The sequence below is a fragment of the Cyprinodon tularosa genome, unplaced genomic scaffold (assembly GCF_016077235.1).
Source record: "Cyprinodon tularosa strain WSP-4 unplaced genomic scaffold, ASM1607723v1 ctg452, whole genome shotgun sequence".
NCBI lineage: Eukaryota > Metazoa > Chordata > Actinopteri > Cyprinodontiformes > Cyprinodontidae > Cyprinodon > Cyprinodon tularosa.
The window spans coordinates 69883-197500 of NW_024039177.1; the positions used below are offsets into that span (position 1 = coordinate 69883).

Genomic DNA, 127618 nt, shown 5'->3' on the forward strand with positions numbered 1-127618 from the left:
GAAGTTAACGAAAAATACGCTAAATTGCAAAGAAACTTATCCAGGAATTTTATGGTTTTTTTTCTCTTCTGTAATGCTATTGCAGCCCTACAATTAGCACAATGCTGGACACTTAAAAACTGCATTTTTATAGACGGTGAGTGAGGTCAGAATATGATGTCACAGCGGGTCTGGTTTCGACATCCTTTTTTAAGCGCGTTAAATTCCAGATTCCCTGCACCCAGAAGCGACAAAAAGGTGGTTTCATACTGTAGTCGTTACACAAAGTAAAAACCGCGACCTTTTTGGATTAAGAGAACGACTCACCTGGAGAAGTTGGGCGCACGTCATGTCCCACCGTCCTAGCTCACCTGTACAACAATGGAAGGAGCTATCCAGCCATCCATCACTGTCATCTTAAGTAAGATCAATCAAACAATAAGGTATGAGGCATGCACACCATCAAGACGTCTCCGGTGAGTGCCGTAATCCTTATTAAATATACAGCTGGGCGTGTTGGATTGGATTTTGATGCGCAACGGCGTCGGGCCGTCTTCTGGAGTTGATGCTAGACTGGTCTTTAAAGCCAAGGACTAATGTGATGGCTTTCACTCATTCATGTTTCAAAGTGTGAATATCCAACAGCCACTTATGTAAATGCGCTGGTGTTCTGCAGTTTGGAACGTTTCTGGCAACGTAAAGAAGGAGCAACGTAACGCAGCACGTTACTGTCTTTATTAAGCTACAGTTTCAACAGCCTACAGTGACGTTCTTGCAGCAAGAATCGGGAACCGTCACCTTAAGGCTAACAATGAGAGTTTGTCGAAGTTTTAAGGCAAGGTTGTGGAGTTCACGCGCTCTCCTCTCCATCGCTGTCATCTTAAGTAAGATCAATCAAACAATAAGGTATGAGGCATGCCCACCATCAAGACGTCTCCGGTGAGTGCCGTTATCCTTATTAAATATAAAGCTGGGCGTGTTGGATTGGATTTTGATGCGCAACGGCGTGGGGCCGTCTTCTGGAGTTGATGCTAGACTGGTCTTTAAAGCCAAGGACTAATGTGATGGCTTTCACTCATTCATGTTTCAAAGTGTGAATATCCAACAGCCACTGCTTCCTCTGTGCGTAAAAAGGTTTATAGCAGTATAAAACCAGAAGATCAGCCGCACTACCCGAAACAACAACTGCATAGCGCTGTTAGACCAGATTCAAAGTTGGACGGATTACCTTCTGTAAACGTCAACCCCAAACTTAACACTTTTCCTTTTCAACCATCAGATCTACAATTACGAGTAACACACAAGGCACAAATGCAACAACAATTAAATAATCCATCAATTCCAAAGGATAATGTAATCTGTACCATTATGCAAAAACAGAATGAAATCACATCAATGCTTGTTCAGCAGCAGTTATTAGCTATTCTTCCTCAGCGTGAAATCCCAGTTTTCGATGGCAATCCTTTGGAGTGCACATCTTTCCTAAGAGCTTTTGAACATTGTGTGGAATAAAGGACAAACAATTATCAGGATTGTCTGTACTTTTTACAGCAATATACCAGAGTGCAGCCAAGGGAGCTGGTCAGGAGCTGCATGCACGTCATCACAGCTGGGCTACCAGCGACCAAAGGAACTTATAATGGAGCATTTTGGAAATGAACATCACATTGCTTCTGCGTACATGGAGAAGGTGTTTGCCTGGCCAGTCATAAAATCTGAGGATGTTGAAGCATTGCAGGAATTCGCCTTGTTTTTACGTGGCTGCTGTAATGCCATGTTAGAAATACAGTACACGGAGGAGTTGAACGTTCTATCTCATATGAGACAAGTAGTCATGAAGTTGCCCTATAAGTTCCGTGAAAGATGGAGAATAACAGCTTGTAAACTACAAGAGCGGCAAGGCTTCAGAGCCACATTTAATGATTTGGTCAACTTTCTTGAACAACAAGTAAAGATCCTGTCCCATCCACTGTTTGGAGACATCTCTGACATCAAGCCAAGCCCTGTGATTAGGGGACCATTTAAGACTAAATCCTTATTAAAGGCCAACATCAAAGGCAGCAGCTTTGTAACATCAGTTTCAGCACCGGATAGTGCCTCTGCACCAACATTTTACAAGCAGCCAATTGTCCTAAACAATCCTCCTTTATTCTCCTGTCTTTACTGCGAACAGCCTCATCTAATATCAAAGTGTCAAGAACTGCAAAGAATTTCTCACAAGGAGAAAATTGAATTCCTGAGAGGGAAAGTAGTATGTTTTGGATTCTTGAAAATTGGCCACATCAGTAAGGAGTGTAAGAGTCTGCTCACCTGCGACAAATGTTATCTAAAACACCCCACTATTCTGCATTTAGACAATGAAGAACCATCAATAAGTAGTGCGTTTGTGTCTCACCAGGTTGGTTCTTGTACTGGGGCTGGGGACCACGACTGTACTTTGTCTATTGTTCCGGTTAAAGTTAGGTCTAAGAGAGGAGATACAGTGCTGCAGAGTTATGCCTTCTTAGATCCTGGGAGTACAGCCACTTTTATCACCAGTGGGCTCATGAACCATCTAAATCTACAAAGTAAAAGGACTAACATTCTGCTGTGCATACAGGGGGAACAGAACAAAGAATGGGCTTATGAGCTGACATGGAGCAGGTGTGGATAAAATTAACTGGAACAGAGCCAAGAGGAATGGAAACTGGCAAGACGGGGCGACACAGAGTAACACACAAAAACACAACACTATGAGAAGATAACGAAAAAGATGCTAAATTGCAAAGAAACTTATCAAGGACTTTGGTGTTTTTTTCTCTTCTGTAATGCTATTGCAGCCCTACAATTATCAAACTGCCTTTGTGAGATTTTGAAATAACCAAGAACCTGTTTAAATTCCTTGGTCTCTTTTTGCATAGCAATTTCCTGAATTTGCAACTTCTTGTGAAGTTGTGTGATTTCAGTCTTTTTTTAAATTTATTTATTTATTTATTTTTTTTAACAGTGTCCTGTCTGGCAATGTGGCAATAAGAATAGTTGTCTTGATGCCAAAAACAGCCCAACAGATTTTACTTTCACAAATGTAGCAGTACGGCAATTGCCATATTGCTCCACTTGTTTCCTGCATATAAATTGCTTTATAATAATTACGCAGGGAGTTTTACAGTTTATATGGACACTGCAATGTAAATAGAGCAGAAAAACAGAAGAAGAAAAGAAAAGATGAAAGGAAGAAGAGATAGAAAGGAGACAATGACAAAACATTTTCAGTCTGCTTCATCACCTGTAAGGAGATGAAAAAAGAACAGCACAACCGAAAGACATGGTACGAGATACACAATAAAGCAACACCTTGAAACTATCGCTAAACTAATGTTATTAAGTCTGACATGTACTCCGTGTTACCTGAAGATACGGATGTGGGGTTTCTGTATGGAAGTGAATCTCTGAGTACCTGGAGCCAAGCACTTGTAATTGTTTGTGAAGGTGCACTTGTGCATGTAAAGTTTATCCATAGAAAAAATGCTCAATAGTGGTTGTGGAGAGCTGAAGAGGCACCCCCCCCAGAGCACTGAGTCCAGCGCCGGGAGACCCAAAGCCCCAGGCGCCCAAAGGGAAACCAAGAGCGAAGTCACCAAGGAGGGGCCAGCCCCGGAAATCAGACCCCCACCAAGGGAGGAAGAGAGACAGCCCCGAAGAGACCCCCCAGCCACCGCCATGCCGGCAGCAGGCCACCCCGAAGTAGGGCCGGGTACCGAACACCGGCCCCCCCACAGCACCGACCGGAAGGCCCCAGCCCCACAGAACACCGAAACACGACCCGCCCCCCGGCGACCGGCTGCAACACCCAAGACTTTACTGTGTTACTGGATAAGCCTGGACCTTCTACCCCTGGAAGGATTTACTGAGTCTCACTGAGCAAGGAGAAAACCTCCACGTGATCCGTTCAAGTCCACTCCTGGAAAACCAAGTGACAGTCCGCTCCTTTACTCCTCTGGGTCCAACGTATGTCTGCCTGTCCGCTCCCCAACGAGTTCCCTCTTCTTTGGATTAAACCCCCACAAACTGGATCCAAGGATAAACCAAGAGCCCACCAAAAGTGAGTGCCTCTCCAACAATATTCAATCCTCAGTTTATTTTCCCACTGTCCCTGAACGGATCACTGTGATCTCCACTTCAGAGTTTCCGGTTCCGGTTCACCAGTGCGCATTGTTTCCCCACAGAGTTACAATCTCCATCAGTGTTTGCTAACCTACAATAAACCTGTTAAACTTTTACCCTTGGTCTCTGAATGGTTCTCTGCATGTGGGTCAGATCTTTAAAGCCCATTATGACAGGAACTAACAAAGAACAAAAATTAGGCAAATAAATGATTAAAATGAATTTACTAAAACAGTATTATCACTTTCACTAATATAAAGTCATAAAAGTTTTGTTTCTTAAACAGTCTACATGTAACTACTGGTTTATAATAATGTTTGAGAATTACTTGTGATCTGTAGAGTACAAATTACATCATATTTCCCACACATGTGTATTGGGCGTTTACTTCCAGATATCTAAAATAACATTGTTCCTATCTAAAATAAACTTTCTGTCTAAAATAAACATTCTTCCTTCTAAAATGAATTCTTACGAGGATTAATTCTGATTTCAGATCTCCATAATAGAGTTAGTGCTAGTAAAAACTACTATTTCAGATATTAAAAAATGAATATAACATTAAAGATTTCCAGAAATCCAATTCTTGAAATCTAAAATATATTTCTACTAGTAGAAATATAATTAGAGACATCAACTATTGATATATGATTAGTAAAATTGGAATTTCAGATATCTAAATTTTAATAATGCCTATCCAAAATACAGTTGTGTGGATACTTAAATGCATATTTTGACCAAAAAGAATCAATGACTAAAAGTAGCATATCTGACGTAGTTTAAGGCTTTTGAGCCTAAATTGAAGACAGTCAGTTTTATGAGTCTAGCATCCTCTCTGGAGATTTGACAGCAGCAGTGGCACCGGTGATAATTGAAAAAAAAGAAAGAAAATTAGGTGACAGAGAGCGTCCTGCAGGAGAAACTTCAACAGAAAGTCTGTCAAAAGCAGAAGTTCTGTTCATATCTGCCTCCATTTTACTCCAGAGGTAAAAATATTCCGACAGTGTTATGAAGCGGGAATAACGACTTCCTTGGTGTGGTGTTAAAAAATATCCGACTCATACATTGCATCCATAATCAGTTAGGTAAAAACCGTCATTTCTAATTTAGAAAGGAAGAATAGGAATTATGGATATCCACAACTAAATTCTTCCTTGTACAAATTTACTTGCAGATATTTGTAATATATTAGTAAAAATATATTTTAGATGTCAGAAATTATATTTTAGATATCTGCAGTGTTTTCTTCCTTCTTGATATCTGAAATAAAAATTATGAACAGTAACAATTGGATTACAGTGATCTGAAATTCATTTTTAGACATCCAGAATCTTTATTTCAGATTGGAGTAATGTCATTTCGGATATCTAAAAGTAACTCCCTGTAGAAATGTAATTAGTGATATCTAAAATACAATTCTGACTAGGAGTACGAGGAGAGCAGCTCCTCTCGACAATTTAACATTTTATGCCGCTTAAAATGATACAAAGCTATGATCGCCAACGCCTGCTGGAGCTATGGCCACAAAATGTTTAAAATACTGACTTTTTTGACCGTTTAAAAAGCTGCGGAGTGCTACGCACAGATGTAAACAAGCAGAGGCGTAGCTAGAAACTTTTCATAAGGGTGGCCAGCTAAAGAGAGACCCCCACAGACCCCCGCTTCCATCAATCCTGCTCTCCAACGTCCGCACGTTGGGAAAAAAATTGATTTAAAAAAAGCAGTTATGGGCCTTTAATTCCAGATATCTAAAATAAAATTGTTCCTATCTAAAATGAATTCTGAATAGGATGAATTCTAATTTCACATCTCAGTAAGAGAGTTACTGCTAGTCATAATTATTATTTCAAATATCAAAAATGAATATGACATTACAGATTTCCAGAAATCCAATTCTTGACATCTAAAATATGTCTCTGCTAGTACAAATATAATTACAGATATCAACTACTTATTTTATGACTGTCTCAATTTTAACAATGCTCCATTTTAACCAAGGGCATATGCTTGATTTTAACTTATATAGGGATGCTATTTGTCTTCAGTTTCATTATTCTGATGTCATTGGTCCTTTGCGAAAATACACATGCTCTTTTTTTATGCTTAATATGAGCATCAGGGCACATTTTGTTTAAAGAGAACAGCAGCATTTCTTGCTACATTAATACAAATTTTATAAGCACTATACACAGTAAATGCTTTTTATCAATGTTTAAAGCATCACTGGATCTGATGAATGTGGAATTAAGACTTTATTTCAACTTTGAAAAGGTTTCCATTTAAACTTACCAGTGACTAAGACAGTAGGTAAATACTTGCCTATTTAACCAAATACAGTCTGAATATGTCTGTTATATTTGGATTTATCCTGTATTTTCTTTTGAAGATATAGAATTGTGCAGAGGTATACCCCAGTCTTATTTTTTTTATCTAATATGCTCTCTCTGTTTCACGCAAAAAAATACATTAAAGGGACGGCAAATAAATGTATTATATTTCCGTGTGCACTGGAACTATAAGAGGAACTGACACTGAGCATTTAAAATATTAACTTTACTCTACAAGTTGTACATCTGGGCTGTAGTTACTCTGTGTAGCCCATTTCATGTATTTTATCTAGGGCTGAAACAATTAATCATATAAATTGATTATTTAAGTAATCGTCAACTAATTTAGTAATTGATTAATCGTTAATTGGAGTATAGGACCACAAAAATGTGCCTTAAGCCGACAGAGCATCCCACTGAGGGCAGGAATTATACCAAGATTGTAAAACATATGTAAACATTTTACATTTAAGATATAAAAAAAAGTTTCCATCTGTCAATATTCTCCATCCAGAACTCCTGAAGAGGAAACGTTTCTGTTTCACCTGCTTTAATTTCGTAAAAAATCTTCTTTAAGGAACATTTGGCAATAGGATTGTTATCGATTCATTTAAAAAATAATCAACAGATTAATCAATTTGCAAAATAATTATTAGTTGCAGCCCTAATTTTATCGTAACATTCTAAACACATTTCTTCCATAATACAGCACTGAATGGCACACTGTAAGAAAAGAATAATTGAGAATATTCAAGAATTCAAAGCAACCCTATGCAGTAAGAATTTTGTGTTCTCTCAACGATTTGCCACTTGATTGTTTCAAGTTCAAATTCATCGTTGTACCAACGGCTTTTAGTTTGTTTAGCTAATTCACTCAACTCTAAATTCTTCATTTTGCCAACATGAATTTGCTTACTGACTTAATGGTGTTATTCACAAAAGTACATAAAACTAATTAACTACACAGTAAATATTTACTTTGGTAAATTATTTTTACTAGTCAAACTATGTACATTATTTGATAAATTCATAATACTCGATTCCATGTTTTTCTTATTTTATTTAACTGTTATCAAATTGAAATTCCACAGTTTATAAAGGAAAAAATCACAACATAGGTATGGCTAAATACCTACACAGTATAACATTTAACAGCCTAAAATAAGTTAACAGTGGAGTACTCAACTTTAACAAAAAAACAATCAGCCGAACAATATCAAACCTGTTTTAAAGAACTGATTTACTGTTTAAACTGTTACGCAAACTGCAAATGCAGCCACCGTAGCCAAACTTATCTAGTTTACTGTTAAAGATGTCATTTACTCAATTGCAGATTGCCAGAGTTTAAAGCAAGAGCTTGTTCTTCAGAGATCGCACACGCTGTGTGCAATCAGAGCCAATATCAATGAACAGGTTTTGAAATGTGTCAAAAGTGTACTTGAGAGTCTTTGGGTAGGAAATATTGAGAGCATAGAGGAGGCCAAAAAGATATGCCAGTGCAGTTGGATTTTGGTATGTATTTGCTGGGGTACATTTTGAAAAATAAACCTCAAATGTTTTTTACTTTTTAATGTTAATTAAGTTAAAGAATGAGCAGTCTTGAAGAAGAAATTAAAAATGCAAATAGGATGATTGATTACTAATTTCATTTATGAGCCAAATAATGCATCCACATTCTTAAAATTAGAAAGCATTTCTGGAAATGCTTTTTCATTTTCAAATTTTAAATTTCAAATTGAATTTTGGTATGCATTTGCTGGGGTACATTTTGAAAAATAAATCTCAAATGTCTTTTTTTTTCATTTTAATTAAGTAAAAGGATGAGCAGTGTTAAAGAAGAAAATGAAAATGCAAACAGTATTATTGATTACTAATTTCATTTATGAGTCAAACAATGCAGCCACGTTCTTAGAATGAAAAAGCATTTCTGAAAATGCTTTTTCATTTTAAATATGGTAAAAATTTGCTTCCATATAAACCTATTATTTAAGATTTTTAGGTGAAGCTCTACTTTTCTGCAACTTATATATGTTGGTATATGTTTTTTATTATCTACACTTATAAACACAAGAGCAAAGAATGTGTACATTTCTGGAAAAAAAAAACCTGATACTGCATTATTGTTAGTAGGGAGGTTGCCTAGTGTTTCCCTTTCCAAGATGGCCACCTCCTTAACACTTCACTACACCCAGGCAGCCGCCTCTTGGGTATTTTGTACCTCCTGGTGTTCCGTAGTGGCGGTTAGAGACTGCAGTGATCAGACACCTAACATCTTCATCGGTTTTCAGGGATCTTCGTTTTCTCTCCGGGTTTGTTGAAACTTTTCTTACAAATTTCTTGAACATTTTGGGTAGCTTCCATGTTGTCGGAGACATATTTTTAGCTATTCGGAAACTTTAGACCTCCCGAAGTTATCCGAAGTTAGCTAGTTAGCATTACCCAGTAGACGCTGGAGTTAGTTAGGTGTTAAGGATTCACTTATAAACGCTTAGTCTAACGGTTTAACATCTGCAAACAGATGTTTGTTAACGTGGAGATTTTTGTTCATATTGTGTGTATTTTGGTGGGAAAGTTTAAAGTACTTCATTGTTGTTAAAGACTTACCTAGAGTCTAAAAAACTGCAAAATAACCGAATAAAACACCAGTCATACAGTGATTTACAAAACAAAAACACTACAAATAAAACATAGATTATTAGAAATTCACAAATTTAGAAGTTGTTTCCATTGAAATGGTCAAATAACAGACATATGTTATTATAAATCCCGTTTGGTCTCTTTATCTCAGCTGTTTAAATCTTTCATATTTCCTGATGTTTTATTTCCTCTTCATAATCTTTAAATTTAAGCTGTTCTTCTTTCCTCATAAATCAGAAAGACTTTCTGGGCTGATTTTGTTCAAACTATACCTGTAAACAAACTTAATCGTTTTCAAAAGTACAATAAAATGTGTGTGTGTATATATATATACGTACATACATATTATTATTATTATTATTATTTATTTTTTTTCATTTATGCATTTTATTTCCTAAATACCAACAATAAAAACAACTAGAATCAACAGTCTTCATTATGACATTTTAGATGACATTTTATTAGAGACACCGGCTCAACATGTACATTTAGTATGAAAACATACATTGAAACCACCAAGTCTGCATCCTTAGACATTGAAAGGTAAAAAACAAGAACACATCCATGTACACACCTCATAGAAAGTAGGGGGAAAGTATACCTGGCTGTGCAGTATCGGCCGATACCATCTGTTTAAAATTGATGTGTGTGTATATATATGAAGAACTGCATACTACTTGGATGTAAAATAATAGCCATCATGGCTTTGTCAAGCTGCTGCCTACCTTTGAGAAGCAGGAAAAAGACTAACACCAAGTGAATCCAGTAGAACTTTTCATTGCCTATCTGGAATGGGGGACAATAGTTGAATAAACTTATGGCTCTCAAAATGGTATCAGTGCCCTATTTGTTGGTACTTACCGATACCGATCCCACTATTTTAGTGCTGGATCAGGGCCCCTCCCGATACTGGTATCGGTGCAACACTAGTTGTGATATGATACTTGTCACAATACGATATCACAATATTGCAATATCTTAATATATTGCAGCTATCAAAATTAAATGTATAGATAAAAAAGCAAATGCTCTATATATGTTCATCAGAAGATATTTGTAATTTAGTTATTTTGGTATCCATGTTGTTTGGGGTTTGATTCTGTCCACGTCTTCTTCTCTTACTGCCTCAAATACAGACATGGTGCAGCGCCCCTCATCTGCCAGGGTGGTGGTGCAGAGGTAGCCCTAATTATTTTAGGTGAAATGTTTTATTTTTTATTTTTTTATTGACATTAGGAACTGAAAAAACAAATGTATATCGGGTGGCCGAAAATCATGATGTATCGCCAAATCGATTTTTTTTTTTCTCCACCCCCCTAATAGAAAATGGAAATGAATATTTATGCATTTACTTTCATTCTTCCTTTCTACATCCTAAAAAAGGAGTGAATTTCAAAACTATTTTCTGTTTTAAAAAGCAAGCCTTCACTGCTTTAAAACTTGTTAAATTTCCAGTATTGTTTCTATGCTGCTCTTCTTTCAACACCAAGCTACCAAACCATTTCCAGGTGTTGGAGGATTTTCCCAAGTTTTTAAAAAGACCCAACCTCTCCACTTAAAAAAAAAAAATCCACATGCACAACCATGTACTGTCTCCCAAAAGGGAATGCCTATTAAATGTGTGCAAGAGCACGCACAAGTACATTTCTCCTTATTTTACTAGAAGTGATGTGAAACGGATTTCCCCAAATAACATCCCAGAGTTTACCTGTCGAGTAGAAACTTTGCAACCGAGGCATCAGTGGGAGGCTCAACATGTGCTTTCAGTGTTACCATCATATGAAAGAATCTCCCAAAAACACTCGTCTTTTTTCTTTCATCTTAGGCCTTTTTCATCTTCCCATACACTTCGTAGGCACTTCTTCTCTTACGACCCTCGGCCATTTTCAAAGAGCCACGGTGAGAAAGGTGAGCTTCAATGACTGAATCCGTAGCTCACCACACATATAGGCCTTAAAGTTCACATGTGCAGAAACATATCACCAGAATGATTGACAGTTGGAAAGACCACTTATTTTGATGACCCACCTGTAACATCACCCAGTACACATTTAATACCCGTATTTTCGCGACTATAAGGCGCATATAAACGATTTTTTTCCCCTCAAAATGTGCGGCGCGCCCTATAGTGCGGTGCGCCCTATGTGTGCTGTGCTCGCTGTTATTCCGGGAGGTCTGAAAGGAGCTTCAACCGCTCAACATCGGTGTGAAGCGGCCGTTCAAAGTAAGGCTGCGAGCGGAGTGGGAGCGATGGATGACAGACGGAGACCACAGTTTCACGAAAAGTGGAAGGCAGCACCGTTTGCGGATGGATTGTAGATGCTTGGGCTAACTTGTCTGCTGGCACTGTTGTTCGAGCTTTCGCAAAAGCCGGCATCATTTCCGAGGAGCCGCCCGGCACGGAAAGTGACTCTGACAGCGAAGAAGGGGAAATTGGCATGTCTGCTTTAGTGCAGCTGGCTAATTCAGAAACAGAGGATGATGACTTTGATGGGTTTGATTAATACTTTATAATAAATACATGAATAAAGCACAAACATACTCAGTTTTGATCCCGCTCTATTTTTAAATATGCATTAGAGGTATTTAGACGTAGTAGAGGACATGTACCTGTATATAAAACCCGCGCCCTATAGTCCGGTGCGCCTTATGTGTGCGTTAAATACAGTAATGGCACACATAACTGAGACTGCGCCTTTTAGTACGGTGCGCCTTATGGTCATGAAAATACGGTATATGCTTCTTGTTTTTAACCAGAAAATATATGAAATGTTCAGTCTGACTAAAATCCAGGTTTAGACTTAGATGGTTCCTTCCAGATCCCTCAGAGCCGGAGACAAGGACAGTTTACTTAAATCTAAATTATGGAGCTAAAGAAACATTTCATTTCTCTTTTTGTGATTTTTGGGCTCATTGAGATAACGTCTTCATCTCTCCTCCAGTGTTTCTTTTTCTGAGGAAATTTATTTATTTTTTTATCAGTTCGGTGATTTATTTTCTTTTCTTTCTTTTTTTTCCGTCATCATTGATGATTAAACCTGGAGATTCTCTAAGTATCTTCACTGCCCAGGAACTGGAGCTGCTTTAGAAACAAGTTGTTCAGCATCTCGAGTCAGCAAGTTTTGTTTGTTTAGTTTTGTGGTGGAGAGGAATAAAGATGAACAAACAAAATGTGGAGGATCTCCGGTTTCCTTCTTTGTCCAGATAATGAATTGAAAAACAGTTTCTTTGAATCACATTTTTGTCTCAGGAAACAAAATTTTACCCAATTCTTCTTTGAAGAAGTGTTTTTAATTAGTTCTATTATTAGTATTGATTTGCTTAGTTTGTACACAGAAGCCTTCATGCTATTTCCCTTTTTTTGCCCCAGATTTTTGTACTAGAGCTGAACAATCAAAAATTTTGATTCTTTTTAAACCAATACTGTGATTTTATTTAGATTTAACCAGCTGCATGCAGATGTTTCATTGTTTTCATCACCTTCAAAACTTGCTGTTACCTGGAAACGTTCTTTTTACCTGCATGCATGGATCTGTTAGCCAGCTGCAACTCTTTCTTTCCTTCAGCGTATTACTGCCATCTGAAGGACTGGAGTGTCCCTAGCAGAGCACTTTGCTCTCAATCTGCAGGTCCATCCTGGAGAGAAATATCAGCTGTGCTGCTGCCATCAACACCTTTGTTTATAGATGTTGGAGATCAGCCTGTTTTTCAGTGTAGTCCTGTTTCTCTGACTGTGACTAACTGGATGTGCTCTCTTCATCCTCTGACATGGTAGTTGGCTCAGAGCTTGTCTGCCTGGCTGTGTGTTTCCTGGATGAGGCCGCCTTTTACAGCTGCTTTTTGTATCTCTGCTTCTGTCTCCTTGAACCCCAGTCGGCCTCAGCAGATGGCCGCTCACACTGAGCCTGGTTCCACTGGAGGTTTCTTCCTGTTTAAAGGGAATTTTCCTCTCTACTGTCGCTACAAGCATGCTTAGTGTGACGGATTGCATTTGAGTCAGTGGGACAATGTAATTAGCTGGTTTCCCTTAGACAAAAACTTTGAATCAGTTTAACTGTATGATCTGGTTTAACTGTAAACTTTATATCCCACCTGCATGTAACAGTCCAGCCCTTTCTGTACACTTTTTGTGTTCTACTAAGAACTTTTGTGACCAGTGAACTCCCCCACTGTTCGATTAATGAAGTCCAGTTATTCCTTTAGTAATCCTGTCTGGAACCATGTCTGCAGCTTGAAATGTGTTTTTAATTTTTTTTTATTTTAGTTTGACTCTAAACTTTATCAACCAGATCAAATTTCTCTTGCGTTTAAAATCCTGTTTTTCGTTTTTCTCCCGGAAAATTTTCCACATTCCTCTAATGGCTGCCAGGTGAATTTTTATCAGATCACATCTGCAGTTCCTGTTTGTTTTTGTTGATATTTATATGAAATAACTTCCCGTTTCTGCAAACTAGAGGTTTTAATATTTCTACTGAAATGTTTTGTGATTGATTGGTTTGAGGTGTGTTTGTTTTAATTGCCAGCTGCTGCCATGGAGGAGGTGACGCGTCTGGTGTCGACTGGAGACTGCGTGAAAGTCTGGGATGCGGTTTCCATGGCACCACTGGAGCAGTTTAACCCCCACAGCAGCAGCCATCCTGTGGCTCAGGCCTGCTGGAGTTCCAACAGTATCCTTATGAAGTTGAAAATCCTTCCTGGTTTTGTTTTATTTATTCACTTACTACCTGGTCCAGATTATTCTCTCCTATAGAGAAAGGTAATATCTCCTAACAGAGAGGAGCAATCTAGTCACAGCCTGTAATAGAAGCATTACTCCACATCCAGGGGACTTTTATTTATTTAACGGTTATTATCCTGGTTATTATTTATTTAAATCTTCTCAAATTATTCTTAGTTTTCTGTAGATTTCAGGTTCAGATGGTCAAACAGGAATTAAAATAACAGGATGAGATTGAACTAACAGGTATTTTGCAAATCGATTCATCTTTCAATATTTTTTTGATTAATAATCGGATAGCTAAAGGTTCCTTAAAGAATATTTTTTACGAACTTTTCCCCTTGAGGAGTTTTTGATAGATATCTTTTTTTTTTTATCTCAAATGCAAAATGTCTATCTAAATATATATTCTTTTGACAATATTGGTGTAATTAGTGCTCTAAGTGGGTTGCTCTGTCAGCTAAAGGCATGATTTACAGTCTCTAAACACCAGTTAACAATTGATTATTTCAATAATTAATTAATCCATTACTAAATTTATAGCAATCAATTCATTAGTAGATTAAGTAATTAGTAGATTATTTCAGTAATCAATTAATCACCATTAATCCAATTAATTCTTTTAGCCTTAGATTTAACTATATTTTTATAAAACATGTATAAAATTAATTGATCTTTTTTTTTCCCCAAAAAAAACATCTAATCAGTTTTTCATAGATAAATTTTTTTTTTCTGATATTTTCTGTAAAATTGTTCTCGATCCTTTTCTGGTTTAGCAAATAAATCCCAGCTGTGGCCTATTAGCCGGCTAGAGGCGGTGCTTTCTCAGTGCAATGAGACGTCCTGAAAAAATTTACTAAAAAACAGACTTTAAACTGTGGGTAAAGTAAATTTTGCCTTTGGTATAATAATAAACAAACTTCATATTTTCTTTTTGGTGCAACAGAGCTTTTTAGACCTTGTCAATAATTCCTAAAATACCAAATGAATTCTAAAAATCCATCTGATGTCTAGGATTGTGAAATGGAGCAGCTGGGGTCGACTGATGGGAGCTAAAACCGGTTCGATGTGTCGAGTATAAACCAGGCTGTAAATCCAAATTAAAAATGATCAAGTCGAGGTGGCAGATTATTGGCCAGCCCTGAAAGGTGAATTCCATATATTGAACTGAATTGCATTTCTGAATTTATTCCAATTTATTATAAACAGCTAGTGTCACAAAAAGTAGTTCAGACACAGACTCTAGATGCTATGAAGGAGCTAACCGCTGCAGCAACGCTTTATCTTCTCCTCTGAAAGCATTCCTGTTGTTTGGTCTGAATCTGTTTGTCATTCTTTGAGCCAAACAAAAGAACATCCCATCCTTGACCAGTCCTGTCAGACCAGTACCTGGTGAGCGCCAGCAGCAGTGGGGACAAACTGGTGCTTTCCAGTCTGAAGTCGGCTCCGGTTCCAGTGGTGGAACTGGCTGAAGGGGTGAGTCCTGCTGCCGGTGGTTCAATTCTCTGATGCACCGATTTAATTCAGAAAACATTTCATCCTCCAGACACTCTGTGACTTTGATGCAGAAAGAATGACATCAACATGGAGACCTGATGTAAATATTACTGCTGGGGCAGGCGGCGCCAATTTTACCATCAGGTTTCTAATCCATCAATGTAGGATAAGGAGGATTAGCCGTCAGGGGAGGGGATAAACTGGATTAAATTAGGTCTGAGTTTTAAGGGCTCCTAGTGAACGTTTTGAGTTTAAAAGAACTTTATTGGCAAAAATAATCAAGTTAACAAAGATGGCATTGAAATTTCTCAGCAGACAGAGGTGATTCTGTGAAAAAGCTGAAAATTAGGGTATAAATGAAAACTTTGAAGTGCCATAAATGTGATGAATACAACTTTTTATGTTAATAAAAAGGGGCTGCATAGTGAAGCAGTGGGTAGAAATGCTGTCTGGCAGCTAGAATGTTCTGGGTTAGATTCCCGTTCCGGGTTTTTCTGCATGGAGTAGCATGTTCTCTCTGAGCATGCGTGGGTTCTCTCCGGATACCCCGGCTTCCTCCCACAGTTCAAAAACATGACTGTTAGGTTAATTGGCGTCTCCAAATTGTTCTTTGGTGTGTGCGTCCTTGCGTTGCCCTGCTACTATGGAGGTAAATCTGTGTCGCTGGGATTTTAATAAAAAATGCACTGGAATTTAAATGTTGTATGTTTGTTCTTACTGTTTCAGTGTTAAAATATATTCAGAACACATTTTTGACCTAAAAAAAAAAAATTAATTGTCATTATTTCTACACAGTTGAAATTTCATTTGTTATTTTCTCTTCAAGCTCTTCAAATTCACATTACTATTTCAAAATGATTACATTTTCAATACATTTTTCAGTTTAATTTTTGAGTATTAAAAAAATCTGCATATGAAAAAATTCAACCTTTCAAAATTCAAACTCAATATTTTCAGCCTCCTGAGATTCAACTGGCTCTATTTCACTGTCTTAAATTCGGCGTCTAAATTCAAAGGTGAGTTTATTACTTTCATTTTTCTGTAGTTGAGTTAGCGTTAGCTTGCATGACCGGCTCCGTCATGCTGGTTTTCCTTCCACAAGCGTCACCTCATGTGACTAAGAAAATGTAACGGGATTGGCTGGGTGTTGGACGCCACAATCCATTGCTAATGTCTGTGACCTGAAGTAACCCCTTCCCTTTTTACACTGAATTTAGAAGCCGAATTTAAGACGGTGAAATAGAGCCAGTTGAATCTCAGGAGGCTGAAAATATTGAGTTTGAAATTTGAAAGGGTGAATTTTTAATATGCAGATTTTTTTAATACTCAAAAATTAAACAGAAAAATAAATATTGAAAATGTAATCACTTTGAAATAGTAATGTGAATTTTTAGCTCGAAGAGAAAATAAATGAAATTTCAACTGTGTAGAAATAATGACAATGAATTTTTTTTTTTTTAGGTCAAAAATGTGTTCTGAATATATTTTAACACTGAAACATTAAGTACAAACATACAACAGTTAAATTTCAGTGGCATTTTTAATTCAAATCCCAGCGACAGATTTACTTCCATATGCTACAGAATGGGGACCTGTCCAGGATGGTCCCCGCCTCTGGCCAATATATTAGGGGGAATTTTGTAATTTACTGCTATATTGGATATTTAAATCATGTATTAGACTAGGACTGCAACTAATGATTATTTTGCAAAGCGATTAATCTGTTTGTTTGTTTTTTTTTTTTTTTTTTTTTTTATATTCGATTAGTAATCCTTAAAGAAGATTTCTTACGAAATTAAAGCCGGTGAAAACAAAACTTTTCCACTATAGGTCTGGATAGAGCATATTATTGACAGACGAAAATTGTTTTATCTTAAAATGTTTTAGATTTAGATTTTTTTTTACAGTCTTTGTATAATTACTTTTTTTAATCAGGTTGCTCTGTCAGTGAGAGGCATGTTTTAGAGTCTCTGTACTCCAGTTAACGATTAATCGATTACTAAATTAGTTGACGATTATTTCAGTAATCAGATTCAGATTGTTTCAGCCCTATATTAGACATACAAATAAATGTTAAATCTATATATTTTATGATATATTTCTGACCCAACATAAAGCTCAGGGATCAAAATGAAAAAATATATAGTATTTAAGGGATTGTCTTCTAATTTTTGATCATTCCAAAAAATTTAAATATTTCTAGTTTGAAAGGATGCTGCATCAATAGGAAGACCAGCTCAAGTAGGTGAGACAGAAATGTCTTCTTCTCCGCTTTAACTTTCAAAGATTCAAACCCAAAGGTTGAGTATCGGCTGCATTTCAGCGTTTGTTCCAACCTGAAGGAGCGATAAGAAACAAAGACACCGAGTCTTAAATGACAGACGGCGCTCCCTGTCCTCCACTTCAGAAAGCTTTGTGCAGAAAGACGAAGACGCAGCAATCGTTGCATTTGAGTCAATGAGTCGATGCAATCAACTGGTTTTCCCTAGATAGAAAACTTTGAATCAATCTGACTTGATGATCTGGTGAACGGTAAACTGCCTTGAGACGACATGTGTTGTGAATTGGCGCTATAGAAATAAACTGAATTAAATTGAAATTCCAGACAACAAGAGAAGAAGACGATTCATCCTCAGGAAACACTTCTTAGGATGTTCAGGGCAGAGATGGTCGATACGGACCCATCAAGTCATCTCTGTGTCATGTGTTTGTTCTGTCCAGCCTCTGAACCAACCAACCAACACATGACATAAAGATGACTTCATGGCTCCTCATCTCCCACCCTTCTCCTGCTGGCTTCCTGGGAACCCTCATATGATTGGCTCAGGAACCAGGAAGTAACACACCAAAGTAGTTCCTCACTGTTCCTCTGGGGCTGAAAGGAGTAAAATTGGATGAAGACAGCTGACGGATGATGGCTGATGGAGAGAGGTGGCTGACCTATGAGACCAATATGGTTGATTTTACAGTAAACTTAGGAAGCCAAGGGAAGGTTCTGATTTTCCTCTGGACAGGAAAGTAAATATTTAGTTTGATTAGCATAGGCGGAGATGACGACCGGCTGGAACAGGACGGAATGAGAGTGGATGAGCACACGTGCACCACTCACTGGCCAGGAGGATGGAAATCTGTAGGTTTTGAAATAAAATAATGAAAAAGATTTAAATAACCGACTGGATAAAGTCACTATTATGTTTAAAAATGGCGGCACCCTGTCCTACAGTCAGGGGGAACTCTACAATATGGAGGTGAAATTGTCGAACAAAGGCTTAAATTCCTGTCTGGATTAGTTAGAAAAGGAAAGAAAATGGTTTCTGCAGATGATCCAGTGCTGTGTTTGTCTCCTGCCTCCATCTGGGACGAGCTATTAGGAGGTTCTGTCTTTACTCACGTCTTCTAACCAGTTTGCATCATTTTGCTTTAGTGAAGCTCAATTTAAAACCTGTTTGACATCAGAGTTCATCAGAAAATGCTTCAGGATGTTTGCTGTAATTATTCTGCATATTTTTTTTATATTTCTAATCCAGAAAAAACAGACCCGTGTTTGTCTGAGTTCTTCGTCTCAGTTTCTGGTGAGCGGCGGTCTGGACCACTGCGTCCACATCTGGGACCTGAAGACCAAGAGGCTGCACCGCTCCCTCAAAGTAAGACCTCACAGAACCACCCACCCGACAAAGCGGCCGGGAGGCGAAGCCGTTAATGCCTGATTCTGTCCCTCAGGACCACAAAGAGGAAGTAACCTGTGTGTCCTTCAACGCTAACGACAGCTGCATCGCCTCCGGCTCCACCAGCGGGGACCTGGTCCTCTACAGCCTGACCACCAACCTGTCCAGCAGAGCCTTCGGCCACGGCAGCAACCAGGTAATCGAGCCGTTAGCGTCGACTTCAGCTCTAACCGTTAGCACTAAGCTAATTTCCACCAAACAGCATTGAAAATGTAACTTAAAGACATGATCATCCGGCTAAATGTGACGTTTTATAGCATCGTGTTCTGAAAAAGAAGAGGCACAGGATGAGAGCTTTGACCCAATGCACCGGTGTTGTGCTGAGACAGGTTCCCCCTGCTTTCAAAGCTAACCTTCATCAGGTGGAGAAGAACCTTTTTGTCCCTTTTTCATCAAGTTTGAACAAATTTAAGTTTTTTTTATTTTTTTTTTTATCACTTCTGTGAAAATGAAAAGAAATTAGAACAGCAAAAATCAACATTTTTTTCTTTATTCATAATCGTTGGAATGTGGGATCTGTTTCAAGTTACGAAAACCACTAACTGAACAACCAAATATGAAATGTCTTCATTCCTGCTCCTTTACTTTTGCGTTCCTTCGCTGCTTCCACGTCTGGTTCAGGCACCAAAGCAACATAGTTTGTTTTTCTGGAATAAGATGTATTTTTTCCTTGATTTTAGCAGATAAGACAGTGTTCCAGGAGACTATGAGGATTCAGGTTTAGAGTAAAAAAAGAAAAACATGATCTAATTTTTAAGTGCATATTTCCTAATGATCTTACAACAATACTCCGATCGGCGGATCATCTTGTTTAACTGCTCAAATTAAATGCAAACCAGTTTAGACCAGTTTTCCAGGAAAAATACATTCGGTATGGAGGTCTTCCTGACTTCAGCTGGTCAGTACTGCAATAGAACAGGTCATAAACAGCTGCAGGACCCTGGATACGTATAAATGTCTTTAACTATAAAGCTTAAAGTTCAGAAATAGATGCCATAAAGAATCAAACACAGATCGGCTTCCTGAGGGTTTTTCTGTAGCTCCGGAGGCGTTTCTCCTTCCTCTGGTAGAACGTTCTGTGGTTCCAGCTGAGCGTGGTGAAGGATTGAGAAATCAAAGCTGCGTCTGCTGCATTTGAAGGTCTTTCTTCTCCAGTCATGTGATGAAGCTGAGGGTCATTGTTGCTCTTCCTCTGCAGCCCATCCATGACCTCAGGCTGTCCATGGTGAAGCGCTCCCTCCTGGGAAGCGTCTCTGATAGCGGCACAGTGGTTCTCTGGGACTCCAACACTCAGAGGGAGCTGCACGTCTTCGACGGCGCCCACAAGGCCCCCGGCTCGGGTTTGGCCTTCTCCCCGACCAGCGACCTGCTGGTCGTCAGCGTCGGCCTCGACAAGAAGATCATCTGCTACGACACGGCAAGCAGGATGTGAGTATCTGTCGGGCGCCGGTCAGGTTCCTGTGGACCGCTCCGGCTGTTGTTCAGAACAGTAACGGCTCCGTGTCGGTCCACAGAATCCTGAGGGCGATCCGCGTGGACAGTCCTCTGACCTCGGTGGACTTCACGCTGGACGGTACCGGCCTGGTGGTCGGGTCCACTCAGGGGAAGATCTACCAGTACGACCTGAGGAACTCTAGCGCCCCGACCAAAATCACAGCGGCTCACAGAACCTCGGTGACATGTCTGCGCTTCCAGAGTAACACCAGCAGACAGAAGGTAGCTGCCCGGGCCAACCGGGTTCTTCTGAACTCTCTATGAGAAGACTGGTCGGGTCCAATCGGACCAGGGGTGGTCAACTTGTTGATGGGGGCCATTTGCAGCCTTTAGAAAAATGATTGGTTATGGATTCTTTGTTCCATCCTTTTATTTCAAACCTCAAAGTAATTCAGAGATTTCATTTCTGCTCCAATCATAAACAAGCCTGTAGCTGTTTATAGAGAAGCTCTTTGTTTTGATTTCCTATGTTTGTTAGAAACCTGAGGACTGAATGACTAAATCTAATCTAATCCCTTTGGCTTATCTCCTCTCCTAATCCACAGGTTTTTAGTTAATCAGAAATTAAAATTATTATTTAAAATCCTAGTCCACAAGAATCCCCATTCACATTCCCTTTAAATTTTCACGTTATGATATGTTTACATTATTTATTGGCTGCATCTAAAAATATCAAAGATATTTTCAATTTAAACATAAATATGAAATAATACAATATAACCTACTATAACTTAAATTATATTATTGTATTAGGTCATCAAATCAATACAATTTAACCTGTCAAATAAGCTGCCTGTAGTGTCTTTAAATGTCCAGCAGGTGTCAGTATTCTGCAACACAGTATCAATGCAGCATCAATACAGTTTGGAAATGTATCGAAACGCTTCAAGATTCATCACTAGTAAAAGCACTACAAAATTAGATAGGTTGATTTAACCAAAAGATTGGTTGAACACATAACTTCCAACGCGATTAAAACCAAAAACTGTGGAAAAACTATTATGTTTGAATAAAACGACTAACACCTTTCATTTTGCTCTTCGTTGCCCAATTTGCACAAGCACTTTCACTGTCTGCTTGAGCTTATCTCACTAAAATGGCAAAAAAGAAACAGCGTACCTTTAATGGTTTTTCTTTTCTAAGACATTTTACACACAAAAAAAAAACGTTTTATTATACACACCTATCATTAACAACTTCAAAGGAAATTAAACGGGGTGAAAAAACAAGAAAAATAATTGCAAAAAAATCATAGATTATATTACAAACTGTAGTTCTGCATTCTACCAGTAGGTGGTGACATGTTCAAATGAAGCCTCATGAACTGTGGGGATCGTTGAAGCAATTTGGCCAAATGGTTCAATGCCTCGTGAGGCTTCATCTCACCATCAATAGTTTTTACTGTTCTCTATTTAAATCATTGGTGGTTTGGTTCCTTGTTGACCAGGAAGGAGAAAATGATTAACGATGTAATGAGAAGTTTGATTTTATCTACAGAATCATAAACCAGCAGTTCAGCCTGAACTTCCACTCATGAACCCACTGTGGCTCCACTCTCTGTCCCACTGCAGTCCAGTAAACTGGCTTCTGCCAAGATTTCAAGCACCAAGAGATCCAGCTCCAAACTGTCCAGCAGCCAGACTGACTCCGCCCCCAGTTCAGGCCCCGCCCCCCACAGACAGGTTGCCAGCACAGGTGGGTGTGAATACCAGCTCGGTATTGCTGTGGTCCTCCATGGTGAAGATGTTTCCTGCTGCCTGACCCTAATGATTGAGGGCTCCATCCAGAACCTCTCAGATGATCTAGATCAGCGGTCTGTAACCGTTCACATCCAGAGAGCCACTTAACCCCTAGAGGCTAAATTTAATTCGTTTATAGACACAAAAATGACATGACCTTTAAATAAAGCATTGCTTATTATTTTCTTTTGCTGTTGTATATGTTTTGTATCCATTTAATTAAACATCAAACAGTTTTTGCTTTTTTGTTTTTAACCCTTCAATACAAAGTAGCATAATTGAGTTTTGGATAAAATATTTATACGTAATTTTGTAAAAGAACAAAAATAAAAACAAGCTATTGAAAAGAAATATAGATCTAAAACATGTTTCTGCTTCTGTAAAGTTATTCTGTTAAGAAAATTCATTTCAAATATTCTTTTAAAAACAATACAGCTACTAAGAATGGTATTTATTAATATACTATATTCAGAACGATTGGTTGGTTCTTTATTTATTTTTAGCCATTATTAAGAGCCATTGTAGAGGCTCCAAAGGCCTGAGATCCGCCTCATTCGGTAATTCACTGGAACAGATTTACCACCAGTGAGATGGAGATTATAAAGAAGGAACCACATTAAAAACTCAGATGAAGAGCTGGAAATAATCCAGATCTGCTGAAGACTCAGACCTTTTTCTTATCTTTAGTTTGAGATTTGAAATTGAGATTGAGAAAAAATAAACACTTAATTTTTTCTCTGCTAAGACTCCCTTAAACCAAAGGAAGAAAACATTTTATTGAGTTTTTGTTTTGTTTTTTTCCTGAGAAATAAATGTTAAAGGGGAACGCCGTTTTTTTTTTTTTTTTTACATTGGGCCCTTGATTTTACGTTATTCCATCATGTTCTACTCACCCATATAAGTTTAGTGTCAGTTGGAGCCGTTCTGAAGATATTCCGTTAGGTTATATCCAAGTAACGTCTTCCTATGGGCAACGACTTGAAGACACAAACTAAACTGTTGATAATTTATCATTTATGGTACACCAGCATTCATAACATGTAGGCGAATCACTGTCCCCCAGACATTTGCAGTTATATTTATTATATGTTATGAACTGCTGCTAGTTTTACTCACATGCCTGGAAGATGTCTAGTGCTACTGCCACAGATTATCTCACTCTCCAAATGGAATTGAACAATTCAGATTAGCTAGCCGAATGAATAGAAGGGGTAGAGCATAGCTGCCTGTGGCCCGGGCTGCCTGTCACAACTCCAGTCCGGCGCGCGGATGACGTCATAGACGCGCCGCTTTGTTTTTAAAAGATATAAATATTAAAAATAAAACCGTGAATGTCTGGGGGACAGTGATTCGCCTACATGTTATGAATGCTGGCCTACCATAAAGAATAAATTATGAACAGTTTAGTTTGTGCTTTTAACTCGTTGCCCATAGGAAGACGTTTCTTGGATATAACCTAACTGAATACCTTCAGAACAGCTCCCCTTTAATTTTATCCAGACTTGGACTTTAACCCATCCCATCCAATCTGCAGTGTCCCGTTGAACAGACGCTTTTATTCCAGACAGCTTATTTTGTAGATATTCCCACATTCATGGAAATCTTTTTATCAAACCAACCAATTTATGCCTCGTACCATAAATCATATCATAAAAACTAAATGAGAACCTTTGTAAATGAAGATATTTACCTTACACTCTAACGTTTTTTCTCTTGAAATCGTTTTTCTTTTCTTTTGTCCAGCAGGAGGCGCTGCTCCAGAGGTGATGTGTCGTGAGGCGGAAGGCCAGCCAGGGGTGGAGCAGTTGGTGGAGAAGTTCGGAGTCGTTGGAAGAAACAGTCTGGACATCTTTTCTCCGCCTCGTGAAGGTCCAAGAAAACCGATTTTAAAAAAAAATAAGAAAATTAAATATACGAATACGAATTTAAAATATATTCTTAATTTATATATATTTTTCAGTTAGTGAAATATGGTGAATTTAGAGAAAATGTCAAAGCTTGTTTTGCCTTTCTGGAAGTTTGATATTATCTGCTGTGTTTCTCTCCGCTGGAGGGAAGGATGTGACGTCACTGCTTATTGGTCCAGATCTGCAAAACGAACATGGGGAAGGAGGTGTAACATGCGCATTAAATACTTATTCATTCCTGCTAAGTACTTATTGGTGGCCAGAATGTGTGTATTCGGAGTCTGTGAATTACTAGAACATAATTATTTTACTTTCTTAATCAGTAAGAGGAAGAAAAAAGGATAAACCGTCTGATCTAGTTTGATTTTAGCCTGAGAATGAGCTGCAAAGGGATTCTGAAAGGTTGCTTTCATGCCCTGTATGGGGGTGGAGGACTGAAACATTTTGCCTGGTCAGCCAGACCAACATTCCAGCCTAACGACCTCCCTCTCAGAGGCATAGACCAGTGTTGGATAGCGCAGGTAAACAAAGAACCCAATAGACTCCTCATTCCTAAGGAGTGGACCCGTTCTTCCGGTTCAATTTGGATTTTCTAAGCCAAAACAACAGGCTGTTTTGGTCCACTCTATAAAGCCTCAAACTCAACCCAATTTCTGACATTTTGAATTTAAAAAGCTTCTTGGATGGGAAGCAAAACATCTTCAAACTTAGAAACAAAGTCCAGTGGATTGTTTTTTTACTTTTTCGTAAATAAAAACTGAAGGTTTTTTGCAGTATGTTAAATTAAAATGTCAAATAGTTATTTATTACTATAGCTTAATAAAGCACAAAATGTGTTTTTTTTTTACACACTTTTAAAGTTGTTTGTAAGAAATATCAAAACTTCCAGTTATTGGAAATAATGTTTCAATAATAAAAATATTATCAAATATGTGAAAAATGTCAGAGAATGAAGAGAGATGTAGATCTATCATTGATAGACAGTGTATCAGCCTGTTTACCTTCTTTTCAACTGAGGAGATGCTAACTGTGAGCTAGCTCTTTGTTTTTATTGGAATCCATCAATCTGCTGGGAGAGACTTTGTTCTGCTAGCAGAGCTTTTAAAGAGGTGGTTCTGGTTCCTCTCAGAGGAATGTTAGAACTTGGCTCCATGAAGGTCATTACCTCATAAAGCATCTCCATCTACCATGCTACCAGCTAGCATTTCTTCTTTCTCCTGTTCCATCCATTTATGTCTTCCACTTTTCTATCACGGTCTCCTTTTGATCCCAGCAGAGAAGTTCTGCTGCTCCTCCATGCAGCGCCGCTAATGTTTTAGCATCATCCGATACTTTCTCAGCCGACGTTTCTGAGCTTTACTGAACCTTTTAACCAGGTTTAAATACCGAGTTGTAACTGTTGGTGATTAACGGGATAATCATTTATTTAGATAATCCAATCATACGAAATAAGGCGGTGATGTGTTTTAATCCTAACAGCTTTGTGGAAACGTTGGTCAGTTTAATGCTGTTTTCCTCAGCCCCTCCCACCTGCACACAGATGTGTTAAATTCTATCCCCGCCCCGTCCAGGTCCAGAATCCAGGACCCAGGCGACGAGTGGAGACACTCCCTTTGGAAGATCACATGGTACCACAGGAATTCTTCTCCCCTCACAGCCGCCGTCCATCAGCAGGCTGTGGATTAACGCCTGGTTTGTGTTTCCATAGTTTCGGGTTCCGAGATGCTGTCCAGAGACGGGGAGGGTCAGCCGCTGGTGGGGCGCGCCAGCCTGGACATCTTCTCTCCGGTCAGAGAAGGTGAGGGTTTGTTTGGCTGGAACGCCTCTCTGTTGTCATTGAGACGAATGACGCCTGTGTGTCAGACTCCCACTCAGGTGGCGGCCAACAACGGAAGACGCCTCTGGGGACCCAGCTGGGGGCGACTGCAGGACGGTGCTACTCGCCGCTGTCCGTGTTTCAGTCCCCGCTGCCAATCAAGGAGGAGGAGCCAATGGCTGCGTCCGCTGCGGAGCCATGTGACAGGAAGGTGATGACCTCAGGAGAAGTTGCTCAGATCTTTGCTGCTGCTCTGTTTGACGTTGGTTATTCTGTGTTCCTCCAGTCTGATAAGAACAGCAGCTCCAGCCTGGAGGTGGAGCCTCAGACTCCGCCCACCACCTCCCAGGAGACCAATCAGAGCCAGCCGGGTGCGCCTTTTTACACCCCGGAACTGGGCCTCCGCAAAGCCAGTGGTGTTCCAGCTCAGCTCAGTTATGACTCGCCTGTCTGCAGAACTCCGCCCACCGCAGCAGCAGGTAGGGGTAGGTTTCCATGGCGACAGCCTCCTTCTGGGTCTAAAAACAAAGATCTGATGTCCTGGTTTCCATTTGAAGCTTCAGGCTCTGCTGCACTGGCGGCGGTGTCGTCCTCGCTGTCCCAGAACATTGCAGATATGGTTGGACAAGACGGCGCCGCTCCGCTCACCTCCCTGCAGATCCACTTCATCCAGAACATGATCCACGAGACGCTGGACGAGTTCAGGTGAGGAGGATGATGATGATGACGATGGACCAGATCCGCCTGAATGTTGATCTCAATCTTTAACGGGTTACTTCTCCTGTCCGTAGGACCGCCTGCCACCAGGACATCATCAACCTGCAGGTGGAAATGATCCGGCAGTTCTACATTCAGCTGGTAATGACCTCTGACCTGTTAGCTTTCACTTCCTGCTGCCCAGCATGATGCTGAGTCTCTCTGAACGTCTCCTGTGTCATTCTTCATATTTCTGAAAAAAAAAAAAAAACCTAAGCAACAGATATTTTAAGATATCTACTGAGGAAATCTTGTTCTAGTTCCCAAAGAACTAAAACTTTATTTTTTTAGATTTTAAACGGCAAAAAAACAAAACTTTTTAGCAAAAAGAATGAATATTTTTCATGGGATGTTTATTAGAGAATGGTGCAATAAAGGATCCTATTTTCCATCTGATGAGGAAATCTGGTTGTCCTGTCAGAACGACGCAGTAGTTTTGATTTTCTATCACATTTCAGAGTTTATACAGTAATGAGTAACTCTAATTTAATGCTCTCTTAATGCTCTTAGAAATTATTTTAATGCCATCAACAAGTACCCATGACTCTCACACACACACACACACACACACACACACATATATATATATATATATATATATATATATATATATATATATATATATTAGGGATGCACGATATTGGGATTTTGGCCGGTATCCGATATGCCGATATTTTAAAACTCATGTAGCCGATAACCGATATCGATACCGATGTTAAAGCTGGACAAAAATAAGTAGTCATTAAAAATAGCAGTTTTGTTATCTATTTATGACACTTTGAAAAATAATATACTTAAATATATTTTCATATGCTGATATCAAATAGATTTTTAAAAACGCGGTATCGATCTATTTTACTTTCAAAATCTCGTGAAATTTCATCGTTCTGTTACAAACTCTCGTGATATTTTGCAAATTCTTGTGAGATTTTGTTAGTAAAATAGATCGATACCGCGTCAATATATCAACATATAAAAATATGGCAACATTTCGTGAATTTTGGGGGGATTTCGTAGCATAACGATGACATATAGCAATATTTCATTAGTAAAAGAGATTGATATGGTGTTTTTAAATGGCAATATATCAGCATATGAAGATATTGGGATATTTTAATGTATCAATATTTTTTCCCTCGTCTTTAGAAGTTTTTAAGTCTGTAAAAAAGAAGTTTTTGAGGAAGAAGAAGAAGTAGTATTTTTTTTAGACTTTAGAAACTCAGAAGCTGATCAAATATCGGTGGGGTGGCCGATGTCCGATATTCAGTTTTAAGGCCGATACCTATAGGGGGCCGATTATATCCCTAATATATATATATTTATATATAAATAAACCCTCTTTGTTTGGATTCGCCCATTTTATGGTGGAAGTTTAGAATTGTGAGATTTGCAGAGAAATGTGTCGATGGGGTTTGAACTTCTCTGTGCGTCCATTTCTCCCACTGAACTATCGTTATTCATCTATGACAATGGAAACTTGGTTTTGCATTTTATGACCCCTTTTAAAAGCATCCTTTGGTTCTTTATGGTTTTCAGCTGAAGTTAATCAGGAAGGTCCAAAGAACCAGAGTTTCAGACCAATGCTCTGGTCCTACAGTCCATATTGGCTGGACTCTTTTATTTTCTCACAGTAGGTCAGAATTCCGATCCGTATAAAAAGTGATCCAAACCTTGGAGTTCGGACATCATCTGCTCATTGTGGTTTTCTGATCCTCCTGTTGGTTTATTTTTTTTAATCCATGTAGTTACTTTGGTCTGATGAAGTGTTCCTGAAGGACTCCTGGTGCCTGTGTGAAGCATGTTTTACCGTGTCGTTTGTTGAACACGTGTGTTTGATCTGTTCTGTTCCAGACAGAGATCCACGGTCTGATTGAGAAATACTCCGTCAACGAGTCCCTGGTGGAGGAGATCGAGAAGCTGCGAGAGGAAAACCGCCGGCTCAGAGCAAACTACTGACCCGCCGCCACGCAGGCCAATCCTGTGTCTGCTGAGCCCTGAGTGCTGCCTGACAGGCTGCTGCCCCTTTGTCCAGAGAGCGGCTGTTCTGTTTGTGCGTCGCTGCCTCAGGAAACGACCCAACTTCTGCATGAAGTGTGAAAACGCCTTAATCCAACCGGTTGAATCAACATGTTCTGTTATCCTAATTTAATATAAAATCCAGAGAGGTTTCTGTTTTTATCCAAAAACCTTGTGTGAAGAATAAAGATAAAAAAAAAAACAATACCATTTTTTTCTAAAACTAAAAGAAAAGCTTCTTGTTTTCCCCTTCTGTTCTTTGATGTTAATCTGAGCCATTAGTATGAACCTCTGACTTCTTAACCTTTCATTATAAAAATGGACGCCCTTTTCAGCACAAAGAGTTTCAGATCATGGTTGAAAATAAAAGCCGAAAGAAGATCATGGAAAGGTAAAGAAATATAATAGACAATTTTTTTCTAAATCAAAAGTTCATCTAGAGTTTAGGGTGTGTTTAAGGTAACATCTTCAAAGAAGAACCAGGAAGACCCAAAGTCTGGTTCCTTGTCGGGTTTTCTTTGCACTGGTTACAATAATTGAACTTTATTGATGTGACATTGGATAAAATTACCTCTGCATTTTAACCCATCGCCTTGGGGAGCAGTGGGTTATTATCATGGGGCACCTTGGGAGCAATCAGGGTGGCAGTGGGTTCGAATCCACTACCTCAGGATTTCAAGCTCTACTTCTGACCACTAGGTTTTATGTGGTACTGGATTTCAGAACAAAAGTCATAGTTGGTGTGAAAATGTTAAAATCCCAGTGGAAGGAGTTAAATCAACCATGTTTGTTTTATTTGGAAATTAAAAAAGACGCCTAAATTACATTAATTTCTTAGATGAAGAAGATAAACTTATTTGATATGATTCCTTCACCTTCCTATATTCCACTACACAAGCAGATTCCTATTTATCTTTCCAAAAAGTAAAAAAAATAATCCACTGGACTTTGTTTCCAAGTTTGAAGACGTTTTGCTTCCCATCCAGGAAGCTTTTTCAATTAAAAATGTCAGAATTAGCGTTGTGTTAAAAGCTTTTCATAGAAGCCAAAAAAGTTGTTTTGTCTTAGAAAACATGCAAATTGAACCAGAAGAATGGGTCTGCCCCTTAGCAATTTATCCTGCTTCTCAGAACTGCTCAAAAAGTCTATTAAGCAAAAATATAGTTTATTTTCATATAAACTTACCTTATACACATTTACACATGCCTAGACATCTTCATTCATACAATTATTACCAATAGCCTACACAAACACTGCCATTAAAATATATATACATCATCTAAAGAGACCAGGAGAGCCTAATAATAATCAGTGCGCTTCTTCCATCTCAGATCTTTTTTAAGAAACTAGTTCGATCCTTTTCCTAAAGCCTCATGCCTGGACATTTCTTTATTTCTATGAGTTTGTTCCAGACTTTCCCCCCTTTTATGAAAATGCCCATTCTTTTCATGTTCAGTATGTTTTTTTCATTATATCCCTATGATTTCACCCTCCCTCTGTCTCTGGTAGTTTTTTTTTACCTCTAGCTTTATGTGAGGTAAAGTTTGAAAACTACCGGATCAAATCATGTGAGCAGCAGGAATTAATGGATTATAAGTTAGTGTGCTCATGTTATCGACCCTTCTGAATGCTCCTGATGGCTCTTTCTAGCTGTTAACCCAGACTCTCTATCTATATATATATATTTGGAGCATATATATCTTTATGTATACATACACTATATTGCCAAAAGTATTTGCTCACCCATCCAAATTATTGGAATCAGGTGTTCCAATCACTTCCATGGCCACAGGTGTATAAATTCAAGCACCTAGGCATGCAGACTGTTTTTACAAACATTTGTGAAAGAATGGGTCGCTCTCAGGAGCTCAGTGAATTCCAGCGTGGAACTGTGATAGGATGCCACCTGTGCAACAAATCCAGTCGTGAAATTTCCTCGCTCCTAAATATTCCACAGTCAACTGTCAGCTGTATTATAAGAAAATGGAAGTGTTTGGGAACGACAGCAACTCAGCCACGAAGTGGTAGGCGACGTAAACTGACGGAGCGGGGTCAGCGGATGCTGACGCGCATAGTGCGAAGAGGTCGCCAACTTTCTGCAGAGTCAATCACTACAGACCTCCAAACTTCATGTGGCCTTCAGATTAGCTCAAGAACAGTGCGCAGAGAGCTTCATGGAATGGGTTTCCATGGTCGAGCAGCTGCATCCAAGCCATACATCACCAAGTGCAATGCAAAGCGTCGGATGCGGTGGTGTAAAGCACGCCGCCACTGGACTCTAGAGCAGTGGAGACGCGTTCTCTGGAGTGACGAATCGCGCTTCTCCATCTGGCAATCTGATGGACGGGTCTGGGTTTGGCGGTTGCCAGGAGAACGGTACTTGTCTGACTGCATTGTGCCAAGTGTAAAGTTTGGTGGAGGGGGGATTATGGTGTGGGGTTGTTTTTCAGGAGCTGGGCTTGGCCCCTTAGTTCCAGTGAAAGGAACTCTGAATGCTTCAGCATACCAAGACATTTTGGACAATTCCATGCTCCCAACTTTGTGGGAACAGTTTGGAGCTGGCCCCTTCCTCTTCCAACATGACTGTGCACCAGTGCACAAAGCAAGGTCCATAAAGACATGGATGACAGAGTCTGGTGTGGATGAACTTGACTGGCCTGCACAGAGTCCTGACCTCAACCCGATAGAACACCTTTGGGATGAATTAGAGCGGAGACTGAGAGCCAGGCCTTCTCGTCCAACATCAGTGTGCGACCTCACAAATGCGCTTCTGGAAGAATGGTCAAAAATTCCCATAAACACACTCCTAAACCTTGTGGACAGCCTTCCCAGAAGAGTTGAAGCTGTTCTAGCTGCAAAGGGTGGACCGACGTCATATTGAACCCTATGGATTAGGAACGGGATGTCACTTAAGCTCATATGTGAGTCAAGGCAGGTGAGCAAATACTTTTGGCAATATAGTGTATATATATATATATATTCACACTCACCGGCCACTTTATTAGGTACACCTGTTCAACTGCTCGTTAACACTTAATTTCTAAGCAGCCAATCACATGGCGGCAACTCAGTGCATTTAGGCATGTAGACATGGTCAAGACAATCTCCTGCAGTTCAAACCGAGCATCAGTATGGGGAAGAAAGGTGATTTCAGTGACTTTGAACGTGGCATGATTGTTGGTGCCAGAAGGGCTGGTCTGAGTATTTCAGAAACTGCTGATCTACTGGGATTTTCACGCACAACCATCTCTAGGGTTTACAGAGAATGGTCCGAAAAAGAAAAAACATCCAGTGAGCGGCAGTTCTGTGGGCGGAAATGCCTTGTTGATGCCAGAGGTCAGAGGAGAATGGCCAGACTGGTTCGAGCTGATAGAAGGGCAACAGTGACTCAAATAACCACCCGTTACAACCAAAGTGGGCAGAAGAGCATCTCTGAACGCACAGTACGTGGAACTTTGAGGCAGATGGGCTACAGCAGCAGAAGACCACACCGGGTGCCACTCCTTTCAGCTAAGAACAGGAAACTGAGGCTACAATTTGCACAAGCTCATGGAAATTGGACAATAGAAGATTGGAAAAACGTTGCCTGGTCTGATGAGTCTCGATTTCTGCTGCGACATTCGGATGGTAGGGTCAGAATTTGGCGTCTACAACATGAAAGCATGGATCCATCCTGCCTTGTATCAACGGTTCAGGCTGGTGGTGGTGGTGTCATGGTGTGGGGAATATTTTCTTGGCACTCTTTGGGCCCCTTGGTACCAATTGAGCATCGTTGCAACGCCACAGCCTACCTGAGTATTGTTGCTGACCATGTCCATCCCTTTATGACCACAATGTACCCAACTTCTGATGGCTACTTTCAGCAGGATAATGCGCCATGTCATAAAGCTGGAATCATCTCAGACCTGTTTCTTGAACATGACAATGAGTTCACTGTACTCAAATGGCCTCCACAGTCACCAGATCTCAATCCAATAGAGCATCTTTGGGATGTGGTGGAACGGGAGATTCGCATCATGGATGTGCAGCCGACAAATCTGCGGCAACTGTGTGATGCCATCATGTCAATATGGACCAAACTCCCTGAGGAATGCTTACAGCACCTTGTTGAATCTATGCCACCAAGAATTGAGGCAGTTCTGAAGGCAAAAGGGGGTCCAACCCGTTACTAGCATGGGGTACCTAATAAAGTGGCCGGTGAGTATGAGTATATATATATATATATATATATATACACACACACATATATGTATACGTACATTTATACATAATTTCATTGGACTTTCGAAATACAGTTATTCATTTACTTTTCCAAAACACGGTTTAATGTGATGTAAGTATTCTTTTTTTTTATTTTTTTTATCATGTGCTTCTTTTGAAGGGTACATTTGGCTCTACTGTTCAGTCTCTTTTTCTTATTTAATTCGGTTTGTTCCTTTCTGCTACTAAACTCAACATTTTGACCTGCTGACACTGATCTGAGTGGTTTTGGTCATTTTGGGAGATTATCATCTTGACCTCCAGGTTTCTTGATTGTTGGTGGTTCTTGGATGGCGATCTGGGTTTAGTCATTTCATTCAGTCTAGTGATGATCCTCAGCATCCTGTAAGGCGAGACTGCTTCAGTCTGTGGAGGATAAACCTAAAAACCTCCAACCGTTGGTCGTTTAGTGACTCTTTGTAGGTTTATCTATTTTTGACGGTCGGAGCTCGTTTTGGGAGGATTAACATCTTGACTTACCCCGAAATCCCACATACTCCGTCTGCGCTCCGCTCCGCTCCGCCCCGTTGCGCTCCAGACCGCCTGCACAAAGCAAAGCCTACAGCCGCCGCTGTGGCTCCCGTCCCCTCCGCTCTGAGTTCCTTGTAGATCGTAGAGGGCATGCGCCAGATGAACCAGGGTTTCAGCGGATCATTAAAAATAATTACAATTCATAATTCTTTTTTTAATCAAGCCCTTAATTGGCACTAAAATTAATTAAATATGTTTATCGTTGCATTTATGATTCTTTAATAAAAATGCTTCTAAAAACAATTTCGTCAGATATATTTTATCGCTATTAATTTGCGTGGAACTGTTTATAAAGCCGTATGTTCGGAAAGGAAGCTCGAGGCGGAGAAAAAGCTAGAGAATATATATACGTATATATGTGTGTGTGTGTGTGTTTACATACATACAGGAGTCTTGGAACTGTGCTTACAGCTCCATATTTCATGTAGGCTACACTAATAACTTGTGTACATGGTTCTTGTTAATGGCATTAAAATAATTTCTAATAGCATTAAAATATCATTAAATTAGAGTATCTCATTCCTGTATGAACCCTGTGAGCGCTTAATTTAATATGGCATATTAAAAAAATCCCACCATCATCCAGCATATGTTCAGTTTCTGCCCAAATATATATATATTTGTAGATTTTTGTAACAGAGATAAGGATAATTCAAAACTGCTTTTTTTAATGAACTTGTTCTCTACAACTCAGCATCTCTTTTCATTCCTGTAATAAGAAGTTTCTTTTGAATGGATTTGATTAAAGTTTAAGTCCCTCGGTATAAAATAAATATTTTAATGGAGATGAGAAATCTGCTTCCTGGTTGGTGAATAACCAATAGTTTGGATCCAATCATTTAAATAAACGGTGTTAGTTTTTTTTTTTTTTTTAGATATTTATAAGAATTGTGCTATAATTTCTAGTCACCGATCTGTTGCTACTATATTTTAATTTGACCAACCGGAATTTGTTGAGGTTCTTTTTCCTGTTTGGTGCGATTGCAATTGCGGATCTTGACCTGGCCGGACCGGAGCGGAGCAAAAAATAGCTCGGCTCCGTAATTTGTCGGTGACGGACGGAGAAGACGTACTTGGACGGAGACGTGCGGAGGAGTAGCGGTGGATGTGGAACAGTTCTCATTGATTTCCATGAAAGACAAGCGCTCCGCACGACGTACGTCAGCGGGGCGGAGCGGAGCGCTGACGGAGTATGTGGAATCTGGGGGTTAGGCAGTTTGATCGCATTGAAGTTAGACTCCGTGTTGGGGAGGGGTCACTTCTTTACTCGCGCGACTCTTTGATTCTCAGATTTTTTTTTTTTTCCGTGTCAGTTTTTTTTTCTGTATCACCATCTTGATTTTCTCGACTCTTTGGTTGTTTACATAATCTGAGCTGCTGACTCCACTGGTTCTCAAAGTTCTGACTCACACTTTGAACTTTGATTCAGTCTGGTTTTTGTTTTTTTCTAGGTCGAACCGGAACATTTTGGTGGTAGAACCGGGTCAAAGTTCACAGTCGGATCACCGCAGAGGACAGGTGAGCAGCTGCTGCTTTACGCGGACAGACAGCTGGCTGTGGTTCTGCTGTTCTGTCTGAGGAAAGATTGGGTTCGTGTAAAATGTTTGGTATCATTTGATCAACCGGATCCTCTCTGGGCTGCTGTCCGGATCAGGTTTGCTGCTCAGACTGCAGTGACGTAGGAAATCAAACTTTTTATTCCAGCTTGGGTTTATTTTCTTTCATATTCAGGTGCTTCAGATTTCAATGAACTTCCGGTTGTTTCATGCAGAGCAGGAGCTGATCTGACGTCACTGAGATTGCTGTTTTGTTTTGCAGCTGATTAGATGATGGCGAACCCTCTGAGGGCTGAGGTGGTTCGACTCTACAAGAACGTGAGTCTTCAGTTGCTCCTAATCAACCAATCAGTTGATAGATTATCAATGACGTCACAGATGTGAGGAACCAGAACATCTAACAGCTTCCTGGAGACCAGAATTCCCTTTTCATTTGACTTTAGGGTCGTAGTTTCTGACATGAGGGAGCTGAGGGTCAGTCAGAGCTGAGGGCGGCGGTTCTTACTGACTCCAGGATCCAAAAGCAAACAACTAAAAATCTGGACTGTTAAAATAAACCTGAGATTAAAAATAATCAGTCATGGGATGATCTAAGCTTAAAGGAATAGTACACCCAAAACATGATTAGCCTTCATTTTCTACTCACCCCCATGCTGAACAACACCCTGGAGTACTTTTTTGATATCTCAAATGCATCTGGAGATCTGGGAGGCTTCTTGCTGTCTGCTGACATTCAAATAATGGAGGTCTATGGCGCCCGAGGCAGAAAGGTCCATAAAAGTCCACAAAAAACGTGTCAATATTCCTCCATACTGCTCGTCCAATGTATTCCAAGTGTCCTGAGTGGGTAGCATCCAGAAGTTACTCGAAACGAAGTCATTTAGAATGTTTTTAGAGCATAAACAGTAGTGTATAGGATTTCCTCAAAGCGCGCGCCAGCCCGTTCAGGACGCTACGGAAGCCGGCAGACCAAACCAGATGAAAGTGCGCATTCAGCGTCTGCTCTGCCGATAATGCAAGCGTAGAAGAAGAAATGTGCTGTTTACCTGTGCAAAGAAAGAAACAACGAAAGAAAAATGTCTGAGGACTTCAGTGTTGAGGAAGAGCATGAGTTCTTTGCCGAGCTGAATGCGCACTTTCATCTGGTTTGGTCTGCCGCGGTTTCCGTAGACTCGTAAATGCGCTTTCAGGAAATCCTATACACTACTGTTTATGCTCTAAAAACATTCTAAATGACTTCGTTTCGAGTAAATTCTGGACGCTACCCACTCAGGACACTTGGAATACATTGGACGAGCAGTATGGAGGAATATTGACACGTTTTTTGTGGACTTTTATGGACCTTTCTGTCTCGGGCGCCATAGACCTCCATTATTTGAATGTCAGCAGACAGCAAGAAGCCTCCCAGATCTCCAGATGCATTTGAGATATCAAAAAAGTACTCCAGAGTGTTGTTCAGCATGGGGGTGAGTAGAAAATGAAGGCTAATCATGTTTTGGGTGTACAATTCCTTTAAATCTGATCCAGCATTCATCCTCTCCCTCCTCCACAGCTCCTCTACCTCGGCCGGGAATACCCCAAAGGTGGTGATTACTTCAGGGACCGGCTTAGAGCGGCGTTCACCAAGAACAAGTCTGTGGAGGACCCGGAGCAGATCAAGGCCATGATCGCCAGGGGGGAGTACGTGGTGCGGGAGCTGGAGGCGCTCTACTACCTGAGGAAGTACAGAGCGATGAAGAAGCGTTACTACGAGGAGTAAAAACGCTCTGGAGAGACTCGAACCCAAGAAAATGAAACATTTTATTTGTTGTAAAAAACAAAAAACGGAACAAACAGCAGGAGCTTCAGCATCAAACATGGAAGAAATAAAAACGTCCAAAACAACTTAATCAGTAATTCTTTCTAAGACATCCAAGAGTTCCCTGTTAGGATGTAGGCGGCACCAGGCAGTCTCCGTCAGCCAGGTTGGCCCTGCAGATGGGACAGGTGGTGTTGTCCTGTCAGAGGGAGGAGGAGGAAGCGGGTTAAAACTGGACAGGGCAGAGATCTACTCAGTCATTCAATGGTGTCAAAAGTACACACATGTTACTTTAGAAGTATAGATACTGCAGTTTAAAAACACTCTGATAAAAGTTGAAGTATCAACTTGACCTCTTTACTCAAGTAAAAATGAAAAAGTATGTGCTCCAAAAACTACTTAAAGTATAAAAATATAAAGTAAACTTTTTAAAAAAAAAACAGCCAGATGCCACTTTATGAATTGAAAGCTCAATTTTTCGACTATTTAAAAAAATTCTTTGAGATAGGGCCAAGGATGAGGGAGGTCTTGTTGGTCTCCATCTCCCGATACGCTCTCGCCTGTGTCCGACCTTTCAGACATTTCAACATCTTTTTCTGAATCCAACATTGTAGCATGGCATAGACAATTAACATTGGCAGTTTGAAGAACACCTGCTTGCTTCTGATGATTTCCTTTAGCTAACCAATGAGTGTTTGCGTTCTATGACTCATCCAATCACACTAGTTTCCACTAGGATGGATGGAGCCAATGATCTGCATTGGATGGCGCACATGACGTGAAATAAATATTTATAAACATTAAACCGAAGCCAAGAATAACGAGAAACGTTTGTTTTAAAAATGTAAGGAACAGAAAGTACAAATACTTGTGTGAAAATGTAATGAGTAGAAGTCAGAAGTAGAAGGAAAAATAAGTAATGGAGGAAAGCATAGATGCCTAAAAAACGTACTTAAGTACAGGAACAAAGTATTTGTACTTTATTTGACACCTCTGCAGTCATTCCAAATAAAGAAAATTGTAAACAATCCACTGGACTTTGTTTCCAAGTTTGAAGACGTTTCGCTTCCCATCCAGGAAGCTTTTTTAATCTAAAATGTCAGGAATAGCGTTGAGTTCGAGGATTTATACAGTAGCACAACATTAAGCCTTGTTTTTGTTTTGAAAACATTCTAATTAAAACTGACGAAGGGGGTACAGCAGCAGCTGCTCACGTGTCCAGGTGACCTATGCGGTGATCCGACAGTGAACTTTGACCCGGTTCAATTAGCATATTTTTAAAACAAAAACAAGGTTTTGATGGGCTACTGTATAAATCTCAAACTCAACGCTTATTATGACATTCTGAATTGAAAAATCTTCCTGGATGGGAAGCCAAACGTCTTCCAACTTGGAAACCAAGTCCAGTGGATTGTTTTTAACTTCTTTGGAATGACTTTGACCTGGATGAATGAGAATCTTCATCAGCATATTTCTCACAGTCAGATAACTCAGTCTGATTTTAAAGTAATTTATCAGTAAAGGTTGATGGGTTCGTCCTTCATAACCAGATCAGTGCGGTTAAGTGGGAGCAGCGATGCATCCAGTTAGATGTGATCCATGTTTCAGATGGAAACCTCCGCTTACCGCCTGTCTTCTTCTTACCCTTTAAACTGTAAACCAATCATATAGCTGCCCCTTAAACACTGGTCTAGTTTATAAGTCTGGCTTTAGGGCAGATTAGACTTCTAAAACCGCACACATCAAACCGACATTTGATGTGTGCGGATAACTGATTTTTAGAAAAAGATAACAGATTTTTAGATATCATTTCAGTTTAATATGGGAGAAAAGTCAGAATTCTGACTTTAATCTCAAAATTCTGAATTTCTTCTCAGAATTCAGACTTTTTTCCCCATATTAAACTGAAATAAAATTTAAAAAATCAGTTAACTTTATTTTTTTACTGGCCCTAATCCTCTACCGTATATATCTTCTGAAATAATGTGTTTGATGGAAAAAAAATAGCATTTTATTCCTTTTATTTAATAAAACCAGCCGTCATCCTGCTCCCTGGTTTTATTGATGGGACCAATATTTTCCTTTTACTTTACTGCAGTTTCCTGCTTTCTACCAATAAACTATGGAGCCATTTCCTCCACAGTTACTCTGAGCTCGACTGCACGGTCTGCTGATTAGCGGAACCCATAAGGCCCGTTGGTCAAACCAGAATCAAGTCAGATTAGGTGTCTGATGTGTCGGAGGCGATTCAATGAAAAGCCGTCGGGCTCCAGCAGATGGAAACCAGTCGTCCAATGAAGCATCATTTCCAGGAGAACATTCTGGAGTTTTAATGGATCACATTTGGACATTTTAACTGGAAAACAAACAATCCTCTTGGATGGATCACAGTTAGAACACAGCTTGATGCTGCCAGGCAGAGGTTCTGCATCCTGGTCCTCAGGTCCCACTGCCCTGCAGGCTTCACCCACCCAAGGCGAACCATTTTCCTCCACAGCAGCCATGGGGTGTTTATTTGGTTTAAAGTTATATGTGTGGCAGGGATGCAGGGCGGTGGTACCGGAGGACCAGGAGTCGGTCCAGGTTTTCTCTGCTCGTACCTTCAACCACCTGTCGATGCAGTGGACGTGGTAGTAATGGAAGCAGGGCAGAATCCTCAGCTTCTCCCCGTCGCCGTAGTCACAGAAACATATCTGACACCTGCGGAGGAGTCAGACAGGCGGGTTAACTGGGCTCCACGGTTCGGTTCGGACCACAAAGGAGGCCGGACTCACTGGGTCTCTCCTGAGTTGGTGGCAGAGCGGAAAGTTTTGGTCGGAAACCTCTGGATTTCCCTGCGGGTCAGTTTCTTTGACACGACGGCACCTTGTCGTTCTTCGAACGCCAGAAGAGCCTGAAGGAACGGAGACGACAGCACTGTGAGCCCATGGATCTAAGGTTCTGTGAACAGCTGCTTCCAGAAGCTTCTCCAGTCTGAGCTTTGAACATCAGAGAATCTCCTGATCGTTTCTCACCTCATAGTCGTTCCCCTGAGGCTCCTCTGTAAAGGGTGGTACCACGTTTCTTCTCCTGCCCCGCCCACGCTGCCTGGGCTGACCAATCAGATCTGTCAAAACACAACAGCTGCATTAGTTAGAGCAGCAGGCATCAGGTGATGATAATCTGATTACTGTCCCAGCTTAGAGGTTCTGATCCAGTCCTTTCTTCCAATAATCCCAACTATCCGGAAGCTTCCTGGTTTCAGATCAGAAGCTACTTTTCCTTAGATCTTTGCTGCTGTCCGTCAAACGAGGGCGGGATCAGAACCTTGGACAGCGTTGTGTATCAGAACCAAAAGGAGAAGTTTTCCTGATCGTACCGTCTTCTAGTCCGACTACAGGAGAGACGGCAGCCAAGACCTCAGACATCCATCTGGGCTGCATGTAGGAGAAATACTGGACACAGAGAGGAGAACACGGTCAGAACCGCCGGACCAGAACCTGATCCTGGGTTAACTAAGGCGCAGCAGCTGGAGCAGTTCCGTTTAACTCAGCCTGCACTGGAAAAATAAGTAAATGAGTAAACATTTCTTAATTGTATTTACCCTTAAATTGAGCAGGTTAATGAGATAGTTTGCCAATGGAATGAAAGATAATTCAATAATATGCACTTGAAATAAGACAATAATATTGTTTTCTTATTCTAAATCTAAATTGTCTTGTTCGATTGGCAAAATGTCTCTTTTTTTCTCCTCAATTCAAGAACAAATGCACTTATTTGAAGAAAAAATGATTTTTTTCCCAGTGCGTTTCATTAAAATCTATTTTAGTCTATTTTTTATTCTACTGTCAAACTCTTAGATTTAAATTGAAACATTATTATTCTTTTTTTTCTACATTATTTTATTGATTTTTTTTTATTTTTAACAAGAAAATAAAACAGCGTCGATCATCATTTAGCCTTTGTTGCTCTTCAGGAGTCAATGTTAATATTTGTAGCAGATTCTGGGTCTGGATCAAGTTACTGATCATTTCTAACGCAGCAATAAGTCTGGTAAATGATTACATCACTAACTTCTAAAAAGCTCTGCTTCTAGTCTCAACATAAATCTTTCTTCTACTGCCAGAGCCATTTTGGAGGAACTGATTTTCTTCAGTGTGGATCTGAACCCTTTTAGACTCCAGGTGAAGAATGGTTTCCAACAATAGCATTAAAGCAGGTTGCTGGGATTTAAAACCAAACATTTGTTCAATTTTCCCTTAATCTTTGAACAAAAACCTGAAGGTTTGTTTCGTCACTTTGCAGTAAAAACATCCTGTCTGTTGAAGGCAGAGGTGGAACCAGCATGGAAACGTTTTTGAAAGATTTAAAAGTTGGATTTTAGTGCGATGCTGAGAAAAAAAACGAAATGGAAAATTGTGGATTTTCTTTTCTCGTCTCTTTCTTCATTAACTGGTAAATTTTTTTTGGATTAGATAAACTTTTAATTTATTTCTTTAAGCATCTTTTAAAAATTGAGGATAAAAAGGCAACATGAGAAAACAGAGGAGAGAAAAAGTGGAAAAATTATCCTCTGTTATAAGAGCTGAATTTTTAGCTGTAAGTCCCTGTATGGAGAGAAATTCGGTCCATTATTATTGACAGCGAAGAACAGCTTATAGAAAAAATCCCAATTAAAAAAGGTTTTAGAGTGATTTATGGAAAAAGTTCAAACTATGTTTCTAGAGTTTTCTGGTTTTTCTTTTTAGATTTTATTTGCATAGATGTTGTTAAATATTTTTCCAGATTTGTGTTAAAGTTTTGGTGTTTTTTCCCCAATTTTTTCGGGAGTCTAATTGATCAGTCCTATTTCCTTTACTTTGGGAGATCTGTGATCAGGAGACAGAACGAAACTTTACAGATTTCACCCTCTACACTTCTACAGGCCGACAGAAATGTTGCTACAGAAAAAAAGAAAAACTTATTTGAGAAAATTAAGTCTGACAAATAAAAACTGAAAAAATAACCTTGAAAAATCAGGTTTAACTTTTAAACTCAGGTTTTCCAAAATATGCTTTTTGCTCTCGGTAATAGTGGAATATATTTCTCTCTTCATCTGCTCACCCCGTGTTCGCCCTGCTGATGATGATGAGGATGGCTGTGATGATGATGATGATGTCTGTGGAGCGACTCCTCCTGGTCAAACTGAGCCTGAAACAAACAAAGGGAAACAGGAAGTGGGTTCCACGGTTCCAGGTGAGCCGTTAGCCTCTGAGGCAGGAAGCAGCGCTGACCTGCAGGCTCCGCGCCAGCGCCTCGTCTTCCACCATCTGTAACGAGCGAACCATGGCCTCCTCATCGTCGCTGATGACAATCTGTTCCCGGACGCCTGCAGCAGAAACAGCCAATCAGAGGCGACGTACCAAAGCACAGTAGCCACGGCTGCGGTTGGATGTCCTGACCTGGTGAGGCGTCTCCCTGTCCTTCGTTCAACCATCTCCTCTCCTCGTCGGTGAGGAAGGACAGCGAGCCGGAGCTCGATGACGCCGCTGCAGAGGGAGACGCTGATGATGCCGTGTGATTCAGCTTTGACCTGAGAGCCGAGTCCGGCGTGAGGCAGGAGGTAGACGATGAAGACGAGGTAGAAGAGGATGATGATGATGAGGAGGAGGATGATGATGATGATGATGGGGCCTGCAGCCAGCTGCCCAGAGGGAAAGTCTGGAGAGTCGACGCCGGAACGAAGCTGACGTTCGGGTCCACCACCCGCCGCCGTTTGGATTTACGGAGAAAACGCTGATCCCCCTTTTTGGACTTCTCTGGTCTGGGAGAGTCATCAATCACCTGAGATCCAGAAACACAGAGTGAGCCCACAGAGAGCGCCGACCCAGCAAGAAACGGTTCATAAGAGACCGGCGGACTCACCGGGCTGTAGTGGTCCTCGGTCGTACGCCGCGGTCGCCTCCGTTTGCCGAGCTTTGGGCTGAAAGAGAAGCAGACAGAACCAAGGGTTTGGTTAGACATGTTGAGATGAGATGGAAATGTTTTAATTGCATCATTCCTCAACAAATCCTCTCTGCATCCCAGACAAACAAGGTGGAATCTAAAAGGAAATAAATATCTGCATGGCTCTGGGTCAGTCTCTCCTTTAAAGCGCTGAAGAGACGATCCATCTCCTCCAGAATTCACCAGGTGGAAAGAAGACGTGCTTAGAATAAAGTCACTGTAAAGATGAAAGTGAAAATAATGTTTTGAGAAAGCCGGGGGAAGTTTCACTGAATGAGATCAATGAATAGAGACCTGAGATGTTTTTATTGGTGGAAAAATTAACGTGATTTCATATATCCTCCTTTTTGTCACTGTGATTCAATTCAATTCAGTTTATTTATATAGCGCCAATTCACAACACAACAGTAAGGAACTACTTTGTTACTTCCTGGTTCCAATCATATGAGGGTTCCCAGGAAGCCAGCAGGAGAAGGGACCAAAAATAGTCTTAACACAAAAGAATCAGAGGAGGGAACAGAGCCATGAAGTCATCTTTATGTCATGAGTTGGTTGATTCAGAGGCTGGACAGAACAAACACGACACGGAAATGACTTGATTGGGTCCACATCGACCGTCTCTGCCCTGAACATCCTAAGAAGGGTTTCCTGAGGCGGAATCATCTTCTTCTCTAGTTGTCTGGAATTTCAATTCTATTCAGTTTATTTCTGTAGCCCCAATTCACAACATGTCGTCTCAAGGCACTTTACAGTTCACCAGATCATCCAGTCAGATTGATTCAAAGTTTTCTATCTAAGGAAAACCAGCTGATTGGATCGACTCATTGACTTGAATGCAATCCGTCACACTAAGCATGCTCGTAGTGACAGTGGAGATCCATACGTATAAAATCTGTTCATTCTGTGTGATGGAAATAGATGCTGTGAAGCTGTCGGTTCATGTTTAAGGATGTGAATAACTAAAACTATTAATTATTAAACAAAAGCTGGAAGGTAACCTGAAAAAGAGAATTCCATGAGAGAGCTGATGGAACCTTAGAGCTGGATCAGCTCCTCCAGAACCCTCCTCTTGGTTCGGCTTTCAGGCCCGAGATTTCAGCTGACAGCTTCCATATTCTGTCAAGATCTATGATATTTGAGATTTTAGACTAAGGAATATAAAAACAACAGTTTTTGTGAGAGGCTGCTAGGAACTGAGCGCCTAATGATCCAATAAAAATGGTTCTGATTGTTCTGTTCTTAATACAAGAGCTTCAACAGGAAGAAATGACAGGTTAAAAGATGAGTATAGAGTCAGTGATCTGAACCACAGATTTGTGACCCAGAAGCAGCTGCTGATGGAAATGGGTCCAAAGGAAGCTGACTCCAGCTGGAGAAAGTGAAACCAAGCAGGTGTGAGTCTGGTCAGGGTTCTGGTGCCTCCACAGGTGTGGAAAAGTGTGTACCTGGGGGTTTCTGGGACGATGATGGACAGATCATGGAGGAGGGCCTCTTCGGGATCCAGCAAACATCCTCGGTTCAGACCGTCGGGACTGTCCGGTTCTGAAGACCCGGGGCTGGCAGGATACCCCTCAGCCATCACGTGATCCAGTAGCAACAAACAAACCAGTCCCCAAATTGACCAATCACCTCTGATCGAGGCTCATATCAGCCTGACCGTGATGATGATGAAGTTCAAGCCGCCTGTAGAAAAGAAACAGTCTTAATCCGGAATAAATCCTGGATTATCAGATGATCTAAAGCCTCGGACATCACTGTTAAATCTAACAGGAAAATATTTCAAGCTGAACTAAAGGTAGCCTTACTGTTAGCTAACAAAGCTAATAATGATTCTAGATAAAGTGGCCAATTAAAACCTCAAAGATCAATTAAGTATTACTGATCTCACCGCTGCTGCAAACAATGGGAGAAATAAAGAGGATTTTACCTTAAAGTTCTGCTCTTTTCGGTTTGTTAGCTTACACACAGCCAGGAGACCGCCGTTTAGCTCACAACAGAGAGACTTTCAAAATAAGGTTGGTCCCTTCCGGTAAGAGATATAGAAAGTCCCGAAAAATCCCCCTTCACAATAAGGGTTTCGATATGAAACATTTAAAAAAAAACAAGAAGAAAACAAACACTACCTTGCTGTTTACTACGGAAGAGGACGAGGGCCACTGAAAAAAATAAAAAAGTTAATTGATTTAAAATTTTTATTTCAGTTTATTATGGGAAAAAAAGTCTGAATTCTGAGCAAAAAGTCAGAAATCTGAGATTAAAGTCAAAATTCTGAGTTTAAAGTCAGATTCTTAAAATAAAGTCAGAAATCTGAGATTAAAGTCTGAATTCTGAGCAAAAAGTCAGAATTCTGACCATTTTCCCATTTTAAACTGAAATAAAATCTAAAAATTTGTTAACTTTTCTTATTTTTCCAGTGGCCCTAAATCTCTTTTGTAGTTTTCTACTAAATCTGCAATTATTTATTAATAAAACGCTCTAAGGACTGAATTACTCTAAAACAAACAATTATTTACACCAACTACAGTTTTTTTAATCGCTAAGAAGCGCTTACCCATACTTCAGATACTTTTCCCAAACTCTTCACCCAGACTCACACCTACAAAACACAAATGGCCATATGGATTATTTTCTTCTCAAAAAACACATTTTCTTAAATATATACTAACTCTTCATTTCAAAATAGAACACATATTTTTTCTGCACACACTATCTTTACCAAAACACTGGAAATCTGACTCAAAACGAAATTATTCTTTAAAAAAATCACATTTGTTTTCACTTCCCAAAGTACATGCAGTCAATCAAAGTAAACCAGGTTTCAAAATACTGGCTGTTGTTGACATTAGAAAAACTACATTTATGTTTCAGTTTTACAGGTATTTGCATGCAAAACACGTATTCCACTGTTTTTATACTAAATTTGCTGGGTGGTAATGTGTGTCCAAATATATAGTAATGTTCACATTCAAAGCATTCCAGTAAAAAGCGAATCCGTTTTTTGTTTTTTTTAGAGGTAGAGTAGAAACACGGTTTGATAGAACAGAAAAAAAGGTTTTACAGCATTTCTCACAGTGAACAACATATCCATGCAACACACAAGATCATTGTGAACAAAAAAACAACTGCAACAAATCCAGATAAATATTGGGGGAACTAAAAAAATAAAAAGCCAAACATTGCTGTATGTAATCTCTGCGATCTTCAGGGTTAGGCCACATGTTTTTGTCAACATCACATCTGATATTATCCAAGGTAATGCACCTGGGATAAAACTAGAAAAGATTAGATACACTATGAGAGGATCTATATCTAAATTTAATTCAACTTAGGAACCATTTATATCTTTGTGGAGAAATTAGATGCTCAATTGATTCGTTGTTGATATAAATTAAACTTTAACACTAACCCCCTCCCCTTTTTAAGCTATCTTAATTTATTTATTTAATATCATTATTTTTATACTTTTTCTTCTTATTCTACTCTGGGTTATATCCATCTCCTGACTGACGCCGGACCGGGCGGGACTACGGGGCAGGTGGGTGATGATAACTACAGTACCTATTCCAGAATCTGTATTACACATGTGTACACTCAAAATAAAATAAACCCTGGTTTAAAAAAACAAAACAAATGCTCGATATGTCGGATCCACCCTTGACAATCCTGATCTGTGATGTCCCTGCAGCCAGCATCCGTGGCTTCAAGCAGGGACATCTGGTCACGTGGCTGATGGTCAGAAACCTTCCACCTCCATGCTGAAAATAACTCCTGTATGGGGTTGAGGAGAGGTGAATAGGGTGGAAGGAAGAGGCTTAGTGTTTGAACTTCAAACCATGTTGTTGTTGCTTGCGAATCACGGAAAGCCACATTGTCCCTGGTAATTACACAGTGGAAAAAAAAAAATCAAAATCTAGATGTCATTTTATTTTTAAAATAAGTGCATTTGTTCTTAAATTGAGGAGGTTAAAGAGACATTTTGGAACAAGACAATTTACACTTAGAATAAGAAAACACAATTGGATTTTCTTATTTCAAGTGCGTTTTATATAATTATTTTAAGAGTAAAAATACTCATTCCATCTCATTTACCTACTCAAATTAAGGGTACATACACTTAATTTAAGACATTTTCACTTTTTTCTAGATTGTTCTTCCAGTGCAAAGGTCCGGGCGATCGTATAAAAAAAAAAAATCACTTGAAAACTATTTTCTAATTGTTTCACCAAAAATAAAAGCCCATCAAGATAAGAAGTTTCAGAAAATGCAAATTTATTTCAACTTAAGTCATCTGTGAAAAAAGACAAATTTTTCAAAAGAACAAAGCCCACTTTACATTGAATTTAGTTAAAACACATCTGGATCCATGTTTTATCAAAAACTGCTTTTGAATCATGAGGTGTAATCTTACAGATAACCACTATGTTTACAAATAGAAATAAAACCTCACAGCAAATTCGACTGAAACATGTTTATTTTCACATTAAACTCAGTGACTCAAGTGAGTCAATCTTTAACAAGCTGAATGAAGAAAGGAACAGCACTCCCTGTAGCAACTGAAACGAATTATCAGAGCTGGAACAGACCTTAAATATCTATTTTCCTATTTTCCAAACAAAAACTAAAGTTGAGAAGTGAATTTTAACTGCTACTGTAAGAACGAATAAAGTTGCAGCAATAACATCCAAAACAAGAGAACTGTCATGGTGATGACAGCAGATCAGAAAAGCATGGACTGCAGAGACTTGCGGACCGTGGCCATTTCCTGCTGCTGCTGTGGAAACAAACAACAATGTGGCATCAGAACATAAGAGGTCCAATCATTTCATCTACTGATCTCCTACTCCCCCCCAACATACTGACTCTCTATTAGTTTTCCAGAACAACAAAAGCTTTTTGAGGAAACACACCTCCCTCTAAATGCATGTTGATTCAACAGGGCATCCGCATCACAGCATTTTGTTTAAATCGGCTCAATGTCTGTGGGGTTTTTTTTCTCTGGAACTTCTTTTCTTTGGCGCACCCTACCTTGACTGCTTGCTTTCAACCCAAACTGCTCAAAGAGTCATATTGGAAGCAAAAAAATAAAAATAAATAAATCTGTCTGGAGCCACAAAAATGTAAAAGTCTATTTATTTAAAGGAATAGTACACCCAAAACATGATTAGCCTTCATTTTCTACTCACCCCCATGCTGAACAACACTCTGGAGTACTTTTTTGATATCTCAAATGCATCTGGAGATCTGGGAGGCTTCTTGCTGTCTGCTGACATTCAAATAATGGAGGTCTATGGCGCCCGAGACAGAAAGGTCCATAAAAGTCCACAAAAAACCTGTCAATATTCATCCATACTGCTCGTCCAATGTATTCCAAGTGTCCTGAGTGGGTAGCGTCCATAATTTACTCGAAACGAAGTCATTTAGAATGTTTTTAGAGCATAAACAGTAGTGTATAGGATTTCCTGAAAGCGCGCGCCGGCGCGTTCATGACGCTACGGAAGCCGGCAGACCAAACCAGATGAAAGTGCGCATTCAGCGTCTGCTCTGCCGATAATGCAAGCGTAGAAGAAGAAATGTGCCGTTTACCTGTGCAAAGAAAGAAACAATGAAACACTGTTTATGCTCTAAAAACATTCTAAATGACTTTGTTTCGAGTAAATTCTGGATGCTAACCACTCAGGACACTTGGAATACATTGGACGAGCAGTATGGAGGAATATTGACACGTTTTTTGTGGACTTTTATGGACCTTTCTGCCTCGGGCGCCATAGACCTCCATTATTTGAATGTCAGCAGACAGCAAGAAGCCTCCCAGATCTCCAGATGCATTTGAGATATCAAAAAAGTACTCCAGAGTGTTGTTCAGCATGGGGGTGAGTAGAAAATGAAGGCTAATCATGTTTTGGGTGTACTATTCCTTTAAGCCTCATATGGCTAAATGTATTATACCGCTATAGAAAAGGACTACATGGGCTTAAATATATAATAAGCATTCATGATTAAATGTTTATCCTGGAGCAAATGTCACACAGCAGCATAAGGTGAGGGAGGAGCAGTGAACACTCTCACCGCGCTGCTTCACTGTGCAGTTTAGGTTTTGTTGTATTGATGAAATTATAGAAAGACGTTAAAGGAATCTCTCTATGGTGGACGTGTTTCTCTTGGGAGGAGTTGATTGAGTCATGAGGAACCAGGCAGGAACTGACATCCATCCAACCATCAAATCCCACATCCTCCGTCACCATCGTTCCTTGGTGTGATTTATATTTTTACAATTTGTGGAAAAAAATGGATGAAAGTTCCCATCCCTGCATCAGAGCGTTACCTGTTCGACCTGTGGACAGTTTTTCATCCTTGCAACCAAACTAGCAGCAGTAGTGGAGTTTGGAAATGCAATCTACTTCTTAAATCTAACTTTGCTCTCCTCTAATTTATACGGAAGTTCTGCAATCGCAACAAAAAGCAACAAAAAAAAAAGCAATACAGTCCATTCTTTGAATCCTCTTTTCTCATCAGCTATCTTCCTTTGCCTGGCACCGCGCCTCGCTGGTTACAAGTTATGACAGCTGATCTCTATGGCTATGACGCAAATAAACTTTTTAGTATATTTATTATACAAATGTTTACAGCATTGGAAAACATAATTCATTTTTGTTCGACCTCCTGCACACCATATAAAAAAAAAAAAAAAATAAAAAAAAAATCGATTTTCATAAATTTTTAAAAAGCTCCAGGGAGCCGAAAGGTGGGGACGCTAAAGATCCACATTCGGCTCCGGAGCCACGGGTTGCCGACCCCCATGTAAAAAGAACGCAATGGCTTCTGCTCAAAGTTCACACTAAGTGGTGCTTTGGCAGCTAATCTGCACAGTGACACAAAGAAAAATGCTATCGTTATAAAGCATTGGTCTTACTGTAAGACGAAACCCTGCAATTTCTTCGTACAGTGCGAGCTGTAGCTGCGTGCAACGGCTGAAAAAAATTGAACAGTATATACCCGGCTTTATCAGGATTTTTCTGGAGGGGTGGTGTATTTTAAAAGTTAATGTGATAACATGAACAGGCGGGTGGGGCTAACTTTGATCCTGCTGCAGGACAAAGAGACTGGAGCTGCTCATCCAGAATGCAGCAAATCAATAGCAACACCTCATCAAAGTCAGTTCCATCTTTTATTATATTGACTTTGGAGTCAAAGAAAAGCAGCCAATCAGAAATCAGGGTTTCTATGAAGGCGGCCCGCCTCCTTTTTTTAATAAAATCATTCTCTATTTATTTCCTGTTTTAATAAATGAATGAAACATTTAATGAATTATTTGATAACTTATGTAACTACTGTTTTGTAGTACTGATCTTCCCCCATAGATCTTGGGCTTATTTTTAAATCATACATAATTTTGCATATTACAACATTTCAGAAACCAAAATGGTTTAAACCCCAAATGGACTGAACTCACTGTGTCCATGAGAATCTTCTTCTGCAGGGTGGCCATCTCCTTCCTCAGCTCCTGCTGCGTTCCCTGCAGAAACATCTCGTGGCTCTTCTCCACCTCCTCCATGTTCTGAAGGCAAGAGGAGAAAATTGAATCTTTTCTTTCTAATTCCCAGAGGATTTCCTCTCAGACAAACGTTCCAAGGTTCATTCCAGTCACACACCGACTTTAAGCTCTTCTTTAGCCAGTTGATGTTCATCATCTGTCACTTTAATTTCATTTATTAACCAATAAAATGATCATTAAAATATTCATTAACTAGAACACAGCAGAAATTCACTAAAAAGAATTTAAAACACTGAAGTTCTGATCAGAATTAAGAGGAGATCATATTTTCAGGCCTTGACCAATTTTTTACTGGCTTTCAGCTTAACCCAGAAAAAAATCTAAATAATGTACCTTCTTTCATGGAAAGCCAATCGTAATCGACAGGAGGAGAACAGGAAGCAGATCTGTTAATGATCAGCCTCCTAGAACCAACATCCAGTTTATTGGTTTTTATTTTTTTGAGTTTTTACGGCACTAGTGGCTCGTTTTTTCTGACAGTAGGCTGACAGGAAAGAGGGTATGAGAGAGGGGAAGAGGAAGCAAAGGATCAAAAAACCCGGGTCGGCTGCATTGAGGACTAAGGCCTCTGTACATGGGTCATGCACACTAACCATTGCGCCACCTGCACGCCCCCATTGTCGAGTTCTAATCCACTTCCTGTTTGGTGATGCTACTAGTTAGAGGCTCAGGTTATCCTGACCTATTAGGGCTGAATGGCTTATAAATCTTAATAACTTTTATTGATAAATCCTTCAGCCCTATGATCTATCTCTATGCTGCTATCCGTCTCAGTGCTACTTTCTACTCATTCATACATTATTTTCTCTCCATAGAAGCTGCATTCAGACCAAAGATTCTGTTTGACTCAGACTGTCTCCCTGAGGAACCATCAGCTGAGATACCGGTTCCACTAACTTCTCTTTAAATTAAAACCTGACTCACGGTGTCTGAGCTAATTGTTCTCCTAAACTAAAGTCATTAATCCAGCAGCTGCTATCAACATGAAAGCTATCCCTGCATCAGTGCCTCTCAGACCACCAGTAGGACGTGGTTCTCTAAGCTTGGCTCTACTGGAGGTTTCTTTCTGGTAAAAGGGAGTTCTTCCTTTCCTCTGTTGCTTTATGCAACATTTCTGTATGCAGCATTGTGGACAACTTGGAGCCGTAAAGGGAAGCTTGACTGACTCCGGTTTGAAACGGTGAAACGAGATAAAGGTGGGTCTTTTCTCTCCATCTTAATCCTTGAAAAGGCTGGCATAAGTTCTCCTACCTGACTTAACCGGAAGAAAATATTTTGCAAGCAACTCTGATCTACTTATGAAATAAAATCCCATTAGATGAAGATTGTTTTGTAAACATGAAACGACCCACCTGCAGAAACCGCTCGTACAGCTCTCTGACAGCTTTCAGCTTCTGGTTCTGCACAGCTCGGGCCTGCTGCAGGATTTTCAGCTGCTGCCGGAACAAATTCTGTGAACACAGGAAGCAGAAATCAGAGGGTTTTGTTGAAACAAGCCAACTTTGTTTTCTGGCGCAATAAAATTATCCACATAATGGAGAGAAGCCTAGATGCAATTTTCAAACACATTTTCTACAAACACCTCAAAAGATATGTTGCTCTGTTTAGGTTTTCTTGGATATTCTTTGCATCTCTGGTCTTTCTTAGCAGAACCGATGGAAAGTTCTTACAAACATCATTCTGTCCTACTTCCTACTGGCTGAACGGGAACCATGGAGAGCAATGCAATCTGCTGGAGTTCATGACCACACAGGAAAGAGATGCATTACTGGTGAAGTAGACATATTTAAAAACAACCTAATACGCTGGACCGACACCACGTTTATGTTTGAAATGATGTAGAAAAAGCTCCATCTGCTGTGTCTCAGCTGAACATGATCCACGGTTAAAGTCTGTGTAGGGGTTTCAGAGGCTGCATCCTCCAAGGACTCGGTCTATCTATACCGGGTCCTTGGAGGTCCATAAAAATAAGGAGGCCCAGAAACTTCGGCTATAGATTAAAACAGGTCCAGCCTTCCCCGGCTTTCACCACCTACACGCTCTGTTGCCTAGCAACTGTGAGTGTTGACACACAAAACAAGAAAAAAAAATGGATGCCGAACTTCTCGTTCTGGGTGCCATAACATTTCTGAGCAGTTTCACCAGCAGTACCGTCATCAGGGACATCAGATTTATAGTCATCACACTGCAAAGTTATTGGAATCTGAGCTGAAATGTCAGCCAAACCCACTTACACAGATAAAAACCTTTCAATAAACCAAACATTACCCACCTCATATCTGACTCAATAACCGTTTATTACATCTATTCTCATTAATTTCAGATGGAACTATTCACGTAATTGTATTATATTAAACTGCACTTAAAATATTCACCAAAGTTCTGCAGTATTTTTAGTTTTCCTCTGAGCACTGTGCATCCGGCTTGCTTGGACTCGCAATGAATCACAGGATACCCAAGACTACATAGGATACACATGTCCTTTAAAACAGGCAAAAAGAAGGAGGCATTTGTCGGCCGCATAACAAGGAGTCCTCCAACAGGCCTTGGCGCCGCGCTATGAATCTGGCCTTCGGAGGAAGCAGTAGCTGGATTCGGCTCCAAAATGCAAAGATCTGGTCACATGTCACCTAGTTTTTCAATAGTGCAACTGAAAATATTCTTAGTTTGAAACAGATCGACCAGCTGCTCAAAGAAAATGTAAAAAGTAATTGCTGCCATGTTGAAAGGGGCGCTAGACAACAACAAAGCTGCTGGGATGACAAAAAGAGCTGTGAGGGTGCCATCAGCCCTGCTGCAGTGAAACCAAATATGAGTTAGTTTTTGTTTTTTTCAAAGTAAAAGCCCGGATTTGGTGTCCGATGTAAAATCATATTGAATGAGGTCATGATTAAGATGCAGGGGCTGCTCAGATTCTCTGCAGCCCTGCTGCTAAGTTCTGACTGAGGTCGGCCTGGGTGGAGTCTGTTTGGGTCGGATCTACGCAGACGGCAATGTTATGATCCTGACAGGAAGTGCGAAACGCAGAAAAGGCAAAGTAAAACATATCCGCTTTGAGAAGATAGTCTCTGAATGGTAAAATAAACCAGCCAGGTTTGATCGGTTTGATAACAGAGGTTGAGTTTATAGCAAACTGAGACAGACTATGAATAAAACATTTAAAAAAAATTTTAAAAAAGGGGGGCCTACCCATATGGAGCTAAATTTGGGCCAGTGTTCTGGGGGGGGAGAAGACTTCTTCAGGTTTAGATTTTTCTTTTTAACAAACAACTTGCTGAAAAAATATTAGTATTGGGGAAAAAAATAAATAAAAAAAGACCATAAACTTGAGAGAATTTTCCCCCCCCAACACTACTTCTGATGAATCTGAAGTAGCCATAACAGGACCAGAAGTTTGAAGCCAAAAAAATTAATTTGACGTGTTTTACAATTAAACTGTGTCAGAGATACCGAGTACAAGTCATCTCCATACCAGATATTTGTTCCGCCCAGCCACTACATTAGGCGAGTCTCATTTGTTAAATTGTTCAGATTGGACTCAGTGGCTAGGCAGAACAAATGCATGGCGTGGAGATGTTGACTCCCGTCCCCTATGTCTGCGTTGTATACATTTCATAAAACCATCCTGGGATATTTTTGACCAAGTGAGAAAAAACTAACATTGAGCTTCTCCTCCTGCTCCTCAGCTCGCTGAGCCTCAGCCTCCCACTGCTGCAGTGCACAGGAGACCTGCTGCTGGTACTGCTGAGTCGTCTTCTTCCTGCACAAAGAGGTGTTAAAAAACATTTGAATTGATTCTCATATTAACTCCTAAAGACTGATTCTTTTAACCAAGGATCGATTTTTACAATGTTAGGTTAATTGTCATTGAAGATGTGTGAGTTTATCACACCCTGGTATTGGCTGTCTGTTGCTCTAGAACTGACGTTTTAATCTAATTAAGACAGTTCCTCTGTCTGGATATACAGTTATAATCTTAATTTGTATGTGGCAAAGATTTGGAAATGGAATGAGAGCGTTGTCCTATTTTGATCTATATTATATATAATATATTTTGGTCTAATCATCTGCTAACATGTATGATGTAAAATAAGATGATGTAGACTGGAGATGTATAAAATGCCTTTTTAACTGTTAATCGGGGCCACTTCCTGAGAGGTGAGCAGCTACCTTCTGTAATTCTAAGCTATTTCTCTGATCTGAGTAAGATTACAATTTCTATCAGAATATGTTGTCATGTCTCCTGGTTATTTAATGCATACAAGTTAGGAAGTGTTATTTAAAGAGTTTGTACTGAGTGATCTCTTTTCAGGGAAAATAACCGGAGAGATAGAGCATTAGGGTGCATACACAGAGCCTGTCTTTACAACAAAAAGCCTCTTCCTGTTCATTCAGCTTTCAGTAACTATTATCATTTTATTCATTTTCTGTTGAATGTAAATATAATTCCAGTATCAATATACTGCAGAACGACTCAGTCAAGTAATTCAGGTAATGGCTAAAAATGTTTTAGGTTCCAATTATCCGATTTTAAAGTTGTAGGGAAGCGGCTGTTCCAACCGTTGCATTTCGAAATTCTCCCGTGCGGTGCACGACTTTACCCAAATAAAGTGAATGCAATTGGTCGATTATCAAGGGGGCGGGATTGTTGTGGTGGAAGATTTGCAAGCCAGTTTGGTTGTGGTCGGTGTCTCGGAACCATCTTGCTAACCAGTTAGAAACTTGGTGCTGGTAGGTTCCCAATGGGAAATTCCATTGGGACCAAGTAGAACTAAATTGGTGACTCAAAAACGTCACTGTCAAGGAACGCTATGAACAGAGGAAACATGCAAGAGGAGGAGAGTTTAGTGTCGGAAGTCGTGGATGAGTCTCCTCCGTCATACATTTTTTATTTAGAGGAGGAAAGCGGGGACGAAGATGTTGTGGAAGAGGACGCCAGGGCGGCAGAAGCTTGGTTTGGTGTAGAAGGCTTCCAGCCGTACATGTTTGAGCCCTCGCCTCGCAACGCTGCCAGTTCTGTTAGCTCTACGCCTGCCGAAGACACAGACGTCCATCCCCGTGAACACTGGGACGCAACTCAATGGGAAAGGAAATGATTCTTATTTCAACCGTTGCGCATATTAGCTGCGACATAAGAATCAAGATGCTATGATGGAAAACTTTTGATTGACAGATGATCCTTGATATATGATTGGCCGAATTTAGGTGTTCAGGCTGAGGAATAACTAACTGGCCTGCATGAGATAATGTGGGAAAAAAACAGATATTAAAGGAATAGTACACCCAAAACATGATTAGCCTTCATTTTCTACTCACCCCCATGCTGAACAACACTCTGGAGTACTTTTTTGATATCTCAAATGCATCTGGAGATCTGGGAGGCTTCTTGCTGTCTGCTGACATTCAAATAATGGAGGTCTATGGCGCCCGAGGCAGAAAGGTCCATAAAAGTCCACAAAAAACGTGTCAATATTCCTCCATACTGCTCGTCCAATGTATTCCAAGTGTCCTGAGTGGGTAGCGCCCAGAATTTACTCGAAACAAAGTCATTTAGAATGTTTTTAGAGCCTAAACAGTAGTGTATAGGATTTCCTAAAAGCGCGTTCACGAGTCTACGGAAACCGCGGCAGACCAAACCAGATGAAAGTGCGCATTCAGCTCGGCAAAGAACTCATGCTCTTCCTCAACACTGAAGTCCTCAGACATTTTTCTTTCGTTGTTTCTTTCTTTGCACAGGTAAACAGCACATTTCTTCTTCTACGCTTGCATTATTGGCAGAGCAGACGCTGAATGCACACTTTCATCTGGTTTGGTCTGCCGCAGTTTCCGTAGACTCGTGAACTCGCAGGCGCTCGCTTTTAGGAAATCCTATACACTACTGTTTATGCTCTAAAAACATTCTAAACGACTTCGTTTCGAGTAAATTCTGGATGCTACCCACTCAGGACACTTGGAATACATTGGACGAGCAGTATGGAGGAATATTGACACGTTTTTTGTGGACTTTTATGGACCTTTCTGCCTCGGGCGCCACAGACCTCCATTATTTGAATGTCAGCAGACAGCAAGAAGCCTCCCAGATCTCCAGATGCATTTGAGATATCAAAAAAGTACTCCAGAGTGTTGTTCAGCATGGGGTTGAGTAGAGAATGAAGGCTAATCATGTTTTGGGTGTACTATTCCTTTAAGACAGGGTTTTTTTTTAAATAGAAATTTTCAAAATTTTGGGACAATATGATTTGATAAAGAGTACATTTATATACATGTTTAAGCCAGAATGATCTAACATTTAAATATGACTTCCCTACGACTTTAAATCAAATGAGATCAGAAAAAATTTATTCTAAATCTTGAGAATCGGAATTTAATTGATTATTGAAACTAGAATCAGTTTCCAGCCCGAGACAATAAAACACCATTGATATGCACCTGATCACTATCAATAGAAAATACATCAGATGACCTTTTCAATGTTTCAGGATGAACCTGTGTTAGATCAACGAAATACAATGAAAACCAACATGGAAAAAAAACATCAGACCTGGAGCTGAAAATGATTCAACTACTGAGGGATCCGACAAAAAATAAAACTTAGGTGAACACCATCAGAAGGGCTTTTAATTGTCCTTCAGGGGACATGGGGAACTATTCAGAAAATAGAAAGAACCTCTGTCCATGGTAGCTGGTCCAAAGCTGCTCTAGTTTGTGCTGGCTTCCCTTCATGTAGTTCTTTGTCAAACACTCCAGGCGTTTCTTCTTGGCGTGCATAACTTTATTTATATCAGCTGCAATTAGAGAAAAATTTAAGAAAAAAAGTCACAGAGGCATTTATTTAGTGTTTATTAGAGAATTTATCCATAAAGTCAAACAGAACCAAACACTAGGCTTTAGTTTTTATTCTATAACAGAGCTTGGGGTTGCTTAAAAGCAGAGGATACATCACAGACTGACTCATTTTAGGCCATCAGATCTCTGATGCTGCATTTTAAGGAGCTACATTTAACTGATTAGAAAACTAAAAAAGGATCTGAACAGAAAGAGAACAAAGGAGGATCATTTTTCTGCACCACCTCACCGGTTTGCTTTCTGTGACCCTAATAAAGATAACAGACTTAACAAGTTTTAAACACTTTGCACATATAGATTTGTGCTTGAAGTTTAACATACCCTCCCAATAAAGAAAATTAGATATTCACACTTTTAATTTAAATACAAAACTGAAAAAAAAACAAGAATAAATATACATTTACTGAAAGATAATTTAGTAAAATAAAATATTGATTTTGAATTTTTAGATAAAAAAATTATCCTTCTAGAAAACAAACTGTCTTGGACAAAAGTTGCTGATGAAGAGTAAACCAACATATCTGCCAACAGGAGCAGAAAGCTGAAGGTTTCCTGAAGGTTACAGAAAACACCTGATTTCACTGATTATTGCCTCAAATTGTTGCTGAACAATATTTTAGTTCAGGCTGGTTTACTTTTAACTTTTTTAATGAATTATTAAAGCTATAGAGGACAATCTTTTATCTCCAGGTGGATCACCTAAATAAGTGGTCCTTCTAATTGTCAATCATTCTGGTGATATGTTTACGTCAGGCCGTCCTACGTGTTCGTCTCGTTAGCTATATTTTCTGCGCATGCGCACTTTCAGGCCTATTTCTGCGATGAGCTACGGTTTCAGACAGTCATTTAAGCTCACCTTTCTCTCGGCGGGTCTTTGAAAATGGCCAAGGGTCATAAGAGGAAAAGGTGTCTATGAAGTGTAACAGGGTTCCTACAGCATATTAAATTCAAGACTTTTTAATGCCACTTCAAATAAAAATTTAAGACCAAATTCACAAGAAACACAAGAAAAACCTGCTTGCAACAACTTAACCCAAAGGTTTATTTTAATATAAACCACTGCACTAATGTTTCAAATTTTAAAAAGCTTCCCATACAGGAAGAAAGCTAAAAACACACAAATGACAGATATATTTTAACAATTATTTAACTGAATTCACAAACTTTGTTTTAGCAGGGAACAAAAAACAAATCAGTTTTAAAGCCCCAACATAACCAGTGCTAAGTCTTTTTGCAGCTATTTTTCTTTGTATCGTTTTCTTAGTATGTTTGATTTGGTGATAAGTGGAGGCGTTGCAGAGACAAGGGTGGAACTAAACTGACCGGCTGTTTCTCTGTAACTCCATTTTGACGCTTTGTGTTTCGCGCATCGCATGTGCGACTCCACTGCCTTAATTCCCATTGTTCCGAGCTTGGATCGCTTCTTGCACAAAATCCACTGAGCCTCATGTATGTTCCCTGGTTTAAGCCATGGAGAAAACTCTTGGCTGGAGACAATTTTCATTACATTTACACTTGCTCATATTTTCCAGAACAAAAAGTAAATGGCGCATCTCCCAAATGTCCCGGCCGCAACAACGCTTTTATTGGTTCCGCTATCAGGATTTTTTAAAATAAAAAAATAATGTTTTCAATTTTAATATTTTATTTGGATTACAAAAGTAAATCGTAATAAAAATAATCCTATTCATGATGTTTTAAAAATTAAGACCTACAAAAGACTGATTCAAGACATTTTAATACCAATTAAGGCCTTAGTTTTATTTTGAAGAATTCAATGCCTTTTAAGACTTTTTAAGGACCCGCAGGAACCCTGTGTAAGAGAAGAAAAGAAAGGCCTCAGAAGAGGCAGATAGAAACCAGAATGCTTTACATGGAGAAAAGGCATTATGGGATTTGCTGTCACATCAGCCCGCTGTCGCCGTAGACTGTCACTACCTGACAGCAGCGACTAATGACAAAGATGGTGCAGACACCGCACAGTGAAGGAGTTATGTGACCAAAAGAGCAAAAAAGCAGTGATCATCTGTCCAAACGGTCACCTTTAAGGAACTTCTCACCCCACAGACCTCAACGCATAACCTCCGTGGGAGATCGGGCTTTCTTTTCTAGCTGCTCCCAGGCTGTGGAACGCTCTCCCTGGCCACCTGAGGACCCCACACACTGTGGATGCTTTTACATGTGGCCATAAAACCCACCTTTTTAGTGTTACACCGAAAAATAAAAAATTTTATAAAAATTATAAAAATTTATGAAAAAAATCCCAAAATAATTATGAAATAATTTTTAATGATCCGTGGAAACCATTGTTCATTTCCACATGTTTTGCTGCTTTGAATTTAATGATTTTGCGCATGCCCTCTACAATCACCAAGGGACTCAGAGGGGAGCGGACGGCAGCCACAGTGGAGGCTGTAGGCTTTGCTTTGAGCAGCCGGTCTGGAGCGCAGCGGGGCGGAGTGGAGCGCTGACGGAGTATGAGGGATTTCGGGGTTAGCATGACATGTTGGTCATGTTGCTGTTAGCATAAACAAAACGTGTTGCACAATGCTTGCACACTCTTGCACTTTTATCCACAGCTTTCTTTCCGCCGTCATCGTGGGTCAATCTAAATGCAAAGTGGTCCCATACAGCAGACCTATAAAGTGCTGCTGGCGCGTCTTCCAACTCCTGTTCTTTCCCACTCGCCATACCCACACAATTCTCCACATCATCTGATTTTTTTCTGCTACACCCGGTTATGCTGCTTCGCTTCTTCTTCTTCTTGTTTACTACTGGTGGTTGGCTTTGGTCGCGGTACCGCCACCTTCTGCTCTGGAGTGTAAACGCTTTGAGACGCCTATGAGAAAAAGGAGCAGCGCATGAACCGACCAAAACACACGCAAAGCGAAACAAGACAGTCGAACCGAACGGTTCTGAAGGTTTTCATAAACCGTTCCATCCCTATGCATTACAAGTCCAAAGTATTATTATTATTATGATTAATAGTCCCCGCTGTATATAGCGATTGAGGGATTTAAGGGTTAGAGCGGATGTTTAGAAATTTGAAAAAAATCTGCTTTGAGGAACCTTTGCTATCTGGTTATTAATCGAATAAATAATCAACATATTAATCGATTAGCAAAATAATTGTTAGTTGCAGACCTAGTATACATATGTATGTTTAAAATTAATGTCATGATTTCCTTTAATCATTTTTTGTATTTGACTGGCAGCTCATTTTATGGGTCCTTAATGGAAGGGTCTGTAAACTTTCAAGCACAACTGTAACTAGACAATAGCGTAGCTAAATATGCAGCAATGAAAAGCTGAATTCACTGTTAGTAGAAACCGAGAGGGACTCATGTGGAATAAAAGCTGGTTGAGCAAAGGAAATGTTTTCATGTTTCCTCTGCTCTTCTAACTTGTATTAAGCCGCTGTGATTATATTTATAATACGTCGATGTAAGATTACAGGACCCTAATTTAAGGGAAAGTCTTGTGAGGCGAACATGTTTTAAATCCATTTTTAGAAGGATTTAAAATGAGAATGAATTCCTGTATGTTTATGATTATCTCTACAAATTAATAACTCAGACATAAATCAAATTGACAAAAATGAATTTCTTTTTCTGGATCTGTGGATTACACACTGTTATTTAACTGTACAGATGTTCATCATAAACATTTCCCCGTGACATATCATCAATATAATTTGGCTCAATTTATTTATTATTCAGTCTAAGCAAAGATTTACCAAGAAAAACATCATCTTACCGCCAAATTTCTCCAACATAGACTGGACTTCATTTCTGAATGTGGAAAAACAAACATAAATTTCATGTTAAACAAACCAGTCAATAGGATATAACTCTAATATCAGTGTAAACATTATAAAAGCTTTAGAGAAACTGCCAAAAAAAGCCCAAAACAGAATCCTGTACAAACTTCTGAACGTTTTTATGATGAGCCATGAAAATCCTCCAATATAACCTTTTTTTAAATTGTTGGATAAACAAAAAAACATTAAAAGCTATTTTTTAAAGCTACAAGCTGACAGACAATGTAAATTATCGGTTTCTTATTTGTCCCTCTCAGTCATATCTCACTGATCTAGTTTGACTTGGGGTGTTTTTTTTTTTTAAATAATGGATTTATGTTCCACTTCTTATCCATAGTTAATCAAGACAGACCTCAGCCCTTCTTTTTTTCTTTTTTTTTTACCTGGGGTCCGATCACGAAGCACGTTTACAGAAAACTCTAAGTTGTCTAAACCTGAAAACAAGGAAACTGACTCTTCCGGTTCACAAAGAGAAGCCGTTTCTCAATTCACTAGAACGCGAGTACGGACTCATGTCCTCACCAATTATGTTCTTGAGAAAAAACACTGGAAAATAAGAACTCTGGGAGAAGTGAGCATACAGCATAAATATGGGTCAATTGGAACAGAAGCGTACTCCTGACGTCACCACATGCTCTGCTCGTCTGGAGCTACATTTATTAATAGTCTCTAGATAATAATTAATTTAGACTTTTTTCATTTAATTGTTAACATAGTAAGATAAACCCAAATCAAATAAACATTTTGCCAAATAAAACAAAACGCCATCCGAGGCAATGGTCCTTCACTCATGGCTATGCAGAGAGAGGGTTGCTGCAGACGGGCGGCGGTTAGCCCTGGCTCATTACCCTCGGAGCTCCGCTGGTTGCTGCGGTCCTCTCAACTTCTGAAATTATTTTTTTTAAATTACGTATTAAATCGGTAAATGGACCATATAGTGACCCTTTAAAGTATAATATTCTCGCCTCAAATTATCTTAAAACGTACTTTTATTGAACAGCAACAGAAAGAGAACATTTAACTTCATACTCTGAGCTCTGTGAGCGCTCCATTGAAAGCTGCTGCTGCTGCAGTGCATGCTGGGACAGCTGTCAATCTCAACAATAGACAGGTCTGCTCTGATGCACGCTGGGTAAAGAGGGGGGGAAGAGAAAAGCATCCGGGGACTCTGTCCGTTCTCGGTCTGCTGATCTTGTGAATTGGAACAATATTAGGGCTGAGGATGACGATGTTTCACAAGCACACGATAACGCACAAGTACACATATTGAGAAATGGCCAGTTTCCTCAACCTGTTTCAGTCGCTGTAGTAACATTCTCCACAGAGCTAACCTGGACAGAAGCAGGTTTTTCCACGGTAACAAACGCTGCAGCCGTTTAGATATGCATTTGTTTTACTGAACATGTATTCCTGATATCTGAAAAAACATTTTTTTCTTTGTATAAATGACCATTTCAAACTAAATTCTCCACATCTAGAATAAACATTCTGGATGTCTAGAAATTAATTTCAGATCTCCACATTCCTCTTATCAGTGGTCAGCATTTATATTATTTTAACTGAATAAATGTTTTTCAGATATCATAAAGCTGATAAAATTCAGAAAGGACACTTAAAATTTGCAAACATTTATCTATGTATAAAACTTTATTCTTTCTATTATAATTTAGTTTTTTTTTTTTTTTTTTACTTTCTAAAATTCAATTTCTACAACAAAAATGTATTTCAGAAAATATATTGTTACAGCTAGGTTTAGTGATTTAGATCAGGAATAATCTTATTTTATTGATCTACAAATGGAGCACCAGAGTGGAGTGCTTTTAATAAATGCAAAAACGGCCTGCCATAGCCCACTTCATATAAACTTACGCATTAACTGGAGCAACAATCTTCTCCTTCGCCACCTTCCACTCCTTTGTAGCAGTAGCTGCTGTTTCTCTGTCTTTTAAACACATCCTCCCCTTTTTTGTTTTTATTTTTTTTTGCATTTCTGCATTAAAATCTCTAGTTCCAGTGGGCTGAAATATTCACTTTCTGAAGCCATGGTGACTTCACTGATTATGGCTTTTTAAACTTGTTGCCCACGCACTTAACTCTGAGTGGACCTAGTTCAAATTTATTGAACTAATTGGTATCAGCTTTTGTGAAACTGAATACAGAGTTCCCGAGCTTGGGCTAAACCAATTTAGAGTTGCGGTTTGAGTCTGAATCTGCTAAATCTGCTTCCTGAAACGTACCCCTGGGCACAGCGAGCATTGAAACCACTGGCAACGTCCGAACCAAACCTTTATCTAAGAAAAGATCCGCTCAGCCGTAACAAATTTTATCAATTCACACAACCCTTTTGTGATTGCATACTTTTTTGAAAATTAGTTGATTATGATTAGAGTCAAATCTATCATCAAACCATTAATAATTTAATATAGAAGCTGGAATCTGTTTTGAAGTGAATCTAAGGAGTTAAGACACTCAGACATGTACTTTCTGTACCTTTAACTAGTATAAATAACTTGATATTTAATTATAATATTAATAACTTGTTACAAACATTAGGTTACTGTGTGCAGTAGACTGATGTAATGAATAAAGTACCCCATGCCACACGCTGTCGCCTCCTCATCGAAATTGGATGCAGGCCTCTTCTTTGTCAGCTTGTCAACAATCGGAGTTTCATCTTTGGACAAAAACAGGAATCAGGTATTTAGTCTGAATCAGTATGCATTTCCATCAGATGTCACGGCAGCTTTAGTCGACTTCACACACATGAAAACCTGTAAAACTTTGAATATATTGTTAAGACAACCTCCTTTTAACCACAGAGTTATCACAGTGCAATTATAACATCATTTTAGGAGAAGGTGGAAGATAAGACTGGACACTTTGATGTAAACAAGCCAGAGAAACGGTTACGGAGGTCAGCGGCGAGGCTTTTACCTGGAAATAAGATGAGAGAAGAATGAAGAAGAGCCCTGAACAATGAGGACAATGTTTTTTATACACACTAGACATCGCCTGCCAGGGATATGCCTTCTGTATCATCAGTAGGAAGAAATGTGTTGCATCTTGGGTGCTATCAGTTGGATCATCCAAAGCAGGTGTCCAAAACTTTTCTAAATATGGTGCAGAACCTCAACAACCAGAATAACGACTGTTTCCTTTAAAAATCTCGACCTGTTGAAGGATTTACATTGACAACTGAGTCAAACATTGTCTACATCAGGGATCCAGTATGTTTTTCTAAAGTCAATGATGTCGAAGTAACGTTCAATTACAACCCTTAACTTAGGACCACTTTAAACCCATTTTCTTTCCATTATTCATGCAATTTCAGGTTTATTTTGACACAAAGCCAGACTTGTTTAAGAGTTACGCAAGATGAAACTGAAACAAATGAGACAGCAGAACATTTTCAATAGGGCTGCAACTAGCAATTATTTTGCAAATTGATTAATCTGTCGATCATTTTTTTTATTATTCAATAAATAATCGGATAGCAAAAGGTTCCTTTTAACAGAATTAAAACTAGCAAAACTAAAACTTTTCCACTTGTGAGTTCTGGATAAAAATGACATACGAAAAAATTTATTTAAATCTTGCATGCAAAATATTTATATATAATTTTTTGGTTTTGGTATATCTGCTGCTCTAAGTGGGATTCTCTGTCAGTTAAATTCATGTATTACATATATTACAGTCTCAAACCCTAACCCTAACCCTAACAACCAATTTAGTTGACAATTATTTTAATAATCAATCTTGATTAATCCAGTAAACAAAAAAGTTAAAAAACAATCCACTGGACTTTGTTTCCAAGTTTGAAGACCTTTCGTCTCCCATCCAGGAAGTATTTACAATTCAAAATGACAGAAATAGTGTTGAATCCGAGGCTATATACAGTAGCCCAAACAGTAGCCTCGAATTTAATGCTATTTCTGTCATTTTAAATTGAAAAAGCTTCCTGGATGGGAAGTGAAACGTCTTGAAACTTGGAAACAAAGTCCAGTGGATTGTTTTATAATTTTTTTGAAATGACTATGACCTGGATGACTGAGAATCTTCACCAGCACATTGTTTCAGTCCTACTTTCCAATCAGATAAAGCGTTTTCTGGGTTATTCTAAGATTAAACCTTTTGTCTTTAAATACTTCTATATACTGACATCAGGGTCTCAATCAGCCAATGTTGGCCATTGTTTTAAGATGTGAGCATCAGTCCCATAACTTAAACTGGGCCGATAACAATCTGGACCGTTAACAATCTCTGTTTAAATCCATCATTTTGAGGTTTCGTTGTCGTATTACCAGGCATTTCTTGCAAAAAATGACTTAAACCGTAATACAGGACAGAATTGTGGGAAGTTTATTTGGAACAGAAATTAAATTAAGACTGTTGCGAATTTTACAAAGCTATACACAGCTTTCTGTCTCTTGTTATACTTATACCTTTGTTATACCTTTTAGTCCATCAGCATCAAATTATTATTTTGTATACAAACTGTGCTCAGATTGCCGTTTGGTAGTTTGTGCTGATCAGATAATGTTTGAAGATTTATTTTGTGAAAGAACTAATAATCAGATGTCTTTATTCTATCATAACTTTATTCTCAAAACACATTGACTTTATTATTGTAATATTAGGATAATTAAGTTGAAATACTTTGACTTTATTGTCATTATTATTTTTCTCTTAGTCTGGCCCTAATATTTTTCCATGGTGTCACGAATAGAAGAAAAATGCATTTTAAAAAATGTCAGTTAATAGTGGATATCACCCATTAAGGAATATCAGTTTGGTTATTTGGTATTTAAAAGCAGTTCAGCTTTTACTGTTCAGGTTATGATGTTCAATCTGAAAATGAACAAATATATATATATATAGTATTTAATTTATGTATTTCTAACACTTTTAATTAAGTTTTTAATTGTATATTTCAGATAAAGCATGATAAGGGTTCTTACTTTGCCCGAAATATTGATAAATGATTAAAATCCCAAAGTATAATGTAAATCCATCGAATGAAAAATGACATCTCTTTCGTTACCTTTAATTAGCTTGCACCATTTCAGAGTTATTAAATAGAAGTCCTTCTGGTTTTACACAAGGTCTGAATCAGACACCATCTTCAGTCCGAGTCAGCTAGCTTACCTTCTCTCACATCATCGTCTGACCCGCTCAACTCCTTTTTTTCATCTTCTGGGGTAAAATCATAAGCATTTTTCTCCGTTTTATCGTCCATTCGCTTTTTATTCAGCTGCCTTCTTGCTGTCGCCATTTTGAAAATTTCGGAGAGTGGAAAAATTCCGAATTGTTTCACGAAAACTAATGTTAACCCAGGCTAATAAAAGCTCCAAATAGGCATACAAAATGCCTTCGAGTAAAGATTTAAACGGGGCTCTAATTACAAGGTTAATTAAGACGGTTTCCTTACGCTCGCTTGTTTAAATAAATTAACCTACACTTAGCAAGGTGATTAACCAGCTTCAACTCCACCGTTTCCCGCTCAAAGGGTGCTGCGGCGGGAGCGCGCGCAGTGGACTGTACCTTTTCTGTCCAGCAGGGGGAGCTCCAGGTTCTTTTTACTACATTTATTTTAAATAAATCTAATATCTGTACCAATCCACACAAGAAATAGTTTCACTATGCTCCTTCATCCTATATAATGAATAGATAAAAAATAAAAATTTTAACTTTTTAAATAATATCTGTTTAAAAATTTCCTGCTGTATAATAATAAAAAAAAAAACAACATCTGATGAAACTGAGAAATTCCCCTTTAAAAGGAGACAATGTTCACTGAACTGGCTTAAGAGTCCCAGTAATCCCAAGAATCATAACTTGTTTGCCCTGATTATATCAGTGACCCTGTAATGGTCTGCTTGATGTCATTTGCCAAAAGACAGAAGCAAAGAAACCAGACCCCAACTTCTTCCCCAACCTTACAAGAATAAGAAGGTATGAAAGCTGGATGATTGCAAAATTACCAAATCTTTATAGATTAAATCTGTTTTGTGCCATAAAGTCAATAAATAAATAGCCTGAACATAATATAAATGTGATCCAACTTCAATGTGAACACCCTGAGATCAGGAGGTGTAGGGTTTATCTGAAGCCTCAACTGAATCAAAATACATTCAAACAGGAGTGGATAAAAGAGACTGACTGTGTTATTAGTTTATTTTCATATCAGTACAAACAGAAACAAATTACTTTTGCAAACAAATTATGTTAGAGTGGAATAAAAGACAAAAATACAGTATGTGAAACAATGATTTTAAGAAATCGTGGTCTAACAACAATCTACAGATAAAGAGGAGCAGAAGGTTTTTGCTCTCATTCATTAATAATAATAAAAATAATCAGAACAATCAGCCTACTGGACCCATGTGGAGAAAAATAACATCATCCTCATTTTTTGGTGTAAACCACCTACAGCTGAAAACTTTTAGTCCAAACAGGCACCAGAGGACAAAGCTGTAGAGAACCGCCTTACTTCCCAGCCACCACAGACAGCTGGTCTCTGATGCGCCCCAGTCCGTCCAGTATGGTGTCCAGCGACTCCCTGCCCAGCTCCACTGTAACCGTGGAGACAGAATCCCCACCTGCTGTCGGACACGGATCCTCCATCTGAGAAGAAAAAAGGTGGACTCAGGAGCTCAGGCTCAGCGTGAGGAAAGGCAACATCTGCAGGTAACCTTTCAGGTTCTCACCTTCAGCTGAACCAAGCAGGTTGGCACCGCCATCCGACTCACTGAGTCAGAACCAGTCACCAAGTCAACTCTCCAGTCCAGCTCCTTTAGCTGAGGGAGGGAGACTGCAGACAAAAACATTCATTCGGTCTGTATTCAAATAGGCACTCTTTCATTTGGATAAACACGATCAGGGATGCTTGATATATCCACATCTACATCGTTATCTGCCAACGGCGCTCATAAAAAAAAAAAATTATCGGTCTGATAAGAAAAACTGCGCCGATACGAACAAGGTTAATTTCCACCCAGTTTCTGGGGAGAGGAGCCGATTGGTCATGCAGGGTTTGGTCATGTGGTTGTCATTGCAGGGGATTGTGGGAGTTTATCTAAAGCAGAGAAGCAAAAGGGTACGGATGCATGAGTACATGCTAGTTAACAGCCATGATGGCAACTTTATTATGGGATGTCGACCCAAACTTTTACATCAGTGCTTTGCATCCCTACAGATAATGACTTAGGAAGCAGCAACGCTGCAGCTCCTATTGAAGGCCAAATAAAGCCGTCTGCTTGGAAGGTTCAGCAGAGCTCCTCCACAACTGATGCATCAGAGTCTCCTGGTTCCTGGACTCTTTTAACAGAGACGAGAGCCAGAAGCTTTAAAGATCAGCTGTTCTCACACAGACGGTAAATAGAAGTCTACTCACCCTGATGACTTAGAGCTTCTGTCCTCCACGCTGGGCTGAAAATCAACAGGAAACATGATGAGGTCATAACCCTGAGTTAATCTCTAATTTAATTCATGATCATGTGAGAATAACTGATATCTTTAGATAACGTTATACACTGATATGTGTTGCTCCTGGCTAGCACTAAAAAAAGTTAAACTAATGCTACCCAGAGCAGCGGGACACAGCAGGTTCCAACACGTTAAAAATAAAGTATCAAACCTTTCTAGGCTGCAGATTTAATGACACTCTGGGTATTTAAAAATAAAGTTTAAACCTTGACTGTGATAAAGAGTCATTTAATGTTTTTTTTTTGTTGCTAATTTAAATCAGCTTCATTTATAACATTTAATTCTTGACCTCCAACAACAGACGGTGTATCTAAACAGAGGCTGGGTTTATATGTCTAAACTCTGGTATCTTTTATTTGGTTTGTTTAGGTTTCAACATGTGAAAATTTTGAATTGTTCTTTATTCGGTATTTAGAGCTAAACCAAACCCTGAATTTAAAGGTTATTTAAATGGATCTGTGTGTATTCATTCAGTTTCAAAAGCATCACTGTGTGATTTAGCTAATTAAAACATGTGAAATTATTATACACCAATAAGAAGCTGCTGTTTTCACTCAGCATTCTTGATGTTTCTGCTTTAGGAAAATGTGATGTGGACAAAATGTATGAAATCAAGAAACATCCCCAGGATGTTTTCTCTTTTTTTTTTTTTTATCCTTATCCAGACCTGGAAAATAATCAAACCTTTAAAGGAATAGTACACCCAAAACATGATTAGCCTTCATTTTCTACTCACCCCCATGCTGAACAACACCCTGGAGTACTTTTTTGATATCTCAAATGCATCTGGAGATCTGGGAGGCTTCTTGCTGTCTGCTGACATTCAAATAATGGAGGTCTATGGCGCCCGAGGCAGAAAGGTCCATAAAAGTCCACAAAAAACGTGTCAATATTCCTCCATACTGCTCGTCCAATGTATTCCAAGTGTCCTGAGTGGGTAGCATCCAGAATTTACTCGAAACGAAGTCATTTAGAATGTTTTTAGAGCATAAACAGTAGTGTATAGGACTTCCTAAAAGCGCGTTCACGAGTCTACAGAAACCGCGGCAGACCAAACCGGATGAAAGTGCGCATTCAGCTCGGCAAAGAACTCATGCTCTTCCTCAACACTGAAGTCCTCAGACATTTTTCTTTCGTTGTTTCTTTCTTTGCACAGGTAAACAGCACATTTCTTCTTCTACGCTTGCATTATCGGCAGAGCAGACGCTGAATGCGCACTTTCATCTGGTTTGGTCTGCCGGCTTCCATAGCGTCGTGATCGCGCATGTGCGCGCTTTCAGGAAATCCTATACACTACTGTTTATGCTCTAAAAACATTCTAAATGACTTCGTTTCGAGTAAATTATGGACGCTACCCACTCAGGACTCTTGGAATACATTGGACGAGCAGTATGGAGGAATATTGACACGTTTTTTGTGGACTTTTATGGACCTTTGTCAGCAGACAGCAAGAAGCCTCCCAGATCTCCAGATGCATTTGAGATATCAAAAAAGTACTCCAGAGTGTTGTTCAGCATGGGGGTGAGTAGAAAATGAAGGATAATCATGTTTTGGGTGTACTATTCCTTTAAAGACTGAGGAGGAACGCTGCCTCAGGGCTGTTCTCATAAGGCTGACCTGTTCTCCAGCAGGATCTTAGTGATCAGGTTCTTCAGGCTGGAGTGGAACGACTCTGGAAAGACTGCGAGGATCTGCTCCGGGGACGTCAGGTTGTAGAAGAGGATGTGGTGAGACAGCGTGTGGAGGGACTGGTTTAGCTACAATCGAAAGCACAGGTTTGGGTCAGAATGCATACAGCAGAACTGAGGACAGTAGAAGATCTGAGAAGAAGTTTATTTAATTATTAACAAAAAAACACCTTGGATGCAGATATCTTTTATCTGCATAGAGTTAAAATCCTCTACTGGTAGTGTAAAGTTTAGCTCCTAATAAGGGGTGAATCTTTCTAAGTCAGAGCTCAGAGATTATCCGATTTTGTGTTTGCATTGAGCATCCTGCGTCATAACTGATGAATTGCATATTACAGCACAGGTGTAACTTTCTGAAGGACTGGCGTGGACATGTCCCCACCAACTTGACATGGAGGGGACAGTCCTCACCAATAATTTCTGCTTTTTCCCCTTTCCAATCATTGGGTGCAGCTATCAGTGTTCAGAGCCTTTTGAGTCTGTTTTTTTCCCCCTCTCTCTCGCCACCCCGTGTCCCGCCTCTGTGTCTAACATCATCAGATCTGTTGCTTTGAGCCATCTGATTGGCTGTCTCATTTCACTGCAGACAGAGGAGCTACATGGTTGGAGGACAGACACACAGCAGCATGCCGTGAATATCAACCAGCAGCTACTTTGAGGTCTAAGTAAAAGTTAGGAAACGGGTTGGTTAAAAAAAATCATACCACTGAAGAATCTGTTTGTTTGACATATGAAGATTTTTTAGCTAAAAATGGCAACAAATTGTAAGTTTATGCAAGTTAGTATTATAATGAAAGAAGCTTGAGAAAACAAAGTTTGTTCTTCTTTACCAGTTAAAAAAAAAGCTTGGCTTCTCAGAGGACCATGACTCCCAGTTACAGGTTAAAATGAACACGTTTTCTTAATGTACAGACAGAATCAAACCGCAGAGCTTCTACATATCTTGAAATGTTGTTTTTTGACATCATTATACTAATAAAGAGGTTCATAAATCTTTTTAAACAGAGAGAAGTAGGGAGAGCTGCAGGGGTAACAAGATTTACTGAGATATGCAACACGCAATAAAATATATCTCCAAGTTTACCAGAAATTTTACAAGAAAAAATCTGCTATGCTATATTTAAAATGCAGCATATCCATATTTTTCTGGATGGATGGACGGAATTGCAACTTACGTACTTCTAGGGATGCATGAATTTGGCATCGGATCGGCTGCTATTCGTTATTTTTTTATCCATTAATGTTTTTGGGCACTATATATATAAAATGCACTAAAAGGCATCTCTCTAACTATCTATAAATATAAATATCAGTATATTTTGGTTCTCAACAATAGGAAAGCATTCGATAAATATGTGTTTAAGCTCATTTTTGGAAAATACAAAAACCTATGAAAGTGTTCAGGTGGAATAACTGTAGGTCCATCAGCCCCCACCCTTAGAGGGCCCCCAATAGTTTTCATCATTAAGTTACAGCCTTGACTCACAGCAGGTCTGAGCTGCCAGTGTTTGTGTTATTTACCTGAGCAGCCTGTCCTGCAGGGATGCTGAATGTAGCTGCTGTATTCTCTGTCAGCCTCCTGCTCACACCTCTGTGGCTCTGAACGCACACATCTCTCACTGAATCTTTAGATGGAGCCTGAAACAAAAAATACAGACAAGACATAAAAATTAAAAACAAGGAGGAGGACAGAGCTGCTGCCTTAGATTCAAACAGGCGGATAACACCATAAAATGTTAAAACCACAATAAATAAACTTAAATAAAATGGAATATTTTAAAGATACAGTTGATATCAATGTGTCAAACTTTCCGTCCTAATTATCTTTAATCATCTGATCGCAAAGAGCAGATTAAAACACGTAAATAGCCGATAAATCCATTTAATTATATTGATAAATATTTATTTAACAACAAATAAAAGATTATGACTTATTTTTCATTGAGTATGATTTAAAAACATGAGAAATTCGCGTTTATTTACCTTTAAAAGAAGCTGCAAGTTTGTGAAATCTTCGCTGCTTAAGTCAGCAGCCATGTTGATTTGGGACGTTGGTGAAGAGTCATGTGACGCAGAGGTTTCGCTATGACTTATGGGAACTGAAGTTCCAAGCTAGATGTTAGTCAACGAGGAAAACTTTAATAATGGAAATAAAACGAAAAAGAAAAGTCAAATAATGAAAACTCAAACCAATTACAGAAAAGAAATACAATAAAAGTTAGCGGAAATTATAAATAGTCTAATTATATTTGACAAAATAAAATCTAAAAACATACAATAATATTTGCATGTTATAATTAGACAGATAGAAAGACCTGATTAAAAACATAAGAAACGAAACCTTAATCTTTGTTCTTTTAAAACAAGTGAAATAAAATCTCAAAATAAAAACGCAACTCGAAATTAAAACAAATTTGAAAGTTCAGTGAACATTTTTTATGTAATACTGAGGAAAAATAATTCCAGGTAAACAATAAAATTTCTTTCTAATAATAATTTATTCTAAGACATAAAAAAACTAGTAAATTAAAAACTTGGTAGAATGTATGGTGTAGAATAACATAAATGAGCAACATCAGTTAAAATCATATTATTAAAAAAAAAACAAGACAATAAACCAGTATTAGACATATTATTATATTTCTAGAAGCAAACTGATTACCAGTTCATTAAACTTGATTATGAATAATATTTGTATTAAGAAGAGCCGAATTTTTTGCAGGCACATTTTTTGCAGGCGATGTTTTTGCAGATGAATTTTTTTGCAGCTGATTTTTTGCAGCAGAATTTTTTTTGCAGCAGAATTTCTTGCAGCAGAATGTTTTGCAGGCAATATTTTTTTGCTGCTGATTTTTTTGCACAGACATTTTTTGCAGCTGAAATTGAAAATGAATTTTCACCAGATCAAAATTCAGTGTTAGGAATTCAATGTGTAAAAAATCTGTTCCTAAAATTCGGTGTACAAAAAAAGGCAGATTTCAGTGACACTGTTTCACTTCCATACTTTTAGGCTGTAACCTGAAGGTCTATGGATGATGTGTTTAAGTTTAATAACCAGAACCTCTCTGTTCTTTGACAGATTATAATAATTGAACCTGTCAGGTTCCTCCTCTGCAGACTTCTTGATGATTGGCGGTGTTACAGTGTTCTGCTTCCGGTCCTCATTTCCGGTCCTGTTCTGGTTGAAGAGGTGTGGACAGGTTGCCGTGGAGACAGACACCCTGCGGGGCCAGAAAGCATCTCAGACGGGCTGCAGGCTGCCTGGAGCCCGGCCGGCCGGCCTGCAGCAGTCAACATGTCCGTCTCCGGAATGAAAAAGCAGCTCCACAAAGCCAGTCAGGTAAGAACCGAACCAAAGCAGGTTACCTGTGGTGGTGCTTTGGTATCTGGGCCGTCCGTCCAGCGAGGCTTCGCTGCGAAACCAGGCCTGCTGGAGATGTTCCACCTGATGATGGGTCCCGCAGCACCGATGCGTGGGTACCTGCGTGGATCCCATAGAGCTAAACACTAGATCGGTAAGAAAGTCATATGACCGATACAGGAGCTGTTTCTAACTCACTAAACTGTGTTTAAAAACGCTACTGTCAATGGGATGCATCTGCTAAAGAAAAAAAAAAATCTCATCTTTTGCAGTTTATCATTAAAATTATCAAGAATTTACACTTCAGCCTTTGCATTTTTATTTAAATTTTCTTGTTGTGTCATCATTTTCCTCTTAGTTATCAAGCAACTTATCTGAATTTAAATTAATTTCAAATCGACCCTTGGCTTATTTACTGTTTTTACTGGTGTTGCACCAATACCGATACCAGTATGGGGCGGGGCTCCGATACTGGCAGCAGCTTGACAAAGCCATGATGGTACTTATTTTACATCTAGGTAGTATGCTGTACACAAACATCAATTTAAAACAGATGGTATCACTATGGGCCAATATTTTACAGCCGGTGTAGGTACCAGATTGACTCGGGCTGCCAGATTGACTCGGGGGCCTGCGCCTTTTGAGATGCGTCAGAGCGTCCGCCATCTTAAATGTGGCAAATCTGCAGTTTCTCAGTCACTTAAACAGTATCAGAGGGACTTTAATCTCTGAATATACTTTGTATTCGTAGTATTTTTGGTTTTGTAATATTACAAGTTTATTTTTTGTATCCCTTTAGCTTCATTCTCCTGAATTTATTCTCGTTACAAATGCAGACCGCGGGCTCAATGTAGTTTGTTTGAGTGGCATTGCCATAATGTCACGTCATCGGGAGGCGCAAGGCCCATGGCGAATTCGGTGACGTCATCAGAAGGCGCAGGGACCATGGAGAATGTCTTCGTAAAATTGTCCGTTTACAAACAGCAATCCCGCTTTCGAATAAAACCTACACCCCGCTATAATTACTTTAGTAAGCTGTCCAGACCAATCAAAATGTTTTGCGCAATTGTGCAATATTGTTTTAAAATTATGATTTAAAATCCTGATCCAAAAGCATCCTCATTCACATTTCCCACCTAAATTTTCACATTATAATATATATTTACATTATTTATTGGCTGTGTTGGAGCTATTTTTCTTTATAACTTTGTCCATTTGAACTTTGTTATTTTATTCTTAAATTTATATATTTTTTGTATTATTTACAGACTTTATTTATAGGTTAATTTTTGAATTTGTGTATTTATTTTTTGTTGTTTTATCATTTTTCTTTCTTTCTTATGTAAAACAGGAAGAAATGTGTGCGGTCCACTTTTTATAATTGTAGGAGCCTGGTAAGGACCAGCAGGCATTTGGGTTAGGGGCCTATGGTTTTTTTTTAACCAGTGCAAGACAGGTGACAGAGCAAGGGAATGTTTGAACTCTATAATGTTGCTAAAATATAGGAAATAAATCAACTGAACATCTACAAGTTTAAACTTCAGCTTCTTTTGCCTGCATAAAGAAAACGTGACCCCAGTGCCTAAGTAGTGGCTTATTGGAACTTTATTGGATGTTTGGTTTGACAAACAATCGCCATTACAGGCTGCATCTAAAAATATCAAAGATATTTTCAATTTAAGCACATATATGAAATAATATAATTTAACCTACTATAAATTTAAATTATATCATTGTATTACATATTTAAATTCAATTCAGTTTATTGTGTCAAATCAGCTGCCTGTAGTGTCTTTAAAGGTCCAGCAGGTGTCAGTATTCTGTGAGACAGAATCAATGCAGTATCAATACAGTTTGGCAATGTGTCAAAACACTTCAAGGTGCCTCATTAACCCATCACTTGTTCCACTTAAAAGCTCCACCAATAAGAAGCAGGAAACTGATTCTATAAATCAGGTTATTAGGCCTGACTGTTGACCCAGTGTCTCACTAAAGTAAATACATCCCTGAGACGGTCACAATAGGCTGTAAATCATTCAAGTTAACAGTGAAGATATGTCCCACTGTTTAAATTTATTCCCCCTTAAAATAAGTCAAACCGCCGTTTAGTCAAATATGGCTGTGTTGAGTTATTTAAAGTCCAAAACAAATTTCCACTGTTGTACAAGCTGTCCCATGAAGAGATGAAAGCTATGAAACATGATGTAAGTTGCTTTAATGACACTCTACAGAAGGCAGAGTTAGATGAATATTGATTTAATATTCTGCTGCAAATTTAAAAAGGCTTAATGCACTTTTCCTCTGAAGGATCTGAACTCATTCATCAAAATAAAAATGAAAATGAAACTGCTTATAAATAACAATGAGCTCATCTGCAGAATTACGCATAATTAACTGAAAGGTTTTCCTGATTCTAACAAAAAATGTAAACAAAGCTGCTCTGTTTGGGGTTGAAGGCTTCATCTGTTTAGCATTTCTGATTCTTTTCTTCCTGCATTGATTTTAGGGCTGAAAAATATCAGATTAATCCATTATTGAAATAATCGTGAACTAATTTAGTAATTGATTATTCATTAACTGGAGTAAAGAGACTGTAAAATATGCCTCTTGCTGAAAGAGCAACCCACTTAGCGCAGTAATTTGATCTAGATTGTAAACAAGAATATGACCATTTTGCCTTTAAGCTGAATAAAATACTTTTGTTCTGTCAATCTGCTCTATCTAGCCTCCTCAAGTGGAAAGCTTTTAGTTTCATCTGTTTTGATTTTGTAGAAAGCATTCTTTAAGGAACCTTTTGCTATCCGTTTATTAATTGATAAATCGGGAAAAAGAATCAACAGATTAATCTGTTTGCAAAATAATCTTTAGTTGCATCCCTAATTGGTTTAATAATTTTCTGTCAATATCAATAAGCTGCTCAGGAGCTAAAAGGAGGAAAGGAACCAGCTGAAGGGGCTCTGGCATCTGTTCCGGATGCCTCATGGAAGGCTCAGGACTTGCTGGAGGGTCTCTGAGCTGGCCTGGTGTCGATTCGGGGTCGCCGCCAGAGCTGCTAGGGGAAGTGTGTGTGGAGCAGGAACTCTGGGCATCTGTCCTTAGACTGCTGCCTCCGCAACCCGGCCCCAGATAAAGCGGAAAATGGATGAAAATGGATGGGTGGATCACTATAACCATTTAAGGATTCCAAAATAATAACAACCAAGACACCTCAGTGCATAAAAGTAAGAAACTAGATGCTGGCTGACGTCCCAGAAAGCTCTAAGTTATAAGGACCTCAGCTCTACCAGCCTCTCTGTCCTGAAAAGTAACCAGCCTGCAGCCATTAATGAACTCTGCAGTTTATTTGTTTATTATTGCAGGCTTGTGCTTCACAGCCTGGGGTACACAACAATACAAAGACACACAAAATGCACAAACCTCAAACACAGATCTTCTCTACAGATGTGTACATCTTATTTCCCAAGTTCACAAAACCCTTGTTTAGGAAGGTTGGCAGATTTGTGCAGCTTCTAGTGTTCCTTAATGGTTTAACAAAGTCTTACTGGTGGAAGCAAAGGAAGCTTTTTAATACCAGTCTCTTCATCAAGCTTCGGATTTATTTCCTGTTTCTATAGTATTGGAAACATGTCAGCAAAGACGCTGAATATATGTGTTTGTTTTTTTCTTATAAATAAATTTAAGACAAGTTACGGATGAGATTTTTTCTAACTTTTTTAAAGCTCTGATTTGTTTCGACACATTTCCGTCTGCAGCTCCTGAACGAGCGCCTGATGGGAGCCGAAGGAACCAAACTGGATGAAGATTTCCTGAAGATGGAGAAGGTGAACGCAGCACGACACATTTGCGCTGCAATCCCTCCTCAGAGCAGAGAGACTGAATGAATTTCCCTCTGTGTGCTTTCATTAGACGATCGCAGTTATCAACCTGCTGCTGGCTGAACTCCTGTCCAGAACCACAGAGTTCCTGCAGCCAAACCCAGGTACCGGGTCCATGGAGAGGCCCGACCAGCATCCAGCTCACAGGCCAACAAACATCTGAACTTGTGTGAAGTCAGAAATATCGGAACGGACCCAATAAATAGGCTGAATCTCAAACTCTCCCCTAACATCTAAAGGCTGATTTATACTTCAAAACCAGGTCGCCTGCGTGTGTGTCGTAGTAAACGAAAATGTGCCCCCGCCCCTTCCGCACACACTCCGCACCTCTCCCAAATTGTAGGTTGACTGCAGACAGGAGGCCTCTGATTGGTCAAATTTGCATCCTCTCTACACTATACGTATTTCCTGTTTGGTACCTTACCGGCTTGTTTTGTTTGTGTGACCGCCATTGTGGAAAACGACTCGTGAAGATGGACCAGCTAGAAGAGCGAGGTGCGCGAGAACATTTTCACCCTCATTTCCCTCCGTTTTCGCACAAACTTGCTTTCGTTATTGTCCGTGGGGACGCAGCCCTGAGGGTAGCCTGTGTTTATGGTGATGACAGCAGAGGTGTTCTGTCCGACCCGGACTGTATGAGGTCTGACGATCTCCCTCTGAAGGGGATCAAATAAAACAATTTCAAAGAGGACCTTCCATTTAGGGATTAATTATATCTTTTTTCTTATCCCTATATTGTGATTTTCTGTGAGTGTGATGAAGCAGACCGGCGGAACTTACATTTCAATGCACGTTTTTCCTCCGCAACCAGTTCGCTGTTACACCTGCAACCAAATTCCTCACTGATCCACACTCACTATTTAAGGGCTGAACGCTCCACTCGCCCTACCAACTACGTGGTTTGGGACAGCCCTTAATGTGACGTTCCCTCCGCGGGAACCCGCAAACAGAGGGTTAGGGTTTAGGGCTAGTGTTTAGGGACCGGTTTGGGATTGGGTCAAACTCACATGCAGTTTCATTTAAAACATTAACTATTCTCCGCTCACATTTGAAATGTTTCAGCACCACCAGACCTGATATGTCTCATGAGTCTTTGCCTCTTCTCTTGCTCTCTTCGCACCTGTAGCCTCTCTCCTACTCAAATGTTTCTGCTGGGTGTGACAACTATGGTTAGTTTGAGGATCGTTTCCACTGCCTGTGATTGGCTGCCTTTCAGGAAGCGCATCTTCTTCACGCAGTACTCTTTGACTAGTAATGCTAGCAAAACATCTTCCGGCTAATCACTGTCCTCTCAAAAAGTTAAACATTGATTAATTGAAGAGTTCATTAATTAGTTTAGTACTACTGACAGCATTAGCAATGTGCTCTAAAATAATTAATGTTAAATGTTTAACTTTGTATCAGCTAAGCTAACATTAGCGTCCATATTTGTGTTGAGTAAAGTGAGACTTGTAGGAAATCTAGTTTATAGTTTAACGCAAATATTTACATCCACTATTAGTCTGCAGCTCCTGTTAAAGTCATAGGGAAGCAGCTGTTCCAATCACTACATTTCCGAATTATCCCAAGTGGTGCCCAACTTTACACAAGTGAATAAAGTGAATGTCATTGGTCGTTTATCAAGGGGGCGGGATTGTTGTGGCGGAAGGTTTGCAAGCAAGTTTGGTTGTGGCCGGTTTGTCGGAAGCATCTTGCTAACCAGTTAGCAACTTAGTGCTAGTAGGTTCCCAATGGGAAATTCCATTGGGACCAAGTAGCACGAAATTGGTGACTTAGAAACGACACTGTCAAGGAACGCTATGGACAGCGGAAACATGCAAGAGGAGGAGAGTTTAGTGTCGGAGGTCGTGGATGAGTCTCCTCCGTCACACATTTTTTATTTAGAGGAGGAAAGCGGGGATGAAGATGTTGTGAAAGAGAACGCCAGGGCGGCAGAAGCTTGGTTTGGTGTAGAAGGCTTCCAGTCGTACATGTTTGAGCCCTCGCCTCGCAACGCTGCCAGTTCTGTTAGCTCTACGCCTGCTGAAGACACAGACGTCCATCCCCGTGAACACTGGGACGGAACTCAATGGGAAAGGAAAGGATTCTTATTTCTTGTTTCAACCCTTGCATATTTTAGCTGCGACATATGAATCAAGATGCTATGACTGAAAAAATGTGATTGACAGATGACCATATGACCATATGATTGGCTGAATTTACAGGTGCTGGTCATAAAATTAGAATATGATGAAAAAGTAGATTGATTTCAGTAATTCCATTTAAAAAGTGAAACTTGTATATTATATTCATACATTACATACAAACTCATATATTTCAGATGTTTATTTTGTTTAATTTTGATGATTACAAATGACAACAAATGAAAATCTCAAATTCATCATATCAGAAAATTAGAATATTGTGAAAAGGTTCAAAATTGATGGCCCCTGGTGCCACACTCTAATCAGCTAATTAACTCAAACCACCTGCAAAAGCCTTTAAATGGTCTTTCAGTCTAGTTCTATAGGCTACACAATCATGGGGAAGACTGCTGACTTGACAGTTGTCCAAAAGACGACCATCGACACCTTGCACAAGGAGGGCAAGACACAAAAGGTCATCGCTAAAGAGGCTGGCTGTTCACAGAGCTCAGTGTCCAAGCACATTAATAGAGAGGCGAAGGGAAGGAAAAGATGTGGTCGAAAAAAGTGTACAAGCAAGAGAGATAACCGCACCCTGGAGAGGATTGTGAAACAAAACCCATTCAAAAATGTGGGGGAGATTCACAAAGAGTGGACTGCAGCTGGAGTGAGTGCTTCAAGAACCACCACACACAGACGTATGAAAGACATGGGTTTCTGCTGTCGCATTCCTTGTGTCAAGCCACTCTTGAACCACAGACAGCGTCAGAAGCGTCTTGCCTGGGCTAAAGAGAAACAGGACTGGACTGCTGGTGAGTGGTCCAAAGTCATGTTCTCTGATGAAAGTAAATTTTGCATTTCCTTTGGAAATCAAGGTCCCAGAGTCTGGAGGAAAAGAAGAGAGGCACTTCATCCACGTTGCTTGAAGTCCAGTGTAAAGTTTCCACAGTCAGTGATGGTTTGGGGTGCCATGTCATCTGCTGGTGTTGGTCCATTGTGTTTTCTGAGGTCCAGGGTCAACGCAGCCACATACCAGGAAGTTTTAGAGCACTTCATGCTTCCTGCAGCTGACCAACTTTTTGGAGATGCAGATTTCATTTTCCAACAGGACTTGGCACCTGCACACAGTGCCAAAGCTACCAGTACCTGGTTGAAGGACCATGGTATCCCTGTTCTTAATTGGCCAGCAAACTCTCCTGACCTTAACCCCATAGAAAATCTATGGGGTATTGTGAAGAAGATGCAATACACCAGACCCAACAATTCAGAAGAGCTAAAAGCCACTATTAGAGCAACCTGGGCTATCATAACACCTGAGCAGTGCCACAGACTGATCGACTCCATGCCACGCCGCATTGCTGCAGTAATACAGGCCAAAGGAGGCCCAACTAAATAGTGTGTGATTTCAGGAAATCCTATACACTACTGTTTATGCTCTAAAAACATTCTAAATGACTTCGTTTCGAGTAAATTCTGGACGCTACCCACTCAGGACACTTGGAATACATTGGACGAGCAGTATGGAGGAATATTGACACGTTTTTTGTGGACTTTTATGGACCTTTCTGTCTCGGGCGCCATAGACCTCCATTATTTGAATGTCAGCAGACAGCAAGAAGCCTCCCAGATCTCCAGATGCATTTGAGATATCAAAAAAGTACTCCAGAGTGTTGTTCAGCATGGGGGTGAGTAGAAAATGAAGGCTAATCATGTTTTGGGTGTACTATTGAAGATATGATCATTCAAACGTGAAAATCTAATTTTTCCATGGAAGGAAAATGTCAGTTTTTAGTAAAAAATAATAAAGCTCTTATTTAAAAAAAAAAGATACATCTCTCAAAGATCAAATCAGTGCCAGTGGATCAGATATCTGCTGCTCTTAAATCGTGGGGCTGTTGTTGTGTCAGCTCAGCATACTCCGTCAGGCCAGCGTACCCTGATAACCTCTAATAACAATCATGCACACGCTTGATCGTTATTAGAGGTTATCAGTCCCATAGAATTGCTTCAGATTGTGCCAGTGGGCTCAGTAGGTCGTTATCAAGTCATTCCTCTCCCCCTGCAGAATTGATTAATCTGTTTTTGTGTAATCAAAAAATAATTTCAGTATCTTAATGTCCTATAAAAATAAAAAAATAAAAAAATAACGATCTGCATTTCGCTCATATTAAACTAACTAAAAAATAATAAATCTCATATCCTGTCAACTGGGTTGTAGAATCCTCTCCCTATAAATATTTAATTCTATGTGAAAAAATGCCGATCATTCTTTAATAAGATCTTCGTCTGACTGACATGCAATGTTTGTTTTTAACCTAATGTGTGTAACGAACCCAGTGAATGATTTTGTTGTTTTATACACAAACTATGACAAAAACCTGATTAAATCGCGAAATAAAACAGCGCGCTTGGATGTAAGGAGAGCAGAGACAGAGGAAACTCTATGTAATTCGTATTACTAAGGGTATGCTGGCCTGATGCGGTATGCTGAGCTGACAGAACACCGGATATATTCATAATGAGGACCACCATTGGCCCTCGGCCTGCCCTCTGACCCCCTGGGTTAAGGCTCTTATCTGACCAGAACCCTCGGGCTGCTCCTCCTTCCTCCCACAGTCCAAACTAACATCCAGAGCAGATGAAGCGTTGGTGGTTGGATGTGTTAAAATTGACCAATTAGCCATAAGATTATGACTCCTGATGGATTAAGGAGTCATGTGGCTCACAGTGGAACCTGGAAGATGTCAAACATATTTCTGTTTTCAGGAGGAAATTTAACAGTGGTACCATCTGGACCTGGGAGCCCCATCTCCAGCTGCGGTGAGCAGGACATTCAGAGCAGCGGCGTCTTAAGCCCAGTTTAGATTTAAATCCAGCTTCTGGAGTTTTCCTAAATCTGATATCCGGCTTTCTGTCCCTCCTCTCAGCCGACTCTCAGCCTGTTGTGGATCAGCCCTGCTGCCGGGCGCTCTACTCCTTCATGCCGAACCGGGAGGGCGAGCTGGACTTCAGCAGGGGAGACATCATCCTCCTCACCGGCCAGGTCGACTCCAACTGGTACCAGGGGAGCCTTGGGGGCCGATCCGGGCTTCTTCCTGTCAACTATGTGGATGTGCTGGTGCGTCTGCCATCACCATGACGACCAGTCGTCTTCTTTAGCGATGTCACACAATATGCACACCTTTAAGCTAGCACTTTTTGATGATTGAATCAGGAGAAACAGGGTCAAATGGCAGCTGAGGATGGCTTCTGGAAAATCCTCTTTTCCTTCATTTTTTTCCTTTCATAACTATTTTAGGAAGATGAGATCATGTTAAGATTGTTAGATGATGCATCAGATCCAGCAGGGCCTGGTTTTAGGCTCCTGATCCAGAAATTATCCAGGTTCTATGTCTTATAGTAATCCTCTTGCCTTCACTGGGACTAGAAAAACAACCATATTTCCAGGTGTGTAAAAACCTGAGTCCACCCGTTGATCCAGCAGCTGGTTGAAGCGCCCCCTTCAGGAAGAACTCGGCAGTGATTTTTGTATTTTCTCTGACTTACAGCTGTGGAAAATTTGACCCAAATCTCTTCCCAGCGTTGGATCAGTTCTCAGAGGTTTGCAGAGACTCCATCAGGTTGAGTTTAACTAGGCCTTTGTAATGCCTTTATTCATTTGTTTTTCAGCCTTTCTGCCTCAGATGTGTGGCTGTTTGAGGCCACGTTCATGTCCATCACCAAGCTTCAGCTGTTGGCCTCACGGTTTTTGGTTGGGTTAGGGTTAACCCTCCCATACGGAGGAGTTCATGGTGAACTTGGTGGCTGCCGCTCCCTGGGATTTGATGATCAGAAAAAAATTAAAGAGACATCAAGTCTTTACGTGATTGGCTGTAGTCTTAAATGTATCGTTTTCTCTCTATAGAATAATTTACCTCACACGATTTGGAAATTTCATCATCCTTGTCAAATTAATGACCAGAAACGGCTGTTCCTCCTGGATCCTCACTGACGTCTTTCTGACCTGCCTTGTGGTCATCGCACAGCGTGCTCCACCAGCTGCTGATCAGAGCATCTGGTATGAAGCTTCTGGCGTAATCTTGCCTTCTGGAAAACCTGTGAAAGCAGAGATGGCGCCTTCTTCCCACAGATAGGATTATCTTCCTAAATTAAATTCCCCACAATGAGGTGACTTCAGAGAAATCCTGTACAAACCAGCAAACATTGGACCCATCAGTAAATGATGGAACCAATTTGATAAAAGCATCTGTAGGGTTTGTGAGACACATAAATGGACTTCTGCTCTGATTTCTTTCTTTTTTATGTTTCAGTCTTCAAATCAGAATGTAAACTACCAACATAACCTTTTGTTCATTTGGGTATTTGCTCTAAAGGGGATCTGTGTGTCCTTCATTCAGAAGTGATTTTTGTATTTTATGATTATGGTTCACTATAATGTGTGTAACAAGGTGCGTTTAAAGGTCAAATAACTTGAACAAGAAAAAAAAAGCATCAGGTTTAAAGGGGTTGAGGCTAAAATCAGGGAAACTTGTGGTTTGGATGATTGTAAAGGAAACTAAATCACAGGGTTGTTCAGGTTTTTAATTTTAGCTTTAGAGTCTAAATAAGCTTCATAGGTCACTTAGAGCCAGAAACTGTAAATCATGCACTTATCCTGAAATATTGGACTGTCCCTTTAAGAGAAAGCCACAGAATGTATGTTAACTGACCGAAAGGGCAGTGATGCAGTGAATTTGTTTTGTAGAACTGTTTTACACTCAATAAATTGAACCACATGAGCAGCAGATTACTGTGGTGCTTTCAAAGCAAAATGGAAAATTAAAGAAAAGGAAAAATCGCTTTATTTTCTCATCCTTTTGTAAAGGTGAACAAAATCAACATGTTTCAATCCATTCAAGGTCACATGTCTACCTTACTGCCATACTGTTATTGCTTGATAACCTTTGGAATAAACTCTAATGTATGGGGTTCTTTTAGATGTATTTTGACATCTTTACTGGACACCAGCAGTGGTTAAATCTGCTTTTTTTGTTCCTTTAGCTTTTTAATTAAAGGTATAGTGAAGGATGTTCTTTTTCTGGTTGGATCATCAAAGTAAGTGGTCCTCCTAACTGTCAATCATTCTGGTGATATGTTTACGTAAGGTCGTCCTACGTGCTCGTCCCCATTTACACCTACCAGTGCACTGGAAAAACCATCTAGAAATAACATTTCTTAAATTAAGTGTACTTTAATTTGAGTAGGTAAATTAGATAGTTTGTCAATGGAATAAGTGTTTTTACACTTAAAATAAGATAATTAGATAAAATGCACTCGAAATAAGACAATGCAATGGTGTTTTCTTATAAGTGTAAATTGTCTTGATCCATTGGCAAAATGTCTCTTTTACCTCCTCAATCCAAGAACAAATGACTTAGACAGATTTACTTAGAACTTAGAAATTTTGTTAAGAACAGCTCTCTAGACTATTTCATTTTTTAAAGTGCAGCCTTTAAAGCAGCAGTGATAAAAAAAAAAATTTGATATAAAACAGTAATGTAAACATATGACTGTATAGTTACAGTTTCGGCTACCATTCATTCATCCTGTCCGCTGAACTGCTGCTAGTTTTCCTCACATGCCTGGAAGATGTCTAGTGCTACTACCACAGATGATCTCGCTCTTGAAATGGAATTGAACGATTCAGATTAGCTAACCGAATGAATATATGGGGTAGAGGGTGTGGCACGGGCAGCCTATCACAACTCCAATCCGGCGCACGGATGACGTCATACACACTCCGCTTTGTTTTAAAAAAATATAACCGTGGATGTCTGGGGGACAGTGATTCGCCTACATGTTATGAATGATGGCGTACCATAAAGAATAAATTATCAACAGTTTAGTTTGTGCCTTCAAGTCGTTGCCCATAGGGCAGTGGTTCTCAAACTTTTTCTGTCATTCCCCACTTTGGACAAGGGGGAATTTTCAAGCCCCGCCTGTCCCCATCGCCCCAACACAATGCTAATGAAATATGCAACAATCTTAAAATGTTCCAATTTTATTGAAGTAACAAGTAGTATCTAAATACAAACTATCTACATCAAATAACAGCAAGCTCAAAAATAAAGAAAATAAAAATGCAGCTGTGTCAAAATTTGTATCAAGCTCAAAGATAGAAAAAATTAAAGTGCCACTCTGCAATCTGTTAATAAAAGAAAAGAAGTGAAATCCATCTGGCAATACAGGTCTATTTATCCCTGCATTAGTGGCTGCAATGAGCCTGTTTTGCATTGCACAGTTTCTCAAGACGGGGTTGCAGGCTTGATACTGCCACTCTCAAGTCATGCTCAATGTTCAGCTGAGATCTGTATTTTGTTTTCAGCGTAGAAAAGCCCATCTCACAGAGATATGATGTGGCAAAGGGAAGAAGAATGCACACAGCTCTCTGCCCGATGAGTGGATACTCCCTCTCCACTCCAAACCAGAATTCACTATTAGTCTGAGCATTAAACCTGAGCTTCAGGGTGGAGTCAGACGTCATTTATTTAAGATAAAATATTTCAAATTCAGTTAATTATGATCAACCTGCGCCGCCAATCCCGGCGCATGTGCGCTTTATTTGCAGTCTGGACGCTGAGGGTAAACATGCTGCGTCTCTGACTGCAGCGCTGAGAGGGACTCCTGCGATAGCGGGGGAGAACGGGGTTGGGATGGGGGAGGCGCCCCACGGCAGCACCTGCCGCTGGAGGAAAAGAAAAGGAACGATAAACTTGCTTTCACATAAGAGTCTCCAAAAGTCGCTAATTTGTCGCTAGTCGCTTTTTTGATAAAGAGTCGCTGGAGGGGTCTGAAATATAGCGACAAAGTCGCTGAGTTGGCAACACTGGGGCGCGAAAGTTTATTCCGTTACAAATAATATGCCGACGTCACGTCAATCATTATTTTGGCACTTCAGTTCCAGGTGAAATTTTTCTCATATCTAATGTTCTTTTAATTAGACTGCATGTAGGCTAGTAATGATTACTTTGTGGGTTTGATTGGTCTAAAAAGCGGCAACATACAGCTATAAGGACAGTTTGCTCTCACACGTTCTAAATTTATAGTCACACACACACACACACCGGAACTTGGCGCGCCCCACCTGTCACGTCTCAATTCCCCACCAGTGGGTCGCGCCACACACTTTGAGAAACGCGGCCATAGGAAGACGTTACTTGGATATAACCTAATGGAATATCTTCAGAACGGCTCCAAATGACACAAAACTCATATGGGTAAGTAGAACATGATGTAATAACGTAAAATCAAGGGCCAAATGTTAAAAAAAACAGCGTTCCCCTTAATATATATTTGAATACCTTGCCCTGTTTTTTTTATTTCATGCTTTTCTGTGCCCCCATGAAGACACGCTGGCCACCTCCTGGCCCCCTAGTACATTTGGTCTAGAACCGCCACTGCTTTTCCTGTTTAGGATGAGCAGCAGGTCGTTCCTGGAGCACTACTGTTTCAGATTCCGGACCTTTTCTAGTCTTTTTCTTCTCTTTTTTTTTTCTTTTGTCTTAAAAATAAAGGTTTGAATATAAGCAAATCTATGGAAAGGGGATTAGGGCCAATGGGAAAAAAAAAAAAAGTTAATAGATTTTTAACGTATCTTTTCAGTTTAATGTGGGGAAAAAAGTCAGAATTCTGACTTTTCTTCTCAGAATTCTGACTATAATCTCAGAATTGTGGATCTTAATGTAGCACCATGAATGAAGAGAAACACTCAGCTTCACTGACAAAGATGTTAGTTGTTTGGGAGGGCCAGATTAAAGTTAGAATTCAGAGAAAAAGTAAGAATTTCAGAAAAAGTCAGAATTCTGAGATTAAAGTCAGAATTCCGACTTCTTTCCCATATAATATTTAAAAATCAGTTGTTTTTTCAGTGGCCCTAATCCTATTCCATATAAATCACTGGCTGATTTTATATATTTTAGACAGTGTTTTACTGTTTTTGTAATTGCAGCCTTTAGCCTCGGCGTGGCGCTGTGGTTAAATACCCGTCGTTGTTTTTAAACTTCCACCGGAAGTCTCCTCGGTCTCTTCTACCAGGCCGCTCCAACATGGTGGGTGAAATTTTCGTGTCTTTCATTTTTATCCCAACTAATCCTCCTGTTTTATCACTTTATTTAACCCGCCAGCTTTATATGCAAACTCTATACTGTTAAAGTTAGCGAGTGACCCTAATATTGATCACAGATTAGTAAATTTAAACGTTATAATGTCAAATTACCGAGCCGCTGCGGGTCTGAATGAGCTCTGCTCAGATTCCGGTCCCTTAGCTAGAGAACAGGCAGCAGGAATCGATTTGTAAGTATTGTATATAAATTGGTTCTATAATGTGGTTAAACTGTGGCTGAATTAATGCTGGAGGGTTTTAACAGTCCCCGGACAGGCTAACCGGAGGGCGGGCCGGACCTGCGGCGGTGTTACGGAGGAAATGTTCCCGGTTCTCCGCTGAAACCAACCCTTAGATGCAGCCAGAGCCATTACCTGAGACTCATCTAATCTGAGCCTTGACATGTATATGTTAATTTAACTTGTTCAACCGTCTCGTTAAAGAGGATGCATCATTTTTGAAATAATAAATTTTCCAATGACTTGAGTAGATCAAAGTATCAGGAAGAGATGCTCCCATCATGCCTTTTGCTAAAAGTTCCGCCTGTAGGGGGCGGTGTTCTAGTCTGGCTCTGCTTAAGCTCTGCAGGTAGGAGTCTAGAAATGCTATGAGATCATCAGCCTTCAAAAAACGGTAAATGATGGCTTCAAAATGTGGAGGAATAATCCAGAACCCAGAGAACATGTAGTGGTCCTCGGGATCTGCTTTCCTGCCTCAGCACACCTGAATCAAACGATTGTCTCCTCGGAACCAGGAAGGACTGAGGACCTTCTAGTCCAATAGATGTGGGACAGTGTGTCCCGTTGACCAGTGACCATGTCCTACAATGTTCCACAGAAAACAACAATGGTTCTCACTGTTCTCCTTAAATTCAGTTGTAACTACGTGCTGATCGGTGTGAAATGTTTGCACCTGCAGGGACGAGTCAGGACCAAGACGGTGAAGAAGGCCGCCAGGGTCATCATCGAGAAATACTACACCCGGCTGGGAAACGACTTCCACACCAACAAGAGGGTGTGTGAGGAGATCGCCATCATCCCGAGCAAAAAGCTCCGCAACAAGATAGCCGGGTGAGTCTGTGGGGGGGCTGAGAGGGATGCTGAGCTGAGAGGTTAAAGACGAAAACCTAATGTTGGTGTTTGCTCCTGAAGCTATGTGACGCATCTGATGAAGAGGATCCAGAGAGGTCCAGTCAGAGGAATCTCCATCAAGCTGCAGGAGGAGGAGAGAGAGAGGAGAGACAACTACGTCCCTGAGGTCAGTGAACGCATCGTTAGACAGGATGATGTTTGGTTTCTGGATGAAGAGAAGGATCAGAGGAATGTTGCTGTGGGCTCAGAAAGATGTCGGCCATCTTTTAGAGAGAAAAGGGCTTCTTCGTTGAGTTTTAGATGAGCTTTGATTTAGATTTGAAATTGAAGAAGAGTTCCGTCTCTTCGACTGAGACTAACCTGAACTCATCTCGCTTTTAAAGTGACTTTTCAATTTGAGATACTTGAAAAGTGGACGGCTTGTTTTGGGGTATTTTATGGAGTCATTATGAAAAAACAAAGCATGTATGGGAATATGTTCTGCTGTGTCAGAACCAAATGACTGGATCTTTGATTCAAACAAGTTTGATTCTGACGGAACGAGATGAAGTGAACTTTGCTTCCTTTGGGCTTCATGGTTTCTACCCAGTCTGGAATAGAATAGAATCGCCTTTCCGTGTTTTCCATGGCTGATAAATATAGATGGGTTTGAAATTAACCTTTAACAGTTTAATTTAGTATCTCAGGGACTAAATTCCCTCCCATCTTACCTGCCCTGCTTCCTTTAGTTCTTCCATCTCAGTGATGCTGCTTCATCTTTCCACAGCAACGCTTTATTTTGCTGCTTTTATCCACTCATTTCTTTGGCCTTCTTTCCTCCATCTTTGTCCTCTCTCCCCATCCTACTCCTGGCTCCTCTATCCTCTTGTTCTCCCCCCTATTATTTTCCTCTCTTCTCAAAACAGTTAACTAATTTGTTAATCTAATGGTTAGCTATATCGATGCTTCCCAAACATTTCTGCTTTTGACTCCAAAAATATCTGTTAAACTCCTAAAATATATAGAATTACTTCACTCTTTTATTATAAGTGATTTTCTCTTGATAACAGATTTACTTTGTAAAATACATTTATTAGTTTATCACTGTAATTTTATTTTTTAAAGTAATGTGGCATTAACTCATTTCTCAGTGTGTCACATTATTCAATAAATCATAAATCTCCTTATTCTACATCTACGTTTCTGTATTTAATGATATAGTTGTGTGTAGCGCAGGGGTCACATCGTAATAATTGTGAAAACCGTCTCGTGACCTCTGGATCCTCTCACTCCTTTGATGCGGTTTAGCGGCTCCTGTATCGAAAGTGATCATGGCGTGTCTGTCGCCAGGTCATTGATACTACAGGTACATCAACCTGTGAGTATTTCCCGTGTTCCAAGGACTTCCTGTTCCTCTTGAACCCTGGCGCTCCCAGACAAAGTTTACTTCGGTTTTGACGTTTCTAACTATATATCATAATATAATCAGTGCTGAGGGAGGATTTCTGTTGGATCCTGGTTTTGCGTTGGAATGTTCCTGTAAACATCCTGCCTGTCTCCCTGTGGCTTTAATCTCTGACCCTCTGCTTTCTGTTCACCTGTGCAGGTGTCTGCTCTGGACCAGGAGCTCATCGAGGTTGATCCCGACACCAAGGAGATGCTGAAGCTGCTGGTGAGTATCGACGCCTCTTTGGTTTCTTCGCTTTGACCCTCAGACTGTCCTGGCCATTAGAACGTTCTGGGCCTGATTGGATCTGCTGTAGATTAGAATCAAACGAGCGCAGATTAGCTCCAGCTAACCTGAAGATTAAAGCTGGAAGAACGAGGCATTCCTGTAAGAAGTTTAATGATGCGGCGTGTTTGATGGCGTCGAGGGATTGGCGGCTTGCTTCAGAGCTCATTAATGATATCTCAGAATCGTGCAGCGGTCCTCTGCGCTCTCTGACGAGGACGCTCAGCTGCACTGGTTTAGAGCAGCCTTGTTCAGTGGGTTCAGAGTTAAACATGGAAACCTCACTGCAGACGTTTGGTTTGAAGGATAAAGAGAAGCAGATGGATGGAAGTTTTCCAACGTTTGACGCCATCAGCCAGGGGTCAGAGTTTATTGATCCTGTAATTTGTCTTATTAATTCTAGTGGATTAACGGCTGTTTAAGTAATTTTCCTCTGGGATTATTATAGTATTTCTGATTATACTCAGAAACCAGGTTGTCTGTGTTTTGGTCGCAGTGACCGTAAATATGCCCCCGCCCTTCCGCAGACACTCTGCTGCCATTCTCAAAAATTGTAGGTGACCGCAGACAGGAGGCCTCTGATTGGTCAAATCTACATCTGCTCTACACTATGCATATTTCCTGTGTGGTACCTTACTGGCTTGTTTTGTTTGTCTGACCGCCATTGTGGAAAACGACTCGTGAAGATGGACCAGCTAGAAGAGCGAGATGCGCGAGAACGCTGGGACCGTTTTTCCACCTGGATCCCCGCTCTTTTTCGCCCTCATGTCCCTCCGTTGTCGCACAAACTTGCCCCCACTTCCTCACCGCCTCGGCCGTATCTAGACCCACAGCTAGTTCCTGAGTGTCCCTCTTGCGTTGTGGTGTGGAATATATTGGGCTTCAAAATTGGGCATAAAGGAAAGATTCCTGCGACATGCTGCTGTGGGAGGATAACCTTCAGCCTCTGGTCCTTGTGGGCCAAAGTCCTGCAGCATTTAACACGCCTGATTTCAAAGTGATGTTTACATGACAGCAAATGTGTCTGTGACCAGAATCGATCTGATTCTGATCTTTTGATGGGAGACGCCAGATCTGAAGGACAGGCCGGTTTTAGATTGGTTCATCAGAAAACATGGCTGCCCTGTCTCCCTCCTCATCCACCCCACAGACGGCTGCCTTGTCTTTCTTGTCGTGTTGTCGGCCTCCTGTGCTCAGCAGCTTAATGATCCAGAACATGAAGTTTGCCTTTTAGTTCAGAATCGTTCAGACTGAATTCTGTCTTGCATGGAAATATTATCATGGAGGGCGTTTCCAGCTTAGAGGAGCAGCTGCTCCCCGTGAGCCATGAGGAACATTTAAATGCTATAAAAAGCTCCACATTTAGTGAGATTAAGTTTCCTGCCTTGTTTTAAGGCCAAAGCTGTGATGTTAGAACTGATCACCATCAGATCAGCAGTAACTCCTGCCGCCTCCTCTGCTTCTCCTCCCTCCACCCTGTATCGAAAGGTGACGGCAGCCTCCCTGTGGCTGCCGTCATTATTAATACAGGCAGATAAAGCTGAGAGCTTTCCCGTGTTTGAAGGAGCGCAGCTTCCTCTCAGACCCTGACGCTCTCAGACAAATTCTGTCCCACAGTAGCGCTCAGCTGTCCTCCTCCTGCACTGGTCTCACCCCTGTCGTCTTCTCTCTCTCTCGTCCCGCAGGACTTCGGCAGTCTGTCCAACCTGCAGGTCACCCAGCCCCCCGTCGGCATGAACTTCAAGCAGCCCCGAGGCGTGTAGACATGTGTAAACTTTCTTCCTAATAAAATCCGTTTGGGACAAAAAGCCTGGGCTGTGCAGGACTGCTGATTTCTGATGTTTAAATTAAGTTTGACTGAATAAATTTAGATGGAGTTTGACTTTAATCCTGTCAGATCTTTTAATTTCCTTTAAACTGGAGTCCTCAGGCAGCTTCAGCATTTCTATTAAGGCCTTCAGATTTTAAAAATAATTGCTTTTTTTTTTGTAGAATCTTTTTTTTATATATATATATACACTATATTGCCAAAAGTATTTGCTCACCTGCCTTGACTCACATATGAGCTTAAGTGACATCCCGTTCCTAATCCATAGGGTTCAATATGACGTCGGTCCACCCTTTGCAGCTAGAACAGCTTCAACTCTTCTGGGAAGGCTGTCCACAAGGTTTAGGAGTGTGTTTATGGGAATTTTTGACCATTCTTCCAGAAGCGCATTTGTGAGGTCGCACACTGATGTTGGACGAGAAGGCCTGGCTCTCAGTCTCCGCTCTAATTCATCCCAAAGGTGTTCTATCGGGTTGAGGTCAGGACTCTGTGCAGGCCAGTCAAGTTCATCCACACCAGACTCTGTCATCCATGTCTTTATGGACCTTGCTTTGTGCACTGGTGCACAGTCATGTTGGAAGAGGAAGGGGCCAGCTCCAAACTGTTCCCACAAAGTTGGGAGCATGGAATTGTCCAAAATGTCTTGGTATGCTGAAGCATTCAGAGTTCCTTTCACTGGAACTAAGGGGCCAAGCCCAGCTCCTGAAAAACAACCCCACACCATAATCCCCCCTCCACCAAACTTTACACTTGGCACAATGCAGTCAGACAAGTACCGTTCTCCTGGCAACCGCCAAACCCAGACCCGTCCATCAGATTGCCAGATGGAGAAGCGCGATTCGTCACTCCAGAGAACGCATCTCCACTGCTCTAGAGTCCAGTGGCGGCGTGCTTTACACCACCGCATCCGACGCTTTGCATTGCACTTGGTGATGTATGGCTTGGATGCAGCTGCTCGACCATGGAAACCCATTCCATGAAGCTCTCTGCGCACTGTTCTTGAGCTAATCTGAAGGCCACATGAAGTTTGGAGGTCTGTAGTGATTGACTCTGCAGAAAGTTGGCGACCTCTTCGCACTATGCGCTTCAGCATCCGCTGACCCCGCTCCGTCAGTTTACGTGGCCTACCACTTCGTGGCTGAGTTGCTGTCGTTCCCAAACACTTCCATTTTCTTATAATACAGCTGACAGTTGACTGCGGAATATTTAGGAGCGAGGAAATTTCACGACTGGATTTGTTGCACAGGTGGCATCCTATCACAGTTCCACGCTGGAATTCACTGAGCTCCTGAGAGCGACCCATTCTTTCACAAATGTTTGTAAAAACAGTCTGCATGCCTAGGTGTTTGAATTTATACACCTGTGGCCATGGAAGTGATTGGAACACCTGATTCCAATAATTTGGATGGGTGAGCAAATACTTTTGGCAATATAGTGTATATATATACATTTTTTTTGTTGTTGGTGAGTTTATGAAATAAAAGATTCCCAGTTTAGAGCAAAAACATCTTTAATTCAGAACGTGGATTCCACAGCTGAGGCTCTTTACAGAGAACCTGGATGTTTTTTTCTTACAGAGTTTTAAAATGTACTGGGTTGTTGGGTTTTGGCTCATAAGCACTTCAGCAGGAAGAAGTTGCAGAAGGCTCCACTGGGACAGTCGCACATCTTCCCAATCCGAGATCCTTTCCTGATGGCGCAGTGCTCGCCGAGGTCACACTGGACAGAGGAAGACAAAGATCGCACAATTAACGAGGAACGTCCTGCAGATCTGAGCGCAGTGTCGTGTTTCAGTCCACTCAGAGCGAATGTCATCGACGTCATCAAACTGTTTTAACTCTGGATCAATCAAGAGGAAACTACATGGACTTTAGAAAAAAAGTCGACATTTGAGGGAATTTCCTCTAATCCAGAGAAGGGAATCATGATCTATCTCCTTTAGGGCCGTTTTCAATTTAAATGACAGTATATAGTGGCTGTTAGTTGATTTCATCAAATGGACATATGTAGATTTAAGCCTTTGGTTTTAATGGCATTGCAGCTCTTTATAGTATTAATATGGGAAAATGATACAAATGAATCATTAGATTGAAATTGGGGACCTAATTCAGCTCTTAACTCAACAGATGAAGAATCTGATTTATCCAGACACCTTTCTGATCCAGGGGGACCCTGGGTTACTTCACCAGGAGGAGCACAGGAGCTTTTTGTCACAGTGGGATGTAACCAAACAACCTCCCTGTTCAGCTATGCCACTTTACTCCAGTGGTTTAATTTCCTCTAAAAACTTTAAACTGACGGCAGAGCGATTAAGATCCACCACAGTAGGATTTGGATATTTAACTCCACATTTTGATGTCAAAAGATGTAGTTGTATAAACATTTGTCACAATGTTGCGTCATACTGTGTTGGACCCTTTATAGGGCACTCAGTGAAATATTTTGAAAGTCAGATTTCAAGCCAAGAGTGTTATTGGAGGACAGGATAAGAGCTTATTGCTTTTGGAACATTCAAGTTAATAAACGCCCACTTGCTCTAATATATATACGGTACTAGGGAAAACAACAGTATAACCTTTGAGGTTTAATGCTGTTGCACATTTTTTTTAAGTTTGCCTTTTTTCATTTAGCTTTTCACCTGTTTTCTTGTAAAATTTTACAGTAAATAAATCATTGAAGGGTTATGTCTAACGGGTCAAATGCCAAAATAAGATGTACAGCCACATAGCAGAATCTTTGCTGAATAGCTGGATATAGATCTTGTGCTTCTAGACGTCATGCAGGGATGGTGACTCAATTTGTAAGGAGTTTGCAAGTGATCAAAAAACAGTAACTTGCCCTGTAAAGGGGTTAAGGACTGATCTGTTTAGGAAATCACAATAAAAAGCTCAATCTGGTGCAAACATTTTGGTGTGCTTTACATTGATGGATTAAACGACTATCTTCATTCCCAAACTTTATCTCCAGAGACGATGTCACGTTTGGTCTATTGCAAAGTAAGGATGAGGAGCTCTGCACTAATACAATTGTATGTCTGGTTAATTTTTCATTCAGAAATGAATGAAAAAAAACTTGTTTTTTAAAATAAGTTTAAGCTATATATAAAATCAGATTCTGGAAAAGCACAAAAAGTAAACAGCTAAACAAAAGCTGAATTCTCCCGTTCTGTTATACTTTCTTATAATTGCTTTTATTTTATCTCATAATTTTCTTTTTGTTTATTTATTTGGTTTATGTATTTGAATGTTTATGTGAACAACCCTCTATAGCATGTCAATGTTATATAGGTATATTTCCTATTTGTATTAAGAGTTGCTCCCTCTGACTATATTTTCTATGTATCCTGGCTTGAAGAAATGAACTCTATGCAGCTATGTTTGTCTTTAAATCTAGATATTTTGTATAACACAAAAAAAGTAAAAAAAAAAAAAACTAAAATCTCTGGGTTTTAATTGTAATCTGGGCGCTTTAGCACCATCTGCAGGTAAAAGGATGTAATTGCATGTTTACGCTAGACCTGCTTTCTTGGAAACTAAAAGGTGTGTAGCATCTATTATTTGTTGATTTTTTCTTTATTTATTTCAATATTCATGTGGTTATACGACTTTAAAATCTCCTTAAATGTAGTTTTTTTACGCAGGGATGTTTTTTTTCTTAGAATGACTCCTCTTTCTGAGGATGTTCTAGTTGTAACTGAGCTTTTCCACTCTAGGATCATATTTCAGTTTTATGTAGTGGAGCTGCAGACTCACAGAGGGGACCTGTCCATACTTCTTCTCCCACGGATTGATCCTCTTCGTCTGCAGCTTCTCCAGGACTTCATGCAGCGCTCCGAGCTGAGAAGAAAATTAACTTTATGATTAGAAATATTGGTCTCAGAGGAGAAAAGGATTCAGATGCATGTAAAGAATATATATATATATATATATATATATATATATATATATATATATATATATATACACACACATTTAAAAAGATGAAAATCAGCATTTCCATTGTAGCTCTTTATAAAGATTTTTTATATATTCACTTATTTTAGATTTTTAATTTTTACACTAAGATATACCAGAAACATTTTCAAACTGATATCAATATTAAGAAGATTTTTACTGTCATCTTGTTGTTTACATTGAGCGTAATGAATTGAAATACATGTACATTTAAGCCCCAGTCTTTTCATATAACAGCTTAAGGTTTTAAACCGTGTTTTTTTTCTTACAGACGTAACAAAAGTAGAGATAGGATTAATATTTACGTTTTATAAAGATTATCTGAGAGAGCAAATAGTGAAGAAGAAAAAAGAACATGTAAATCAAAAGTTTTATTGTTATTAGAGAAGGCCATTTAATATATTTTCAAAGAGATTCTCCTTATTTCTTATTCAAAATCATGTTGTAATTAAAGGAAAACTATTGCAATAGATTTGCCTTTAGCTGCACATTAAATAAAAAAATATTAAAACAATAAACTTTTTGTTGCTCCTGGTTTCGTTCAGCTCACCAGTCTGTTGGAATTGTAGCGATTGTCCTGCACTTCTCTCTCCTCCCTCTCGGCTTCCGTAGAACCGGTCGGACACAGAACCGACAGCAGCGCCGCGCACAAAACAGCTCGCGCCCACATGCCGATTAAAAACCAACCAAACTGCGGGTAAATGTAAAGATCAGAGAGCTGACTTCACTGTCCTCTGCGCATCACTGAATGCCGCGCGCTCACACCGAGGGGCATCTTTGGAGCCCCTCCAGGCGACGTCACATGTGTGACGTAGAGGCAGTTTATCACCTTTTCTCATTTTTTTACTTATATTTTTAAACCCTTTCGCATAATCTTCAATATTAACTTTAGTTTCCAATAGAACAAATTTATGTTGAATGAGGAGAAACCAGAATAATTTCAGCAGTTTCTCATTTTGCCTCCACAGCTGCAGAGAAATAACATCCAGGTTTTAATAAAAGCTCTCCACACCTTATCCTTCAGATGTTGCAAAGTTTGCAGAGTCCACTCCGCGTGACACCACAATGCTCCATCAACATAAGCAGAACTAAAAGTCATTATGGAGGGGTTTCTATTCTACCGTTACTGACATCAGTAAAGCATCCCACCAAATCACAATAGTGAATCAATTAAAGCTGATGTAATAACAAGCCTCTGTTATGTTCTCATTTCAAACAACAAACAGTTTAATTCATTAAAAACACAGATTGTTTAATTTCACAGCTGGGTTTTTGTTTGGTTTATTTGTCCACTGTGTGTGTCATGGGCGTAGGTTTGCATAGGGACCATAGGGACATGTCCCTACCAAAATTTTGGACGGACCCATTTGTAACTACCAATAATTGGATGTGAACAACATGTTTATAATTTACTATACAGCAGCTGCTTCTTTTCCTCTCGCAGCTTCTCTGCCTGGTAGCTGCAGCTGCTGCTCTTTTCTGTCCCTTTCACATAGCAGCGCATCAACTGTGCTGCGCGGTTTAACTCTCTGATTATTCTGCCTTAAGTTCCGCCTTCTCTCTTTCTGATTGCGTGTTTTCTAGTCTGTATGTGCGCGCGCGCGGGTGCTTGGAGCGCAAAAAAAAAAGACGCTAAAATAAATTAATATTGGGCTACGAAACTAGTCCAAATTAAAAAACTTATTATCTACGCTAAAACAGGCGAAAGCTTCTGATTGGAGTTCTGTAAAGAAGCAGGAGAGAGTTTTTTGATTTGTGGAACTTGAGAAATGTAAGTTAACAACGTTATGATTTCTTTTATTTTATCTTTTAATCAGATAGCCAAAGGCTCCTTAAAGAAGATCTTTTAAGAAATGAAACCAGGTGAAACAGAAACGTTTAAACGTCTCCTTTGGAGGAGTTCTGGATGGAGAATATTGACAGACAAAAACTTTTTTTTTTTTACTTCTAAAATGCAAAATGTTTACATATTTTTTTACAATCTTGGTTATAATTCCTGCTCTAAGTGGGTCGCTCTGTCGGCTAAAGGCATATTTTAGTGGCCCTATACTCCAGTTTACGATTAATCAATTACTAAATTAGTTCACGATTATTTAAATAATTTGTTAATATGATTGTTTCAGCCATAGATAAAATACATGGAATTAGCTACACAGAGTAACCACAGCCCAGATGTACAACTTCTAATATTAATATTTTAAATGCTCAGTGTCAGTTCCTCTTCTAGTTCCAGTGCACATGTAAATACAATACATTTATTTGCTGTCCCTTGAATGTATTATTTTGCATGATCCAGAGAGAGCATATTAGAAAAAAAAATAAGAGTGGGTTTTACCTCTGCACAATTCTCTATCTTCAAAAGAAAACACAGGATAAATCCACATATTATAGACTATATGTGGTTAAACAGACACTGTCTTAGTCGCAGGTAAATTTAAATGCAATCCTTTTCAAAGTGGAAAAAGTCCTTATTCCACATTCATCAGAGCCAGTGATGCTTTAAATATTGATAAACAGCATCTAGTGCATGTAGTGCTTATAAGATTTGTATTAATGTAGCAAGAAATGCTGCTGTTCTCTTTAAACAAAATGAGCCCTGAAGCTCACATTAAGCATAAAAAAGAGCATGCATATTTTTGCAAAGGACCAATGAAACTGAAGAATAGTGTCCCTACCAAAGTTGAAATCAAACCTACGCCCTTGGTGTGTGTGGGTGAGGGGGCCTCATCTTCAAAGAACTTCAGAGGGAGTTTTTCCTCTCCACTGTCGCTACAAGCATGCTTAGTGTGAGGGATTGCATTCGAGTCATTGAGTCGATGCAATCAACTGGTTTTCCTTAGAAAACTTTGAATCAGTTTGACTGAATGATCTGGTGAACTGTAAAGTGCCTTGAGACGACATGTTGTGAATTGACACTAAAGTGAATTGAATTGAATTAAAAAGGCCGACAGATTATTTCACTTTATTGACTTTTTTGAGCAGCAGCTAAAATTCAAACCCAGATTTAAAAAAACAAAACAAAAAAAAACGTACTTATAAGCCAAAGTCTAACTTTTTATGAATATGCTACACATAAATACATATTAAGCGACTTCCTTTAAGGGCATTATGTTTAAAATAAATACTTTGTGTCCCATGAATAGAATAGAGAATCCCTTTATTGTCCCACAATGGGGAAAATCTGGTGTTTACAGCAGCAAAAAGTTAATTAGACTATAAAAATAGCCACACAAGTGTGAACCTTAGAAAACTGTATAAGAACAACATAATAGTGAAGAGTTAAAAAAATAAACAAAAAAATATTGTACTTTAATTTTTTTTTAACAATATAAATACTGTAAATACCTGGAGAATAAATAACCAACATACAGCTGTGGACTATTTTACATTAATGAATATCTTAAAATAGCAGCAACATCAGAGATGTGCAAAATGACAGCAGCATGTTATTTAACTGACTAAGGTAGAAAGTGAGCAAAATCAGCATGAATGTAACAACTTATTGAGGTTGTTGGGAACAGTGGTTATAAAGTCTTACAGCTGCTGGAAGGAAGGATATGTGATAATGCTATCTGGTGCATTTAGGGTGCAGCAGTCTGTCACATGAGCAGATATGGTTGGGATGAGCTGGTTGTCCCTCATTAGCTCCTGCCACCGTTGATTCTACCATCTACAGTTTCTATTTGATATTAATATTTTTACTTAGAATCAGACAGAAAAGATCTACATTGCGAGTATGGGTGGACTATTTATTATAAATACAATTCAGACTAAAACTGTTTTGTGTCTGCACTGTAGATATGTGATGAGATTTACCTGGTTACTATGATGATAAATGATCATTCTAATGAGTTTATGCAGGGGTTCCCTTCACTATGTCACCCCAAAGATCCCAATACTTCATATTTATAAATATAAAGTGAAATAATTGTATTAATTTTTAGTTTAAAAAATAAGAACTGACTTATTTATCTGTTTATATGTATTATTTTTTCAATGAGGTCTTTTGTGATATAATAGTATATTTAAAAAGTGAATCATGTAAGCCTATTAGATAAATCTTACATCTAGTTTTTTCAATTCCATTCAGTTTATTTCTATAGCGCCAATTCACAACACATGTCATCTCAAGACACTTTACAGTTCATCAGATCATCCAGTCAGATTGATTCAAAGTTTTCTGTCTAAGGAAAACCAGTTGATTGTATCGACTTATTGACTCAAATGCAATCCCTTACACTAAGCATGCTTGTAGCGACAGTGGAGAGGAAAAACTCCCTTTTAACATGAAGAAACCTCCAGAGAAACAGGACTACACTGGAAAACAGGCCGATCTTCAGCATCTATAAACAAGGGTGTTGATGGAAGCAGCACAGCTGATATTTCTCTCCAGGATGGAGTCACAGCCAAACAGGAACAGACGAGGCAAAGCGACTATGAGGAAAAGCAGAGAGAGCAGAACGTTAGACATCGAACTAATAGATTCTGCAGAGTACGAGAATAGAGAGAGAATGAAGCAGAATGATGAAATAGGGGTCGCTATGTCCTCCAGCAGTCTAAGCCTATAGCAGCATAAGTATAGAGATAGCTCAGGATAACCTGAGCCACTCTAACTATAAGCTTTATCATTTTCATGGCACCAGCACATTTATGTATCTCATGATATATTTTGGAATTACGTATACCCTTAGAAATAACATCACAACAAATGTGAAAACAATTCTGAGACATCTCCCGCTCATTGCTGTTTTCTGTAAAATTATTAGAAATAAGACACAACAGGTCCAATAAAAAAAAATAAAACCTAATGAATTGAAAAGAAAAATAGTGCAGTGGAAGAAAAAGTTTATTCAATATAAATGAAAGACAGAATCAAACAATATTGAAGTAGGATGAAGGAATGTTATTCAGAGGTTTGTGGGTGGCTTTTAAAGAAAACCCAACGTTTTGGAGGTTTCTTCCTGTTAAAAGGGAGTTTTTCCTCTCCACTGTCACTACAAGCATGCTTAGTGTGAGGGATTGCATTCGAGACAATGAGTCGATGCAATCAACTGGTTTTCCTTTAAAGGAAAACTTTGAATACATTTGACTGGATGATCTGGTGAACTGTAAAGTGAGTTGAGATTACATGTGTTGTGAATTGGAGCTATAGAAATAAACTGAATTGAATTGAATTGTAATGCTGCTGCAGGAGGATGTTGATGGAACTGACACAAGAAAACAAAAACAGCAGCAGGGAATGTGAGAATATTTTACATGTACTACATGTGTGAATGCTCTGCCAATAAAACATCAAAAGAGACAGTAATGAGGTGTCCAAGTTTGAGTTGGACAATGTTTCATCAGTCAAACACCCCGTGCAGTGGGAGTTTTTTAATCAATGGTAGTTAGTTGAATAAAACCATAACAACATTGTCACAGTCTTGGTTCTGTTAAGTTTTCTTTCAGTTTTCATTTTCACGTTGATTCATATTTTTCTTTGTTTTCTAGTTTTATTGGTTTAATTCCTATTTTGTTGTGTTTTCTGGATGTATTTGAGTTCTTAGGTTTTTCTTTGTTCCCCTTTGAGAGTTGGTCTCCTTTTCCCTAGCTCCTTCTGGAAGCCTCTACTCACACCTGCTCCCAATCATCTTGTTAGTCCTGCCTTTGTTCAGTCAGCCATAAATACTCTCCCTGTGCAGTTCCTCAGTGCTGGTTCCTCATCTTTCCCCGGCTCCTTGTGCTTGGTTTCCCTGATGTCTCCATGGTTCTGGTTTGTTTTACATTTTTATGTTGGATTTTTGGATTCCTGCCTCTGTTGCTTGTGAACATTCAATTAAATCTCCAAACACTCACCTCTGCCTCCCTGCCTCTGCATTCGGGTCCTCAAAACCTCAACAAAACACTGACAAGCATGTTCCATTTCCTTCTTGTATAAGAAACTTTGAAATGGTGTTAGAAAAGTGGTTGCACTTCCGTTTATTTACCATCAGTTTGCAGGGATGAAGGTATTACTGTTGCTGCCTTTCAGCCAAAAGATTCTTAAACCCTTCTGACAGTCAGACGAGCTGCATCCAAAAATCCTCCTTTCTCAAATTGTAAACAAACCAGAGACTGGGGAGATGTGTCACTCAGTGGATCACACCTCATCCATCACTGTCACACAGCATGATGACAATTTGCTCCTGAGGGAAAAAGAAAAGTCTGGCACAAAGTGACAAAATACCTCTTCGATAGGACTCATAATGCAAATAATATAAGCTTATTGGTTTGGTTTCCGTCTTCTTCCCCAAAAAAGCTCAGTTATGCATTTATCTGAGAAATTCACAGGCGAGATGTTAAAAGAAGGGATGCAAAGTCTTTCTGTTATCTGTCAGGAATCAATGCCTGGAAGTCGACAGAAAAAGAGGATACGAACCTGGAATTCTGCATTGACACCATAAATATGTAAATAAAAAGAGATAACACTTTTTTTCATTAAGGAAAATCTGCTTCCTAATACTTTTGTTCAAACATTAATGTTTTACCCTAATCACCCCTCACCTAGTGGAAAATTCATTTACTAAACCTACTGAAATATATCACCAGAAATATATAATTTCTAATATTTTATATTATTTATAATATTTTAACACATTATTCTAACTGTTTTGACTTCCTGTATAATTCTTACTATATGAAATTATAGAAGATAAAAATACAACAGAATTGCTTACGGCAGGGATTTCAAAGTCAAATACACCGATGGCCAAAAAAAGGACCTCAGGTCGGATTCAAACCCAGGTCGGGCCACGTTGGCCTCCGTACATGGGTTGTGCACAACAGCAAAGCCATTTAAAGACTTAAAAACGAATAAAATAATCTTAAAATGAACTCTAAAATGCACAGAGAGCGAATGGAGGGAGGCCAGGATGGGAGTTATGTGCTCCCTCTAATGCAGGGGTCTGCAACGTCTTCCAGGCCAAGAAACCCCAAACTGATGGTGACGCAAGACCCCCTCACATCGCAAGAGGGACAATCACGAACTAGCTGTGGGTCTAGATACGATCGAGGTGGTGAGGAAGTGGGGGCAAATGTGTTCGACAACTGAGTTACATGAGGGCAAAAAAGAGCAGGTGGAAAAAGGGTCCCAGCGTTCTCGTGCACCTCGCTCTTCTAGCTGGTCCATCTTCACCAGTCGTTTTCCACAATGGCGGTCATACAAAACAAAACAAGCCGGTAAGGTACCAAACAGGAAATATACATAGTGTAGAGCGGATGTAGATTTGACCAATCAGAGGCCTCCTGTCTGTGGTCACCTGCAATTTTGGAGAGGTGCAGCAGAGTGTCTGCCGAGGGGGCGGCGGCACATTTGGGTCACTGCAACGCACGCAGACGACCTGGTTTCTGAGTATAAATCAGCCTTAAGAGAGAGGGTGAGGAGCTCAGTCAGGATAAGTAGAAGACAACTATGGGCCGGATTTATCAAGATCCAATTTTGCGTGCAATAATTTGCGCTCGCAAACTGGAATTTTCCGCGAGGGGCTGAACCATGGTTTGCGGGTGATTTAACAAGAGTGATTGCGTAACTGGTGGCAGGTGCAAAACTGTTGGAGACGCCCTATTTAAATGATGGTTTTGCGCGTTTTGTGGTTTGCGGCAAAGTAGTTTGTAGTTTGTGCAAACTAGTGCATTAAGAAATTTTAATCTTACAGTGACACCCCCACCCCCTCCAAAAAAAAAAAAAAATATATATATATATATATATATAAATAAACTTTGGCAACCTTTATTCCCTAAGGTGGTATGTGGCTGAATTTCTACTTCACTGCAGTAAAAAAAAGCAAACAAACAGGTGTTTTGTATTGGCCTGTAGAAAAATGCACATACCAAATGGCTCACAAGAAGTGACTATGGATAAGATGACTGCGCTTACGCATCCCCGCAGCATTGGCATGTTGCTCCACAGGCGCGGGGGGGAGGTCGGGGTTCTCCCGTAGGGCGTCAGGGCGACATCATGGCATTTAGAACGTCGGACAGCACTTCTGAAAAACGAGATTGGGAGATCCACTGTTGCAAGGAGTTTAGTGATATCTGGTATTGCGTGGGTCCTCCTTGTGGCTGGCTCCAAATCCATTCGGAGTTCCCCCAACAGCTTCAAAATGGCAATGCTGGATAAACGATATGTTTTGATGATCGTTTCCTCGTTCATTCCAAAAATATTCACACGGAGTGAAAAAATGCGTTCTCTGCTTCATTTCGATGTCTCCTTCTTGCGACAATAACCGCTGCCATGTGTGCGCAATTACACATACAGACCATTTGCACCTTCTTTTGAAACGTGTTAAATATAGAGTCAGATACCGTTAGCAAAATTGCTTTCAGGTTTAATAAATCACTTTGCGAGTGCTAAATTAATATATTTACATGTTCTCCTCCCACAAGACGCACTTTTGCGTGTAAACGCCCCATATTGCATATTCATTGCAGAAAAAGTACTAAATGGATAAGAGGCGCTATTTAGCACGTTTTAAAGACCAAATCCTTTTAGCACGCTGTTGATAGATCAGTTTGTACATTTTTTAGCGTGCGCAGTGAAATAGCTCACGTTTTTATACACGCAAACCTTTGATAGATCCGGCCCTATAAGTATTGTTATCCCAAGTGAAACTAGTTTTCTTTTTTTTTTTATGATTTTGAATGAATGATTTTTATTCGGTCCCAAATTGAGTCTTTGTATGTTGGTGTTTGCTAAGCCAGCCCCCTACAGTTTTAGGATGGAATTGAAAAGTCTATTGAAGTAAAATGCTCTGAATGGATAAATTAAAGTTCTGCAAATAAGTCAGCAGTCCAGAGAAAGCCTATGAAGCTGATTGACAGGAAACATGGCTGCGCAATGGGTAGCACTGCTGTCTTGCAGCAAGAAGGTTGTGGGTTCGATTCCTGGCCCGGGGGCTTTCTGCATGGAGTTTGCATGTTCTCCCTGTGCATGCGTAGGTTCTCTCTGGGTACTCTGGCTTCCTCCCACAGTCCAAAAACATGACTGTTAGGTCAATTGGCTTCTCTAAATGATCCTTAGGTGTGTGTGAATGGTTGTTTATCCTGTTTGTCTCTGTGTTGCCATGCGATGGACTGGTGACCTGTCTAGGGTGTACGCTGGCTCTCACCCGAAGATACTTGGAGATAGGAACCAGCATCCCTCGTGACCCTGCTTGGGATAAGCGTGACGGAAAATAGATGGATGACAGGAAACATGGCTTCAGCCAAACAGCTGCCTGTCTGCAGAAGTGGTTGAGAGGTTACTAGAACAGCTTTCACATAGGAAATAGTCCAAAAATGTGAAGGAGCCAAGAGAGCTTTAGATCAGGAACATAGGTACCTAACAGACTGGAGCTCAATACAATATCATGGTACCTGGATAAAGTAATGCATAAAGCCACCATGCTGTAGACCCGAACTGTTTTACAAAGCTGAATGTTTAGCTGGGAAAAGTCAGGAGTAAAACCTGCAATTTTTTTCCGACAGGAAATAAAACACATAACAAAAGAATCAATGAAGACTTATTCCTTTCTCACAATTCCTCTGGATTCAGGAGGAGAAGCTGGAATGTTAGAAGTTCGCTGCCCCATAGAAATGAAGGTTTACTTTGTTTTTGAACTAACCATGTGCTTTATGGTAACATAAAAACAACAGAAATCACTGGAAATGAACGGAGCGCCAGCACAATAATTATAATCCTCATCATATACTCAGATTCATTCTAACCTAGTTATAAACCATTATCCATCGCTCTACTCAGTCCTATCAGCACGGAGAGTTAATAACCTCTCATTATCATTTAATTGATGCATTTGACCACAATGACCAATCAAAGGCTGAAAGAACAATGCCTCAAGATTTTCTGAGAACACCTGATGGGATGGATTGCAATAATGCAGTGTTTGTTTTATCACAACATCTGATGGGATGGTTTCCATAGAAAAATACTTTAGTAAAACTTTGTAAAGTTGTGAATCTGCACTATTAGGTAAACGGAAATTATTTGACTGATAAAATAGGATTTGGAAAAGTAAACATGTTGACTTCATCTTAGAAAATTACAGGTCCTTCTAAAAATATTAGCATATTGCGATTAAGTTATAGGTCAGAGGAGGATTATAACAACTCTCCAAGTGGACCCAGCTGGGCCCTGCTTACATTAGGGATTCAGAGCTTTTTGGTGAATAAACTCTGAAGTTTGTTCTGTTTCGCTCTCAGCAGGCGGTGATTCATTAGACAATTAAACTAAATGCTGGGATGAGAGGAGAGCTGAAGAATTCAGGATCTGACATTTGGATCCTTCAGGACACATTTTATGACCCAGAAACACTCCGGCACACTTTGCTGGACTTTCTGGGTTCTGGAACTTTCTGGTTAATTTCCTTTGCTGAGAAAATTCATTTAATACATTTAATTTGTTAAGTAATCTATAATAATCTATTGAAGCCTTCCAGAAGTTCTGACCCGTAGGTTCTGGGTTGCACACTGATACAAGTCACCTTATATTACAGTAGTTTTTAAAAAATTGCACAGAAAGCTGCAGGTTTCAGGAAAGTAACCACTAGATTGGAGATTTGTGAAATACTTTCTACGTCATAGGAAAGTAACCAATAACCTTCAGGAAATCAGTAAGCTGTATCAAAGTTTAAAGTAACATAAACATCTAGGAAAACTGCAGGTCCTTCTCAATATATTAGCATATTATAATAAAGTTCATTATTTTCCATAATGCAGTGATAAAACTTGAACTTTCATATATTTTAGATTCATTGCGCACTAACTGAAATATTTCAGGTCTTTTATTGTCTTAATAAGGATTATTTTGGCATACAGCTCATGAAAACACAACATTCCTATCTAACTAAATTAGCATATGATGAAAAAGGTCTCTAAAGGAGCTATGCACCTAATCATCTGATTCAACAAATTAACTCTAAACACCTGCAAAAGATTCCTGAGGCCTTTAAAACTCCCAGCCTGGTTCATCCCTCAAAACCCAATCATGGGTCAGACTGCCGACCTGACTGCTGTCCAGAAGGCCATCATTGACCCCTTCAAGAAAGGGGCTATGACCCAGAAAGATATTTCTGAACCAGTAGGCTGTACCCAGAGAGCTGCATCAAGGCACCTCAGTGGGAAGGAAAAAGTGTGGCAGAAAAAGCGAGAAGAGTTGACTGGACCCTGAGGCAGATTGTAGAGAAGGGCTGATTCCAGACCTTGGGGGAGCTGTGGAAGCAGTGGACTGAGTCTGGAGTAGAAACATCCAGAGCCGCCGTGCACAGGCGTGTGCAGGAAATGGGATACAGGTACCGCATTCCCCAGATCAAACCACTTTTGAAGCAGAAACAGCGGCAGAGGCTCCTGACCTGGGCTACAGAGAAGCAGGACTGGACTGTTGCTCAGTTTTGTACGTCATTTGGAAATCAAGCTGCCAGAGTCTGGAGGAAGACTGGGGAGAAGGAAATGCCAAAATGCCAGAAGTCCAGTATCAGGTACCCAGAGTCACTGATGGTCTGGGGTGCCATGTCAGCTGCTGGTGTTGGTCCGCTGTGTTTTATCAAGGGCTGTTCAATGCAGCTATCAGGAGATTTTGTTGCACTTCATGCTTCCATCTGCTGAAAAGCTTTATGGAGATGAAGATTTCATTTTTCAGCACGACCTGGCACCTGCTCACAGTGCTAAAACCACTGGTAAATGATTTACTGACCATGATATCACTGTGCTCATTGGCCTGCCAACTCTCCTGACCTGAACCCCAAACAGAATCTGTGGGATATTATGAAGAGAAAGTTGAGAGAAGCAAGACCGAACACTGTGGATGAGCTAAAGGCTAAACGCTATGGAAGCATCCTGGGCCTCCATAACACCTCAGCAGAGACACAGGCTGATTGCCTCCATGCCACGCCGCATTGAAGCTGTCATTTCTGCAAAGGGATTCCGCACCATGTATTGAGTTTATAACTGTACATAATTATTTGAAGGTTGACTTTTTTTGTATTAAGAACACTTTTCTTTTATTGGTTGGATGAATTATGCTAATTTTGTGAGATAGGAATTTGGGTTTTCATGAGCTGTATGCCAAAATCATCCGTATAATAAAAGACCTGAAATATTTCAGTTAGTGCACAATGAATCTAAAATATATCAATGTTCAAGTTTTATCATTACATTATGGAAAATAATGAACAATATGCTGATATTTTGAGAAGGACCTGTAGAAGAGGTCTGCTGAATGTGCTGAGGCAGGTCATTCCAGAGCTTTGGAGGTGCAAGTGGGCCAGGTTATCCTCAGCTATTTATGTAGTTATGCTGCTATAGGATTAGGCTGCAAAACTGAATCTTCCTCAATCAATTTTAAAAGGAAACCAGCCTGGACTTTGTTCATCAGTGTCCAAAATTAATATTGTGGCTTAAGGCTCCAAGAGTCACACTGAGCTCTGTTCTGTTTATCCTCTCCTTTGTTGTCGCACGTTTGCACAAATCAGTTGAATTTGACTGTGTCTAACTGGGTGTGAATGTGAAAATGTAAAAGAATGAACTGAAATAAATTAGGAGCAAACTGGATTCTTTGTGTTTAGATATGAACTGGATCTGCTCATCTTTTGTAATATCATCAGTTAGTCCTATATAAACAAACTGAATTCAAGTTTATAATTCACATATTTTGAGGGGAATAAACAATGATTAAGTCCCAAAACATTTAAATTCATTTACAACTAAATGTGATTCTAGATATGAAGAAATAACCTATGGAAAAAAATGTAACCAGTTTGTATGAAAAATTAATTCTTTGAATAATTTAAAGAAGTCATATAATGAATGTGTTCATTTAATAGTCTGCACTTGCATAAGAGTTTAAAAAAAGTTAGAGAGAAATGTACATCAGATGAAACAGACACTGATATGTGAGGGTGTTTAATTTTGGCCCCCATAACGGCTCCTGGGGTTTCCAAGGACTTGAACGCCTCCTCATCCAGGACCTCTGATCAGCATCAGTCATCAGCCTCAGAATCAGAGCAGAGCTGTGAATTAGTGAAACTGTAATGAGGCTCAAATTGTTCCTGTTCAAACTAAAAGGCTTCAGAGAGAGGGACATGAAAGGCCAAGCAGATAAGGACTGAGAATCAAAAGCCTGCAGACTTCATGCTGATACGAAACAAACTTTCTGCTCAGTTAGGAATCAGCAGGATTGCATAAGAACCACCTCAGAGTATGTCTCGTTGCTGATCCAGGATCAGCAGCTTTACGCTTGCGGCTGTCAGGCTGACGGAGGTTTCAGACGCTGCGTTAAGCTTCAAATAACTGAACAAACATTTTTCCTCCCAAATTTACAGGATTCAGAGGCTTATGAGCTCAGAAGCTCCTCAAATACTGCTGCTGACCATGGATCATCTCTGCAGTCACTTAGCCAGGGATACAGACTGAAAAAGGCTCACTTCTAAATAAGACATGCTGGGCTCTGTACGGCTCTCAGCTTCAACACAGTCGAGTTGATATGTTACGTTTATGCTGCATCAATCATTTCTAAACTCTTCCCCCTTTTATGCGACACGTCTCCGGTTCCCCTGAAGGAAAATATCAGTTATCAGAAGCTGCAATATCAAAAACTCCTCTAAAGCACATTTAGACTTAACTTGCATTCATTTTCTGAAGTTCAAACTCGCTGTTATGGAAGAAGAGAGAATCTGGAGACTCTGATTTACAGTGAAGCATCATATTAATGTAAACTGAAACAGGCTGGAGGTCCATTTGACTGTTATTGTGTGCATGACAGCGTAGGGATTCAATTTACCCCAAGCTGCTGTTTAAGGCTGGACATTTATTTTTAGAACTTTACCTTTAAAAACCTGTTACAGCATCATGTTTAAAATGTTAACACATCACAGCCCTGTTCTGATTTTATTTAGTCATTTATCATTTGACACAAACTGTATTATAGTTTTGGTACTGCACTGCTCTATACTGCCACCTGCTGGATCTTAGGACCATTGCAGGCTTCTAAATGAAAACAGATCTGACTGATTCAATGACCTTGTACACTCACCGGCCACTTTATTAGGTACAGCTGTCCAACTGCTTGTTAACACTTAATTTCTAAGCAGCCAATCACATGGCGGCAACTCAGTGCATTTAGGCATGTAGACATGGTCAAGACAATCTCCTGCAGTTCAAACCGAGCATCAGTATGGGGAAGAAAGGTGATTTGAGTGACTTTGAACGTGGCATGATTGTTGGTGCCAGAAGGGCTGGTCTGAGTATTTCAGAAACTGCTGATCTACTGGGATTTTCACGCACAACCATCTCTAGGGTTTACAGAGAATGGTCCGAAAAAGAAAAAATATCCAGTGAGCGGCAGTTCTGTGGGCGGAAATGCCTTGTTGATGCCAGAGGTCAGAGGAGAATGGCCAGACTGGTTCGAGCTGATAGAAGGGCAACAGTGATTCAAATAACCACCCGTTACAACCAAGGTGGGCAGAAGAGCATCTCTGAACGCACAGTACGTGGAACTTTGAGGCAGATGGGCTACAGCAGCAGAAGACCACACCGGGTGCCACTCCTTTCAGCTAAGAACAGGAAACTGAGGCTACAATTTGCACAAGCTCATCGAAATTAGACAATAGAAGATTGGAAAAACGTTGCCTGGTCTGATGAGTCTCGATTTCTGCTGCGACATTCGGATGGTAGGGTCAGAATTTGGCGTCTACAACATGAAAGCATGGATCCATCCTGCCTTGTATCAACGGTTCAGGCTGGTGGTGGTGGTGTCATGGTGTGGGGAATATTTTCTTGGCACTCTTTGGGCCCCTTGGTACCAATTGAGCATCGTTGCAACGCCACAGCCTACCTGAGTATTGTTGCTGACCATGTCCATCCCTTTATGACCACAATTTACCCAACTTCTGATGGGTACTTTCAGCAGGATAATGCGCCATGTCATAAAGCTGGAATCATCTGGTTTCTTGAACATGACAATGAGTTCACTGTACTCAAATGGCCTCCACAGTCACCAGATCTCAATCCAATAGAGCATCTTTGGGATGTGGTGGAACGGAAGATATGCATCATGGATGTGCAGCCGACAAATCTGCGGCAACTGTGTGATGCCATCATGTCAATATGGACCAAACTCCCTGAGGAATGCTTCAAGCATCTTGTTGAATCTATGCCACGAAGAATTGAGGCAGTTCTGAAGGCAAAAGGGAGTCCAACCCGTTACTAGCATTGGGTACCTAATAAAGTGGCCGTGAGTGTATATTTAATAATAATTCTCTTTTGATCTCACTAATTGGAGAAATTTACATTAATTTACTTTACAATAATATTGCTTCATTAGTTATGTCATGTTGTGCATAGTCATAAAATCATTTCAATTATTAAAAGTGGCAGCTGGACCACCATTTTGACACTCCTGTTTAAAGAAGTGGAGGTTATCCACTACTCCAGCGTAGACCCATAACACCTTGGAACCTACAGCTTTCCTATCCAACTCATCCGCATGATTTCTAAGCTGAACGCAGCTCCGACGATTAGTCCGACAGTTTTCCATCAGTCTGAATCCCCAAGCTGACACCATCTGCAGGGCTGTGACCTTCTGAATCTAATTCATTCTTAGATTTTGCCCCCAACCTGCTAAAGGCAGCGTCTGAGGAATGCCTGTCTGTCCAATCCCCTGACATGCAGCAGCAGCATTTCCATCTTACCTTTCAGAGGATAACAGAAAATTATTATAACAGGAAATAACATTCAGCAGCTTCTCAAAGAGAATCTGTTACTTTTATTAGAGTTCAGTATTTCATAAAAAAACCAAAACGTGTTTTAGTTTGAAGCACCAACGTTCTGCCTCTTCAGGGTTTGTTTTTAAAGCCTCAAAGATAGAATGAGGTTAAAATGTCACAACAGAACTGGGTCTCCGTTAAAAAACAGAAACCCAGTGATTATCTAAAAGCCAGCACTGGTCTGTGCTTCAGGGTTTGAGGCTGTTATGGATCATCTGATGATAATTCTGTTCTTGAACCAATACATTTAACACGAAGGAGACCTTTGGAAAACTTTCCTCTGGTGTCATCACTTCCTGTTTCTAAGCTCATCTGTGTTCCTCCAACTTAGGACGAGTCCATTTGAGAATGGGAGGTGGAGAAGATGAGGACAGTCAGAAGTTCTACGCATCCATTACTGGCGCCGCTGATGGAGGAGAACCTATCTGAAACCCTTCCTCCATCCAGTCCTGCTTCCATCTGCTCTTTGCCGATCAGCCGGCAGCCTGTCTGAGCCTCCTTAGCACCTCCTCTGGATCCAAACAGGAGTCCACTCTTATGACTTTGTCTCTGGATCTAGAACCCTAAAGGGAGCAGAATGGAGACAAGAGGAAAGATCAAAGTAAAAAAAAAGAGTAAAATTCACAGAGTTTAAAGATTTTAAAGGAGGAAAGAGTTTGTTGAATGATGAGACAATAATTGTGGCTTAAACATCTTCTCACTAAAAACTATTTGGATAACAGTCTGATCTGTTATTTTAAAAAGATGAACTCATCTTTTCTTCATGGTTTATAATCTTTCAAGTACTAGTTCCAAAAAAAGATTAATTAAAACCGAATGCAAAAGTTTTAAAGAGTTTAAAAAACCTTGTCCAGTGAAATCTGGCTTTTCTTCAGCGCCAGAACTTCTGCAAGGTAGCGGACGAGCTCAGCGTTCGCTTCTCCATCTGTAGGTGGCGCTGCGATGGAAACGCCCACAGCCTCAGCACACACATCTGTAAGAGCAGCAGAGGGAGATGTGAGCGGTCCCTCAGGTGGACCCACAGAGGCGGGGACGGAGCGGCGGCGGGCCGACCTGTGATGCCACTGTGTTTGGAGCCCGGCTTGGCGTGAACTGTGATGGCTACGGCTCCACTCTTGTCTCTGGTTACCGGACCGGAAGATGGAGCCTCTGCTGTTTGCCCTTTAGCTGCTTTCACCTGTGTTTACAGAACAGACGTCATAAAGGTTTCTGACCTTTAGTCTTATGGTTGATGGTGGTTCAGTGTGTGATCGGGTTGTCTTATTAAAAAAGAGTCGTTAAAATGACCAAGATCTCCTGCACCTCAGTTAAAGTTCTTCATATAAATTTCGAATAATTTTAGTACGTCTCCTTCTCTGGCAAACCTTCACTTACCAAAGTTTACACTATCCTATCCTAGCTCATCTTATAGTAGTGTTGGTAGCTGGTTTAGGCCTCCCAGAGCAAAGATGAACTTGCTTTATCCTTGCTAGCCATTGAATAGCTCTGCTAATTTGACTTTTCTCAGCTTGTCTGGCTAAGTGTACAGAAGCAGCCATTCAAAATGGCATATTTTTTTTTTTTACCATGACTCCACTAGGGCTGCAACTACCGATTATTTTAAAAATCGATGAATCGGCTGATTATTTTTTCGATTCATCGATGAATCGGACAAAAAATATTTTTTATATTAACCTCTTTATTCCAAAATAAACATTTTAGACAGAACAAACAAGCACATAAGTACAGGTTGCTCATTAACTGTACTGGTGCAATATGAAAAATAAATGTTTGTTAAAACTACGCAAACTTACATGAGAAATGTAGCTGTACATCCACAAAATATAGGGTACTTTGTTTCTTAAAGCGCAAAAAAAAACAGGCATTTTTGTTTTTAAAAGCCCCTAAGGGGTTCAAACAATAGGCCCCCCCATTTCAACAAATGAGTTTTTTTAGACTAGAAGAGTTCTGCCTTTTAAGACAGGAAAGTACAGCAGTTAAAGTTGCTACTTGAGAAAATACTGAACCATAGAGATAAAAATAGCCCTGTGATTCAAATTATAAATTGTATTTGGAATAAAAATGAGAGAACTAGGGGTGCTAAAAAACACAGATATTTACATGGGAATGTGGCATATAATTAATTGACATATTACTGATCTTGCTGGATTTTATTCTGCTTTACTTCCATAAATTGCAGGATCTTCTTTTCTTTATCTTTGCCAGAAGATTTAAACTTTAAAAGCCTTGCCCTCATAATTTGCAAGTTCATTTATTTATAAAGTAAATATAAACGCTGCTTAAGCTAATTCAAATGAAATTAAAAGTAAAATAAGTAGCCAACCTTATCACTGTCTGTAACCTACTAACACGGTAAGGAAAGCATCAGATGAGCTACCTGAGAAACTAACTTTACGTTTCCCCACTTTAAAATTAAACAAACATGGTTACTCATCCTGCTGATCAGCTCTCTTCACTGCCATCGAAGGCTCCAACGTGTTTCTTTTTCAGGTGCTGCATCATAACAGTGGTGCTTCCGTGCCATGTTAATTTGTTTTTACAAAAGTTGCATGGTACGACTTTTTTTGCTTTACAAAGCACAGGCTATCTGCGAATTGAGACGCAGCTTGCGTTTGCGGTATCGGTCATTAGAACAGTTGACGTTTCTGCCTTTTGAAAACAGCCTTTGCTCAGCTGCAGAGCTGGCTCGCTCTGCCGTATTTTTTTTTCTTTCCGCGTTTCAATCGAGTGGCAGTGTTTACGACGGCGACGGATGACGCATTAATCGTGCGACACAACTAATCGATTATGAAATTCGTTGCCAATGCTTTTAAATATCGATTTTTATCGATTTTATCAATTCGTTGTTGCAGCCCTAGACTCCACCCTTTCACTGAATTATGGTCTGACCAGGAGATTATGCTTCTCTTTAGATCTTAATGCCCACAAATCATGACAGAAAGAATATTTAAGTACAAAGATTGATATGTAAAAAGTAATTTTAAGGGACCAGCCAAGGACCCATCAAGAAAAGAAATTTTTAATGGCTACAACTGTATCACTCTATTCTTGCTTTTTATATTCTCTCCTATATTTTACTGTTTATTAGCTTTTATATCATATTAACTTTAGATTAACTTTAACTTGCCTGCCTTGTCTGTGTGTAGCTTAGCTTATCTTAATGGTATTTGTCTAAGCTTAGTTTATTTTAGCCCTTTATTCCTGCCTACATCCCAACTTGTTAGCTGGAGTATTTCTTTTTTAGCTTCACTTAGATCAGTGTAAAGTACTTTATCTTCTCATACTGTTTTAGCTAGCGTAATTGTAGTGCAGTGGACATTAGCTTCTCCTCGCTTAGCTCGGTTCGTCCCATCTTTAGCCAACGTAGGATGTCCCCTCCACCCAAGCAGGTGCTGAGAGACCGAAGGAGTCAGCTAAAAATAACTTGGATAAAGTTTCCAACCCCATGCATGAAGCTGCTGCACTCACTAAATGCTGCATCCTAAACACACAAAGGAGCATCATCACAGATCCTTCCTCCCAGTAGCAGGCAGACTTCACAATCATCACCGTTTCTATCTAGGGCTCTACCTATTGATTAATTTAGTAATCAATTTGTTTTTTTATTTAGCATTAAACATAATTTTAATTATAAACAAAATTTTATTGAAAAAGTTTAATAATCAAAACCAATTCCATTCAAGTTATGGTAGAAATTTTCAACTTCAAACAAAGTTACAAACAGCATCAACAACCAAATTGGTTGGTTTTTCCATTTTTACTTGAATATTTTATAACTTTAAGCATCTCAACATTTTTACTGTTTTGTTTGTTTTTTTTTAAATATTTTTTTAAGGATGCTTAGTGAAGATTTAACAGCACATTCAAACAAACATAGCTGGTCCTTAACATGGCGAAGGAGACAGGGAGAATAACCCCCAACATTAGCAGCACTAAAAACACCTGTATGTGAAGTAGATCCTCCACATCCTTTAATGGTTTCTTCCATTTTTGCAGAGAAATTTCCATTCTTCCGTCAATATAATATCCCAGTTTTATCAAACCAAGAAAGTGCAGGATCAGTAACGTCCATATGAAGATAGAGAGGCTTTGAGTCCGACCCACCTCTACATGACAGTTTTCATTGCCATCATTAGATGAGTTTGCTTTACCAGTGAGTCTGGAACACCTCAAAGTGAGTAACTTAGTGGATCTAGTGGCAACTGCTAACTTGATGTCTTGCTGATGGTTGTACGTACCATTTGGGGAGATTGGGCAGAAACCATTTTTTAGTTTTACTGTAAATGCGTGGTGAAATACAGACATTATGTAGTACGTTAAATTGTAAAGGAGTCTAGGTGGAAGTTCAACTGAAGAAACTGATTGCTCTCCTTCATCCACCTGCGACACAACCAATCAGCTTTGGACTACACCTCCATGAAAGCCAATCAGCATCCAAAATTCATCTATAAAGGCCTCTGATCTGTGACTCGTCTGCTCCTGGTGCACAGGCAGTGGTTGCCCTGTGTGACTTCATTCAGATGACCATGTTTCAACCCACCTCCAACTTTAGTTACGATGGTGGGGACACTTTAAGGGTGGTTGAGGATGGAATTACAGTTACTCAACACAAATGCTTTCAATAGGGATTGTATTTTCCAAAAATGTGCTCAAACATATGTTTATTGATTGCTCTTCTATTTATTTAGAACACAAAATAACTAATATACACTGATATTTATATTAACGGTTGTCACAGTCTTGGTTCTGTTAAGTTTTCTGAGAGTTTTCAGTTTCACGTTGATCCATGTTTTTCTTTGTTTTCTAGCTTTATTGGTCTTTTCTGGATATGTTTGAGCTCCAAGGTTTTTCTTTGCTTTCCCTTCTGGTGTTGGTCTCCTTTTCCCTGGCTCCTTCTAGAAGCCTCTGTTTACAACTGCTCCCAATCAGCTCATTAGTCCTGTCTATGTTCATTCTCCCATAAATACTCTCCCTGTGCAGTTCCACGTTGCTGGTTCCTTCGACTTTATTCTTGTTATTCTACGTCTTTGATCTCGAAATAAAAAAAAAAATCTCAAGCCTGGCCCTAAAAACTCCGTCCTACAAAGGAACTGTAATCGTAAAAAAAAATAAGTACATTAAGAAACTGTAATTCTGTTTTCCACCAGTAGGTGGAGCCATGTTCAAATGAAGCTTCATGAACTGTTGAAGCAATTTGGCCAAACGGTTCAATGCCTCATGAGGCTTCATCTACCATGACTAGGTAGATTAAAGGAATAGTACACCCAAAACATGATTAGCCTTCATTTTCTACTCACCCCCATGCTGAACAACACTCTGGAGTACTTTTTTGATATCTCAAATGCATCTGGAGATCTGGGAGGCTTCTTGCTGTCTGCTGACATTCAAATAATGGAGGTCTATGGTGCCCGAGGCAGAAAGGTCCATAAAAGTCCACAAAAAACGTGTCAATATTCCTCCATACTGCTCGTCCAATGTATTCCAAGTGTCCTGAGTGGGTAGCATCCAGAATTTACTCGAAACGAAGTCATTTAGAATGTTTTTAGAGCATAAACAGTAGTGTATAGGACTTCCTAAAAGCGCGTTCACGAGTCTACGGAAACCGCGGCAGACCAAACCGGATGAAAGTGCGCATTCAGCTCGGCAAAGAACTCATGCTCTTCCTCAACACTGAAGTCCTCAGACATTTTTCTTTCGTTGTTTCTTTCTTTGCACAGGTAAACAGCACATTTCTTCTTCTACGCTTGCATTATCGGCAGAGCAGACGCTGAATGCGCACTTTCATCTGGTTTGGTCTGCCGCGGTTTCCGTAGACTCGTGAACGCGCTTTTAGGAAATCCTATACACTACTGTTTATGCTCTAAAAACATTCTAAATTACTTCGTTTCGAGTAAATTCTAGATGCTACCCACTCAGGACACTTGGAATACATTGGACGAGCAGTATGGAGGAATATTGACACGTTTTTTGTGGACTTTTATGGACCTTTCTATCTCGGGCACCATAGACCTCCATTATTTGAATGTCAGCAGACAGCAAGAAGCCTCCCAGATCTCCAGATGCATTTGAGATATCAAAAAAGTACTCCAGAGTGTTGTTCAGCATGGGGGTGAATAGAAAATGAAGGCTAATCATGTTTTGGGTGTACTATTCCTTTAAACCACCAATGATGTAAAACCACCTAGAATATTGTTCCAGAAATGTGCAGGGACGCTTTTATGACGCCAAATGTATACATTTTAACTGTTAGATTAAATATTTCGGTGCAGCTGGTCTATTTAAATGCACAATAAAGCTACAAAGCTTTTCCTATTTGTCAAATGCAGAAAAGCAAAAACCCTTTAAAAAGAATTAAGCCAGTATCAGACCAGAACCACTGGTCCTTCCTCTGTACAGGTTCGAGCTAAACTGAACAGGAATAAGTAAAAATCTCTGTTTTGACCAACAGTGAGGAAAATCCAGACTAACCTCCTTCTGCTTCCGGGGCATGGCTCCGGTTCTGGAGAACTGCCGAACGGACCGGGGGGAGCAGCCCGACACCAACACCGAATGAGATGCAGGATTAATGAATGAAGGAACGAACCGAATCTGGAAACAACAACCTGCCAAACCAACACCGAACCGGGGAAACATGTCAGCCAGCTCCAGAGCGCCTCTGCCTACCGCCCCCTGCTGGACTGGAGGTCTTCATAAAAGCCAAATAACAAGGGCATGAGGCTGGTTTCACTCCATCCATCCAAATATATATTGACTACCTTTTTAAATCAGATTTTCTCTCTTAATAAAATGGAGATCTTTCTTCGTACTTTAGATATTGTTGATACTTATAAATAAAGTTTTTATCAACAGTTTCATCATCCTCCAGGATCAGAACCATCTGGATCAGGTGATGCTGATGCTCTGCTTTTTGGTTCTGGGTTTCTTTTTTCATATCTTGAATCTTTCAGACTATTTAAATAAAATAACAAGTTCATATGTATTTACCTGTTTGGGGCTGTGCTTCTTAAGCCTGTTTCAAAATATTTTCCTGTTTCATTTTTTTCAAGAACTTCTTTTTTATCACTTAAGTTGCTTTGGTATTTCTGCAACAAAATAAATCACTTTGTATTTATGGGTTTGAAATGTTGTTGTGGCTCCCAGCTAATTTCTCTCTAAAAGTCTTTTTTTTATTTTTTTTTAAGTTGCTCTTTGTATTTTGTTTAATCACTAACATGTGAACCTGATTGTGTGCCTTTTTTGTGAATTGTGGGTTTTGGGGCAAAAAAAAAAAAAAGAAAAATCACAAAAGCTTTAACAATGAAATTAGAACAGAAGCAGAATTAACCTTTATTCTTCCTTAGTGGGGAAATTCCTGTGGCCCTGCAGCAATAGTAAACATCTGGAAGCATGCAGGTACAGAAAGGAGTAAAACAAAGAGAAACTACTGTGCTGTTATTGATTTAAGGAAAACATGATCAGATATTTAAAAAGTATACAACGAGAAGAGTGATTTCAAGAAATGTGCAAAGTGTAAAGACATCTGCATAATAAACACTTAAAGACCAATAACAAGATGGAAGAAGACTAAAAAAAACAGATGTAAACAATTTTAATTAATTTTCATATTCTGAATGAATCTTTGATCTTTTTCAGAAAATATCAACACCCATTTTTTCAGGCAGTTAGGGGTTTGGTGAAAACTTTTAAAATATTCAGCTGAATCAGAACAAAACTTAAATAATTAACTTCTATTCTCTTTAGATCTTCATGTTGCCTTCTTGCCACACATTTTTTCTGATATATTTTGAATTTTCTTGCCAACTAAATGTGCTACAGAAAGGTTTTCTTAAAGACCACAAACTCCTCCTGGGTGAAACCAAACTGTTGCAGGCAGAAAGGTAGAGATGACTCTGGACTTTTTTTGTGTTGTAGTGCCACCTAGTGGATAAACAGGAAAATGATTCTATATAAAAAATAAATCATTGAATATCTTTATTCGGAAAAATAAAACATATGAAAGCTTTAAGTTTACATATGAAACTTTTAAATCAACTAAAGACAATTCTTGTCATTAACAAACATAAAGGTAAAGACAAATTAACCTTTTCAGTGATTTATAGCAATATAGTTAACACAGAAGATATATATCTGCCTTAAATCTAATCAAAACCTTTCCCCATGTCCATCTCTTATTAAAATTATGTCTTTACTATGTCGTCTTAACCTTTGAAGCTGTAAAAAACTAACTTTTATAGATTTAGGAAGCCATAAGTGACTGTGCCTCTCAGCTTCTCCTTGAGGTAACCATCACCTCTTTAAAGTGACACCACACTGTCACAAAAAGACAATTCCTCTACATAATAATGCAAAACGTTTTCGAGGTGGACCTGATGAGGCGACAAAGCTCAGCTCTCCTAAAACAGGATGAAGGATCAGTTCGGATCACCTGAACTCTGAAGAACAGAAGATCTCAGCTTGATGTGAAACTGACTGCTTTCAGAACATTTCCGTTCCATAAAGTGCAGCAGTGATCAAATGTAAACTGATCTTCATGTTTTTTATTTCTTCATTTTATAAGCGTATAAGGAAGACTCCAATATTACCCGTTTTCCAGAGTACTAGCTAAGCAGTTGTCATTAGGTCATTGCCCTATGAGTCACCTAAGGCGAAGAACCACTTGGTCCTGAAGTCAAGGAACTCCCAGTTCTACTGTATCAGGGAGATGCCTCAGGAAATCATGAAGGCACAGATGTTTTTCACATCTATGTCTGATTTTACAGAAGGATCCATGTGTTGAATAGAGACTCAGGGCTGGCCCACAGTTGTATGTTACCTTAAGTAGAATTTTGATTTGGGGCCCCTCTTCCTCTTGGGGACATCTCCATTAGGGGATTGGAAGCCTAGTGGTTAGGGCATATAGCTTTGAATGCTGAGGTTGTGAGTTGGAGACCCATTCCCACAGACTGCCACTCTGGGTCCCTGAGCAATAACCCTTAACCCCACAATGCTCCCCGGGCGCCACACAATGGCAGCCCACTGCTCCCCAAGGGGATGGGTTAAATGCAGTGAGTTCATCTGTTGCTCTGTACTTTTGAAACTGTAATGACAATAAAAGCTGAGAAAAAAAAAATCTTATCAGACAGGATTGGTTTAAATGGCTGAGCCATCCTTCCAATTTTTGCAGAAATTATGGCGTCATGATCTTGGTACTGATGTCTATTCTGATTACTCATTTCACTTACCTGCATATCTTAGCCCAGTTCTGATTACCTTTCATCTGATCCACCTGCTTCAGTCTCTATTTAACCAGCCTCCAGACTAGTCATCAGTGCCAGATGATTTCAGGGCAGTGGTGAGAAGTTGACTGCCTGATCCTGACCCGTTCTGTTCCTGGACCTCTGAGCCTACCTGTTCCCATTCTGATCTGTTTGCTTGAACTGTCCTCGGACTCCTGCCGGATCTCTGCCTCTCTGCGTACCAAACCAGGAACTGTTTCCCAACTCTGCTCTAGATTTCACCTTGGCACCTCTTTGGACCACTTACCTCATGGGTCTGACTCCTTAACACATCATCAACACAGGCTTTGGCTTCGCCATCTGGATTATCCTGCTTTCCTTCGTCTGCTCGGTTCTGATCTCTTGTCTATCCTCCGACCTCTGATACATCAGCATCTGGGAGTCAGTGCACGGCACCCGGCTGGCAGGAACCAACCTCAGCGTCTGGGCACGGACTAAACTATAAGAACAGTTTATTGACTCACACGCTGGTTATAATCCACCTACAGATAGACATGGGCTCTGTTCGAATTCATGGGCTGCATCCTCCAAGGACGCGGTCTACCTAGACTGGATCCTTCGAAGTCCTTGAAAATAAGGAGACCAGAAGAGTTTAGGCTGTGAATTCAAACAGGTCTACCCTTCGGCGGGTTTTACCGCTGTAGGCTATGTTGCTTAGCAACCGTCACAGTTGACACACAAAGCAGGAAAAGAATGAATACAGAAGTTTTCAAAACTGTTTATTTTTTATTGTAAAGTGAACAAAGACTACACTCACAAGAATCCAGAGTGGAATAAAGGTTCCAGCCACCAGGAGCAGGAACAAATAAAATCAAATGTAATGATAGAAACCTTAGTCAGGTAAATAACCTGCTGCTGTCATTCTGCACATCTCTGATGTTGCTGCTATTTTCATATATCCATTACTGTAAAATTATCCATAGCTGCATATTGGTTATTTATTCTCCAGTTTTATATTGTTAAAACACTTTACAGTATTTTATTGTTTATATTTTAACTCTTCCCTATTATGTTAGTCTTATACATTTTTCTAAGGTCCACATTTGTGTGACCATTTTCAATAATCTTTCTGTTGCTGTAAATTTGCCCATTGTGGGACAATAAAGGGATTTTCTATTCTATTCTATAAAAGGGGTAGAAAGATATAAGTAAATCTAATCTAATGTAATGTATGTGTAAAGAATATATCTGCCAAATCTCTAATATTCAACAACAGAAAAATATGGTTAAGCATATTGTGCAAAACAGCAATAAAGAAATTAAATTCCTATCAGATTTATAGTCCCTTTATTTATAGTTCTTCAAATTGGGCTAAAAGAAGGAAGCATTTAAGGACGCATAACAAGGAGTCTTGGAATCCGACCAGACCTTGGCGCCGCACTATGACTTAATCTTCCTTCAAATCTGGCCTTCTGAGGACGCAGCCCATGAATTCGAACAGGGCCATGGTCACTAACCTGCTGTCTCCTACTGCAGAGGTTCCTGCCTTTGACGTCAACACTGTTAGCTGCAGTTCTGTTTATACTAAACTTTTTGAGAAATCTAACTTTCTGTCTGCCTCGAATACTGCATATATTGTTCTGAGCCTGACAGATAGTTGTTTAAATGGATCAAGAGGTCTATGACATGCCCGGCCATCATAGTGAGTGTGTGTGAAAGGAGTAAGCGTGTTAGCTGAAGCATCAGTGCTAGTATGACTGGCTTATCTCCAAATATGAAACTGGAAGAATGGCAAATATCATACACCTCACACATCGTGTAAACTTTTGTCACTATCGCTAAAGGTCAGAGAAAAGCAGAACTTTTGCTGTTATCAGCATAAAGCTGAACAGAAACCCACACCTTTAGTTTCAGTAAATACCAACGTGCATGTCGCATTCCTGGTGTTCTCCTTGTTCCTTAAGCTTGGAATTTTCCTATTCATATCAAACTGTGGTGAAAAGGACTCTTTAGAGTGATGCAAATGCTGCAGATCAGGCGATCGCAGTGAATAGGCACAGCAATGGGCGTGGTGGACAAACAGACAGAGGGCTGCATAATTTCTCAGTTCTCAATAAATCTCAACTTCTGTCAGTTCATGTTACGTCAACCAATCAGGGACCGGTTATGATGTAGCACACCCAAAACTCCAGACCAGATGCTATTTAGATGCAGGTTTTTATGCTAAACCTGGTCAGTCCATCATAGTCTTGATTTAGGCCAGGAATAGTTCTTTACAATTGGGCCGTGTTTGTTTGGTCTGATTTGGTCACATTTTAGTCCAATAATAGACATTAAAAATGTTGCAAACCCAGTTTTCAATTATCTAAAAATTACAGCTTTTCATCTTTCAACCAAATGTACATGTTTGGATGTAAATTATGTCTTTTCAACCAGTTTTTGCTCGTTGGGAGGGTGATGGTCGCAGGGGAGACAAAAGTTTTTTTTTTTTTGCCAGAAGTTAAACAGGAGGGTTAATCTGTCCTACTGCTACTGATACTGGATCCTGGACAGAATAATGCACCTCTGGAAGTGACTATTTAGCTCAAGGAGCAGTTGATGGGACAGGCTGAAATGGGAGCAGATTTGATGGACCCCCTCTTGTAGCGACCTCTGTAACTTGGACCCAATATTCAGACAGTTCAGGACGGTTTACAACAAATAACTCAGCAAGCAGCTGATCGTCAGAAGGGCGGATAACTGGATTTACAGCAGAGATAGAAAACACTAGCCTGACGTAGTCCTACTCAATTCTAGTCAGAATATGAGTCTGATGCTGCTCCATAGAGCTGTGATTATGGGGCGTGTTTCAAACGAACCAGGAAAAAAAATGCCTCTGCACTCAATTGGATAGACCTACAACCAATAAGAGCAATGGAGTGCGTGACGTATGTTAAACAACGCATAGTTGTTGTCAACAAAAATCAAAGCGTGCAGTTGCACGCCTAGAATAAGAAGATGAGCCTTGATCGCGTTTCTCTGTTCTTCTTTTAAAATTAATTTGCTGTCGATATCTTCTAGAACAGACCTAATAGCAGAATCTACACACCTCAACTCTCCAGCGGCAGCCATTGTTGTTGTCACCCAAGCGCGCTTTGGTGACGTGGTTGATTACGTTACTGTTGATCATCTGTCCATCATCGTATAAAGCCCGCCCTGACAATTTGATTGGCCCGCCAGATATTGTGCGAGCATACTCGCGCTACTATTGAGCAATGCCAGACCGAACTTCCCAAACTCAAACGTTGTGGGCGGGACTAAGTTCGGAATGGCACCCAGGCTAAGAAAACACAGGTTGGTGACTGGAATGTCGGGCTAATCGTAACAAGGAGCAAAAAGTCACTGACCCGGTTCAAAGTCCAGTCAGACCCCAGACAAAAAGGGAGATTGTCCACCGTTAGCAGCCGTAGTCGCTTCCAGCGCCCCGAATGATGAGCTGATGACAGCTGAGCAACAGTGTCTTTAAAGGTCAGAGAAACAGTCCAGGTTCGATAACCAGCAGGATCCAGGAAAACAGTGCAAAAAACACAGAAGACAGGGTAGACAGGGGCAAGGCAAAAAACTCCAAAACAGAAAACATGTCAGAATCAGGATAACAGACGGACTTATTTGAAGGCTAGAGTTACTCTCACAGCAGCTGTAATAATCTGGCACTGGTGGCTGAAAACAAAGAGCATATATAGGAGCTGGAAACAGGTGGATAAGATAAGTGATAATGAGAAACTGGGCAGTTAGACAGGTGAATGGAATGAGCAATCAAGCCATCCACCATCGCCAGGATCATGACACCTCTCAGCTGGGTCACTCCTTCTTAAAAATGTTAATTTACTCTAAAGGTTCTTCTGACCTGACAAGAATGTGGTTTGATTCTCCTCACAGTTAAAGCAACCTAAGCGTCAGCTCCAACATTTTATTTAAATGATTTTAAACCTTGAAGGCCACATCAGACTTTATCTGATATTTTTGAAAAAACTAATTAGATGAAAATAAATGTGGCAAATTTAAAGCTCTGGATGAGTGCTGTGCTGCAGTGCAGAAGGAGGTGGAGCGAAGCAGGAAACACACGAAGCTGATAAGTATTCAGGCCTCGTCTGGACTGCATCAGGATAGGAACCATCTCCTCCTTCGTCCTAATACACCCCCCACCTCCTCCTTCTCTCTATATCCAATGCATTGGGATTTTTTTCATCCAGGCAGGAAAATAGGGAGGAACCTTTTTTCCTGCCCATCCTGCAGGAAAAAGGCAAGTTAACAAGCTCTCATGTCTGTTCAGCCGCTGTCATTCATTTATTTGAACATCATCTAATTATTGACAGGTCATCTCTGCTTTCTGAGATGCCAAGTTTGGCTGATTTAAGATCTCCTTTGGTTTTGATGAAGTTCTTTTAAGAGCATGCAGTTTTTTTCTTTAATGGATCTCAATGCAGTGGTGCATCAGAGTAAACAAAGCCTGTTTTAACAATATATCATCCAGCTGTTACATAATGTGATGCTCTGCTCGCTGGTGCGGAATACAGAGCAGCTGTTCAGCTGCTTCACATCTGTAATTAACTTCATACCTGAAAATAAATCCCGCCGTCAGGTTTCAGCTTGGAGGAGAAATGTAGGTCTTGTCATAATGTTCCCTGGATTTCTACTTCTTATTGTTAATCTGGAGGTTCGGTTTTCAGAGCTCAGTCACAGTACATGTTTATTAAATTTAATGGATTACAGATATTGTGATTTAAGTAGCTAAACCTAAAGTGGACGGTGAAAATTTGAAAAATTATAACCGCTGATGCAGTTGGCAACGGTAACCAGCCTGAATCCTGATTTATTCTCTACCAGTATGATTATATAGCATGGCATCTACTTTGTTATGGAGTAAATTTTGTTCCATTATTATGATAAAGTTTTTAATAAACAAACAAACAAAGATTTTGTTATTTACATTTTTTTATTAATATTTTTATGGATCTTACATAAAAGATACATTTTCAAAATATATATATTTATATTAGATATATTTTACATATCTTTAATTTTTCTATTTCTGTTTTTCAGATCAATATTATAAATTGCATTCTTACCAAATTGTGTTTTACAGGTCACATCCTCTTCACTTTAATCCAAATCAAGCTCTGATTATTTGTTTTTTTTTTATTTTCAATTTAGGAAACACATTTTTGATTCAATAATGGAAGAAACTACACTCCATAGCCTGTCCCAGTCCCACCTTCACCAGTAAATATGAGATTTGGATCATGACTGAATTTTCCATTGGAATGAAGATAAGCAATACAAAAAATGACAGATTAAAGTGCCACTACTATTACCTCCAACAATCTCATTTGTTCACTGACCTTACAAAGGTGCAATACTTTATTTTTCCATTACACTGTGCAGTAAACATGATTCTAAAAACAAGCTTTGCAAAACAGTCATCAACATGTGTAAGACACACATTGAGGGAAGTAATGCAAATGTTTCGTGATCAGATCAGACTGCTGTAGAATCAATCGAATATCTCCTGTCACTAGCTGCTCATCCAGGAGGAGAGAATCATTCAAAGTCAATGACTGGATGCAATCAGCTGATTTTCCTTTGATTGAAACTTTAAACCTAGAACCTTTACACGACACCAATGAAAGCAACGTATGGCCGTCAACACACCGAGCCAGATGCTTCTGATCTAACAAGCTGAAACAACTCTGTTTGCATTCAGTAAAAATGGTGCAGATTTGGTAAGAGGGATTCGGACACATAAAAGTGCGAAACAATTAAGAATTCTGACTATGCTCTGGCTTCTGCTTATGTTGCTCTCCATTGTTTACTTCCCTGAATTCCGTCGCATTGTCGACATCATTAACACTCACCCAGCGTGATGCCGTCATCAGACACACAGTAGTGGGGGCAGTGGCCATGCAGCTTACCAGCAGGGGGTCACACTCAGCTTTTCTGTCAGAATGGAAAAAGAACCAAAAGGTGATTGTTAGTGGGTCAACACCATTTGAAAAAAAAACTTTGGTTTTTGCTTTGCTCATCTTAGTAGAATTGATCCCTGCAGCTGATCCAGAATGCTGCTGCCTTCGTCCTCACTAGAACTAAGAAAGTGGAGAACATCAGCCCGAGTTTAAAGTCCTTCCTAGGCTCGCCATATCTCAGTGAATAGACTGATAATCCCTCTGTTAAACCTCTTTCCCTGTAAAAAAAATACCAGGTTTTCAAACATGGGTCGACCCGCTAACAATTGACATTTTGCTACCTTCCCACTGGC

General features: G+C 39.8%; 10 protein-coding genes and 2 non-coding genes across 16 annotated transcripts; 7 read left to right on the forward strand and 5 right to left on the reverse strand.

The window, feature by feature from the left end:
* The first annotated feature begins 8607 nt into the window (after nucleotides 1-8607).
* Nucleotides 8608-28945, forward strand: nedd1 (NEDD1 gamma-tubulin ring complex targeting factor). Of its 3 annotated transcripts, none has more exons than XM_038300655.1 (16): nucleotides 8608-8758; nucleotides 13610-13753; nucleotides 15185-15279; nucleotides 18828-18944; nucleotides 19021-19161; nucleotides 20224-20453; nucleotides 20540-20741; nucleotides 22091-22214; nucleotides 24002-24127; nucleotides 25737-25793; nucleotides 25874-25963; nucleotides 26029-26192; nucleotides 26268-26466; nucleotides 26539-26686; nucleotides 26773-26839; nucleotides 28589-28945. In XM_038300655.1, the coding sequence occupies exons 2-16, from the start codon at nucleotides 13618-13620 to the stop codon at nucleotides 28691-28693; spliced, it is 2001 nt and encodes a 666-aa protein (XP_038156583.1). In that variant the 5' UTR covers nucleotides 8608-8758; nucleotides 13610-13617; the 3' UTR covers nucleotides 28694-28945. The 3 variants fall into 3 exon arrangements, with proteins under 3 accessions (XP_038156583.1, XP_038156585.1, XP_038156584.1); XM_038300657.1 differs by having other exon boundaries at nucleotides 26268-26460; XM_038300656.1 differs by having other exon boundaries at nucleotides 24005-24127.
* A 5935-nt stretch (nucleotides 28946-34880) lies between these two features.
* Nucleotides 34881-36984, forward strand: lyrm5b (LYR motif containing 5b). Of its 2 annotated transcripts, none has more exons than XM_038300659.1 (3): nucleotides 34881-35062; nucleotides 35363-35418; nucleotides 36653-36984. In XM_038300659.1, exons 2-3 carry the CDS (start codon nucleotides 35371-35373, stop codon nucleotides 36857-36859), a joined length of 255 nt encoding a protein of 84 aa, XP_038156587.1. In that variant the 5' UTR covers nucleotides 34881-35062; nucleotides 35363-35370; the 3' UTR covers nucleotides 36860-36984. The 2 variants fall into 2 exon arrangements, with proteins under 2 accessions (XP_038156587.1, XP_038156588.1); XM_038300660.1 differs by lacking the exon at nucleotides 34881-35062 and adding an exon at nucleotides 35072-35275.
* On the reverse strand, nucleotides 36882-44923 carry si:ch211-59o9.10 (uncharacterized protein LOC561841 homolog). The gene is made up of 11 exons (XM_038300658.1): nucleotides 44790-44923; nucleotides 44308-44545; nucleotides 42782-42839; nucleotides 42319-42700; nucleotides 42151-42245; nucleotides 41981-42067; nucleotides 40257-40332; nucleotides 39913-40004; nucleotides 39673-39791; nucleotides 39499-39598; nucleotides 36882-37097 (listed from the first exon to the last, which is right to left on the reverse strand). The coding sequence occupies exons 2-11, from the start codon at nucleotides 44439-44441 to the stop codon at nucleotides 37026-37028; spliced, it is 1215 nt and encodes a 404-aa protein (XP_038156586.1). The 5' UTR covers nucleotides 44442-44545; nucleotides 44790-44923; the 3' UTR covers nucleotides 36882-37025.
* A 2191-nt stretch (nucleotides 44924-47114) lies between these two features.
* sycp3 (synaptonemal complex protein 3) lies at nucleotides 47115-66585 on the reverse strand. 2 transcript variants are annotated; one of them, XM_038300662.1, is made up of 8 exons: nucleotides 66226-66585; nucleotides 63673-63754; nucleotides 61017-61051; nucleotides 57082-57199; nucleotides 54075-54174; nucleotides 51767-51865; nucleotides 50313-50417; nucleotides 47115-47630 (listed from the first exon to the last, which is right to left on the reverse strand). In XM_038300662.1, the coding sequence occupies exons 1-8, from the start codon at nucleotides 66350-66352 to the stop codon at nucleotides 47580-47582; spliced, it is 717 nt and encodes a 238-aa protein (XP_038156590.1). In that variant the 5' UTR covers nucleotides 66353-66585; the 3' UTR covers nucleotides 47115-47579. The 2 variants fall into 2 exon arrangements, with proteins under 2 accessions (XP_038156590.1, XP_038156589.1); XM_038300661.1 differs by having other exon boundaries at nucleotides 47115-47633.
* A 637-nt stretch (nucleotides 66586-67222) lies between these two features.
* On the reverse strand, nucleotides 67223-72378 carry commd9 (COMM domain containing 9). The gene is made up of 6 exons (XM_038300642.1): nucleotides 72237-72378; nucleotides 71775-71891; nucleotides 70183-70322; nucleotides 68474-68508; nucleotides 67788-67891; nucleotides 67223-67704 (listed from the first exon to the last, which is right to left on the reverse strand). The coding sequence occupies exons 1-6, from the start codon at nucleotides 72288-72290 to the stop codon at nucleotides 67567-67569; spliced, it is 588 nt and encodes a 195-aa protein (XP_038156570.1). The 5' UTR covers nucleotides 72291-72378; the 3' UTR covers nucleotides 67223-67566.
* A 1013-nt stretch (nucleotides 72379-73391) lies between these two features.
* LOC119793428 (endophilin-A3-like) lies at nucleotides 73392-78712 on the forward strand. The gene is made up of 3 exons (XM_038300643.1): nucleotides 73392-73593; nucleotides 77367-77435; nucleotides 77521-78712. Exons 1-3 carry the CDS (start codon nucleotides 73549-73551, stop codon nucleotides 77650-77652), a joined length of 246 nt encoding a protein of 81 aa, XP_038156571.1. The 5' UTR covers nucleotides 73392-73548; the 3' UTR covers nucleotides 77653-78712.
* Nucleotides 78713-81892: 3180 nt separating this feature from the next.
* sh3gl3b (SH3-domain GRB2-like 3b) lies at nucleotides 81893-84393 on the forward strand. The gene is made up of 2 exons (XM_038300644.1): nucleotides 81893-82432; nucleotides 82540-84393. Exons 1-2 carry the CDS (start codon nucleotides 82303-82305, stop codon nucleotides 82749-82751), a joined length of 342 nt encoding a protein of 113 aa, XP_038156572.1. The 5' UTR covers nucleotides 81893-82302; the 3' UTR covers nucleotides 82752-84393.
* Nucleotides 84394-87599: 3206 nt separating this feature from the next.
* Nucleotides 87600-92362, forward strand: LOC119793425 (40S ribosomal protein S17). Its single transcript, XM_038300639.1, has 5 exons — nucleotides 87600-87699; nucleotides 88671-88822; nucleotides 88904-89009; nucleotides 90429-90494; nucleotides 92240-92362. Exons 1-5 carry the CDS (start codon nucleotides 87697-87699, stop codon nucleotides 92315-92317), a joined length of 405 nt encoding a protein of 134 aa, XP_038156567.1. The 5' UTR covers nucleotides 87600-87696; the 3' UTR covers nucleotides 92318-92362.
* Nucleotides 90135-90261, forward strand: LOC119793447. Its single transcript, XR_005282096.1, has one exon. It is a non-coding gene; the product is annotated as a small nucleolar RNA SNORA71 (small nucleolar RNA).
* Nucleotides 92029-92156, forward strand: LOC119793448. The gene has a single exon (XR_005282097.1). It is a non-coding gene; the product is annotated as a small nucleolar RNA SNORA71 (small nucleolar RNA).
* Nucleotides 92363-93874: 1512 nt separating the features above from the next.
* On the reverse strand, nucleotides 93875-97101 carry cart2 (cocaine- and amphetamine-regulated transcript 2). The gene is made up of 3 exons (XM_038300663.1): nucleotides 96886-97101; nucleotides 96135-96218; nucleotides 93875-94101 (listed from the first exon to the last, which is right to left on the reverse strand). Exons 1-3 carry the CDS (start codon nucleotides 97003-97005, stop codon nucleotides 93994-93996), a joined length of 312 nt encoding a protein of 103 aa, XP_038156591.1. The 5' UTR covers nucleotides 97006-97101; the 3' UTR covers nucleotides 93875-93993.
* A 15003-nt stretch (nucleotides 97102-112104) lies between these two features.
* cunh15orf40 (chromosome unknown C15orf40 homolog) lies at nucleotides 112105-117457 on the reverse strand. Its single transcript, XM_038300641.1, has 4 exons — nucleotides 117406-117457; nucleotides 113162-113285; nucleotides 112954-113081; nucleotides 112105-112671 (listed from the first exon to the last, which is right to left on the reverse strand). The coding sequence occupies exons 1-4, from the start codon at nucleotides 117409-117411 to the stop codon at nucleotides 112582-112584; spliced, it is 348 nt and encodes a 115-aa protein (XP_038156569.1). The 5' UTR covers nucleotides 117412-117457; the 3' UTR covers nucleotides 112105-112581.
* Nucleotides 117458-127618: the final 10161 nt, after the last annotated feature.

Coding starts and splice junctions, on each gene's coding strand:
- lyrm5b (XM_038300659.1), top strand. CDS start 35,371: ATGATGGCGAACCCTCTGAGGGCTGAGGTGGTTCGACTCTACAAGAAC. Junction 35,419..36,652: donor TGGTTCGACTCTACAAGAAC/GTGAGTCTTCAG, acceptor CCTCCTCCACAG/CTCCTCTACCTCGGCCGGGA.
- sh3gl3b (XM_038300644.1), top strand. CDS start 82,303: ATGACTCCTGATGGATTAAGGAGTCATGTGGCTCACAGTGGAACCTGG. Junction 82,433..82,539: donor GAGCCCCATCTCCAGCTGCG/GTGAGCAGGACA, acceptor CCCTCCTCTCAG/CCGACTCTCAGCCTGTTGTG.
- nedd1 (XM_038300655.1), top strand. CDS start 13,618: ATGGAGGAGGTGACGCGTCTGGTGTCGACTGGAGACTGCGTGAAAGTC. Junction 19,162..20,223: donor TCGGCCACGGCAGCAACCAG/GTAATCGAGCCG, acceptor CTTCCTCTGCAG/CCCATCCATGACCTCAGGCT. Junction 26,193..26,267: donor CGGAGCCATGTGACAGGAAG/GTGATGACCTCA, acceptor GTGTTCCTCCAG/TCTGATAAGAACAGCAGCTC.
- si:ch211-59o9.10 (XM_038300658.1), bottom strand. CDS start 44,441: ATGGCTGAGGGGTATCCTGCCAGCCCCGGGTCTTCAGAACCGGACAGT. Junction 42,068..42,150: donor CGCTGGCGCGGAGCCTGCAG/GTCAGCGCTGCT, acceptor TGTTTGTTTCAG/GCTCAGTTTGACCAGGAGGA. Junction 40,333..41,980: donor ATCAGCAGGGCGAACACGGG/GTGAGCAGATGA, acceptor CTCTGTGTCCAG/TATTTCTCCTACATGCAGCC.
- sycp3 (XM_038300661.1), bottom strand. CDS start 66,352: ATGGCGACAGCAAGAAGGCAGCTGAATAAAAAGCGAATGGACGATAAA. Junction 57,200..61,016: donor TATGTTGGAGAAATTTGGCG/GTAAGATGATGT, acceptor CTCTAATTGCAG/CTGATATAAATAAAGTTATG. Junction 50,418..51,766: donor TGTACGAGCGGTTTCTGCAG/GTGGGTCGTTTC, acceptor TCTTGCCTTCAG/AACATGGAGGAGGTGGAGAA.
- cunh15orf40 (XM_038300641.1), bottom strand. Junction 113,082..113,161: donor CAAACACAGTGGCATCACAG/GTCGGCCCGCCG, acceptor CTGCTCTTACAG/ATGTGTGTGCTGAGGCTGTG. Junction 112,672..112,953: donor GCCAGATTTCACTGGACAAG/GTTTTTTAAACT, acceptor TGCTCCCTTTAG/GGTTCTAGATCCAGAGACAA.
- commd9 (XM_038300642.1), bottom strand. CDS start 72,290: ATGGCTGCTGACTTAAGCAGCGAAGATTTCACAAACTTGCAGCTTCTT. Junction 68,509..70,182: donor AAGATCCTGCTGGAGAACAG/GTCAGCCTTATG, acceptor GTTGATTTTCAG/CCCAGCGTGGAGGACAGAAG. Junction 67,892..68,473: donor AGAAGCTCTAAGTCATCAGG/GTGAGTAGACTT, acceptor TTTTGTCTGCAG/TCTCCCTCCCTCAGCTAAAG.
- cart2 (XM_038300663.1), bottom strand. CDS start 97,005: ATGTGGGCGCGAGCTGTTTTGTGCGCGGCGCTGCTGTCGGTTCTGTGT. Junction 96,219..96,885: donor GCTACAATTCCAACAGACTG/GTGAGCTGAACG, acceptor TTTTCTTCTCAG/CTCGGAGCGCTGCATGAAGT. Junction 94,102..96,134: donor AGTATGGACAGGTCCCCTCT/GTGAGTCTGCAG, acceptor TCCTCTGTCCAG/TGTGACCTCGGCGAGCACTG.
- LOC119793425 (XM_038300639.1), top strand. Junction 88,823..88,903: donor CTCCGCAACAAGATAGCCGG/GTGAGTCTGTGG, acceptor TTGCTCCTGAAG/CTATGTGACGCATCTGATGA. Junction 89,010..90,428: donor GAGACAACTACGTCCCTGAG/GTCAGTGAACGC, acceptor TCACCTGTGCAG/GTGTCTGCTCTGGACCAGGA.
- LOC119793428 (XM_038300643.1), top strand. CDS start 73,549: ATGTCCGTCTCCGGAATGAAAAAGCAGCTCCACAAAGCCAGTCAG. Junction 73,594..77,366: donor AGCTCCACAAAGCCAGTCAG/GTAAGAACCGAA, acceptor TTCCGTCTGCAG/CTCCTGAACGAGCGCCTGAT. Junction 77,436..77,520: donor ATTTCCTGAAGATGGAGAAG/GTGAACGCAGCA, acceptor TGCTTTCATTAG/ACGATCGCAGTTATCAACCT.